Source organism: Adiantum capillus-veneris, chromosome 4, assembly GCF_014529385.1.
Source record: "Adiantum capillus-veneris isolate H3 chromosome 4, ASM1452938v2, whole genome shotgun sequence".
Classification (NCBI taxonomy): domain Eukaryota; kingdom Viridiplantae; phylum Streptophyta; class Polypodiopsida; order Polypodiales; family Pteridaceae; genus Adiantum; species Adiantum capillus-veneris.
In genome coordinates this window covers 96,589,427-96,733,605 of record NC_140934.1, presented here as the reverse complement: position 1 = coordinate 96,733,605, position 144,179 = coordinate 96,589,427, and the positions used below count along the sequence as shown (strand labels likewise).

General features: G+C 44.2%; 2 protein-coding genes across 14 annotated transcripts; one reads left to right on the top strand and one right to left on the bottom strand.

The window, feature by feature from the left end:
- Nucleotides 1–9,233: 9,233 nt before the first annotated feature.
- On the bottom strand, nucleotides 9,234–11,798 carry LOC147459651 (centromere protein X). 10 transcript variants are annotated; one of them, XM_086510874.1, is made up of 7 exons: nucleotides 11,634–11,791; nucleotides 10,721–10,769; nucleotides 10,597–10,637; nucleotides 10,469–10,508; nucleotides 9,764–9,817; nucleotides 9,610–9,648; nucleotides 9,234–9,530 (listed from the first exon to the last, which is right to left on the bottom strand). In XM_086510874.1, the coding sequence occupies exons 1-7, from the start codon at nucleotides 11,667–11,669 to the stop codon at nucleotides 9,526–9,528; spliced, it is 264 nt and encodes an 87-aa protein (XP_086367000.1). In that variant the 5' UTR covers nucleotides 11,670–11,791; the 3' UTR covers nucleotides 9,234–9,525. The 10 variants fall into 10 exon arrangements, with proteins under 10 accessions (XP_086367000.1, XP_086366993.1, XP_086366992.1 ...); XM_086510867.1 differs by adding an exon at nucleotides 10,976–11,450 and having other exon boundaries at nucleotides 9,234–9,648; nucleotides 11,634–11,767; XM_086510866.1 differs by adding an exon at nucleotides 10,976–11,450 and having other exon boundaries at nucleotides 9,234–9,648; nucleotides 11,559–11,686.
- A 31,659-nt stretch (nucleotides 11,799–43,457) lies between these two features.
- LOC147459650 (uncharacterized) lies at nucleotides 43,458–142,315 on the top strand. Of its 4 annotated transcripts, none has more exons than XM_086510862.1 (14): nucleotides 43,458–43,765; nucleotides 44,042–44,179; nucleotides 89,425–89,506; nucleotides 89,610–89,746; nucleotides 91,223–91,353; nucleotides 92,584–92,710; nucleotides 92,827–92,943; nucleotides 110,956–111,047; nucleotides 111,260–111,326; nucleotides 140,794–140,872; nucleotides 141,060–141,151; nucleotides 141,241–141,384; nucleotides 141,602–141,616; nucleotides 141,808–142,315. In XM_086510862.1, exons 1-14 carry the CDS (start codon nucleotides 43,505–43,507, stop codon nucleotides 141,847–141,849), a joined length of 1,524 nt encoding a protein of 507 aa, XP_086366988.1. In that variant the 5' UTR covers nucleotides 43,458–43,504; the 3' UTR covers nucleotides 141,850–142,315. The 4 variants fall into 4 exon arrangements, with proteins under 4 accessions (XP_086366988.1, XP_086366989.1, XP_086366986.1 ...); XM_086510863.1 differs by having other exon boundaries at nucleotides 43,459–43,765; nucleotides 89,610–89,686; XM_086510860.1 differs by having other exon boundaries at nucleotides 43,459–43,765; nucleotides 141,602–142,315.
- Nucleotides 142,316–144,179: the final 1,864 nt, after the last annotated feature.

Here is a 144,179-nt window from a genome sequence, read left to right as displayed (position 1 = left end):
TTAATGCTTGAATGAGTTTCATAGTACATTTTCTCACTTGACATCAAAGGGGCTGAATTTTGATGATAAAATGAAACCCGTTTTCTTGCTATGCTCTTTGCCCAATACAACGAATAGTAACTCCGCACCAAGCGGTAAACTGAAATTCGATAATGTTACTAGTGCACTGCTAACTGAAGGGAATGCTTCTCCACATATACTACTAGTAGTACGGCCAGCCCCCTTCGACAACCTCTCTCTCTTTCTCTCTCCCTCTTTATTGCGTACACAGTGGCTTCTTTCAGTTTTGGAGTTTAGTCTTCATGTCACAGATTTTGACGCATGTAAAGGGCTCTCCCTTCCGCCATATTATGCTAGTTCAATGCATGGTTCAGTTTTGGAGATTCCTATTAGCTTGATATATGCAGTATGGGAGATGTCAAGTTATGCATGACGAATGGCACTGAATTTATGCTTCATGGAGTCATACATGTTCTTAAACTGACTAAGAGTTTGGTGTCAGTGAAGGGGATCGGGGAGCACCACAGACGGAGAGTGAGAGAGAGAAGGAGACACACACACGATGTGGGTGGGGAGACTGTGAAGTGGCAACTCCCCCTATACAGTATACTCACTATAAGTATAGGGTAACAGTGGGCGAGCTCCCATGACCTGGGCGACCGGTCAAGGCACATAGGCCTTAACCCCAACAACCTCCCACTTAAAGGCCAATGTGCCTTTAAGCAAGATCTACTAGTGTACAACTAATAGAAGGTGAGAGTCTCTCTCAACCTATGCCCACTGACTCTCGATGAGCTAGTGCATCCGGCTCTACTGATAGACAAACATCCCACTGCGGAAGCCACACAGAGCTAGATCCAAGCTCTGCAAAGAGTCTACAAGAGCTCATGCACTCCTGCAAGTATCGGTCCAATACCTGCAAACCTCCCCTATGCTCTATGCCGAGATCAGTCATCGAACAACTAATCAACCCTGCTGCAAATGCTTCCACTGCAGCTGCTATGTCGGCCCTCGAGATCAGCATCTCATACATGAGGACCCCGAACGTTGATGCAACCCTGGCAACCTCTTCCACCTCCAACTCAGAACTCAACTCATGGCAATCCTGTCCCCTATCATAGAGACCATGGCACTCTGACTCCGAGCTCTGGAGTGACTCCTCATGCCCACCACATATCACATGTGTACCAAGAGTATCCATATGTCATGAACCTGCATCAAGCTCTGGCATAAGCATATCAAGAAATGACTCCACAATAGCCGACATCTCAGCATCCATGTGAGTCATCACTGTCATCACCTCTGATGACTCATCCTGCTGTGACTCACTAGAGCTGTCTCGCTCTACCTGTGCATACGTAGACGCAACCTGCACAACAAGGTCACTACTCTGCACTCCATGCAAAGCATCCTGCAACCCACAAGCAAAAGAGACTCGCCTGCTCTCTCGCTGTCTACCTGGCTGCATGATCACAGAGACAACATCGTCTCTCCCATGATCCACATGCAATAAGTAACCTGTACCACTCCTGGCACCTCTCACAATCACTAGCGAACCCAAATGCATCACAAAATCTCGCTCTCGTAGCGAAATCTGACATCCACAATCTCTAAGCTGACCAATCGAGATCAAACTCACTGTCAAATCTGGTACATAGCGCACATGTCGTAACAAGTAAAATGCACCACTCGGTAATGACAGTCTCACATCTCCTGCACCTGCTATCGCATGCACCGATCCATCGGTCAAACGTACACTGCTAAGCATCCCACTAGAATAGCTACAAAACCATTCACGATGCGATGTGACATGAAACATAGCATCTACGTCTAGCAACCACTGCGAAGAGAGTGCACTATCCACATGTATAGCATCTCGTGCATAGCTCGAGGTAAAAATGACATCCCCGTCATTAGTATACTCCGACACTACATCTGCCTTAACTGTCAAAGCAACTGAGTCCATGGCATCACTACATACATCTCTGAGACTGCCATGTCTCCTACGATGTCACATACGACGAAAACAGCGCCGTCTAACGTGTCCAGAATGACCACAATACCAACATGTCACCTGTCGGCGTACTCGTGAATGTACATGTCTCACACGAGTCCTTGATGACTCAGATCTATCATACATATCATGTAATCTGCGCCAAAGTGCTTTCGAAGTAGTCCTGTACATAACAAGAGCATATACAGATTCCGCAAGGTGCAAAGAGAGTGTAGATAGTGCCATCTCCTCTAGCTCTTGCCACTGATTGTCAGACAAGCATGAAGGTCTACCTGCATCACCACTCAATGGTCCATGCAACCCTCGCTGTGTCAAAGCGTCAAGCATACACTCTCTCCATGCTGCAAAGTCTGACCCATCAAACATGCGCATTTTGGAGAGATCATAATCTGAGCGATCACTTGTCTCTGCCATGAGCACAATGTAGCAAACTAGAAAGCAAAATCACCTCACCAACAACACCTGGAAACTGTCTACAAATATGGCCAGAAACACAATGTAAAACCTGTGAGACACACTCCAAAATAGAGCTCCCGCAATGTCAATACAAGCCTCGCCTGCTCTAGTATCACACTGCAATCAAACGCACTACTTACAAGACGCATTCATGACGACCATAACCTTGTGCATAATCTTCACCGAATCAGCCCTGAAATTCAGCCCAAAATTACAAAATTCTCAACCCTCTTGCATGGCCAAAAACAGTCCGTAATTCAGCCCCACACTACCAACCGTAGCGCATAAAGAATCAGCCCAAAACTTCTCCAAGAAGTTATGACTTGTTCGGTCTGAAGATCACCTGCACACACGTCGTCATAAAGCATACATCTGTGAGCTAATCACCAAGCCCACATTGTGCGGTATCGATGCATACACACGCACAAATCTCCCACTTGCAGAGAACACCGCACGCAAATGCTGAGTGCAACCCGCAATCTCTACCTAGATCGCATAAATGATGCGCATAAAACTCCTGGGAAAATTTCGCCAGAGTTTCGTCAGTAAAACGGCCACAAAACCAGTAACCAAACTGACTGCACGCTCAAAACCATGAACAACCAAAGCGCATCAAACCGCACTCCAAATGCATGCACCAATCTCCACACTTTGCATACATCATTGCAAACACCTGCAAATCTAGTACACAAATATCTGCTCTACCTTTGACTGCCAAAAAACATGCTCGAGGCATACATTGCCGAGCTCAAAATGCAATCACATTAGTCTCCCTGAGCATGAAACCACATAAGGCATACATCGTATCCTCCCACCTATGAGGAAACTTGCAGCAAATATCACTCTCACATCTGAGAGCAAACCATGTGTGGAATCCTCGACACACAATAAACAATTGCTGCTGCAGAAAATTTAGCGTTCAGAATTTTAAAATTCTCATATGACGAGCGCATCCGGAGCGTGCCAAAACCCCAAGGTAGACTCCTGGATCACATGTATCCAAGTCCGGGTGTGAAAGCTATGCCAAATACCTCCGTTTCGACCCAAAAACGCAGCATAAACTGCCAAAAGAGGGCTGAAAAATGCAGCTCCTCAACCGTAGCTCGAATGAATTTTTTGATGGCTCGAATGGCTTCGAAAGGGGGGTAAAAGGCCAAGACACCTGGTGGAAACGCTCTCGAAAAGCTGAATTTGCCGATGCCGAAGCCGAAACCCTGTTTGCACTCTTGAAAGTGCGCGCGCGCGTGGACTCGATTTCGAGAATGAAACTGGCTCTCCGCTGTCGTCGTGACTGTGCACACACGCGCTCCCTCTGCACCTACGCTCTGATACCAATTGAAGGGGATCGGGGAGCACCACAGACGGAGAGTGAGAGAGAGAAGGAGACACACACACGATGTGGGTAGGGAGACTGTGAAGTGGCAGCTCCCCCTATACAGTATACTCACTATAAGTATAGGGTAACAGTGGGCGAGCGCCCATGACCTGGGCGACCGGTCAAGGCACATAGGCCTTAACCCCAACAGTCAGTTGGTCAGCTTGATGCCCTAGGCTATACTACTGTTTTAGCAATGGTTCATGGATGGTGCGTAAGGCAAATTTGGTTGTCATAAAAGATCACAAATTAGAAAGAGTCACAGCCATGTTATCTATGGCGAATTTACCTCTTGAGTTTTGGGGAGAGGTTGTTATGACAACTGTACATACCATAAATAGATCGCCTAGTACTCCTTTGAATTTATTCCACAGGATATGTGGACTTGCAAGAAGCCAACTTATGATAGATTACGTGTGTTTGGATGTGAAGCATTCTCACACATTTCCAAAGAGCTCCACAAGAAGCTAGCTCCCAAGTCACACAAGTGCATCTTCATTGGTTATGGTGCACATGGAGAGATGGGATATCGTTCAAAATCTAGAAGGGTTATTTGCAGCTCACAAGTGATATTCAATGAGTCTAAGATGCATAGACCGCCTGTCAAAGAGGTCGAATATAGAAAAGTTAGATTTGAAGATGTAGCTTCCACAAATTTAAGAAAACCCTCTCAGTCTTTTGGTGATATTCCTACCACTAGTAGTGCTCCAAAAAGAGCAGAATCCAGCAGTCAAATAGTGAGGAGATCTACACGTGCATCTCGTGTCCCTGAGCGGTTTGAACAAAGATTGGACACTATATTAGTCGCTGACTGCAATGAGCCCACTTGTTACAAAGAAGCTTTTCAAATGGATGATAGCGTGAAGTGGGAGCAAGGTATACAATTTGAGTATAACTCAATTTTAGCAAATGATACTTGGGAATTGACAAAGTTATCAGAGGATAAACAGGCATTGCTTTGCAAATGGGTATACAAGAAGAAGTACACAACAAAAGATCCCGAGCTTAAGTATAAGGCTAGATTGGTTACAAAAGGTTTGAAGCAGAAGAAAGGCATAGATTTCAACGAGATTTTTTTTCTAGTAGTCAAGATGACTACACTACATCTTGTGCTTGGTTTAGTGGCCACTAAAGATGTGCAATTGGTCCAAATGGATGTGAAGACAACATTTCTTCATGGGGATCTTGAAGAAGATGTCTATATGAAGCAGCCAGAAAGTTTTGAGATAAAGCTGAGAAGCCAACAAGGACAGAACTAGTATCTAGACTAAAGAAAGCTTGGTATGATCTAAAGCAAAGTTCAAGGCAGTGGTACATCAAGTTTAACAAGTACATTCAAACCCAAGGTTATGTAAAGAGCCAAGAGGATCACTGCTTGTACACAAAGAGATTGAATGATAGTTTCCTCATCATTTGATATTATACGTGGATTATATGCTTATAGCTGGGAAGTCCAAAGATGAGATTGCACTAATGCACATCATTTTCTTGGTATGCATATCAAGAGAGATCGTAAGCGTGGAATACTTGAACAATCACAGGAAGAGTATATTCATAAGGTCTTGCAACGTTTTAACATGCCAAGGGAGAAAGCAATGAGTACCCCAATGGTTGCATATGTAAAACTTAGCAAGAATGATTGCCCCAAATCAGATGTTAAAAAGACAAAGATGAAAAAGGTGTCATATTCTTGGACAGTTGACAGTCTCATGTTCGCTATGGTTAGCACCCGACCAGATATTGCATTTGCAGTGGGAGTGATCGGCAAGTATATGGAAAATCCAAGCAAAAAGCATTGGGAAGCAGTGAAGCACATCTTGATATACATCAAGGGTCATCCAGCAAGTGCTTACGTTTTTGTAAAGTGATGCATCCATAGTTGGATACACTGATTTGGATTATACGGGTTGTGTGGACACTAAGAGATCCCCATCTATCTACATTTTCTTGTTTGTTGGAGTGACAGTTTCTTAGAGATCATATCTCCAAAATTGCACTTCGTCTTCCACCACTGAAGCTTAGTCGTCTAGTAGGAGACAATCTTGTAGATGCTACGAAGAGCGTAGCTGTAGAGCGGTTCGCACATTGCATTGAGATGATGGGCGTAAGGTGAAGCCTCATGACGCTTCACATTTGTACATGTTTGTATTATCATAGGCCACTTCGACCACTATGCCCTTCAAGTGGGAGATTGTAATGGTGCAATTCATACTGGCCGAGTGTCGCCCATTTCACTAACCTTATTCTTTTAATACAAAAGCAATAAGGAATTGTGTAAGTTATCCGCTCAAGTTCCACCCCACGCTAAGTGTACTGCTCTCCTACATTGCGTAGCACTCTTGCACTCCGCGTTCGCATGCCTTCCTCTGCCCTCTCAGTACATACTACTAGTTTCTATAGTAGTACAACTTATCTGCATATTCGTCTTTAAGTGAGAGATTGTTGGGTAAAGGCGGTGTGTCTCTTACCCTGGCTGGATGTGCCAGAGACGTCCGACCATCCATCACTTGTACACACCTTATTCTTTATTAGATAGAAGAATAAGGGACTCTCTCACAAATTATTGTAGCACCCACATCCTAAATTCTCTATCTCTCCTTCTCCCTCTTTGCACACGCACCACATTCACACACCCTTCAATCTCATTGAAGTCATTATTGTTATGTATGTCTTTCTCTATTACTACTCTTTTAAAATTTAAGTGCAAGCCCTTATAATACTCTAAAAAATGCTTGGGTGTTGACCTATGATTAGCTAGTAAGTTGTTGTGCAAGTATCTAAAAATTTTGAGTGAAGTTCTCAACCAATATCTTCTTTTGTTTTAGCCTTCTCTTTTTGCAAAATATCCTCAAGGGTCTTCTCCTACTTAAATCTTGCTAGTTCATAAGTTCTACATTGAGCTAACCCATATTAAGTGCACTCAATTTGGGTTCTAAAGTGGGCTAACCCATATCAAGTGCATAAAAAAACATAGCTAAAAACTGCTAAAAGAATAAAGAATCAACATCTCCACTTGAAGCAACTAATAAGAGCTATGAGAATGTGTTTAATGCATGCTTGAAAAAAATAATGTGAAAGAGAATGTACTATCCTCCCATACATCTTTTTGGTTTGACCAACTTATGGACAATTTTGTGTGCAAAAGATAACAACCATGCACAATGATAAGTTCTACAATACATCAAAGTTGAAGGAGTAACAAGCAACAAACTTGAAAGTGAATTGATTGATAAGCTTGAAGATGTAGAAACACAGAAAGAGAAACCACAAGCATTAGGCAATGGCATAGGTAACCAAAAGGACAACAAAGATGACTTGTCAACTTGGCTTACTCTCTAGATTATGCATAAAGGACCTCCATCAAGGGATGTAGATCCTTAGTTGTGATTTGGGAAAACACTTATTACTTGCAGGCTTGCCATGTGTACACCTAGTTTACTCAGACAGGTTTTCTAGTGTTGACAATTTTGTGGGCCGGCCTACATAAGGCCTTAGTAAAGCATTAAAATCTTGGGAACTATTGTGAACCTGTGAATGAAGCTTGTCCACAAGTGCCACATGGCAACTTAATGATGACCAATTTTTTTCCTTTCTATTTCTTGTGAAAGGACTCTAAGAGAGAGTTTACATTTGTTTCCCAATCTCTTTTTAAAAAAAGTCACTTATAGAACATGTTCACATACATCTAAGTTCTTGCAATCTTAATAAAAAAGAGCTACAATGAACCTCAAAGTTAAGAGTTAAGTAGAGAGCTAAGAATGGGTCAAGAGTTGGGTCTACTAAGCACGCCGAAGAACGGAAACATGCACTAAATTGCATCAAAAGCTCGGATGGTGCCCACTAGGAGCCTGAGCTTGGAAAAAGAAAATTCCTTATGAGCTACTGAGTCCCTTTTTGGAATTGTTATGCCCTCAAGGCACATGTGGTGCTTGAGGTTCATTGTACATTCTTTGCTGAATCAATCATAATTGTGTGTATGGAAAAATAAAAAAAGCATTAAGTAGAGAACTAAGAAAAGTCGCATGAATTCCTCCCTTGTATGCGGTGCCTTGCACTAATTTCTAGAGACCTGGCCACAAGCTAGTGCATTGCCCCTAAGAAAAGACTCGGCTCTTACTAGTGTCTTCAAAAATAGGGGGTCCTATGGGGGAACATAAGAAAGTTCATGGCAGTGGGACGAGCGATCTATTTAACATTGATCGCAGAACTACAGCCCCACAGTTGAAGAAAAAAGCAACTGCATTAGCCGAAGTTAGACATGCACGGAGAGGGAAGTGGGCAGCATAGGAAAGGCCGTCATCCAAGAGTTCATAGACTCCACACCACAAGAGGAGCCAACACACAAATGATCCGTGGCCTGAGCTCATACACTATTTGCATAGTGTAAGGGACTTCATCTTTTTCACAGGCCACAAAAGATATCCTGTTTCGGCTTCATCGCCACCGTGCTACGTAATCACCCAATCCTACTAGCCTGCACGATGCAAGGATGCCCATCATCATCTGTCTGACATTCATGTATACACTCTCCACCTCAATCTTGAAAGAGAATACTTGCATATCTTGAAAAGAAAACCTGATAATGCTTTATCACCAGCTTGGCATGATCACCATATCAATTCACCTTCACAATAGTTAGCCGATGCCAAACATTTAGATATCACATCACACATCAGAAAAAGCAAGTGTGTAACCTTCTATGCCTCAAAAATTTGCAAAAATTGACCGAGTTGCATAGCAAATACTAACCCAATTGCAAAATAGTTGTGGGTTATGAGGAAACCAGGAAATTTCTGTAACCATACACATAATTTAAATGACCATGCTCAGAAGATACTCATTCGTAGAGCACCATTTCTAGCATTCTCCCTGGGTTCTTGGCATACAAGAGCTCATTTTAGGGTTAGAGAATAGTCCAATTACAAAGTGCAATCAAAGAAACCAGGAAATCGCTCTCCTTTGTTATCTAATAGAAAGAACACTCACCAACAATGTAGTTGTAGCAAATGATTTTCTGACCCATTCAAAAGCCTCGGCACAAGAGCAGTATGCAAATGACACATCAATAACCGAATCAAGCTGCCCAAATTAGGATTAGATCCATTGTAATCTCAAGCTTGATATCACACCTAACATCCCAGCATTTTACTACTCTCAAATAACCACTTGTTTTTAGCAAAAGACAAAAAAACTCTACGATGAAATGTTTTAGGCACTGCTAACTAAGCATTAATGTCGAGTGTTTGTCAAACACTGAAAGCTAGTCTTACAATCGCAAGATTTCAAGCTGCCTCTTGGATTGAACTCAAGTTCTTACCCACCCAACCTTGGCCTCAAACCAAAAAGGCATGATCTACAATGCAAAACATAAATAAAGCAAGAGCAAGATTTGGTGAAGATAACAAACTAATTTTCTTGTCAGAGTGAATAATCATACACCAACCCGGTGTATGAAATAAGAATCGATGTGTTCGCAAGGAAAAAACATGATATACATAAAGTGAACTTCTTCTTGTAATGAAAGCAAGAAATTCGTCCTCATCTATAACGAGTAGTAGCAAAACTGGACCCAATGTTCTCGAGTCTCTTGGAATTGCCAAGAATGTTACCTGTATGTCAGCTGCACTTTGCCAAAATGAGGTAAAAACTTATTGGGATACATAACATTCGATAATTCTCTTTAACCTGTGAAGAGAGAATCAAAAGTCTAGGAGGAGTTGTGGCAAAATTCTTTCCAGGTGGGTAGCTTCAATTGTTACCATACCTTCAGCCTCGGCAATTAGGGCAGCCCGTTGTATTGCTTCTGCAGGGGGATTCCAAAGGCATAATCAGGTTGATGATTGCAAGATGCTTCCATATCCTAAGAACATACTTCCCTATGAAATACAAACTGAGCATGCTTATTAACATGGAAATACCTGAGACAAAAAGCCTCAGCAGCTCACAGCTTAACTTCAAAGAATTTGCATTGGCTGCAAAACATTTCTTACAGAGAATGAGACACAATTCCTGATACACAAATACCTTGACAGCATTACAACATTCTGTTTACCAGGTTGGTATTGAATGGCAGGGTGAAACCTTTGAATGAAACTCGCCCATTCAATGTGTCTATCATTGAGTAGAGTTTGGGATAGTAGATATTTAATGCTTTGTTGGTCAGTTTTTATAATCAAATTGGCACCCATTAAGTAATGTTTAATGTATGTACAACTTTCAGAGCTGCGTGAGAAGGGTCAATGAAAAGAAACACCAAAAGAGAAACCGTAATCTTTGTCAATGCAATTATTTACATTTTTTAAAAAAAAGCCAAGCCAATGAGCAAAATTGAAGAACAGAAATCTGTAGAACAAATAATGGTTTTGGCTTTTATCGTTCAAAGATCTACTTGCTGAAGAAAACCAAGAATGAAAAATGACATTAACAAAAAGAAGCACTTTGTTTCATACTCCCCCATCCTTTAGCTTTTATTGACCTTAAAGTGATTATCAACATGGAAATGAGAGGAAAAAGTTTCTTCATTGTGTGCTTCTTAATAGAACAAGAAATTGCCAAGGTGCATGTGCAGTTCAAGATGAGCAAAATAGTTAAAATGCTCCTCACTAGTGGCATGCTGTTTGTACCTGTCGTGGCTCTCTTCTTCTTTGTCAAAAGCGGTCCAGCCTAAAAGACAAGCACACTATGAAGAAGTTGCATGTAGCCAAACATTCGGGTATCAAAACGACGAGGTGATTATCTGAATTTACCATACTTCTGCCTCTAGAGCCCCCTCTTCTTGCTTCTGTTCTTTTTCTGCAGAGTGCGCTTGCCAATCAAAACACGTAACATTGAACACTTTCGAAACAAAACTTTTGCTGAAGAACAAGGCAGCACACCTTTTGAGGTTCGAACCCAAACAAGTTTGAAGATCTCCATAACTGTGTCCTACAAAGATTGGCAACAATGAGCACAATATTGAAGAGCTTGATGAACATATCATGGGCACCGTGATGCGAAAAACATTCACCACGAGGTGAAAATGCATGCACTTCAGTGCCAAATTACACAAAAATGTGACTATGTCGACAGTCCAAACTGCAATCTAAGAGCCTGCACTCTTCATTGCTTAAAATGGCACAAGCTTCACTAACCTCTCAAATAAGTGCAAGTAAGCCCAAATGAGCTTGTCAAATGGTGAAGGAATGTGCTTGAAATTTGTGGGTTCAACTTCCCTCGAACTTTGTCAAGAGGCGGCCCCTTTGTTGCTTTGTGAGGGCTCTTGGCCTCAAACACACGAGTGCTTCTTCCTCTTTGGGCAAATCAACCCAGGAGGAGACTCGTCTTGCAATTCTCCAAAAGAAAACCAGTACGGATAGACTGAGCATGGGTCGACAACAATCAGATATTCTAATAGAGAATTTGTCAAAAATCACACCCTTTCTTACTTTCTTCCATTCAATCCACATCAATGTCTAGCTTCTGTTCGAATGGTTTTTCTTCGGTTGTCAGATTTCCATAAATGCAGTCTTTTCATATGCCATAGAACTCATGAGTAAAAGAGTGTTGCCAAATGCCATGCCAAACAGGATGACATAGCACGCACCATTTTCGTACACGAGTCAAACCCTGCATATGAATTTTCACACGGTAGCTCATAAGACGCGATGAAGAATCGTGTCTGTGTCGCTTGTCAAGAGGCATTATAGTGCATTCCGTCATGGCAGGGCATACTACCTTCTCCAGAGGGTACATAGGGTGATTGTGGGGGGCGGGTGCATTCATGCATTGCAGTTCGTGAAGAGAGCTTACAGGATCAAAAGATGCAACAGATTGCTCGTCCTCCATCAGCACCGTCTACTTCTGAGTTCTGACGTTGCCATTCAAAAGCTCTCTCTCTCTCTCTCTCTCTCTCTCTCTCTCTCTCTCTCTACATATAACGTCTTGAGTTCAAAACTTCCCCTGCCACACGCGCACACACATTTTCCGTACTAAGCAACACCTATCTTTAAGAGGGGGAGGTAATGGGATAAGCTCACGTGCGAAAGCCGAGAAGATCACAGCCCCAAAAATCAATCAAAAACTAAACCTGGACACGCACTAAACCTAGACAGCCTGGGAATTGCCTTTTATTTTATAATATAATGTTGTAAAAAGGGTTGTGAGTACACAATGCGTGCGCGGGTGAGGTGGTTAGCCTATGTGACCCTAAACTCAGACGGCCAGGTCTTGGGCCACCACGCCTTGTTTTTCCCACTGTCCATGTTTCATGCGCCTCGTCTTTTTGACGGCGTGCCTCGTTTTTCCCGCTGGCCAGGTTTAGTGCGCCTCGAGATTTCGCCCCGCAACCCCGACCGTCAATCCCATTACTCCACCCCGCATTTAATATGGGTGTCACTTAGTCACAAGGCCTTGATAGTGTTCCTACATCATTAAAATTCTTTTTCTTTTAACACACCATACCAGGAGGTGCTTATTCCTTCCAAATATTAGCCATGAAACATGGTTGAGCAAGGGCCGCGTACCATCGGGCAAGAGCCATGCATAGGCATCACCATGGCCACCTAATTGATGCACCAAATGCTGGGATCAATGGAGAGAGCTCCTAGTAGCAACCAGCTAGGAACGTCCTCCTCAAATGACCCACCCCAGGAGGAGGATGCACTCGAGTCTTCAAGGGCAAGAGCCCTAGCAACGTAAACACCACGTGAGCACAAGGTGTCCCTCTTGTAGGTTGAGAGTCCAAAGCCTTTATCATTAGACCAGCCACAAGCCCATTAGCTAAATAGTGCACACAAATATCTATGCTGCCATAATCTTGCTTTACACTCTCACCTATGGCCTGCACAATCCACATAGAGTGCCCTTTATATCTCTTGTTACTTTTTATATCATCAAGAAAATCTAAATTGTGAAATATAACATCGAGTGGATAAACCTTGAAAACCTCCATGAGGGAACCATTTGGAAGCGTGCGAGATGCATCAAATTTTCCCCTCCCGAGGCTTGTTTCAAAAATATTGAGAGCAAGAACCCAAGTTCTGAAAGAGCAAGCTGACAGGTGGCAAAAGCTATGGACTATGCAAAGGAATAGCAAGATTATGGATATTCAATTATTAAAGTGCTCTTTATGAGCTACGCTCACCTCATGTGCGGACAAACACTTGTAATCACTTTGAGCATTCAAGAAATCTATAAATGAATATGTGCAAGAGGAAAATGTTCACTCTTGCATGGGAGGAAATTGCACCTAGTGTCATTCTTCTCCTCTCTTACGGTGCTTGTGTAGCACTCCAGTCTAGGAGGTGCACTTGCACACTCTTCCCCCCTCCCTCTTTGCCTATCTTGTATGGGTCTTGTCGTGGATTCTATGTGTACACGGTTGTTCAGGTATGCAGATCTGAAGATTTTATTGTCGGACATGTGTTCTAATACCACTGCAACAGCAGGGAGCACAGAGGGCCCTACAAAATACCAAAAATAACATAGTACAAGCCATAAAATGACAAATCTGCATACATAACGAATCCCACAAGCACGTAATCAAAGCTATACATGACAGAGAGCAGGGGAGCAAATGCAGATGCACCTCCTAGAGTGGAGTGCTACATTGGCATGGTGAGAGAGGAGAGAAGAGAAAACACAGACACTAGGTGCACGTGCAAGAGTGAGTATTTTCCTCTTGCACGTATATATTTATAGATTTCTTAAATGCTCAGAATGGATACAAAGTGTCCACCCGGACATAATAATTACCATAGCTCATAAAGAGCACTTAAATAATAAAATGTACATAAATGTGATATCCTTTCGCATGGTCTATACATCGAGCAAGCTTTTGTCACATGTCAATTGTAACAAATAAATATAATTCTATTTTCATTATAGATATATATGTTTTTCTTGTAGAGATTAAATATCTCAATAAGCTATTAATTTTCATCGATATAGTCATTCTTGATAGTACTCTTGTGCAGACAATCCTTGATGCTTTGCCATATTCTTATCCGAATTTTGCCTCTAGCATTAAGCTTGTGATAGAGAATAAACCTATTGACGTGAAGTTTGGTGGTTTTGTCTCTGTATTGCTATAAGAGGTCTAATTTCAAAGAAACAAGACTAAGTAGCATGCAGTTGAACAAGCATTTTGCGAATTCACAACAATACTCAACACATTCGCTAAACACAAATAGAAAAATAGACATGGGATAGACTAGCTTTTAAAATTGCTTACTTGCATAAGTAGTTAGAGTCCAAGGTTACGCAGCGTGAAGAGGATGATATGTATGTATTTCTTGTAAAGATTAAAGATCTGTTGGGAGAAGAGGGGGAGATCGACCGCTTAAAATATTCAACACAAGCTTCCAAGCAATCACCATCAATATGTCCACTTCTTCTTCCAATTTCCAAGCACACACACTCACCTAGACTATGACACACACACACACACACAGTAAACATAGAATTGACATAGACAAGCTTGTAAGAGAGTGTAAGAGATGTGTAAGAGATGGAGACTAGATTAGAGAGTACATAGCAAATAACCATAGCATAAGAGAGTAGAGAAGAGAATCTGCAAGAGAAAGGCCTAAATCTAGCTCCAAACTCCACAGCACCTCTCTTGTGGCATTGGTATTTAATATATTATTTTGAGTTTAAGGTGCCAAAAATTGAGGCTCCTCTTTTTACAACCACTTTACTTTTGTAAATGAGTGAAGCTCATTAGTTCTTGCATGACCCATAAGGGGAGTTCCCACTACAACTATTTACAGAGCCATAGTGGCTTATTGAAATGATGTTCTAAGGTACTGTGCAAATATAAAATGGCCAAGAGTAATTGCCGTCGCCTGTTCATCAACTCCCCGCATTCCACTCTACAAAATCATCATCAACTCAACTAGTAAAATAAATAGACAGCACATAATTAACCATTACGCCCAGTTATCCCAATTGCAGCTAAGCACTACAACAGGAGGGTGCCCAGTCTCGTAACATCCCTCCCACCACGGATAGCAACTGTTCTCAGTTGCTCAATAGAGAAATCAACTGGACCGTGAGTGATGGAAAGTGTGGAGAAGGTCGAGAAAGTTGCGAAAAAACTTTTCAGGCATCCATTTGGCATCCTCTCTAGGGTGGCCCTTGAAAGTCAAAAGGTAACGTTTATAAACCATTCCAGTGCGTTTAGTGGTGGTCTCATGGTCAACTATTTTATCAAGGATGAGTTGCTCTTCTTGGTCTACAAGTGAAGGTGGGTCTTCATAAATGTGGTGTGTAGGTAGGGGTCCTCGGAATGGGCGTAAAAGACTAATGTGAAAGGCATTGTGAATGTGCCAATGTGCAGGTAGTTCTAAACAAAAAGAAACATCATTAATGACAACTGAAATTTTGAAAGGTCCATAAAAACAAGGAGCAAACTTAACAAAGACATCAATATCAACGCTTTTGATCCTGCGTTTTTCGATGCGAAGTAAAACATGATCACCTTCTTTGAATTGGTGTGCCTTGCGGTGCTTGTTAGCATGCTTGGTGTAAACTTCTTGTGAGTGTTTAATGGCAGAATGCACACTTGCATAAATATCATGAAAGTCAGTAGTGAAATCATCAGCGGCCGGGCAGGCACAACATTAGAAAAGCGTGAAGCAGGAGTAGGAAGTGAGTGACCATAGACAATTTCAAATGGAGACTTACCCGTGGCAGTGTGAGTGGTATTGTTGTAGGCAAATTGCAAAATATGAAGGTAATCATCCCATTTCTTAGGTTGAGAAGAAACGTAAGCCTTTAACAAGTCAATAATAGTGCGGTTGGTGACTTCGGTTTGACCATTAGATTCAGGATGACATGCAGAAGTGAAGTCAAGTGTAGTGCCAAGATTTTCAAACACAATAGTCCAAAAAGCACTACAAAATTTTGAATCTCGATAAAAAATAATCACTTTAGGCAAACCATGATGTGGGAAAACAGTCTTAAGAAACAAAAGTGCAGCTTGATGTGTTGTGAGTGTTTTCTTACACGGAACAAAGTACGCTTGTTTAGAGAAACGATCAATAATAGTCCATATCATGTCATGTTTGTGCGTTGTGAGTGGGAAACCACTAACAAAATCCATTGAAATATGTTCCCAAGGTCTTTCAGGAATGGGGAGAGGGTGTAAAAGTCTCAGTTTCTTACCTGTTAGCTGCTTTGATTTTTTGACAAATCAAACAAGTTGACACATACTGTTTAACATCCATTCTCATAGTAGGCCAATAGAAATCTCAACATAAATTTTGAAAAGTTGCAGCAAATCCTCTATATCCAACGTAAGGAGGTTTGCGCAATTCTTCAATAATTAATGTACAGAAAGGTTTAGTCACACACAATTTTTGTTTGAAATAAAGGAAGTTTTCTTGAATAGTGTATTCGAGAAATGTGTGTACAGAATTATCAAGCATGTGCAACCATGTCGTTTTGAAGTCATCATCATGTGCATAAGTGTCAGGCATAGTGTCAAATGAAGTTCCCATAATGGTTGATAGATGATTAAGTGAGGGTCTTCTACTCAAAGCATCAGCTACAACGTTTTCTTTACCAGGTTGGTATTGAATGTTGGGCTGAAAACTTTGAATAAAATCGTCTATTAGGGGCTGAGAGAGTAAATATTTGATACTTTGTTGATCAGTTTTAATGATCAAGTCAGTACCCATTACATAATGTTTCCAAATTTTCAATGCATGTACCATAGCAGTCAACTCTTTATCATAAGTACTGAACTTTGTTTCAGACGGTTTGAATTTACGACTTTCGAAAGCAATTGGATGGTTATCTTGCATGAGGACTGCACCGATACCTTTTCCACTAGCATCAGTGACTACCACAAAGAATGGTCTTTCAAAATCAGGCAATTGCAATACAGGTGCATTAGTCAAAGCATGTTTGAGTGCATTAAATGAGCTTTCTTGCAAATTAATCCATTCATAAGGCGTGTTTTTCTTCAACAAGAGAGTCAAATAATGTGCTTTGTAAGCAAAATTACGAACAAATTTCCTGTAATAGCTACAAAGACCAATAAAAGATTGTAACTCATGCAAGTTTTTGGGTCTAGGCCAAGATTGAATGGCTTCAATTTTCTTTGGATCGACATGTATTCCCTTACCCGATACAATGTGTCCCAAATATTCAATTTCAGATTGGAAAAATGAACTCTTTTCAAGATTCAAATACAAGCGATTTTGTGCAAGCAGATCAAATACACGTGTTAAATGTTGCTTATGCTCTTCTTCAGATTTACTGAATACCAAAATGTCATCAAAAAATACAATCACAAAATTTTGATGGTCAATGAAAATTCGATTCTTCATGCGTGTGAATGTAGCTGGTGCATTTGTCAAACCAAATGGCATGACAAGAAATTCATAGTGTCCAATTTGTGTTCTGAAAGCAGTTTTGTAGACATCATGTTCAAACATTTTGACTTGGAGATACCCTGATTTAAGGTCAATTTTGCTAAAGATGTGTGCCCCTTTCAGTTTGTCTAGTAGATCATCCACTCTAGGAATATGAAACCTATTCTTAATGGTGATCTTGTTTAAAGCCCTGTAGTCAATACACATACGAAAGGTTCCATTTTTCTTCTTAACAAGAAGTACTGGAGCTCCGTATGGTGAACTACTAGGTCGAATTAGGCCTCGGTCAAGTAAATCAGTGATTTGAGTTTGTATTTCCCTATGTGCGGTAGGATTTACACGATAAGGTGCTCTACAAGGAGGTTCACTACCCGGTATGATGTCAATTTTGTGGTCTTCTGGGCGTGATGGTGGAATTCCAGAGGGCAGATCATGCATGAAGCAATCTTTAAATTATGAGAGAAATTCATCATGGGTGGAGTTATGTGAAGTTTCCGTTTCAGTAGAAATTTGATTTATCAAGACTAGGTATGTTTTCCCCTGTTTTCGAATTGCTCGTTTGGCTTGAGTGTGAGAGAGGAGTGGATATTTTTGATGTGCCAGTGTTGCTTGGATGGATAAATTTTTATTATTATGAATGAGAGACATTGTACGTGTTTTATAATTAATCAACAAATCAAATTCATGACGAAATAGCATTCCCAAGATCATATCGAGACCATGCAATGGTGCTACCAAAAATGTACGTGCTTGTGTGAATTCACCAATGCAAACTTCAACAGTGACTTGAGTTTTACAATTAAAACGTTGATTATTAAAAACAGTTCTGACCTTGTGAGGTGATGAAATTTCAGAGAGTGATAGTTGTTGTGCCAATCGTGTGGAATTGAAATCATGGCTACTACCATCATCTAGCAGAATGGTGACATTTTCACCCTTAATAGTGCCTTGCACTTTAAAAAAAGTGTGAGGAGATATAGGAGTACCCGAGGATGAATTGTCATCGTTATCATAATCAGGATCATATCCCTCACCGTAGTTAACTTCCACTTCGTTGTCGTCGGGTATAGCATCTTCGATGAGGTTAAGAGTAGCTCCGTTGGGGCGGTTGTTGTTGAAGGGTTTCTGATTTGAATTCCTGTTGACTCCATTTGAATGGCTATTGGATTGACCATTGCCCTTAGCATGACCATTTGGGCACTTATCTGCATAGTGACCATACTGAAAGCATTTAAAACACTTCACCTTTTTGTTACCATTAGAATTTGGAGGAGAACGCTGGTTGGAAGGATGTTGGTTGCCTCGTTGCTGAGTGTTGTTGTTGTTGTTGTTGCTCGTATGAGGTTGAGCAGTGGTAGGAGGATTGTCAAATCTTCGTCTTTTGAAAAAGGTACGGCTTTGGTGTTTGCTTCTGTCAAAATTAGGAGAGAAAGGAGGTCTCTTGTTGCGGTTAGTGTTAGTAGGTTGATCAGTGTGAGAGGAATGTCCACCTTTCTTCTTTTCTGCGTTGAGAGCCAAATTAATGGCCTTTGATAGAGAATCTGGTTCGAACATATCTACCTCAGCACTAATTTGTAGTGCCAAGCCTGATATGTATTTTTCACTTCAATTTCCTGCGACTAACATGTTCAATAGCTTGCAACTGAATTAGACAATTCCAAAAACGGTCAGTGTAACCCTGTACATCTTCATTTCTACCCTGTTGAATTAAATCCCATTGACGTCGTGCTTTAGCTTTGTACTGTGTGGACAAAAATTGGGGTAAAAACACTTTTTTAATGCATTCCAGGTGCGTGGTCATCTTCCCTGTTGTTTAGTGGCGTTCCACCACAATGCAGCGGTGCTAGTGAGATGATTTGATGCACACTTTACCATTTCACACTCGGGAAAGTCTTCATCATGAAAATAGTCATCTAGTTGGCTAACCCATGCTAGAACCGTGCTAGCATCTTTAGTGCCATCAAAATCTTTGAAAGTGAAGGCTTTTCTGCTAATTTTGTTTTTCTTGGGTGCTGGTGCAGATTCGGTGCGTGCAGAATGCAATAATTTATCTTCAAGTTCTTGCCTTCGCATGCGTTCATATGTGAGTGATTGCTGCAAATTTTGAAGTTGCTCTACAATCGTGGGTGCCTGAGGAAGGTGTGCCATGATTGCGTGCTTTTATATATATATATATTTATTTATTTATTTTTTTATAAATAATTATTAGGAATAATGCTTAAAAAGGGCTATTTATTGATATTTACAGGTACAATATGCAGAATAAAAGAGTAAAATAAATAACAGAAATGTAGTGTACTTAGCTGAGAAATAGCGGTGGCATCCAGTCCGGAATGGCGATGCGCTAGGAAATTGCCAGAGAGTAGACGGTCTGACGGTGCGTCAGCTAGCCGGTCGAATTTTGTAACGCCCGACCTCCCGTATCCCCAAAAAGGTAATGGTAATTTTAGCTTTCACTGTAAACTTTGGTTCATACAATCGGCTATCTTTGATGAGATCATGATTCTGGAAATTATCATAACAAAAATTGAACCACCAAATGTATTCAGATATGGTTGATGAGGAATGGACAGCCCATATTTTCCTTTGAACAACAAGAGAGAGTGCTTGTGTGGCCGAGGGAGTCGGTGGCTTAAGGTCTTTTAATGATTGGGTTGGCGGAAATCGACCAAGAGAATTGGAGTTGGGTGTGTATTGGTCCTTATTAAAGGGGGCTAATTGGCTTCTTAATTTGGATGGCCGGCCAAGCTTTTAAGTAAGGCCACACTTTTTAATAAAGTGTGGAGCCTACTGTGCATGGCGTGCAGGATACCGTCGACAGCGCGAGCAGAGAGGGGGAGATCGATGGCGACTTGCAGAGGGCGTTTCAGCCAGCGTGTATGCCCAGTAAAACACCCCCCATGCCAGGGCGATTCCTTCAATGCAGTCCAGGCTCGCTTCTGCAGAGGTCGACAGTGTTGCTTTTTGCCAAGCAAGGGGGAATTCCCACAACCTTGCTACTCTTTGTTTATGTCGAACCTCTTGTTGGCTACAAGATGCGGTAGTTACACATCTGTAAGCTCTTGTGTGACAAAAGGCCGTAGGTGTTGCAATCTAGCCCTTCTTTCTTTCCTGCAATCTTCCTCTCTACTTAAACTTTTCGATGTCGTTCTTCATGACAAGGCAATTGCTCGCTTGCAAAAAAAATCTTCCGACTCTTTCGAAGTCAAAAACTTCCGATTCTCCAATCTTTGCCTCTTTCTTCTTGCCTTCACAATCCGCAATGATTAAGCATTAGAATTGAAAGTGGACGCCCGACATACCATATTTTGGGTCGTTATGAAGCCCAACAAGATCAATTAGTAAAATAAATAGATAGCACATAATTAACCATTACGCCCAGCTATCCCAATTGCAGCTAACCACTACAACAGGAGGGTGCCGAGTCTCGTAACAAGATCTCAATGAGCAATTAATTGTGATTGATGAGGTCATTCGTGACAGTACTCTTCTGTTTTATGGTGTCTCCGTGTGAGCTGGACACTTTGTGTACCTTCACGTTGATTTTTGAGGGAGGGCACTCTTGTTACCAAGCCCTCTCAAACCCTACCACACGCTCACTACAGAGGGACCGACGGTGATATGACAAGGAATCCTAGGTTAGGACTATGCCCCATCTGTCAGGACACCAGCAAGGCCCGACTAGACAAGGGCAGGGCCAGGCTAGGCAGTGTGGAAAGGGAGTCCAACTAGGGCAAAGGGCCAGGGGCTATGCTATATAGTGGGTGGTTGGGTGGTGGACTCCTAGGTTCTAGTTCCCCTTGTCTAACATTGGTATCAAGAGCTTGGTTCTTTTTTGGGAAAGGCACAGCCGTGGAGGAGGGGAGCCACGCAACCTTGCATGAGCAAGTTGCATGTCGGGGTCACCAAGTCGTGGAACACCTCTCTGAGGAGGATGACAGGGCAAGCAGCCCGTGGGCAACCCCCCTTGCAAGGAGGAGCCGTCGAGGCGGACTTGCGTCAAAATCGACCCTCGCGGGCTCTATGACTGTGCGCTGGGCGGGGGAGCACTTCACGACATTAGGCCGAAGCCCCTAGCTCACCACAGTGACCACCATGGCGGATTTCTTTGCTCGCGCGCTGCTCTGAGCGGCCATAGCAGCTTTGTGTGTGTGTTAATTTCCCACTACACGGGCGTCCAACCCCCTTGGGGGTTAGTGGCCACACCCTATTTTCAACTACAAGGGGCGGTACCCACAGTGGGGTACCCCACCCCCTTCCTCATGTGCGGATTCGGCAAGGCCTGGAGAAGTGCGGCATCCCAACACGGTCAGCACAAACTTCGAGCGCCTAATTCTCTGTGTATTACCGACAGAAACTCGGTGATTTAAGAAAACCATTTTGACGGGAGTTCAAAGTACAATTACCTTGCAAAATCGGCTACCAAGGAATTGCGGAATTCCCTATACGGCGAACAATTCGCATTGATTTCCATCGGGATACTAACGATTTTGACAGAATTAGCAAGGCTAATTACGCTTTGCAAGTGCTCTCGATCTCATGTATTTTTTCTGACGACTACTTGCATCGTATTGTGTCACCATGGATTCGGATATCAATATGACATTTGATTTTGAGCAAAGTACGCCTGATCCTGCCAATGATGGCCTGCGGCCGGATCCTCTCAAGGAGAGTACCCGCGATGCTACGGCAGGTGACGACACTTATGAATTGCTCGATATTCAAGAATTTCGTGCACTTCAGACACGCATGAGAATCATGGATGAAAATTTTAAAGCTTTAAATGCCAATGTTACTAAATTATTCAATTAATGCAACAACAGTCCAAGGGTCCTGTTATGACACGCACATGCATGAGCACGTTGCTACACAAGGGCAAGGCCCTTCTAACCTAGGCCAAGGCCCAAATGCTGATACGTTGCATACTCTCACTGTAAAAGAGGTGGATGAATTGTTGAAAAACACCAAACCACCAATTTTAAAGGGAGAAGACCGAGATTGCAATAAGGATGCAGTGAATATCTTTCTCAGCAAGTGGGATGGAATTCACGCCTTACGGCGTACTCCGGACGCAATCAGAGCTCTGCAAACAAGCTTAACTCTGGAAGGCAAGGCCTACAAATGGTGGATGTCTCTCAAGGAGAAGAACATCATACCACAGAGTTGGGCAGCTTTTGAAGCTATGTTTAGCAAAGAATTTTTGCCTGCAAATGAGGCAGATCGGAATTGGACGGCTTGGGACACATGTTCCATGCGCCAATACCCATCATTGCTTGATTATATCTCTCACTATCGGGATGTTATCCTCAAATTGGAAGGCTCAGATAACTTACAACAAGTACGGGGGTTTGTATGAGGTCTGACACCAGAGCTTAAGAAGTACGTCAAGACCCAAGATCCTAAAACACTTGAGGAAGCCATAGATGAAAGCACATATTCATGATGATCCAAATGAAAAGAAAGCACATAATAGTCACGTGCCTGCTAATATACATGGTAATACACGCACTCAGTATGGGCATAATAAAAGGAAATTTATAGTTGCCAATTCATATGCATCTAAAAAACCCAAGGGGTCCACGCGTCCTCTCTCTCCTGAGGACTTTGATAAAGCTAAGAAAGAAAAAATATGTTTTCAGTGTTTAGGAAGCGATCATGGCAAAAAAGATTGTCCCAAGGGAAATTTATAGTTGCCCATTCAGATGCATCTAAAAAACCCAAGGGGTCCACGGGTCCTCTCTCTCCTGAGGACTTTGATAAAGCTAAGAAAGAAAAATTATGTTTTCAGTGTTTAGGAAGCGGTCATGGCAAAAAAGATTGTCCCAAGGGGAAATCTGTTGCTCATGGCAAGGAGAAAGTAGTGCACACGGTGCAACTGCTACCTCTTGAGTCTTCCTCACGCTTCTCTATAGTGGAAGTAACACACACAGAGGTGGTACATGAATGTTGTCTCACAGCTTCCATGTGGCAACAAACCTTTGGACCACATGAGTTAGTATGTATGCACGGATCTTTGCAAGGCCACAAGGTGCGCATCTTGGTAGATGAGGATGCTACTCACAATTTCATCAATTATGGATTGGTGAAAAAACTCAAATTGCCTCAAATTTCGAGTACTGATAAGTATGGAGCCTGATTTACCCCTTGTAATTTTTTGTGGTAAAAGCGCACATTTGTAAGGCCTCCATTATGAGGAGAAGCCATCGTGAGTGAAGGAAAATCACTCATTGGAAACCAAAATTTTCACGGCCAAGAATCAGGGGCGACGGCCGAAAAGTGGTCGAAAAATGACCGATCGGTTGGCCAGTTGGCCGGTGGCAGGTGGTCGGAAGTCAATGGCTGGTGGCCGGTGGCCAAGTTCAATGGCCGGTGGCTGAATTCAAAAGCGGATTTGTCTACACAAGGACGGCCACACATGGGCGGATTGGAGGGTTCGATTTGGACTTATTCGCACAAGGGCGGTTACACATGGCTGCCTCTCATAAGAGAGGGCAGCCCTTTTGGCCTATAAAAGGAGGCCATTTCTACACACATTTCATAGTGTGAAGTTGATGCAACAAGGTGAGTGTGAGGAGGTGAGAGTGAAGCAAGGCGGGAGCTCTATTAGGGGTTTAATCCCTTTGTAAACTACTTCTTCTTTGAAGTGCTAAAGCCATTGAGTGGCTGCTTTCCCGTGGACGTAGCCCACATTGGGTGAACCACGTATATCGTGTTTACTGTCTCTCTCTCTACTCTATAATCTCTTGTGTGTGAAATCTATCTCTCTCTATTAAGTAATCTACTCAAATATCTATTTAGCTACGTCTTATTTCCTAACAACTGGTATCAGAGCAAGGTTTGCTCGTAGCTAAGTTATCTCAGGGAAAGGATTCCTTGAATTGAGTGGGAGTTATGGCGGAGGGAGGGAAGCTCAAGATTGAGAAGTTCAACGGCAAAAACTACCAACATTGGAAGATGCAGATTGAGAACTATCTCTACAAGAAGGACCTCTATTTGCGACTAGGCGGTCTTGCGAAGAAGCCCACAACAATGGCAGATGAAGCATGGATTGTCCTTGATCGAAAGGCACTGAGAACAATCCAGTTAAGCTTGGCGTCAACGGTGGCCTTCAATGTTTCGGAGATGAAGACCACGGAGGACTTGATGAAGTCACTTGACGACTTCTACGAGAAACCATCGGCATCCAATAAGGTATTTCTTATGAAGCGCTTGTTCAATCTAAAGATGGCAGAGAATGGTTCAGTTGCAGAATATTTAAATGACTTTAACACAAACATAAGTCAACTTTGATCGGTGAAAATCAATTTCGATGACGAAGTGCGAGCTCTCCTTATACTATCATCTCTACTCGATAGTTGGGACAGCCTTGTGATGGCTGTAAGTAATTCTATTTCTGGCACAAATACTCTTAAGTTTGATGATGTTGTGGGTGTTCTCCTAAGCGAGGAAATACGAAGAAGAAGCACAGGAGAATCATCAAGTGCTACACTATCAGTGGAAACAAGAGGAAGACCTAAGGAGAGGTTCAAAAACCAAAAAGGTCGTGATCGCTCAAGGCGGAGCAAGTCACGCACAAAGTCAGTTCTTGAATGTTGGAACTGCAGCAAGAAGGGCCACGTCAAGAAGGATTGCTAGTCCAAAAAGAAGAAGGAGGCAGAGTCTCAAGACAACAAGCCAACATCGGAGGCCAATGTGGCAGGTAAAGTAGAGCAAGATGCTCTAATTCTCTCATTAGACAATGTGTCTAATTCCTGGATAGTAGATTCCAGGGCTTCATTCCATGCGACACCACACAAGCAACATTTCCAAGATTACACCAAAGCTAATTTTGGGTATGTATACTTGTGAGATTGTCGACAAAGGTACAATTTCTGTCAAAAGTGCTAACGAAAATGAGTGGAAGCTTAAAGATGTTAGGCATGTTCCTTCTCTTCGCAAAAAATTGATCTCTACAAGACAATTGGATGATGAAGGTCACAACATTGCATTCGGAAACAAACGGTGGAAGATATCAAAGGGATCTTTGGTGGTTGCCAAGGGAGAAAAAGTCGGTATACTTTACTTGTGTACTGTTAGCGCGCAACCTTCAGCTTATGCAGCAACTACAGAAGTTGACAGTGCGGTGTGGCACTACCGGCTTGGGCATATGAGTGCCAAAGGAATGCAAATCCTTCAAACAAAGAAGCTTCTACCAGGTTTGAAAGAAGTGGACTTAGAGTTATGTGAAGATTGTGTTTATGGTAAACAAAAGAGAGTAAAATTTCAAAATTCAGGAAATGAAATAAAAAATAAAAAACTTGAGTTGGTTTATTCTGATGTTTGGGGTCCTGCAAGTACACCATCACTTGGTGGTTCATTGTACTATGTAACATTCATAGACGATGCGACTAGAAAAACATGGATTTATGTCATGAAGAATAAGTCCGACGTATTTTCCATATTTCAAAGGTGGAAAGCCTTTGTGGAGAATGAAACAAGTACCAAGGTTAAATGCCTCAGATCCGACAATGGAGGTGAATATTGCAGCCAAGCTTTTGAAAGCTTTAATGCTAGCAATGGCATTTGGAGGCAAAGGACAACCCCAAGGACACCTCAACAAAATGGGATTTCGAAAAGGATGAACAGAACAATCATGGAGCGAGCACGAAGCATGCGGCTATATGTAGGCCTACCACTTGAGCTTTGGACGGAAGCTGTAAGTACGTCTGTGTACTTAATCAATCGATCACCCTCAACGGCATTGGATGGGGGAGTTCCAGAAGAGGCATGGACAGGTAAACCGGTGAATTATGCATTTCTCAAAGTGTTTGGGTGTGAGGCTTTCATGCACATAGATAGAAGCCTAAGATCAAAGCTAGATGCAAAGTCCAAAAAGTGTTTCTTCATTGGCTATGGAGAAGGTGACTTTGGGTATCGCCTATGGAATCTTGAAGATGGTAAAATCTTAAGGAGTAGGGATGTAATTTTTAACGAACAAAATATGTACAAAGATTACTTGGAAAGAAAACAAACAAAAGAAACAGGTGATGAGTACATGGAGCTTGAGGACGGTGACGACTCAAGGACTGCAAACGGTGACAATGTGCAACAACGTCAACCAAATGAGAAGCCTCAACCTATTCCCCGAAGATCTACAAGAGCAAGTAGCTTGTGGTAAAAGGGTTTTCTCAAAAGAAAGGTATTAACTTCAATGAAATATTTTCTCATGTTGTAAAAATGAACTCAATTAGGCTTGTCTTAAGCCTTGTCGCTACTCATGATCTAAATCTCGAGCAAATGGATGTAAATACGGCATTCCGTCATGGTAATTTAGAGGAGGAAATCTACATGCTTCAACCAAAGGGGTATGAAGTAAAAGGTAAGGAGAAAATGGTTTGCAGATTAAAGAAGAGTTTGTATGGTTTAAAGCAAGCATCAAGACAATGGTACTTGAAGTTTGATCGATGGATGTTGGATCATGGATTCACAAGATGCAACTCGGATCACTGCGTCTACACGAAGAATTTGGAAGATGGGAAGTTCATCATTCTAATGTTGTATGTTGATGACATGATGATTGCAAGTGCTAACATGCAGGACATCAAAGGCCTAAAAGAGGAGCTGTCTAATTCTTTTTCAATGAAAGATTTAGGTGCTACAAAGAGGATACTTGGTATGAAAATATAAAGGGACAGGACGAAGAAGACAATAAAACTATCTCAAGAGGAGTACATCAAGAAGGTACTAGAAAGGTTTGCAATGCAAAATGCAAAACCAGTTTCTACACCTTTGGCTGGTCACTTTAAATTAACGAAGGATATGTGTCCAAAGACACAAGAGGAGATAGCCTATATGTCTAAAGTTCCATATGCTGTAGCGGTAGGTTCTCTAATGTATGCTATGGTCTGGACAAAGCCAGATATTGCACATGTAGTGGGAGTTGTAAGTAGGTTCATGAACAACCCAGGTAAAGAGCATTGGCAAGCTGTGAAGTGGATACTTAGGTATCTAAAAGGGACAACAACAAATGCTTTGTATTTTGGAGGAACTAATATTTTTCTAGAAGGGTATGCTGATGCAGATATGGTAGGTGACAAAGATACTCGAAGGAGCACTACTAGCTATGTGTTCACGGTTGGAGGCACAGCAGTAAGCTAGGCTTCAAAGCTGCAGAAAGTGGTCTCACTTTCTACCACGGAAGCAGAGTATGTAGCAATGACGGAGGCAAGCAAAGAAATTCTGTGGCTTCACAGATTCTTAGAAGAGCTTGGATTCAAACATGACAATTGTGTCTTGTACAGTGATAACCAAAGCGCTATCCATCTTGCAAAGAACTCGGCCTTTCATTCAAGGACAAAGCACATTGAGGTGAGATATCACTTCATACGCACTCTTTTGGAAGAGGGACAACTAAAGCTAGGAAAGGTGCATACAAGTGAAAATCCCGCAGACATGTTTACAAAGGTGGTCAACAAGGAGAAGTTGAGCTTTTGCTCATCTTCAATCGGCATTCAAGGATAAGAAGCCAGGGTGGAAAGTAGTCACAGATTTGGTTTGGAAATCAGTCTCCACGTGGGAGATTGATAAGTATGGAGCCTGATTTACCCCTTGTAATTTTTTGTGGTAAAAGCATACATTTGTAAGGCCCCCATTATGAGGAGAAGCCATCGTGCGTGTGAAGGAGTACGAGCGGAAGTGCGACGCGAGAGAGAGTGCAAGAAGAAGAGCACGACGATATGGTGAACTCGCTCTACTGTAATGTGTAGAGCATAGTGAGTTCTTATTAGGTTTCAACAAAAGAATATGTGTACATACCTGGCGGCCCGCCCACTTACCTGGGCGACCACATTGGGCTTTATACCCCAACAACCTCCCACTTAAAGTCCAATGTGGTACTTTAAGTGTGAGAGAAGCTACTATACAAGCTAATATACAAGAGATGTAGAGAAGTGATGTACTACCCTACACCTAACTGCTTGCGAAAATGCGCAAAGCTCTCTGAGGGAAGTCCTTTTGTAAGTAGATCAACAGAATTTTCTGTGGTGTGAACTTTGACAAGCTGAAGTTGCTTATCCTCGAGCATTTCCCTGATGAAATGATACTTCACATCCACATGCTTTGTCTTTGAGTGATAAACTGGATTGCGAGCCAATTGTATAGCACTTTGACTATCACAATATAACACAGGCATCTCTTCTTTGATTCCCAAATCTGTTACTAGTCGATTAAGCCAAATTGATTCTTTGCATGCCTCTGATGCTGCAACATATTCAGCCTCTGTAGTAGATTGAGTAACATAATCTTGTAATTTAGAACGCCATGATACTGCTCCACCAGCCAATGTAAAGACATACCCTAATGTAGACCTTCGGTTGTCTAAGTCACCTGCATAATCTGAGTCTGTAAAACCCTTTACACTTAGCTCCTGACTCCCATAGCATATACGCATACTCTTTGTAGCTTTCAGGTATCTCAATATTCCTTTCACTGCCTCCCAATGTTTCTTGCCTCGGTTTGACATGTATCGACTTACTACTCCCACTGCAAATGCAATGTCTGGGCGAGTAGCAATCATTGCATACATCAAACTACCCACTGTAGACGCATATGGAATCTTATCCATTTCAACCTGTTCTTCCTCAGACACAGGAAAATCTTGTTTGCTAAGTTTCACATATGGTGGCAATGGAACACTCAATGCCTTTCCCTTCTCCATATTGAAACGTTGCAAAACCTTGTCAATATACTCTGTTTGAGATAACCAAATCAACTTCTTTGATCTGTCTCTCTCAATGCGCATACCAAGTATATGACTTGCCTCACCCATGTCTTTCATGTCAAACGATTTTGCCATCTTTGACTTCAAAGCTCAAATTTCTTGCAAGTGCTTGCCAGCAATCAACATGTCATTCACATACAAAATAAGGATCAACCAACTACCATCCTTAGCCTTCTTTGTATATAGACAGTGATCGAACTCACTACGTTTGTAGCCTTGAGAAAGCATAAACTTGTGGAATTTATGGTACCATGCCCTCGGTGATTGTTTTAAGCCATAAAGACTCTTTAACAACTGGCATACCCAATCTTCCTTGCCTTTCTCAACAAACCCTTCTGGCTGCTGCATGTAAATTTCCACATCTAAATCACCATGCAAGAACGCTGTCTTGACATCCATTTGGTGCAACACCAAATCTAATATGGCAACCAATGCAAGAAAGCATCTCAATGTAGTCATTTTGACCACCGGAGAGAAAACTTCATCAAAGTCAATGCCTTGTTCTTGCTTAAAGCCCTTGGCAACCAGCCTTGCTTTGTACTTTGGCTGACTATCATGAGCGGTGATCTTATACCTGTAAACCCATTTACAGGGTAGAGCCTTTTTGCCCCGTGGTAATTTAACTAGCTTCCATGTCTGGTTTTTACGCAGAGCTGTCATCTCCGACTGCATGGCCAATTGCCAATTCCCGGAGTCCTTCATTTGCACTGCTTCTGTGTAACATGAAGGCTCATTGCAATTAGTCAACATGACATAGTTCATAGATGGAACAAACCTATCAGGAGGTCGCGTGACACGTCCAGATCTACGCACAATAGGTGGCTCAGGCTCAGCCACAACCTGTGGTTCCAATCTATCCTGTGCTTGCTCCTCTTGAGCCCTGACATTTTGTCTTGCACGTGCATGTCCATCTTCTTGGAAGACAACTCTTCTAATCTCCTCAACTTTCTCTGGTTTAGAATGATATTTGGCTTCATTAAAGTGAACATCATTGCTGCGGATAACCTTTCTGGATTCGGGATCCAAAGTCTGTACCCCATCTCACCAGAATTACCATAGCCTAGAAAGATGCACTTTCTACTCTTTGGCTCAAGTTTGTTCCTAAATTCCTTTGGAACGTGAGTATATGCCTCACAGCCAAAGACTCTGAGATGCTTGTATGAGGGCATTTTGCCTGACCATACCATCTCTGGCACTGAATCCTTCTGCAAAACCTTGCTAGGAGATCTATTTACAAGATGAACAGTTGTTGATACAGCTTCAGCCCAAAACCCATTTGGCAACTATGCATTAGACAACATACTTCTGACCTTCTCTTGTATGGTCGTATTCATCCTCTCAGCAACACCATTTTGAGGAGGATTGTAAGGAGCAGTAAGTTCACGTTTTATACCTTTTGACTCACAAAAGTCCTGAAAGGCCTTTGAAACATACTCTCCACCATTGTCAGTGCGTAAGCATTTAAGCTTCTTGCCACTCTGATTCTCCACAAGTGTCACAAACGTTTTGAAAACACTAAACGCTTCATCCTTGTGCTTGAGAAAGTAAACCCATACTTTCCTTGAGTAATCATCTATAAATGTCATAAAGTAAGAAGCTCCCCCTAGAGATAGGTTAGGCATAGGTCCACACAAATCACTATGAACAAGTGCCAACTGTGTATCTCTTCTACTGCTTCTATGCTTATGTGGCTGCTGTGTTTGCTTACCATACATACAATGTTCACAGAATTCAAAATCATTAAATGAAAAGCCAGGCAAATAACCAAAACGAGACAAGATTTCCATTCCCTTCTTGGACATATGTCCTAACCGGCTATGCCACAAAGAAACGTTCGGCTGCTCGATTGCATTGATTACATTTTTAGAGACATTTGATACATAAATCATGTAAAGTCCTCCACACTTTACTCCATGTGCTACTGTCATAGAACCCTTGGATATCTTCCACATGTTCTGTCCAAAAGTGGTGACGTAGCTAGCATCATCAAGTAAACCTGTGCTGATCAAGCTCTTTGTAATTGCGGGAACATGTCTCACATTCTTCAGCGTGAAAGAAGAGCCATTCCGAAACTTCAATTGAACATCTCCAACACCTAAGATCTCACATGTCTGCCCATTGCCTAGCCGAACATGATCTTTAGTGGTCACATAAGAGGTAAACCACTCCTTGTTTGGAGACACATGAAGTGATGTCCCTGAGTCTATAATCCAGTCACTCAGTGCATTTCCATCAGATGCTGTAAGAAGAGCTGAGTCCATTGTATTCTTCAAGAAGTAGATGTCTCCTGACAGTAGACTGTCATCCTCTGCAACAGTGTTTGTCACATTTATTTCTTGAATAACAGGTTCATCAAACTTGACACCTTGAGCTGACAACTGACTGTAGATTGTGTTGAATTCATTCAGATGATTGGACATATGTGTCCCTTCTTTCATCTTCAAGTCAACAAGCTTCTTAAGCCAGTATACCTGTGAAGATGCACTCTGCTTCTCATAAAGATCACTCAGCTTTAACCATGCTTGATAAGCCGACATCTCGTCTGCTACATAGAAGTAAACGCTTTCTGCCAAAGTCAGCATAATGGTAGAAAGTGCCAATTCATCCATTTCGCTCCATTCATCTTCGTCCATATCTTCTGGTTTTATCCCCTTGAGCTTTATAGGTTTTATCTGCTTCTTTTGTACCAACACGTGCCAAATCTGCTTCTTCCACAATGGGAAATTGGTTCCATCCAGCTTCTTGATATTGTAAAGAGCAGTGTCGTGTGATCCAGCCATAGCTACGCTTCACAGTGGTTTACTTTCCTGGGAAAAATTCGGCAGAGTTTCCTCTGTAAACTGACCTCTGAACCAATATCAACCTGTCAAATGAACCAAGAAAGCTTCAGATTCTGCATAAATTTCGGCAGAGTCTCCTTTGTAAAATGGCTCTGGTGTACTCAAAAAACAGACCAAAAAACTGCTCAAAAAACACTATCTCTCTGACACTGTAAGCTGCGGGTAAACCTGTCCTGCACCTGTACTGTCTCTCACTGTCCTGTCACTGTCCTGTAAGCATAGACTGTGACAATGCCTCAACGGCAGTAAAGCAAAGATGCAATCCCAACTGTCTAACTCACAGTCAATACATCCTAGTTGCCTATCTAAGGGTGCTCGAGGGATCGCTCCAAGACCTGTATCACCGAAAGGATCTCAACATTCGAGAATCCCCCAGCTCAATAAAACCTCACTCAACCCTCAACAAAGGCTACAGTAAATCTGATAGTACATAGACTTCCCACAAAGTCATACATCCACAAATTTCCCACTATATGTTGTAACCGCTGCGGCGGTTGTTTGCTGCGTGACTCACAGCCAGCAAACCCTCAACAAACATACATCATCTCTGACAATACATCCCATGTGGAAGTACCTGCAATGTCAGGATGAAATCTGGAATATCAAGCAGCAAACACAAGCTACCTGATGAACTAGTGGATGTCGCCTACAGTCTGTGTGTAGATGCGTCCGTGTCGTATGTGGCACGCCTCCAAGAACTGTGAGCCGTCCTTCGATGTGTAGACAGCCACAAATCAACACTTTGGGAGTGTCGATATCCTCAGCACCTGCAGTCGTAGGCCGAAAACCCCAAATTTGCAGAGTCGGATCTGCACCCGCCGAGACCACGTAGTCGAAAATGGCCTGCGCAGACCTTTGTTGAAGCCGAACGGTGGCCGAGATGACCTCAGAATGAAATTCTGAGAACACCAAGCCCTTCAGGCTTCCCCACAGGATTTGGGGCCGTGTCTTCGCCTGTCGAATTTCACTCCAATCTGAGCTGGTGACTCTAGCCTCCTGCAGTGCTGCCCCGAGCCTCGATCTAAGCTGTGATACCAGTTGAAGGAGTACGAGCGGAAGTGCGACGCGAGAGAGAGTGCGAGAAGAAGAGCATGACGATATGGTGAACTCGCTCTACTGTAATGTGTAGAGCATAGTGAGTTCTTATTAGGTTTTAACAAAATAATATGTGTACATACCTGGCGGCCCGCCCACTTACCTGGGCGACCACATTGGGCTTTATACCCCAACAGCGTGAAGGAAAATCACTCACCGGAAACCAAAATTTTCACGGCCAAGAATCAGGGGCAACTTTAGGGGCCTCGGGGGCGGAAGCCCTTGAGACTTTTTTTTCCCTTCGTCGAAATATTCCTTTTTGCAGGAATATTATGGCCGGATGGCGGCCGAAAAGTGGTCGGAAAATCACCGATCGGTTGGCCGGTTGGCCAGTGGCCGGTGGTCGGAAGTCAATTGGCTGGTGGCCGATGGCCGTCCCCGATACTTTTTTTTCCCTTCGTTGGAATATTCCTTTTTGTAGGAATATTATGGCATGACGGCGGCCGAAAAGTGGTCGAAAAATGACCGATCGGTTGGCCGGTTGGCCAGTGGCCGGTGGTAGGAAGTCATTGGCTGGTGGCCGGTGGCCGAATTCAAAAGCGGATTTGTCTACACAAGGACGGCCACACATGGGCGGATTGGAGGGTCCGATTTGGACTTATTTGCACAAGGGTGGCTACACATGGTTGCCTCTCATAAGAGAGGGTAGCCCTTTTGGCCTATAAAAGGAGGCCATTTCTACACACATTTCATAGTGTGAAGTTGATGCAACAAGGTAAGTGTGAGGAGGTGAGAGTGAAGCAAGGCGGGAGCTCTATTCAGGGTTTAATCCCTCCTTCATCACCATTGATTTGTACCGTTGAGCTTATGCAGCTCGTTTCTAATAATGAAATAGATCAAGTTTTCTTGTGTTACTCATTGTCTCGTTTTCTTTCTAACATTGAAACTGTTGAACATTCCTCAACGCCGCATGCTTCTCTCTCATCTCTTCCACCAATGGCCAATTCTAAACAAGCAAACGTTGCTAGTGAGTTACAGAAATTACTAAAGGAATTTCAAGATGTTTTTCATAATGATTTGCCATCAAGATTATCGTCGACACGATTGGTGCAGCATAGGACCAACATGGTTGCAGGCTGTAAACCTGTCAGTAAACCGCCTTACTGTATGAGTTATTATGAAGCTGCTGAGGTGGAACATCAGTTTGTTGACTACCTTTGCAGAGGGTATATACAACCTAGTTCTTCACCATGGGCCTCTCCTATCCTATTAGTGAAGAAAAAAGACGGTAGTATGTGCATGTGCGTAGACTACCATGACTTAAATGCCGTTACTGTTAAGAATAAATTCCTATTGCCCCGAGTAGATGAGTTGTTTGACAAACTCATTCATGCTCACTTTTTTACTAAAATAGACTTGCGGTAAGGATATCACCAAGTCTGTATTTGACTTGCCGATATATCCAAAACTGCATTCCGAACACGGTTTGGACACTACGAGTTATTGGTGATGCCCTTTGGGTTAACCAATGCGCCCGCAACATTCATGACACTTATAGATAGTGTCTTGAAGCCGTATTTTATGCGGATGTTCGAGGACGTCAATGCATCTATATTGGAGAAAGACTAGCGAGAGGATTGGCAATAATCATGGTAAATGACGATGGTGATAGATTTTGCGACGAGGAGGAAAACCACTATCTCATTGTTAAAGACCCAAAAAATTACAATTGGTATGGAGAAAACGTAGCAAAAGGGAATATGGTCATGGGGACCCAAGAATTGCCTCCTAAACTCACTCTTCTTGGAGCCTTCTACATTCATGACAAGAGAGAGAGTGGCTACAATTCACAAAAATATTGGGATTAATAAGCACTGGGAGGGGAGAGTCTTGGGCAAATTTGTCATTGTTTTCCTCGATGACATACTAGTCTACAGTGCTTCTGAAGAAGAACACTTACTTACAACATCTCAGGCAGGTGTTTGAGTTGTTACGCACAAACAAATTATATGCCAAGGAATCTAAGTGTGATTTTCTAAAAGACGAAATTCACTATTTAGGGCATGTTATTTCAGGTAATGGGCTATATATGGATCAATCCAAAGTGGATACCATCCTGAAATGGCCTTCTCCTAAAAATATGGAAGAGTTATAGATTTTTTTGGGATTTGCAAGTTTTTATCGAAGGTCATTAAAAACTATGCTAATATTGTTGTTCCCATGATGGATCAACTAAAAGGCAAAGGCAAAGCTTTTCAGTGGGGATCCGCTCAACAACACAGTTTTGATACGCTCAAGGATGCATTAGCTACAGCTCCCATAGTGGCTATTGTAGATCCTTTGAAACCATTCGGATGCCAGTGACCGTGCTATTGGAGCAGTCCTCTTACAAGATGGACGACCGATTGCATTTGAAAGCAAGAAGCTTGATGCAGCTTAGCATAACTACTTTGCTTATGAGTACGAACTCTATGCAATAGTGTCTGTCTTAAAAACATGGCGGCATTATCTGTATGGTGCTCAGTTTGAGATTGTGTTTGACCATGAAAGCATCAAATGGTTTACACAACAAATGGATTTGAAGGGTCGAAAAGTCAGGTGGGTCGAGATTCTTCAGGAATATGACGCCAAGCTAAGGTATCGTAAAGGCCGATACAATGTAGTGGCTAACGCTCTAAGTCGTATGTCAGAGATCAATTCTCTCTTGTTCACGGAACTTCGTAATGAATTTTTAGATCCTCTCAAAGGCAAATATGAGGATGATGAAGCATATTCCAAAGTGTGGAGTGTTACCATATACATGTGGTAGTGATGTGTGTGAACACACTAGGACCGTCGGGGCATTTTTCCCTCTTTAGGAGGTTTTTCCCCCCGTGCATTGTATATACGCCCATCACTCTAGGGCTATCTATCTTTCCATTGCACACTAAGTAACACACTCTCTATTGTGTGCCTTGAGCTTCCTTCATCTTCTCCAAGTTGTGTGTGTTTCTCTGCAACCCTAATTCCAACAATTGGTATCAGAGCAGGTTGCGTCCTCCCGAGCTTAGTAGCCAGCTGCTCCAGTACACGCCTGCTCACTTTCTCCGATTTCAGTGAGCTTTGGCAAGCGTTCGCAAGTCGACAAATATTTTGGGCGAGCTCGTAGAGCCGGTCTGCTTAGAATTTTCATTTCGGCTCATTTCGGCCTCCGTTTCCACTACAGGCAGTACTGCACAGGCTATTTCGTCATTTTGTGCAGAATTTTTGTCAGTGCCGTTTTTTGCATAACATGTGCCTTATAGTCTTCTACGGTTTGTGCTATATAGCACAGGTTGTTCCCGCTCCGTTTCTCCTATTTTCGGGCAGTTTTCACATCAGGTGCAGCATTTACCATGGCTGACAACAACAACACAGATGTGTTCAAGATGTTTGCTGCTGAGGACAGGTTGGATGGGGACAACTACCCTATGTGGGCTTATATGATGCAACATGTTCTTGTGTCAAAGGGCGTCTTGAACATTGTGCACGACATTGATGTACATCCTGGTTCTGAGGATGTAGGCGATGTTGAGGATGTTGCAGGTCTTGCTGCAAGGATTGCAGCTGTTAGAGTTGTTTTGCCTACAGCAGAACAAGCTCGTTGGGATGTTAAGGATGCGCAAGCTCATGCATTGATTCTGTTGTCTGTGAAGCGCACCATTGTTCCTCACATCCGTTTAGCAAAATCTGCAAAACAGGCTTGGGATATTCTAGCAGGTCTTTATGCAAGCCGCAATGAGGCTAAAATTGCTTTGCTGTGTAAAGAGCTGGAGTCGAAGATAATGCATGAGGAAGATGATATGGACACTTTCCTTGCTAGTGTCAAGGATATCAATGAGCAACTTATTTCTGCAGGTGAAGTTATTTCAGACATATCCCTTGTGCAGACTGTTCTTGATGCCTTACCAGATTCTTACCAGACTTTTGCTAGTACTTGGAGACTTATGACCCAAGGAAATCCAGAAGTTGTCAAATTTGATGCATTATGCACATTGCTGTTGCAAGAGTCACTTTCCAGAAAAAACTGGACTAGACAGCGTGCAGTGGAACGAGCTTTTATTGCTTCTCAAAGAAAGGGTGGTAACAATAATGCAGCCACTTCTTATGGTTCTGCTGCGAGTGGCAAAAATTATGTTCCTAATGCTTCTGCTGGCAGCAATTCGTCTAGAAATTCTGGTGATAAGGGCAAAAAGAAGATGTGTTGCCATTATTGTAAAGCCAATGATCACTTGATCAAGTCGTGTCCTAAGTTGAAGGCCAAAGAGGCTAAGAAGAAAGAGGGTGGTTCCACTGCAAATGCTGGTTCCACTACAAATGCAGCCATTGTTGAGTCTTCTGTGAAAGGAGTTGCTGATGTTGATGTAGAGTGGACTTTTAGCGCAGAGTCCACTTACAATCCTGTTGTTCATGATGCATGCTTGTCAGTTGCTGCAGATTCACATGTGTGGTATTTTGATAGTGGTGCTACAAAGCACATTACCTCACATCATGAATTGTTTACCTCTCTCGAGTCTATCCCTCATGGGAATTCAGTCACTTGTGCCAACAACGCCTCTTATCCAGTTCAGGGAGTTGGAAAGATTGTGCTCACTACTGCTAATGGCAGTTCCTTCACACTTGTTGCTGCACTTTATGTACCTGGGATCAAGAAGAATCTCTTGTCTGTATCCGCACTTGCTAGACTTGGACTTGTAGTCAAATTTGTGGACGACAGATGTACAGTTGATGATCTCAGTTTTGGTGATGAAATTGTTGCATGTGGGCTTTTGTGCCGTAGGCTGTATAAGCTCACTTTGTATGACAAGTGTGGGCAAAATTTTGCAAATGCTGTTGCAGATTCAAGGGCTATTTCAGATGCAAAACTTTGGCATGCACGTTTTTGGTCATCTGAATTTTGCCAGTTTGCTGCGTTTGCAAAAATCTGATATGGTTGCTTCTTTGCCGCCTCTTGAAGCACCTGCCAAACATGTTTGTGAAGGCTGTATTTTGGGTAAGATGCAGCGTTCTAACTTCCAAAGGATGGTTCAGTTCGGGCCACATGCAGGTTGCAGCTTGTGCATAGTGATGTTTGTGGGCCCATGCAAACTCCGTCCTTGGGCAATTACCTGTACTTCATGAATTTCATTGATGATTACTCCAGGCATGCATGGGTATTTTCGCTTAAAGCGAAGTCCGAAGTTTTTATACGCTTCAAACAATTTCTGGCTATGGCTGAAAATGTTTCAAAATGTACTATGGGCACCCTCCGTTCCGATCGAGGGGGGGAGTATATGTCTCATGAATTTAATGCATTTCTGGCTAGTCGTGGGATAAAACACCAATGTACAGTGCCTTACACACCTCAGCAAAATGGTGTTGCTGAGAGGAAAAACAGGTCACTGACGAAAATGGCACGATGTATGGTCAAAAGTCAAGCTTTGTCGCATTATTTTTGGCTTGAGGCCATCATGTGTACCACTTATGTACTTAACAGGTGTCCTACGAAAGCTTTGCAGTCTATTACTCCATATGAAGCATGGCATGATAAAAAGCCTTCTATTGAGCACATGCGTGTTTTTGGCTGTTTGGCATATGCTTTGGTGCCACAAGTGCAGTGCAGAAAATTGGATGATAAGGCTGTCAAATGTATTTTTGTTGGTTATAGTGCTGAAAGCAAAGGTTACAGGTTGTATCATCCACAAACAAAACGTATTCTGGTTTCTTGGGATGTAGTGTTTGTGGAAGATTCTGTTTAGCCCTTGCTGTCATGTACTAGAGACAGTAACGTAAGCTCACAGGACATTTATGACACTTTGTTGCCTCTTTTCAGTGGTGGAAATACAAATGTAAGTTCCAATGAGGCAAATGTACAGCCTATGGGGGTTTCTGAAAATGTTCTAGATCAGCCTATTACTGATGCAGATGTACATGATGTACTTGATGAGGAAAGGGCTGAAAATGAGCAGGCTAGAAGTATGCCAAAATGGCTGGTGCACACTTTGCGTGATAGTAAATTGGATGCACCTTTGTCTAGTCGTACTCATTCAGGCTCTCCCCATGCATCTTATGCATCAGATTGTTATGCTTTGGCTGTGTCTAGCTTACATGATGTTGAGGAGCCTCTATCTTTTGATGAAGCACAGAATTCAGAAAATTGGATGGCTGTCATGCAATCAGAATATGATGCACTTATAGAAAATGACACATGGACTTTATGTGATTTGCCTCTTGGCAAAAAGGCCATCGGTACAAAGTGGGTTTACAAGTTGAAACGCAAGCCGGATGGTGAGATTGATCGCCATAAGGCTCGACTTGTTGCAAAGGGTTATGCACAGCAAAAAGGCATTGATATGAAGAGACTTTTGCTCCCACTTGTCGTATGACTACTGTACGTTTCCTATGTGCATTGGCAGCTTTTGGTTGGGATGTACATCAATCAGACATTGTTACTACTTTCTTGAATGGTGACATAATTGAGGAAGTTTATGTAACGCAGCCTCGCGGTTTTGTCATAAAAGGACAAGAGGACGAAGTGTGCAGATGTAAGAAGGATTTGTATGGGTTGAAGCAATCTCCTCGTGCTTGGTATGAGAAAGCTGACACTCATTTGGTTAAATGAGGCTTTCGTAACAGTTCAACAGAAAGCACATTGTATGTAAAGCGTGAGGGTGATGTACTTCTCATTGTGGTTCTTTATGTTGATGATTTGCTGATCATTGGACCAAATGAGAGACATATTGCTAAATTTAAGGCTGATTTGAATGCTACTTTCAAGATGAAAGATTTGGGGCTGTTGCATCATTACTTGGGTATACAGCTTAAGCAGTGTGATGGTGGTATTGCCTTGTGTCAGAAAAGTTACATAGAGACATTGCTATGTAAGTTTGGACTTGAGGATTGCAAACCTATTGCCACTCCCATGGAAATAGGTTTGAAGTTGAGTCTACATGATGCTGGCGATCCTGCTGATGTCACTCTTTACCAAACTGCTGTTGGCTGCCTCATTTATGTATGCAACATGAGGCCGGATATTCAGTTTGCAGTCTCACAGGTCAGCAGATTTATGCATAGCCCAGGGTCTTAGCATTGACAGGCTGTCAAGAGGATTTTCCGCTACCTTAGTGGCACTTTACATCTTGGCTTGTTTTATCCCAAGGGGGGATCATTGCCGCCAGACTTACATGCTTTTTCGAACTCAGATTGGGCTGGTTGTTTTGACACGTGAGTGTCCACAAGTGGTTTTTGTTTAATGCTTGGCAGTTCATGTATATCATGGTTGAGCAAGAAGCAACCTATTGTGGCCACTTTGAGTTGTGAGGCTAAGTACAAGGCAGTCTTCACAGCTACGGTTGAGTGTGTATGGCTCAGACGCCTTATGGCTGATTTGGGTGTTGTACAGGACACTGCCAACACTATCTACATTGACAGTCAGAGCACATTGGCAGTTGCGAGGAACCCAATTTTTCATGCTCGCACAAAGCATATTGAGGTGCATTACCACTATGTCAGGGAGAGGCTCTCAGCAGGAGAGATCGGCTTGGCTTATGTGCCAACACATGACAACCTTGCAGATCTTTTCACAAAGGCATTGTCTCGTGAGAAGCTTGAAGCTTTCCGCAAAGCTTTGGGCTTACTCCCCTTCGTGGACTGATCCTGTCCTCAGGGCATGGCACTTCCATTTACTCATGTGCCAGCTCTCGTTCACTGCATCACTCCAGGGGGGATTTGTTACCATATACATGTGGTAGTGATGTGTGTGAACACACTAGGACCGCCGAGGCATTTTTTCCCTCTTTAGGAGGTTTTTTTCCCCCGTGCATTGTATATACTCCCATCACTCTAGGGCTATCTATCTTTCCATTGCACACTAAGTAACACACTCTCTATTGTGTGCCTTGAGCTTCCTTCGTCTTCTCCAAGCTGTGTGTGTTTCTCTGCAACCCTAATTCCAACATGGAACCATGTTCAAATGAGGGATCCTTCTCACTCCAATGATGAAAGTGAAACGTTAACCTCCACACCTAGTTCTCCTCTATCGAGTGATGAACTACAACGATGGAAGCATTTCACCATCGATAATGGGTACGTACTCCATAAGGGGAGAGTTTGTGTACCGACGGACACAGACATTCGGCGCCAAATTCTTTATGAATGTTATGATAGTCCAAGTGTGGGGCACCCTGGTATTAGAAAACCTTATGCTCTCATACGAAGACAGTTTTACTGGCCAGATATACATGGCTTTGTTCAAGATTATGTCTTGCATTGCCAAAAATATCAAGTTAACAATGCATAGCGCCTGAAAGCAGGAGGACCCTTACATCCTTTGGAGATTCCTAATGGAAAAAGGGAAAGCATCTCTATGGACTTTATTGTGGGTTTACCAACCACTGTACGAGGTCATGACTCGGTATGGGTGGTCGTCGACCGGTTGACTAAACTATGTAAGTTTATTCCAACCAAATCAACGGTTAAGACACAAGAACTAACCAAGTTACTTGTGGACAATCTATACAAATTGTATGGTTTGCCAAGTAACATTGTCAGTGACCGTGATCCCAAGTTTAACAGTCACTTTTGGAGAGCCGTGTTTAAACAATTGGGTACACAACTGAACCTCAGTACAGCCGATCATCCAGAAACAGATGGTCAGACTGAACGAGTTAGCCAGGTGCTAGAAGATATGCTAAGAGCATACGTCAACAAAAAACAGTCAGACTGGGAAGAATACTTACCTATTCTCGAGTTTGCCTACAACAGTGCTAAGCATGTCACAACGAGATTTAGTCCTTTCATACTCATGTATGGGTTTCAACCTAGGTTACCAGTTATGGTGGGGTTGGCAACCGAAAAAATCCAATAGGTTAAGGATTTTCTCCAAGACCACATGGATATGCTGAAACTTGCTCGTCAGAATGTCCGACAAGCACAAGATCGGTATAAGAAGTACGCTGATGAGAAACGTCGGCAAGTTACCTTCGAAGAAGGGGAAGAAGTATTTTTACATGTGCCAGAACATTCAAAAAGTCTGAAAATTGGGCCAACACCTAAATTATCTCCCCGATATTGTGGGCCTTTCAATATACTTAAGCGAGTAGGTGATCGTGCCTACAAATTATTGCTACCTTCACATTCTCGTATTCATTCGGTGTTTCATGTAAGCCGTTTACGTGAGCGGTTACATGGGGACGACAATGTCATTGACCAATAGATTTTGGTAGATTCTTCATTGAACCTCCTACCTTATCGTATGAACCTAAACGTGTTCTCGATTATCATGAGTTGCGTACACGTCATCATGTACGTCAACAAGCCTTAATCAAGTGGAAAGACCGACCTAAGGAAGGTGCCACTTGGGAAAACATTAGTGTTCTTAAGAAGAAGTTCCCCACTTTTGTTTTCGAGGACGAAAACTCTTCTTAAGGGGGGAGTAATGTCAGGACACTGGCAAGGCCGGGCTAAGCAGTGTGGAAAGGGAGTCCAACTAGTGCAAAGGGCCCGGGGCTATGCTATATAGTGGGTGGTTGGGTGGTTGACTCGTAGGTTCTAGCTCCCCTTGTCTAACACCATCATCCATTGTCCCCACCCAAGACCATCATGCCTAACCGCACCATAAACTGTGGTGAGTTGAGATAGAGAGCTTCATAGTGTCACCCCAAGCCATAGATCAACCAAGGTCCTACACCAAACCACGACACTATGTGCCATGGGGTCTTAAATTAACCTTAAGCGGCGGGATTGGCAGTTCGGGTCAAATTGCATAAGTCTAAGACATTAAAATGGTTTAAAAAAGGTCAAAGATTAGCAAGTTTGCGGTCGAGGATTTGACCCCACCACCTTGCAGATGGCAATCTAGTGAGCTAACCAAGCAAGCAATGATTTTTTTAAACCATTGTGAGTTCACAACATTATAAAGTTGGTTCCTTTTTATGGCCTCCATGTTTTTGTTTACTTTTCGGCATTCGAAGTCTTCGTGTACCTCTACTATCATTCTCGCGGCTCTAGCTTCATTTACTACTCGGTGTGATATAGTGGTGAGTTAGAAATGCGTCGGACTTCGGTCTGAACACATGTCTAACCAGCATAGCATTGCACAAATTAGTTAGTGGGAAAATTACCAACATACCCCTCTAATTTGTGGAAATTCCCAAAATACCCCTCAAATTTCAAAAATTCCCAAAACACCCTCAATGTTTTGTCATAAATTCCCAAGATGCCCTTCAAATTTTCCAAAATTCCCAAAATTCCCAAAATACTCGTGGTTGTGAAATTAAATTTCTCCAAAGATTCAAAAATTCCTAGCTTTTCATAAGAAGACTCATTGCTTATCAATATAAGATGCTAAATTTAGAATTTGAGTTGATTATGTAGGCTTTGGAGATGAATTATCTTTAGACATAATTGCCTTTTTTTGAGAGGTAATTTGTGGCAAATTACATGTTAAGCATGCAAAAACGGATCTCAATTATAAAAAAGGAATAAATATTAAAAAACCTTGAACAATCCAACCAAAATACATACAAGGGTATTTTGTGAATTTTTGAAATTTGAGGGGTATTTTGGGAATTTCCACAAATTAGAGGGGTATTTTGGTAATTTTCCCTTAGTTAATTTACAAGTCATCATTTCCTCTGCAGTCGAAACTCGTTGCTGTATTGAAAATGCAAGATGGAAGCGGCGGAGAGAGGAGAGCTCTCACGCGCACCACAGTCTAACTTTGGTAAGCAAGAGGAGGAGGTTTATGAAGCAGATGATGACGGCCACAAAATTCCTCTACTGCCTTCATTCTTTCATGGAAATAGGGAAGCGTGCACATCAATGTCTAAGCACAGCTTCGATGTTGAAGAAAACCTTCACAAATCATCGAAAGAGAAGAACCCCCGCCAGAGGCTTGCCTCCTTGGACGTTTTCAGAGGCCTCACCATTGCGGTACTGTTTGTGTACGCTGAACCCAGTATGTGAATTGGTATTCTAGTTCGCAGACCAACATATTAGAACTAGACCAACATATTACGGTTGTTGAACACAGGCATGCACACATACATATCACACATTGAATGCTCACACAATACAGAAATTAAATAGTAGAATTCATGAAAACTTTGCTGCATGAAAATATATAAGCTAGCATTTAGCATGTTTGTGATGGATGGCTGGAAGTATGAAGGCTTATCTCCTACTTTAAATTGATTGTTGCTTATGCAGGTGATGATACTTGTAGATGACGGGGGAGGAGCATGGCCAAGCATCAATCACTCACCTTGGCATGGTGTTACTTTGGCGGATTATGTGATGCCATTTTTTTTGTTTATCGTCGGCATGTCCCTTGTACTTGCCTTTAAGGTATTCAAGATTTGGTAGGCATGCATGTAGACATTATGCTTTTTTCTTTTGATCTTGTAGACGTGTGTGTACCTGCACATTACATGCAAACTGTTGCTAGTATATATGTTCAAATTATTCCATGGCTAATATTGGTATGGGTGCTTGAGTTGTGCTCCAATATGGGAACCACCAAAGACTATATTACAAGATGTGTAGTGGTGGGTTGAAGATATGGTTGCTTGCTTAAAGTCTTGAGGGTTAAAACAAGAATTTAGAGTGTGAAGAGGGCATTTTGGGAAATTTTTAAACAAGGAAAGGTTTGCTGAACAACCTTTAAGATCATGCATCTTGTGTGAGCTCCAACGTTTTGGGCAGAAGACCTTTGGTGATTTTTTTCTTTAAGTAGGCAGCTTTTGGTGGTTTGCTGCTGCTTATCCCTAATGTCCTTTTTGCTAGACATTGTGCCATTCCTACAATACTTTGCTACTATAGCCTGCATTGGAGCTCTTTTGCCGCTGGTGCCAGCTGACACTCCCATTAGCCCGTAGCCTACACAATCCAGTTGTATCCCTAAAGCCAAGTGAAACCCGCCCCCGTAGGACGGTAGACTTTGGCTTTCACCCGATCCTTTACTTTAACAACTTTAGGACACAAAGAAACTTCATGAATAAGCCTGTGACTTGAATTCAACACTTCAAGACAAACCATGGCCTGACAGAGCGCTACCAAGCAGACAACGACACCCTGTTGGCCCCAAAGATTGGCGCCCCTTTCGGTGTTTCTTTATTCTTATTATACTTGAGAAAAACCCGTAAACTTCTACAAGCTGTCCCAATTTTATCGGGCTGAAATTTCTCTACTCTAACCCGATTTCGGCAACATAACCACAGTAGAAGTCTCCACGGACAAAATCCCAAGTAAACATTGACTTTCCACGCACTTAGAGCACTTTGAAAAACCTGGCAAGAAATTGCAGCTCGCTGAATTCTCTGTTTTGCGTTCCGATCGGCGTGCCGTTCACTTTTTTGGGTAGCCCCCCAGCTCTCGCACCTGTAGGGTCATTTGCCCCTTGAATTAGACGAGATTCCTCGCGAGAAATCTCTCTAAATTGTCCTGGACAAGCACCCAATGCTTTCCCGAGGCTCCCTTGGCAAATAAACGATCCCAACGCTTGCACCTAACCCTCACCAAGCTCTCCAACACTGTCCATGGCTGTAATTGCAGGTTTTTGACCCAGTTTCGTCAGCATAACGACGCAAATATCCCTGTAGGTCAAAAGTACACGTCAAGGACACTTTCTCTTGCGGTATGGAAGCTTTCTAGTGAGCTGCAAGTCAATTTTAGCTTGCTGTAATTTTCTGTTTTGCCATTGCTAGGTGCCTATTGCCCTGTACATGCATCCCAAGGCCTTTCCGAGGCTTCTCTGGCGATTCCCTACAGTTTAGGTGCGAAATCCTATATCTGCAGAAAAACATAGCAGGCTGTAATTCTCTGTTTTGAACCGTTTTGAGCGGAGCGGGCACGCCTACGCGTGTCTCAGGTGCTCCCGCACGCAATGGGACAGTTTCCTTGTAAATCGGACGAGTTTTCACTCAAGAAAACTCTCCGTTTTGCATTCCTTTGCGATGGATTTGTGCGTATCTGAAGGGGATTAGCAATTAGCTAATCCGGTTCCTGTACAGAAGGCTCTTGCCTTGGCAAACGTGCATAAAACCCCCATAACTGTACATGGTCATGTGAAAAGCCCAACTAGAGAGGCATTACCATATGTGCAAAGGGGAGAGAGAGATGCGCGGGAGCAAATCGTCGCGTTACATAGAGCAAGGTAGAAGGAAAGTTTTCTATTAAAGCTGTGATCACCTGCACCCACTACTCACACACACAGTAGCACTTAATGAACAAAATCAGCCTCCTCTCTCAATTTGGGCGCCCCCTCTTCATGCAAATCTGGTAGAATATTTTGGAGCCGCCACGTGTCCCTTATGCCTCTATTGAGTTAATTTCCTAGTACCCACTGACTTATAAGTGTAGTGAGGAGCCTAAATGACTTTGAACTGAGTCTAGATACCCTTTTAGTGCTCGGATTCCAGTGCCGATTGGCCCGACCAACTCGTGCTGACGTCCCTTTCCGACTGCGGGTGAAACTCTCGACCGTCGGCCGTTTCACACTGGCCATACCATATCCGGCCATTTGCAACTTCAAAAAGAGGGTCCCAAAAATTAAACAAAAATCTTCGGAAAGAAACCAACAACTAAAGTTAGCAATTGCCACGTCCTTGTGACACCAAGTATAGTAATGTGCATCCCTATGTGCACAAATACAACCTCCTACATAGAGTTCCCTAACACATGCTTCTAAGTTCCTCTGCTATGCGCACATGCTACTCATTATAGCCACATGGTACTTGTTGTAGCACACATGCTACTTACTCTTTACCATTTGTGGTGCTTATCTTTTTCACATTCATTTTCACCTTCCATCTTGAACCTATATAAGGCCACTATGCCAAACTTGTTATACTCTCTCTCATTCCAATCAAGCAAGGAAGTTTAATTGAGTATACTCTACCTATTTTACTCACTTTCTATTGCGATGGTGCTCACACAATGATGAATGCCACATTGGTCTATCCACCGTAGCACTTACATGTGGTATCAGAGCCACACGTAATTAGCATTTCTTAATTACATTGGCTAGATTCATATGCTAAAGTTACTGCTCCTTCTCTCTAAGCACTAAGTTGAATCATAACTCTTTAAGCTAATCGCTACTCAATTTCAATCATCTCGAGCATTGGTGCTTGGGCACGTTTATACGACCACTTCTCTTGCTAATGACTAGTTGTAATTGAATTGAGCTTTAGGTTGTGTGCTCAGTGCTCAGACTCCACACACACACACACACACACACACACACACACACACACACACATATATATATATATATATATATATATATATATATATATATATATATATATAGAGAGAGAGAGAGAGAGAGAGAGAGAGAGAGAGAGAGAGAGAGAGAGAGACGTTCTGTCCCATCTGACTCCTAGGCCCCAGCGCCCGCAGAGTGCAAACGTAGAGTCTGTGGAAATTTCCATCTCTCTCTCTCTCTCTCTCTCTCTCTCTCACGTGACACATCCAACCGTATGTGTCCGTGGACAAGCTACAACACGATAAGGTTTCAGTCAGTCTAGTCAATCTAGATTTAAAAGTGTTCTGGTACTTTTGTGAATCTGTTCGCAGATCGTGCATGTCCAGACACTTAGTGTAGATGCATATACTTTGGTTGCACACAGCATGATTATAAGCATTCCCATCAGAATCCATCATAATCCTTCAGGGGAATTTTCCAGTGCATTTAGCCTATTTTTGACATTTTTCACTTATTATTTTGAAGTGACTTTTGTTGGAAAGTAGGTAGGGCAAATTGAGTAAGTTTGTATATAAGCAAACCTAGGCTAGCACTAATTGGCAGAAGAGGCAGCAGGACCACCTTGCTCAACAGGCAACTTCTCACCAAAACCCAAGAGGCCTAGCGTTTTTGCTCCACAGCAACCACCTAGCATTTTTGGACCAGATCAGCCAGCGTTTTTGCACTTGCAGATTCTGGCGTCATCATGACACAGCAGATCAGCCTAGCGTTTTGCATTTGCAGAACATCCGGTGATAGCAAACCCATTTTCAGCCCTAGCGTTTTGATTTGCAGATCAGCCCCAGCGTTTTACAGATTTACCACGACGGAACATCAAGAACCATTGGCGTTTTCAGTTTCCAGCACTTGGACACCGCAGATCAAGTCCCGAACCTCGCAGATCTCGCCTTCGCCGCAGCAGTTCCTCGTCGCACGGTCAATTTCCGCAAGGTTTACAGTTTCAGCCCGGAAAACGCAGATTTCAGCATCTGCGTTTTCAGCGCGTCGTCGTTGACAGAGAGTCAGAATTCAATAGATACAAGATTTGCAGATTTCAGCCCTTAGAGTTTTCAGATTTCAGCCCGTCTCTTCGTCGTCCTGATCGTCGGCAAGTCCAAGCATTTTAGAGATTCGTGCAATCATAAGTCATAGTTACATGGGACGGCGGGTCGGGGTCGGGATCGGAGACGGGACTGCAAAAGTTAGGAAACGGGGACGGGGGTCGGAATGGCAAAGAAAAGAGTTTTTTTGGCATTTTTTGACCTACACACATGCCACACACATAGAGCATCACTTTGACCATAAATTTACACTAAATAGACCAAAGAACACGAGTCATATAGGCGGAAATGTGCTAATAAAACATCGATGATCGATGGATACAAAATGAGAAGTGCATGCCACAAGGGCTCAAGAGTTAAAAAGCCTAAAGGACTTAGGACAAGCCTGAGGCCTCAAGGATAACAAAAAGTACAAAGGGCTATGTAGTAGGTAGAGTCGTAGACTCAAGAGTCTAGACTCGAGAGTCGAGTGATCAATGATCATCAAACTCAAGAAGTGCTCGCCTGCTGAATCTCCATATCGTCGTCGTAGTCGAGGTCTTCAGCGACGTATGAGGGCTCGGGAGGCTCGCATTGAGGCTCGAAGTCCTCCTCTAGCTCCTCCAAAAGAGTATCGGCCATAGATGGATTCTCTTGTGTCATCTCCCACTCAGTGAATGGATCTGCCTTGTGTGTGACGCTCTTGGCAAGCATGCGCAAGTTAGCGCTCACAAACACCAAATCATTGGCCCTCTGAACCCCAAGGGATTCCTCTTCTTAGAGGCAATGTGGCTGTACACACTCCATAGTTGCTCCAAGCAACTAGTGGTACATGCTTGGCTAAGGACACGAACAACCAAGCGCTGCAAATGTGGGCCATCTCCTCCATAGTCCTCCCACCACAAAACCGAGCCAATCTTGTTGCGATCAAGCTGTGCATCTACACATCCATAGGAGCCCTTCTTTTGCCTGTAGTTGAGTAGCTCGTCTCTAATCTTGCGCCTAATGTCATTGCTAGGCTCAAGGCGCTTCAATGCAAGCTGCCATCCTTTGCTCACCTCCTTGTCGGTCTCTTGACGCTTTCCCTGAAACTCAGGGTCAAGCACATAAGCTGCCGCATGAAGTGGAGAGTAGTATCCATTCCATCTCGACTCACACAAGCCATGAATCTCCGCATACTGAACAGGGTCAGGCACAAGCTTCTCAAGTGCCTCTATCATCCGGTCCATGGCTTCGTAGACTTTGCCAATGCATGGGTGCAAGCCATCCACCACTCGAAGTAGGTGTAGAATAGGCTTGACCATGGCATCAAGAGTCTTCACCTCCTTCTACCAAGTGGCGTCGTCGGCCCATTCTCGGCATTTCAATCCTGTTGCTGATGTAGACTCCGGCATGGCCTGGAACCCATCACTGAGAAAGAGGCCCCTTAAGGCTCCGCCACATGTAGACAAGCGGCCTAGCATAAGCTGAATATTTGAGCAAGGACAAGTGGCTCCTCTTTGAGAATTCATGGCGCACTTTTTGATGGTTGAGCACAAAGGAGACAATTCGAGAGGCGTCACCAATGGTGGGTGAAATCCATGACAAGTTCCCTATGTCCTTGAGGAGGTTATTGAGGCAATGCGCCATGCAAAATGTGACATGGATGCTGGGATACATGCCCAATGATAGCCCCGGCTGCCCTATTTGACGCCTCTCCATCTGCAACCATACAAAGGACATTCTTCGGGCTGGTGATCTCTATGGTGCTTGTCCACTCCGCAACAAGCATCTCGGCGGCCTTGCCACTATCGGATGCATCATGTGACTCCACAAAGTACATCTCCCCCCGAGAGTAGGCCACCACCCCGTGGATGGACCGCTTGCGGGTGTCGCTCCATCCATCTACAAGGAGAGAGACGCCATTGGTCTCCCACAAATCCTTTGTTGCTTGGGCCGCTTGCTCCACGACAAGCTTCTCTTTGTCAAGGAGGGTGGTGCGAAGCCTCTCCGATGAAGGTGGCACATAAGAGGAGCCATATTCCCCTATTTTCGTAACCATGGTTCGAAAGTATGGAGACTATCCACACAAAATAGAGCATGTTGTGTTAGTATGGAGAGTCGAGAAGTTAGAACCCATTATGAATACAAAATGGAAGATTGCAATGTGCATATGCCAAGGGAAACTCACCGCGAAGCATGGAAGGCAATGTGGTCGTGGAAGAAGAATCGGGCAACCGACCTATCCACCTCTTCCTTCAATTTAGGATTCCAATTTTCTTTGAGAGTGCTTTGGCGATGCGGAACGGAAGAGGACGGTGTAGATGCATGGCTCTTGAAGCCTCGAGAGATGTCGTCAAGGTTGGCTTCCCTTTGCTCTCGCGGTGTCACCGTGGCGGAGGGATCAACGGCAACAAAACGGCCCCTCTTGGTCGTTTCCGTGACCTCATACACCGTGAGCTTCTCAAGAAGATCCAACCTCTTCTCGGGAGTTACTCGAGGGCAAAACTTCACCTCGTGACCGGGTTCATGAAGAAGATGGGCTCGCACTTTGTTTGAACCACCCGTTCTCTTGTATGGGCATAGCTTTCAAGTCCATGGTCTTGCACCGCCACCTTTGCCACGCGTGCTAAAGTTGACTTCATCCCACCACGACCACGTTTGCACGGCGGGCCTCCTTCGAGAAGAACCGGCTTAAGAAGTGGAGTTGGCTTGAGATGACATGATGGTGGAGAGACTCGAGAGAGTAGAGCTTAGAAGTTAGAGGAGTTAGAGAAGAGCTTGTGTGGAGAGAGAGTAGAGGAGAGCTTCAAAGTGGGTAGAAGAGGGAGAGGAGAGCTTCAAAGTGGGTAGAAGAGGGAGAGAGTGAAGACTCAAGGGTAGAGTGTAGAGCGTACGGGCCACGGCGCGTAGTCATGCTTGAGCCTTGAGCAATGAGGCTATGAGTAGAGAGGAGAGCTTGAGGGAATAAGTATTAAGAGGCCCAAGGGGGCTTTTATAGCCTCCCAAGGGCCAAGCCCCCCCAAAATATGGACGTTGGGCTGCAAATAGCCGTTTAAAACGGTAAAAAACGGCCATTTTTTACCTGCCCTGAAAATTCCCGTTCCCAGCCGTTCGGTCCGTCCCCGGTCCGGCAGCCTACGACCCGCCCGTCCGGCCAGAAATCCGATCGTCCCAAGGAGTCCCCGTCCGTCCCCGGCCCGGTTACGGCCGTCCCCCCGACCCTAGGGCCCGTCCCCCCTGTCCCCTGTAACTATGTCATAAGTAGACCACTCTCGCCATAGAGAGTGGGGCCTTTGGAGGAGGGTTTTACAACGTCTCTGGTGTCGTATTCTCTTCTCTATCTCTTAGTCTCATGCACTTCCATTCAGTGTGTCCATTCACTTTGTTTGTGTTCATTGCACTCTCTCATTAAGAACGGAAGGCTCTCCCTTCCATAAGAACGAAAAGGAACCTTGAGCATAGTTCGGAGCACTCATCTTGAGCAAAATTCAAACATTCATTCCGTTGCACCTAACATTGGTATCAGAGCTTTTGGCATTGTTCTGTATAACTTAAGGAAAGAACCACAAGAATCACAAGAATTTTTTTGCTTGTTGAGGTCGCACGAATCCAAGTTCGCTTGGGCGTGTTGACTCCTTATCGTGTTTTTGAAGAGTGACAGGAATCCCAGGAAAGAAGGGCTTGTCCAGCCTCCCCTTGTGTCTCTTTTCACTCATTGAGAGCGGACCGTGCACTTAGCGGCCGCCCAATCGACGTGAGGTGGGAAAAAGAAACCTTGGTGTGAGCGCAAGGCCGCCAAGGGGTGCGCCCACGGAAAGGAGTAGAACTCGGGTGAAGAGAAGATCCTTCTCAAAACGCGGTTTGCAAGCGAAAGAAAACCTCAAGAACCTCAAGACCCGCAAGAACCTCAAGAACTCAAGAACCCAAGCACCCAAGATCCCCAAGAACCCAAGTTCCTCGTGAACTTAAGAACCCAAGACCACAAGAACCCACAAGAACCCACGACTTCAGTGGATGGTCATCACCCGAAGCGGATTGGATACTTCGCTTAGAGGTGATGAGCATGAGAGAGGCGAAGAAGAATTTTCCCCACCAAGAGGTTTTTCCGACTCTCCCCCTTCCCCATCTACGCCAAGGATTGCACTAACTCCTATGGAGGAGTTGGAGCAATTGTTTATGAAAAGACAGTTAGAACGCGAAGAAAGAAAAGCAGAAAGAGAAGCAGAAAGAAAGGCCTACAAAGAACGAAGGGCAGCCATAGATCGTGAATACAAAGAAGGAATGGCAGTCATAGCGCGTGAGAGTGAGCAAGCACGCTTGGAAGCCAAAGAAAGACAAGCCAAATTTGATTGCGAGAACAACGAAAGACAAGCAGAAGATGACCGCAAGAACAAAGCAAGACAAGAGAAGAGCGACCAACACATGAAAGAGTTGTGGCGACTTTTTTCTCAAGTGCAGGTGTACTTTGCACAGAATCAGGAAAAGGAGCCTCTCTCACTCCCTTCTTCTCCAAAGCATGACACACAGAATTTGCATGATGATACGCATGATGATTTGAATGACAATGATAAGCCCGATGATTAGGATGATAATGACAAGCATGATGATTTGCATGATAATGATGAGCATGATGATTTGCATGATCAAGATGTGATTTCTCACAAGCATGATGATTTGCATGAAGATGATGTGATTGTTCACAAGGATGATGTGCTAGTGGATGCTTTTTCTAGCGAAGCTAACCTTGTTGCAGATTTGATCAATCACGAAGGATCGATCTTGGCTCTCGAGCCTAGGTCCAAAGAACCCTCTCAGGAAGAACCGATCTTCGCTCTCGGGCCTAGGTCCAAAGAACCCTCACAGAAAGTATTATGTGTTCGCATGATTCGTACGCACGCATTGTACGAGTGTTTCATTTGTGATTGTTTCTTGTATTTTAGTCAACGTTTTTATGTGATCCCTTTTCCTAGGCATGACATATTGTACGTTGAGCACGTTCCACTCATGAATGAGCATGGATGTATGCAGATTTTTCATGAAAAGCTGAAAAGTATGCATTTAGGGAAGTCACATTCCATGTCTCTTCCTTGGCATGACACATTTGTAGAAAGAGCACATGAAAGTATGAGCACCAAGCATGGGCATTTCCTTTGTGAATTGCCACAATTGATTGCTCTAGATCATAAGAGAGAGATTCGATCTCATTGTTTGCGTGTATGTGGTGATCGGTTTAGCACTCCGTCTCTTTGTTCATCTACATTGCATGCATAGTCTTTGAGGAAGACACGATTTTTTCCACTCACTTTACATGGAATAGGTATGTTCATGGTTTTGTGTTGGAAATGGTTTCAGAAATTTTCAGCCATGGAGATTCTTGAAGATGAAAGAAGGAGGTCTCTAGACGAAATTGAAGCATCGAAGGAGCCACAGGAAACTTTGTGTCGCTTTCGGCGCGGCCCAAAGAAGCAAGCGTTGCAGACCTTTATGAAGTTCAAGTACCGCACGACCCACACATCACAGTAGGCCGACGAAGAGTCCCTTTCAGGATTCCGGATGCTATTGGCGATCTCCCTCGACGCCACACAGTTCGGTACCAGTACCTCACTTTGAAAAGGAGGGGATGTCACTTGACACATCCAACCTATGTGTCCGTGGACAAGCTACAGCACGATAAGGGTTCAGTTAGTCCCGTCAGTCTAGATTTAGAAGTGTTCTGACACTTTTGTGAGTCTGTTCGCAGACCGCGCATGTCCAGACACTTAATGTAGATGCATATCCTTTGGTTGCACATAGCATGATCATAAGCATTCCCATTAGAATCCATCAGAATCCTTCAGGGGAATTTTCTAGTGCATTTAGCCTATTTTACCTATTTTTGACATTTTTCACTTATTATTTTTAAGTGACTTTTGTTGGAAAGTAGGTAGGGCAAATTGAGTAAGTTTGTATATAAGCAAACCTACGCTAGCACTAATTGGCAGAAGAGGCAGCAGGAGCACCTTGCTCAACAGGCAACTTCTCACCAGAACCCAAGAGGCTTAGCGTTTTTGCTCCACAGTAACCACCTAGCGTTTTTGGACCAGATCAGCCAACGTTTTTGCACTTGCAGATTCTGGCGTCATCACGACACATCAGATCAACCTAGTGTTTTGCATTTGCAGAACATCCGGCGACAACAGAACCATTTTCAGCCCTAGCGTTTTTGATTTGCAGATCAGCCCCAGCATTTTGCAGATTTACCACGACGGAACATCGAGAACCATTAGCGTTTTCAGTTTCCAGCACTTAGACACCGCAGATCAAGTCCCGAACCTTAGAGATCTTGCCTTCGCCGCAGCAGTTCCTCGTCGCACGGTCAGTTTCCGCAAGGTTTACAGTTTCAGCCCGGAAAACGTAGATTTCAGCATCTGCGTTTTCAGCGCGTCGTCGTCGCATCGTCGTCGTCGACATCGTCATTGACAGAGAGTCAGAATTTAGCAGATACAAGATTTGCAGATTTCAGCTGTCACGTGACACATCCAACCCTATGTGTCCGTGGACAAGCTACACCATATCAGGGTTTCCGTCAAGTCCAGTCAGTCTAGATTAGAAGTGATCTTGCACTTTTGTGAGTCTATTCGTAGACCGTGCATGCCTAGTCACTTAGTCTAGATGCATATCCTCTGGTTGCACACAGCATGATCATAAGCATTCCCATCAGAATCCATCAGAATCAGTCAGGGGAATTTTCCAGTGATTTTAGCCTATTTTCCCTATTTTTGACATTTTTCACTTATTAATTTAAGTGACTTTCCAACAAAAGTAGGCAGGGCAATTTGGGTAAGAAAATATATAAGCAAACCAAGGTTAGCCCTAAACAGCAGATGAGCAAGGAGAACAGCAGGCTTCGGCGACAGGTTCCCTCTCTCTCAGCAAGACTCCCCATGCCTTGGCGTTTTTCAGCCTAGCGTTTCCACTCCCCAGCAGCCTGGCGTTTTTGGTCCCAAGCATCATCGCCAGCAGCTTCAGCCCTAGCGTTTTGTAGCATCGCCAGCAACCCTTTTGCCTTGGCGTTTTCCACAGGATTTGGACCGCATTGCCCCCTTTGCATCTAGCGTTTTCCCATCGCCAGCAGGACTACCAAATCAGCGTTTCAGCAGCAGGTAAACCAGCGTTTTCAGCCCTAAAACACGGCAGCCATCCTTTTTATAAAGGGAAATTCAGCGTTTGTTGCAGCCTAAATTCAGCCTCGAAAACCAGGGTCTTACTTGCAGCAGATTTCAGCAGATAGCGTTTTTGGACAGCAGTTAGAACCATCCTCGTTTCAGCCCTATTGTCGTCATCGCCATCCCGGTCGTCGTCGTCGACATAGCTTAGATCTCCATCAATTTTATGCATCATCATTGTACCCGTTTGTGCAATCAATCGTAGACGACTCTCGCCAACGAGAGTGGGGCCTTCAGAGGAGGATTTTACGTCTCTGGTGTCGTAACTCTCTTCTCTCTATCTCTCAGTCTCATACACTTGCACGCACAGTATCCACTCACTTTGTTCGTGATCACAATTTCAGCCCGTCTCGTCGTCGTCCTTATCGTCATTGACATCGTCGGCAAGTCTAAGCATTGTAGAGATTCGTGCAATCATAAGTAGACCGCTCTCGCCATAGACAGTGGGGCCTTTGGAGGAGGGTTTTACGTCTCTGGTGTCGTATTCTCTTCTCTATCTCTCAGTCTCATGCACTTCCATTCACTTTGTTTGTGTTCATTGCACTCTCTCATTAAGAATGGAAGACTCTCCCTTCCATAGGAACGAAAAGGAACGTTGAGCACAGTTCGGAGCACTCATCTTGAGCAAAGTTCAAACATTCATTTCGCTGCACCTCTCTCTCTCTCTCTCTCTCTCTCTCTCTCTCTCTCTCTCTCTCCATTGCCAATGCTGCAGAATGAGGGTAATTTGTGGAAATTCTCAAATGTTAGGTGCAGCGAAATGAATGTTTGCGCTTTGCTCAAGATGAGTGCTCCGAACTGTCCTCAAGGTTCCTTTTGTTCTTATGGAAGGGAGAGCCTTCCGTTCTTAATGAGAGAATGCTATGATCACAAACAAAGTGAATGGACACTGTGCGTGCAAGTGTATGAGACTGAGAGATAGAGAGAAGAGAGATACGAGACCAGAGACGTAAAACCCTCCTCCGAAGGCCCCACTCTCATCGGCGAGAGTGGTCTACTTATGATTGCACAATCTGGTACAAATGGAATGCATGAGACTGATGTAAGTCTAGGCTATATTGGCGATGACGACGAGACCGACCTAAGGACTGAAATCTGCAATCTTTCTACTGCTGTCCAAAAATGCTATGGGCTTAAACTGTCGCGGTGATCTGTTGATAAGAAAACGCTAGGGCTGATTTTTCTTGCTTGGTGGGAGAAACCGCCAAGGGGTCTTGTTGAGAAGTTGCCTGCTGAGCTTGGCTCCTGTTGCCTCTTCTGCCAATTAGTGCTAGTCTAGGTTTGCTTATATACAAACTTACTTAATTTTCCCTACCTACTTTCCAACAAAAGTCACTTAAAAATAATAAGTGAAAAATGTCAAAAATAGGTAAAATAGGCTAAATGCACTGGAAAATTCCCCTGAAGGATTCTGATGGGAATGCTTATGATCATGCTGTGTGCAACCAGAGGATATGCATCTACGCTAAGTGTCTGGGCATGCACGGTCTACGAATAGACTCACAAAAGTGCAAGATCGCTTCTAATCTAGACCGACTGGACTGACTGAACCCTGATCGTAGTGTAGCTTGTCCACGGACACATAGGGTTGGATGTGTCACGTGACGTCCCCTCCTTTTCAAAGTGAGGTACTGGTACCGAATTGTATGGCGTCGAGGGAGATCGCCAATAGCATCCGGAATCGTGGAAGGGGACTCTTTGCCGGCCCACTCTGATGTGTGGGTCGTGCAGTACTTGAACTTCATAAAGGTCTGCAACGCTTGCTTCTTTGTGCCGCACCGAAAGCGACACAAAGTCTTCTGAGTCTCCTTCGATGCTTCAGTTTCATCTAGAGTCTTGCTTCGTTCTGCTTCAAGAATCTCCATGGCTGAAAATTCCTGAAACCACTTCCAACACAAAAACATTAACATACCTATTCCATGTAAGGTGAATGGAAAAAATCTTGTCTTCTCTAAAGACTGTGTATGCAATGTAGATGAACATAGAGACGGAGTGACAAACCGTTCACCAAACATATGCAAACAATGAGATCGAATCTTTCTCTTATGATCTAGAGCAATCAACCGTGGCAATTCACAACGGAAATGCCCATGCGTAGTGCTCATACTTTCATGTGCTCGTTTGGGTATTGTGTCATGCCAAGGAAGAGACTTGGAATGTGACTTCCTTACATACATACTTTTCAGCTTTTCATGAACAATCCGCATACATTCGTGCTCATTCTTGTCACTTGAGTGAAATGTGCTCAACGTACAATATGTCATGCCTAGTAAAAGGGATCACATAAAAACGCTGACTAAAATATAGGAAACGATCACGAAGGAAACACTCGAACAATGCGTGCTTATCAATCATGCGAACACATAATTCCTGTGAGGGTTCTTTGGACCTAGGCTCGAGAGCCAAGATCGCTTCTTCCTGAATGATCGAATCGTCCTGTGGCGGTTCTTTGGACCTCGACCCGAAAGCCAAGATCGGTTCTTCGTGATTGATTGAATCTACAACGAGATTAGCTTCGCTAGAAAAAACATCCACTAACACATCATCCTTGTGAACAATCACATCATCTTCATGCAACTCATCATGCTTGTGAGAAATCACATCTTGATCATGCAAATCATCATGCTCATCATTATCATCCAAATCATCATGCAAATCATTGTCATTCAATTCATCATGCTTATCGTCATGCAAATCTTGTGTGTCATGCTTTGGAGAAAAAGAGAGTGAGAGAGTCTCCTTCTCATGAATCCGTTCAATCTTGTCCTGCATATTAGCATTGAGAGATGGAGAATGAACAATGTCCTCTCCATGAATGACAATGGGAGAATCACTTTTGGCATTGAGAGTGAAAGTGTTAGCCTCCCAATCAATGAGAGGGTTAGCATCACGAAACCATCGAATGTCCAAAATCATATCATATCCTGAGAGAGGAGACAACAAATCTTCTAGTGAAGGTAGCTTGTTGAATTGCAAACAACACACCACGACACTCCTGCGTGATGAGAGCGTCCATACCGAGAACAAAGCCAGAGACCTCGAGAGGAGATCTCTGACTAACTTCTAGGCGGGCGCTCTCAACAAGAGAGGGGCTGATCACATCATGCATACTACCTGGGTCAAACAATATGACAAAACGCTACCCTGACACTTGACCATAACATTTAATGAGAGAATCATCAATGGGAGGGTCAAGAGAAACTTGAGGCACACTCGTGTTATCATTAATTGCATTGACAGAGGAAGTGGGTTCTGTGGATTCTTTAGATTCATTCAATTCAAGCTTAGGACATGTTCATTTTATGTGACCCTTAATGTGACAATGAAAACAACGACCTTTCTTAGAATAAGTGATTTGCTCTTCTGACGTGATGTATCCTCCTACAATTCCTTGTGCTACCTTTTCATCTGGAGTAAGCTTAGGTTTAGCAATTGTGTTAGCCTTACCCTTAGATCCATTGGAAGATTGGTTAGAAGAGTTACCATTCTTATCGTTCTTATCGTTCTGAGGGTTCTGAGAAGTCTGCGAGGTGCTTATGGACGTCTTGTTCTCCTTAGGCTTTCCCTTGTTGTGCTTCATCTCCTGTGCGAGAGCAATCACTACCGCCTTGTTGAGATCGATTGGGTCGAAGACTTCTACATTAAACTTTATATAGTCGTCTAACCCAAAAAGGAATGCCTCTTTGCGTTCATCATCCGACTTGCGTAATTGGGTACCTAGCTGCAAAACATGATTAGAAAAAGACATAACCGGCATACCATTTTGCTTGAGAGCGCGACAATCGTCGTTCAATCGTGCGAGGTAAGGAAGATTTGGAGCAACTTCCGGAGGAGTATTTTGATTTCTCTTTAGTGCTCGCAAAAGGAAGTCATGATCTAAACCATAATGAAAACACCCCTTCTTTGCCTACAACCAATCCACTCCAAACCGGCTATCTTCCAACCCTTCAACATGGTGGCCTATCCTCGATCAACCCCCATACCAATGAAGAAGGGCTTCCACATCTCAAGCAACCTCGGGACTTCGAGGGTATTATCTCCAACTCTCTTCTCGAATATAAGAAGCTTTATGGTAAACTAGGTAAAGCTAAAAGCTTCCTTAACCACCTCAAAGATCTTCTTAATAATCAAAGAGCACCCAATAGTTTATGTATGAAGCCACCCAAACTATCCCTAGAGGATACACAAGCTCAAGCCCTTCTCAATGCCAAGTTTATCTCACTTACCATAACTGCCAAAGATCCTGTCTGAGCACAGTGTTCCTCTCACTACGTGAGAGGCGGATGTGGGGTCATACTGAAAGAGAGAGAGAGAGAGAGAACTTTTCTTGATTTGCTTTATGGAATTTGCGACGAGCAAGGGGGTTGAGAGGGTAAGAGGGGCCATGCCGCCGCCGAAGGCGGCGCTGTTTTAATAGTAATAAGCCAAAGCTTGCTTTGGTTACCGCAACATGCGTTGCCATTATCCCCCAATTTTGATAACAAGGCTTATCTCAAACCCTACGCACTACCCGTCGCGTACTTCCAACTCATCAACAACCCCCTCTGTTGCGCTTTCATATTAGCGGCTCTCATCATCTTCATTAGCAAGGACTCCATGAATCCTTCAGTATGCATTCTGTGCTCAATTTTCCTTGCTAATTATGACACCTTGAAATCACAGTGCGCTTCAATGAGTTTTTAATCATGTGTGTAGCTTCTAATTAGCCCCTAATCTACCCTATTAATCACCAGGTTGCGGTCCAGCTACCCCGCGTTTGTCAACACCCACCCTTGCCGCTCGAATAAGCCTTGTTTTTGCACCATTTGCTCGCCCTTGTTCGCTCGTCACTCCCTGGTCGTCTCCCTTCGTTATATTGCCTCTTACTGTCCAATCCACACAAGCTCATTGACAACCCAAGCTGAGAGCACTCCTCACGTCATCATTTGGCTCGCGCATTGCTCTGCCACGTGGCTCATCGGTTGCCGACAGGTGCTCATTCCTGCTAGTCCTCGCCTTGACCCACCAATTGCATTGCCTCGCCCTCACCTAGTACTAGCCCTGCTTGTCCGCGTCATCATCCTCCTTATTAATTGCGCGTCCTGTAGCCCTATCCAGAAGCAGTTTGGCTCATTTGAGTTTTCTTTTATTGAATTCATCCCTAAGCAGTCCTTCCTACCAAGAGCCCATTCCACATACCCATCGCTCCTTAGTAAACCCAGGTTCCCACGGCTCAATAACCCCTTGGCCTCACACAATCTCTCATTGGTGGTCAAATCCAAGTTTTGACATCGCCATGACCTTTTGGCTCTAGAGCTATTCTCTCTACGACACAAATCACCTTGGCTTCATATATCCAAGGCACTACAGCCCCGATTATATTGTAGAAGAGCAACAAAGTCATGCATGAAGGCTTTCAAACTACATGCGTTCAAGGCATTCAACAAGCACTTCAAAGCACATTCAAGCATTTGGGAAATTGTTTTTTTTAAACTCTGAGTCAAAGAGTGAAATATCTTCAGACTTTTCATTGTTAAGCTTGAATTTGTCTCCTTGGTTGTAACCAAAAACCCCAACTTGTATGCCCTATTTGAGCTAGTAGGCTCCGCCATTTTACACTCCAAAGTTGTAAAAGGGTTCAGACATTGCGAAAATTATTTGGTAAGACCGCACTACACACAATGTTCATGAAAATCATCAACAAGTTTAATGGATTTGGTTTCACACTTGGCAGACAAAAGTGAAGGGGGTGCTGATGAATAAGAACCTTTGGAGCTTTGTAAAACCGCCATCCGGTTCGGAGGAAGCTTCGACAAAGATGTAATCTTTTTAAGTGACCCAAGGGGGCTCACTTCTCATAGCATTTGGACGCAGAGTCTGAGAGCGAGCACCCGCAGGAAGTTGTACTTTGCTCACAGATTAATATAAAAGAAACCAAAAAGGGTGCCAGTCTTTGGGGCCAATCTCTCTTGGCACGGAACTACGCCGTAGCGTGTTGACTCTCTCTTGAACTGTGAATTGTTTTTAAGTGAATCTCTGCTGTGTCGTGATAGAATCTAAACTTGGGGTGTCCAAGTTTGTTAGGGTGGTATCAGAGCACGACCGATTTCTCTTCTATCGGGAAATCTGATCCCTTTTTTCGTGAAACCTATGGATTCCGAAAAGAATCAATCAACCTCTTATGCAACCGCTGAGGCGGGAGGAGGCAATACGACAAATTCAAGCAACTTAGCGGAAGATGAGTACGGGCCACCTCGGCCTACACAGTATGAACTTTTGGAGATGCAACGTCGACGACAAGTTGATGAGTGCACAAAGCAGATGCTTGAGTTTGCTAAGGATCAACAGTTTGCAAAATTTTTGACTCAGCAGTCCATGGCTGAAGTGCATACTCAATGGCAGAAAGCCATCGAACCACCAATCAAACCAGCAATCAAGAAACCTCCTACTCCGAGGATGTTTACTGAAGAAGAACTTCAAGAGGTGGTCCAGACCCAGATTAGTCCGCTTTTGGACACGAAGAAGGAATTGAAGGAGCAATTGAAGAAGCGCAAGAAGGAGATTGACTACCCCGATTACTTGGGCCGTCAATCTTCTTTTGCATTTGCATGAAAGCAGAAGAAGCGTGTGCGTTTTGAAGGACTACCCAGTTCTTCTTCCTCTTCTTCAGACAATTCTTCTAGCTCTTCCTCTTTTGACTCGAGTGAGGAGGATAGAAAGGGCAAGAAGCGAAGCAAAAAGCAAAGCAAAAAGCAAAGCTTTGGAAAGAACGAGAAAAAGGCAAAGAAGAAATTCCGACTAGTTTCTGATAGTTCTGCTGAGGAGTCATCCTCTTAGAGTTCGGGCTCCGACGATCACATGTTTCATGCGAAGAAGAAGCACTTTTAGGAGCCAACCAATATGATTCCCTCAAAGATAAGAGCAAGAAGATAAAGGAATATAAAGAGGGTGGACAATCAATAAAATTTGAATCCTTTTCTCGATTCCGAGATGCTCCGAGGGCTTTGGTCTTCATTCAGCAGTTTGATATAGCTTCTCTGGAGGGCATTACTCAAAGCACTCCAAGATCAGGAGCGTTGCGTCGTTTTTAAAGGGAAATGCTTGAACATGGTGGTCCACTCTTCTTCTGAGGAAAGAAGCCCCGATCAAGTGGTTGAAGTTCAAACGGCTCTTTATTTCTTCTTGTTTGACTCACGAGATGTAAGAACCGCTTTGAACCATCTTTAGATGACCAAGGGTGATTCTTTGGACGCATATTGCGACAGGTTTTGGGATTCTTTTCTACCGAACTCTTCGTTTAAGAAGGTCACTTTCAAGGAACAAATAGCGGGTGTGCTGCGGACTCCCTACAGAGATCCGCGATTACTGCCTTGAACAAAAGTCTGAGTCTATACAACAACTAATGGGACATGCGAAATGGGGATTCTCGATACATTCAGGGAATTTGACCTACCCCACTTATGAAATTTTGACTCAAAGGACCAAACCGACCTCGACCAATGAAAATAGAACGAAAAAGAATCTCCAGGAACAGAAAGATACACGACCCCGATTGACTCTTAGAGAGAGAGACAACTATCTCAAAGAGGGAAAGTGTTTTGGTTGCGGAGAACAAGGGCACATCTCCGCAAAGTGCCCCAATAAGGTACAACGAGGACAGATTGAAGACAGGCCAGAGAGTTTTAGAGCAGCGGAGAAACGTGGCATAAAAGGCAAGATGAAAGAAGGAGTGGTACTAGATTGCATGGGAATTGACCGAAGCCAGATGGATGGAAGTACAGAACTTTGCCGCGCATGGGGTAAAGTGAAAGACCAGGAAGCCCTTATCTTTTTTGATGGAGAAGCCAAGGCCAACTTCATTTCACCTGAATTGGCGGCGCGGCTCAAGATTATGCCCGACAGGATGGGGCCACCGACAAAGGCAATTCTAGCGACGCCCGGACGGGATGTAGCCCATTACGTCTTGCCATTGACAAACTTCGTTTGCATTGTCAGGAGTATTTAGGGCACGAGGACTTTTACATCATGCCTTTGGAAGGGTGTGACGTCCTCCTAGGAATCCCTTGGTACCATAAGAACAATACCCTGGTTGACTATCAGGCCAAGAAAGCGACTTTGACAAATGAGAAGGGCATTAAAATTGTACTAGATGTAAAATTGAAGGGCGAGTGTGTCCCTATTGTATCGGCTTGGGCCATTTCAAAATTAATGAAATCTAGTCTTTTTGTTTACTCGATCTATTTGGAATAATTAAATGATGAACATCGAATGAACATGTCCGAACTAGACAAAGAACGACAATATTTTCTACACACATATGCTGACTGTTTCTCAGAATGCCTGTCAGGCGAGTTACCCCCATCTTGTCTCCTAAGGACCATACTATTGATGTGATTCCCGGAACCACACCACCGAACCGGCCACCTTACAGTGTTAGCTGAGCTCAGAATGAAGAAATCATGAACCAAGTGAAAGACCTTGAAAAGGCTCTCATCCAGCCGAGTACTTCACCCTAGTGTTCTCCGGTTTTATTGATACTAAAGAAAGACGAATCTTGGAGGATGTGCATTGACTATAGAGCTCTCAGTAAAATCACTATCAAGAACAGATTTCCAATTCCAAGGATCGATGATATTCTTGAAAGACTTCAGGGATCCTCTTGTTTTAGCAAGATTGATTTGAAAAGCGGATATCATCAGATCAGAATCGCTTTGGGAGATGTCTACAGGACAGCCTTTCGGACAAGCTTTGGTTTATATGAATTTTTGGTGATGCCTTTTGGACTTACCAATGCTCTAACGACTTTCAACCGAATGATGGATAAGATTTTCTGAGAGCATTGATCTTTTGTGGGCACTTTCTTTGATGATATTATAGTTTTATCCAAGGATGAAGCACAGCATCAACACCATCTGCTGCAGGTCTTTCAGGCATTGTGTGATCACAGATTAGTTATCAATGCCAAAAAGAGCGAGTTTTTCTTGCCGGAGATACACTTTCTTGGACACATCGTCTCAGTATAGCGGGAGTACAGATGGACCTGGCCAAGATCGAGACTATCTGCGATTGGCCAGACTTGAAGAATGGTCACGAAGTTAGAAGCTTTTTGGGCTTGTGTTCTTACAACCGGCGGTTCATTCGGAAGTTTGCAAAGGTAGCTTCCCCTTTGCACTTATTGACTCAGAAAGGAATCCCTTTCTCGTGGGGACCGACCGAGGTGACTGCCTTTCAGACACTTCAGGAAAACTTGACTACTGGACTAGTGTTAGCTTTGCCAGACTTGCAAAAGCCATTCAAAATTTATTGTGATGCTTGTGGTCGTAGTCTGGGAGCGGTCTTGATGCAAGAAGGCCATGTCATTGCTTATCAAAGCAGAATGTTTTCAAGGCCAGAATTGGTAGCACAGATTTATGAGAAAGAGCTATTGGCAGTGATCCATGCTGTTACTCAGTGGTGACATTACCTACTCGGAGCCGATTTCACGGTCTTTATTAATCATCAGAGTTTACGCTACTTCTTGTCACAGAAGCAGTTTTCGGAAAAGCAGATGCGGTGGGCTAATATCTTGTCACAGTTTCACTTCCAGATTGTCCATGCCCAGGGACAAAAAAACTTAGTGGCAGATGCATTGTCTCGGAAGCCCCTCGTCTTGGCTATTTCCGTGATCCATCATAGAAGCTTCGAGGATATAGTTGATCAGTACGCCATCGATATGGATTTTTCCAATGTGTTTACTCGAATACAGAATCGGGAGATAGTGCCAGGGTATTCCATAGGGGATGGCTACTTGATGAAGAAAACAATGTTGTGTGTTACATAGCCGCTGCGGGAAAACGTTTTGACTGAGCGCCATTGTCCACCTTTTACGGGTCATTGCGGCATTGACACCACCTTGAAAGGTGTGGAGCGTTATTTCTTTTGGCCGAGACTCAAGAAGGATGTGGACGACTTTGTTCGCAGTTGTTTAGTATTCTTGAAGGTGAAGTTTGACAAGCATAAGGCACATGGATCACTACAGCCTTTACCCATTCCCAAGCCTTTACCCATTCCCACCCCTGGGAAAGTATTGCAATGGATTTCATTTTTGATCTCCCCAAGACACAGAGTGGGCACGATGGCATTTGGACTGTCATTGACAGATTTAGGAAGCAAGCTCACTTAATTCTAATGAAGAAATTTTTAAAGCCGGACCATTTAGGAGTGTCTAGAATCCTAGGACGATTAGTACCGGAAATTTTGTGAGAATGTTTGCAAGACTTGCATATTGGACGAGTCCATTAGATTCGGTTTTCCAATTTTGGAACCCTCTTGCAAAAATGGATTGTACAAGTGTTTTGACAGATGATGTTACACTACGGTGGGCATCTGGCATGACGTGCATGTAGAGGAATCCAACAAGCCATTCCCCGCGTCAATCTGATTCCCGGGTGGGTAGATGTGTCACAGTTTCACCTAGAAACTTAGCCAAAGTCAAGTTTATTAATAAGTCAAATTTTTTGAATTATTTTATAAACTTTGACAAAGGTTTTGCCCTCCCTAAGCCTTAACAAGTTCTTAAGCCCAAATTTCCACCATAGAGGGAGCAGCCAAGCCAGTGTTTTGCATCAGATGCATCTAGGGCCCATTAGTTCCAACGTTTTGCAAGGACCAGCCCTGGTGTTTTGCAGCAGAGCAGATCAGCGTGGCATTTTGCAATCAACAGCACAGCGTTTTGCATTGGAAGTAAATTAGCCTAGCATCTCCAAGTTCCAGCTGATCAGCCAGCGTTTTCAGTTTTCACCTTGCCGAAGATGTGCGAGATCTGCCAATGCTAGCCTCTCAGATGCGGTCCGGTACTTCGGCAGCTCATTGAGCTTCTTCTTGGCCGTTCCCTCACGGCATGGAGTGTTGCCATCGCTACCCATCATTGGCATCATCAAGATCTGTGTTTTCAGCCCTTCATTCCTCTCACATTGGGAGGCAAATCAGCCCAAGATCTACCCCTTGGTGGCCGTCAGCAACCCCATATCGAGACTGATCCAAAGATACATCAAAGCAGCCCCGGAGGTGCTTCATCTTGAAGAGTTACCGTGGCGACATTCCGATTGCATGTTTGTACATGTCATTTACGCAATCAAAAGCACATATCACATTGGCAACGGTGTGGGGGACCCCTTGCGAGGGTTGGTTGGGACCCCATCGGGTGTCATTCTCCTCTCTCTCTTTCTCTCTCTCTGTCTCTCTCTCCACATCTCTACCTCTCTCTCTCTCATTCCCGCTCTTCAGGGAAATAAAAGGAACCATCTCTCATGCTAAGCTGCAGTCATTGTTGCAAGGAAAGAAGTAAAGAAGTAAAGATTAGTGGAAGTGTAAAATCTAGATCTTCACCATTTTAATTCCGCTATACCGTACATGTCCTTACACTATCCTTGCCCAATTCAAGAATTCCTTGCATGGAGCACAAGAAATCACAAGCTTCACGATCTTTGACTTTTTCTAAGCCAAGGATTTGGGCTCAAATCCTACTATGGAAGATACTTTTTCTCAGATTACCGGTGGAAACATATGCTCTTAGTGTTGTTTGCTTTTTTGTGCTCTCATGTGGTTTCTACACCCGCTTTTGGTCATTGGCATCCCTCCTATTGGGATATCGTTTTTGGAACATTTGGAGGGAGGGGGGAGAAGGGGCTGTCAGTGGAGGGTGGAACTGGGGCCTCATCCTACTGCAAGGGGTCAAAACGATTCCTTGTGGGAACCCACTGCTGCTGGCTTGGTGTAGGAGGACGACCGGGGAGGGGATTGGCGTGGTGGTCCCTTGCGGCACCGGCCACGGACCTGCCGCCATCCCTCTGCTTGGGCACTAGGCTCGGAGGAGGAGCTTGCCTGAGCTCCCTGTGTCTCTGTCTGCTGTGTCTAACAAGCCTTAGGAGGTTGGGTCTTGGTCTGTGTCGAAGGTCTGGGCCTCCTCCGTGGACAGTCCTTCGCTAGATGGCCCATCTGTCGACAAATGAAGCACTGGTTCGGGAGGCCTGAGTACTCCACACTCTGGCGGAGCCAACCACAACTCACCCGAGGTAGTAGAACGACCTTCGGGAGGGTGTGGGTATCACGAACTAGAATGCATAGTGTAGGTATGCCAGCTGCCTTGGCATCTACAGAAGTTGCCGTCTAAGGCGTCTCCAGGACAGCCCCAATCTCTGAACCAATCCTAAAAAGGAGTGGGAGGTACTCTCTCCTTAGGCTTGGGAAGCAGACTGAGATGGGAAGGTTTGCCTCCTCAACGAGAACATCGGTAGCCGGATCAAATCCGTGGCGCCACCTCCGAAAGTAAGCTCTAGTTGCTCGGATGGCCAAGGGGCTCATCGCAATGACCTTGGATGCCATCTTCGAAGACTCAAACTCTATCTGATAGTGCCGCGCTCGAGAAGCCGAGCGTCGATGATCTTGCCCACCTTTGCTAAAACGCGGGCTTGGAGGAAATCTCGCACCTCCCCTTTACTAGGTCTGGTGCCGATAATCTTGCAGATAACGGAAGTGGCTTGAAGGCGTGCCACCTCTGCCTCTAAGCTCACTTGCTCAATCGGCGAAAGAGCAAGTGGAATGGTGGGTTCCACAGGGTCGGACAAGGGGGCTCCCGTCGAGTCCCTCTGAGGCGGAGCAGAGCCCTCCATCTGTGTCTCTTGCTGTAATGGCGACGAAATAGGATTGAAGGCGTCGAAGAGAGCGAAAAGAGGCGACAAGGTGAGTGATGCCGTTGGGAAACACCACCAAGGGCGAGCTCGGGAGAGCAACCCAGAAAGCAAGCGGGAAAAAAGGGGGGGGGGGGGGGGGGGGGGGTGTGGGATGGCGCTGTGTGAGAAAGCGACGCAAAGGGGGGATGGTGTCACGGGGACGTGGCAATTGTTAACTATGTCACGAGGACGTGGCAACGGCTAACTTTAGTTGTTGGTTTCTTTCCAAGGGGTTTTGTTTTATTTTTGAGACCCTCTTCTTGAAGTAGCAAACGGTTGGACATTGCATGGCCAATGTGAACGGTAGTTTCACCCGCAAATGGGTAGTGGTCGGCATTGGAATTCGTATGGTAAGAGGATGTCTAGGCTCAGAGCAAGATCATATAGGTCCCCCCGTCGCACTTAGCAAGTTGGTGGATACTAGGAAGTGAACTCAATAAAGGCCTAAAGTCAAGGTGTGACTACCAACTGAAAGTATCCGATAGTTGGGCCACATTGCATTTTTGGATGCGGTCCCAATGAGGATAGATGGTCAGAAGACCAGTGCGAGCCCAATGGAAGCATCTCCTAAAATTTAGGGAACTGCTATTTTGGGCTGAGAAATGTGTTCGCGTCATTACCTCCGGTATGACTAGGGGAACATTTTACAACTCTGCCGCGAAGTCAACTGGGCAACCGGTCAGGATATTTTTAAGTGGCGAACCCGAAACGGGAAAATGCTTGTAAATGCGCCAAGTGTCACATTTTTGTGCACTTTCCAATGCAAGAAGGAGTTGGCGCTGAATTTAGAGAAGGGAGGCTCATTTGCAACACTATGTCTCACAGGTTAAGAGCTATGGAGTGCTTCCTTTCCCTCTTATGTACAGTGCGGTGCCAGGAGTGATGCCCTGCACGCTACGCACTGCCCTCTCTCTCCCCTACGAGCAGTATGTTATGCCCCACTAGTGGGCTTTTCATTTGACCAATGTACAGTTATGTGGGTTCATGCGCGATTGCCGAGGCAAGAGCCTCTTGCACAGGTACTGGATTAGCTAGCGGCTAATCCCCCGCAGGTACTGGTGAATTCGGAGAGGTTTCACGCCAGAAATCTCGTCCGATTCAAAGGGCAAGTAGCCTTACAGGTGCGGGAGCTCGGGGTCTTGCTACAGATGCGACCGCCACGCGAAACGGAGCCCAAAACAGGGAATTACAGCCTGCTGTGTATTTTTGCAGGTTTAGGGTTTCGGCCCTAAACAGACCCTAATACCCCTAGGAGGTTCAGGGACGCAAGGGGACCGCTGTACAGGTGAACTGGCGCATTTTTGGGGCAGAAAACAGAGAATTCAGCGTGCTGCAGATTCTCGCCAGGTTTTGCAAAGTGTCCGTATGCGTCGGGAAAGTCACCTATTGCGTGGGGATACTGACTGTGAAGCGTCCTAGTACAGTTATGTTGCCGAAATCGGGCCAGAACAGGTGTTTCTTAGCCTAGATTGTGTGGGGCAGCTTGTAGGAGAACACAGGTTTTATTCCCTCTGTTAAAGAATAAAGAAATACCGAAAGGGGCGCCAATTTTGGGGCCTACAGGTTGTCGGCGTCTGCTCGGAGCATTCTAGCTCCGGAGCTGTGTGTGTACTTAGGTGTTAATCCTTGTTACAGGTTACCTTTGCAAAGTACTCTGTGTGTGTCTAAAGTAAAGAAATTCGGGTGAAAGCCAATGTCTACCGCCCTACGGGCCGGTTTCATGGTTCCGTTGCTGGGACATCAATCACTTTTTCCTTAAAGAGTGAGCCTGGATTGTTTTGGGTAAAGACATAGAGTGCAGGAACGCGGGGACTGTAGTATGGCCGACAAGGGGAAGGGAATCATGGAAGAGGGTTCCTCTTCAAAGGACAGGCAGGAGATTCCTATGGTTTTTGAGATTGGCGAGAGCTCACGGCCACATCAGTCTGTACCTCCTGTCAACGTGAATGTCCCTCCAGTAGTACAGGGCTTTATGACTGGGCAACTTGAGGATGATGTGTTCAAGACTCAGTTAATTGCCGCGGTGAATGTCTTTTCGCAGTTGGTGCAGAATCCGAGGTTTATGGAATTTTTGCAAGCGCCACCAATGCAACAGCAAAATAGGCAACCTACACCGCATACGGAGCTTGTTGATGCTCAAGCCCAGGTACTTCATGTGACGCAGCAGGAAAGGGAACACTCGCATGTTGCGGAGTCGGGGGCTCCAAAGCAGGTTCCTCCCGTGCCTGAACAGGTGGCTAGAACGCCTATTCCACAGGTTATGCCAGTTCAGCCCGCCACCTTTCAGAGCGAGCATGCTGTCTTGAATGGATAGGGAGCTGGATACCAAGCTATGCACTCAGTTTTTCCACCACCCACGGTACATCCTGGGTATTTCGGGGGTGGATCAGTGTTCCAAAGTATGGCTGGTTATACGCCTGGAAGTCAGCCGTACATGCCAGGAACAGTGTTCGGGGGTATGCAAGGCATCATGCCAAACCCCATGTATGGTAGTATCGGCATGCAGCAAGGTTTCCACTGCAACCAGGGCCAGTTTGGGGTGCCACAGGGTCATTTTGGCATGGCTGGTTTTTCTGGACAGCAGCCAGATATCGCACCTCTGACGCAAAATGTGAATGGCCAAGATGTGCCGATCATGCCTACTACAGTGCCCATGTTGCAGACCATTCCGTATGGCAACTTGGGGGCACTAGAGAAGCCGAAGGCTTACAAAGAAGGTGGTGCAGCGGTAAAGTTCAGTACCTTCAGTGGTTTCGAGGATAAGACAAAGGCCCTCACTTTCCTCCAGCAGTTTGATACAGCTTATGCGGGAGGGAATTTTACAGAGGCCTCGAAGGTCAAGAAAGCTGCCACTTTCTTAAAGGACAATGTGCTTACATGGTGGACGACATTGTTTGCAAGGACAGGCACCGCCACTTGGGTTTACTTCAAGCAAATGTTTGCATCTGCTTGGTTGTCAAATGAATTTGAAGCCGACGTCATGACAGATTGGCACCAGCTTACTTTAGCTTCCTGCAAGAGCTTGTTGGAGTACAATGGGAGGTTTTGTAAAGCGTTACTCTCAGTGACCTCCTACAGATTTGTGCCATTGACAGAGCAGATAGAGAAGTACTGTTGTGGGCTGCCTAAGGGCTTCGCGATTACTGTAAAAAGAACAGAGTGGCTACCCTTACTTAGCTTATGGAAGTTGCGAACACTGGTCTTGCCTTGTTGAAAGGAGAGGATAGTGGATTTTCGAGCAGCGACAAAGGAGGGCAGCAAAAGAAAAATTCAGCGAAAAAGCCCTTTGTGAAAACGGCTCCTGATGCGTCACAGGGGTCAGAAAAGGCCACCAAAGACAAGGATTCAGCCGGGACTTCTGGAGCGCAGGCAAAGAAACAGAAAAGGAAGCCTTTTGTGCGCAAGTCGCTCGAGGAAAAGAAGGTACTAATGGCTGAGAACAAATGCTTTATATGCGAGCAGCCTGGTCACTTTTCTATCAATTGTCCACAAAGGAAAAGACCAGCTGACTCAGAGGATAAAGAAGACTAGAAAGGCAAGAAGCCTAAACCCACGGCAGGTTTAGTGCCAGACATGGTGGGTGATAGGCCCAGCACAGATGCCAATGAGTTATGCAGGGCATGGGGTAAAGTTAGGGATCAGACGGCACTCATCTTCTTTGATCCAGGTGCCAAAGCCAACTTTATCTCACTAGAGTTAGCTATGAAGCTGGGCATCAGAGCTGAAGAGATGGGGTACACAGCAGAGGCAGAGGCAAAGGCAAAGGCAAAGGCAGGGTTGGCATGTCCTAGTCACTCAGAGTGTGTTACTCTCATCATTGGAAAACTGCGTCTGCATATCCAGTCATATGTGGACACTGAAGAGTTTTACATCATGCTGCTGGAAGGTTGTGACACCTTGTTGGGGATCCCGTGGATGTTCCGAGTGCATGGAGTCTTGGATGCCTACAACAAAAAGATCACTGTACAGCATACGGGCAAAACTCACATCTTGGATGTAAAGCTTAAAGGAGAGTCAGTCCCTATTGTATCTGCTTCTGCTATCACTTCTGTAATAAAGAATCATTTTTCTGTGTACTTGATTTTTTGCACGTGATGTCTCAGATAGTGATCAACAAATTTATCTGTGTTAGATAAAGAAAGGTCAGCATTTTTGCAGAAGTTTAGTGACTGTTTTTCTGATTCATTACCGTCGCAATTGCCGCCAGAGAGACCTGAGGACCATCGGATAGATTTGGTGCCAAGGTGTAGCCCACCAAATAGACCTCCTACAGGGTTAGTGCGGCGCAGCAGAAAGAGATTATGGGCTAGGTTGAGGAGTTATTAGAGAAGGGGCTGATTCAGCCTAGTTCTTCACCCTTTTGCTCCCCAGTGCTCCTAGTGCAGAAGAAGGATGGCTCATGGCGCATGTGTATTGATTACCGTGCGTTGAATAAGAATACCATCAAGAATAGGTTCCCTATTCCTAGAATTGATGATATTCTCGACCGTTTAGAGGGTGCTGCAATTTTCAGCAGGATAGACCTTAAGAGTGGGTACCATCAGATTCGTATAAGGCCAGAGGTTGTGCACAAGATTGCGTTTAGAACGACATTTGGTCTTTATGAGTTTCTAGTGATGCCGTTTGGGCTAACAAATGCTCCTGCCACGTTCAACAGAATGATGGACCGGATTTTCCGCTCGCATCAAGAGTTTGTTGGGACGTTCTTCGATGACATGATAGTGTAGTCGAAGAATAAAGAGGAGCATAGGCGTCACTTGACCATTGTGTTCGAAGAGCTGCGCAGTCACAGGTTACTTGTCAATCCTAAGAAAAGTGAATTCTTCCTCGAAGAGATCCACTTTCTTGGCCACATAGTTTCAAAGGATGGTGTTAGAATGGATCCCGCAAAGGTCAAAGCTATCAAGACATGGCCAGACTTGAAGACTGTGCACGATGTCAGAAGCTTCTTGGGATTGTGTTCCTACTATAGAAGGTTTATCAGAAATTTTGCAGAGATAGCATCGCCTCTTCAGGCTTTGCAAAAGAAAGAGGTCACTTTCAGATGGACCCAAAAAGAGATTTCAGCTTTTAGTCTCTTAAAGGAAAAGTTGACTTCAGATCCAGTTATTGTTTTGCCAGATCTTAGGAAGTCATTTGTGGTCCAGTGTGACGCGTGTGGCAGTAGCATCGGAGCAATGCTAATGCAAGATGGACGGGTAGTAGCTTATGAAAGCCGAATATTTAAGGGCGAGAGAGGACTATGGAAGTCTATGAGAAAGAGCTCTTGGCCGTGATTCATGCGCTTTCTAGCTGGAAGCACTACCTCTTAGGTGCTGATTTTGTTGTCCAAACAGATCATCAGACCTTGCGATACTTCTTGACACAGTCAAAGTTATCCGAAAAGCATATGCGATGGGCAAACATTCTTTCCATGTTCCACTTCCACATTATGCATGTGGAAGGCAAGAAGAATGTTGTGGCTGATGCATTATCAAGAAAGCCACAAATTTCAGCTGTGTCAATTCCTTATCATCATGGGTTAGATGACATGAAGGAACAGTATAGTGCTGATGAAGATTTTGCAAGGATCTTTGAACAGTTACAAGAGGGGCAATATCACGAGCACTACCTCCTCAGAGATGGTTTTATGATGATGCATGGCAGACTTTGTGTCACTAGGTCAATGCCACATAAGGTCATGGAAGAGAGTCATGTCCCACCGTATGCAGGGCATCGTGGCATTGATGCAATTGTTAAAGCGGTAGAGACATTCTTCTATTGGCCTACCTTGAGGAGAGATGTGGATGCCTTTGTGCGAGCATGCATAGTTTGCCAAAAGGTCAAGTTTGACAGGCAAAAGGCACCAGGGTTGTTACAACCACTGCCGATTCCGGATAAGCCATGGGAAAGCATTGCTATGGACTTTATCTTTGATCTTCAAGGACGCCAGCAGGGAGTGATGGTATATGGACCATTATCTGCAGGTTCAGGAAGCAGGCCCATTTTATCCCTGTCAGGAAGAAGATAAAATCTGATCAGATGGCACGCTTGTTCATGTACAATGTGTTTAAGTACCATGGTATGCCACAATCGATTATCAGGGATCGTGATCCTCGCATAACCAGTTTGTTCTGGAGAGGATTGTTTGAGAACATGGGCACTACGCTCAAATTCTCGTCTTCGTTTCATCCACAAACTGATGGACAGTTAGAAGAGGCTAATTCTACCGTCTTAGATCTGCTGAAATGCTATGTGTCAGATAATAAGGGCAAGTGGGAACAGTATTTGCCTATGCTTGAGTATGCGTACAATAATACGGTGCATTCGTCTACTGGCAAAGCACCTTTTGAGATTGTTGAAGGCGGCAAAAAGGTTCCTCCCATTTTGCATACAAAGAACAAGATCTTTGAGGCAGATCGATATGTTGAGAACATGGATGAGATGTATAAGAAGATTAAAGTTGCCTTGGAGAAGACTGAGGCAAAGTAGAAAAAGGTTGCTGATCGTCACCGTCGTGAATTGCTGTTATCACCTGGTGATTGGGTTCTGTTAAGGTTCGAAAAGGCAAGGTTAAAGAAGATGAAGGGCAAGGAACGGCTGTTTCCTAAGCTCAGCATGCGTTACTATGGGCCTTTTCAAGTGCTTGACAAGATCAGCGATGTGGCTTACAGGCTGAAATTGCCTGATGCGTGGAAGATTCATAATGCGTTCCATGTGAGTCTTCTAAGACCCTTCGTGGGTGATGTGCCAGAAGATATGCCAGATGAGGATCAGCCAGATGTTGAGGAACATGATGAGATCCTAGGACCTGAGCAAGTTTTGGTACATAAGGATAGAAAAGTTAAAGGACAAGCTGCAAGACGCTATTTGGTGAAGTTCAAGAAGTATCCGCTTATGGATGCAAAGTGGATGGAAGAGCATGAACTGTCAGAGTCACCAAATGTATTGCAGCTTTACCTTGAAGCCTTTGGGTTACAGCCTACTTATGCCCCAACCCAACGTGTGCAAAGGAGGGCTAATCATAGAGCTAGTACATCAAATGTACATATGAATTCAGTGTAATAGATGGAAATGACAAAAGTATGAAGGCCTCATTAAGTCATTTGTATCTATATGTTATGACGTTTCTTGCGGATACATAGCACAAGATCATCAGTGGCGTGTATTTATGGTATGTAATCGAGGACGTTTGCGATTTCAAGAGGGGGGTATGTCACGGGGATGTGGCAACTGTTAACTATGTCACGAGGACGTGGCAACTGCTAACTTTAGTTGTTGGTTTCTTTCCAAGGGGTTTTGTTTTATTTTTGAGACCCTCTTCTTGAAGTAGCAAACGGTTGGACATTGCATGGCCAATGTGAACGGTAGTTTCACCCGCAAATGGGTAGTGGTCGGCATTGGAATTCGTATGGTAAGAGGATGTCTAGGCTCAGAGCAAGATCATATAGGTCCCCTTGTCGCACTTAGCAAGTTGGTGGATACTAGGAAGTGAACTCAATAAAGGCCTAAAGTCAAGGTGTGACTACCAACTGAAAGTATCCGATAGTTGGGCCACATTGCATTTTTGGATGCGGTCCCAATGAGGATAGATGGTCAGAAGACCAGTGGGAGCTCAACGGAAGCATCTCCTAAAATTTAGGGAACTGCTATTTTGGGCTGAGAAATGTGTTCGCGTCATTACCTCCAGTATGACTAGGGGAACATTTTACAACTCTGCCGCGAAGTCAACTGGGGAACCGGTCAGGATATTTTTAAGCGGCGAATCCGAAACGGGAAAATGCTTGTAAATGCGCCAAGTGTCACATTTTTGTGCACTTTCCAATGCAAGAAGGAGTTGGCGCTGAATTTAGAGAAGGGAGGCTCATTTGCAACACTCTGTCACAGGTTAAGAGCTATGGAGTGCTTCCTTTCCCTCTTATGTACAGTGCGGTGCTAGGAGTGATGCCCTGCACGCTACGCACTGCCCTCTCTCTCCCCTACGAGCAGTATGTTATGCCCCACTAGTGGGCTTTTCATTTGACCAATGTGCAGTTATGTGGGTTCATGCGCGATTGCCGAGGCAAGAGCCTCTTGCACAGGTACTGGATTAGCTAGCGGCTAATCCCCCGTAGGTACAGGTGAATTCGGAGAGGTTTCACGCCAGAAATCTTGTCCGATTCAAAGGGCAAGTAGCCCTACAGGTGCGGGACCGCGAGGTCTTGCTACAGATGCGACCGGCACGCGAAACGGAGCCCAAAACAGGGAATTACAGCCTGCTGTGTATTTTTGCAGGTTTAGGGTTTCGGCCCTAAACGGACCCTAATACCCCTAGGAGGTTCAGGGACGCAAGGGGACCGTTGTACAGGTGAACGCATTTTTGGGGCAGAAAACAGAGAATTCAGCGTGCTGCAGATTCTCGCCAGGTTTTGCAAAGTGTCCGTATGCGTCGGGAAAGTCACCTATTGCGTGGGGATAGTGATTGTGAAGCGTCCTAGTACAGTTATGTTGCCGAAATCGGGCCAGAACAGGTGTTTCTTAGCCTTGATTGTGCGGGGCAGCTTGTAGGAGAACACAGGTTTTATTCCCTCTGTTAAAGAATAAAGAAATACCGAAAGGGGCGCTAATTTTGGGGCCTACAGGTTGTCGGCGTCTGCTCGGAGCATTCTAGTGTCACAAAGTGATGACGTGGCGGACAACAGAAACCCTAATTTCTGCCAGAAAACCTAAAATTCCTGCAAACCCTAATTTTTGCCAAAAACCCTAAATTCCGGAAATCACGGAGGCGGATTATTAAAAAAAATATAAAATAATTTTTTTTTCTTTTTTTTTTGGGAAAATGATGAGCGACGCGAATTTTGCTTTTGCTTTTTTTTTTTATAAAAAAAAGAGAAAAGACTCTCTAAGAGAGAGAGAGAACTGATGCTTTTGATTTTAAAAGCTTTTGGGGCTCTGCTTTTGGGCATCCCTTGTAACCTTTAAATTAGTGGTGAGGGCCTCACTTCTCAGAGCATCTGGACGCAGAGTCTGAGAGTGAAACCCTAACCATTCTCTTGTACTTTGATGATTGATTAATGTAAAAAGAAATACCGAAAGGGGCGCCAGTCTTTGGGGCCAATATCTCTAGGCACGGAACTCCGCCGGGCCAGTGCAAATCTATTGTGATCTGTGAATTGTTTTGAAGTGGTTATTTGGTGCTGTCGCGGTTGATTCTTGACTCGGAGTGTCCAAGTTTGTTACAGTGGTATTAGAGCACGGCCGATTTCTCTTCTACGGGAAATCTGATCCTCGAATTTTTTTTTCCGCGGCACCTATGGCTTCAGGCAATGATCAGTCGACTCCCTCTGCATCTGGAGATGCGGGCTGGGATCACAACGAAGATTCAGGCAGAGAGTATGGCCCGCCTTGGCCTACTTAGGCGGAGCGGCGAGAGATAGAGCGTCGCCAGTTGATCAGCGATGCAACAAAGATGATGCTCAATTTTGCCAAGGACCCGAAGATGGCAAAATATATGAACCAGACCTCTTTGAAAGAGGTACAGATGGAGTTGCAGAGAACCACAACACCACTCCCGAAACCCGCTCTCAAGAAACCTTCTGCCTCCAAGAAATATACGGAGAAGGAACTGGAGAACGTGGTTGATGCACGGATTGCTCAGCTTTTTGATACGCAAATGAAAGCCAAAACGCACGGCAAAAAGCAGAAGAAAGGCACTGACTTCCCGGGATACTTGGGTCGTCGGTCGACATTTGACAAGGCAAAGAAATTGAAGAAGCGCGTCAAGTTTGAAGACCTACCCAGTTCTTCTTGTTCTTCTTCTGACAGTTCTTCTAGCTCCTCGGATTCGAGCGAAGAAGACAGAAAAGGTAAAAAGCGAAGCAAGAAGCAACGCTTTGGAAAGGGCAAGAGAAAGGCAAAGAAGGCTAAATCTCGCCCAGAGACTGACAGTTCTACTGAGGACTCGTCTACAGACAGCTCAGATTCTGATGACGGAAAGTTTTATGCGAACAAGAAGAATTTTTACAAAGCCAACCAGTATGGCTTTCTCGAAGATAAAAGCAAGAAAGTCCGAGAGTTTAAGGAAGGTTGCCACTCGATCAAGTTTGATACTTTTCAGGATACTCAGATGCTTCGAAGGCTTTGTCTTTTATACAGCAGTTTGACATCGCTTTCGCGGGAGGACGCTATTCAGAGCACTCCAAGATTCAGAGAGCTACCTCTTACCTTAAGGGGAATGCTCGTACTTGGTGGCCCACGCTTCTTTTAAACAAGGCTGCGCCAGTTAAATGGCTGAAATTTAAGAAGCTTTTTATTTCTTCTTGGTTGACGCACGAATATGAACGAGATGTACGAGCTGCTTGGAACCATCTTCGGATGACCAAGAAAGATACAATCAATGCTTATTGTGAAAGATTCTGGAACTCTTTTCTACCCGCCTCTTCATTCAAGAAGATCTCGTTCAGAGAACAGATTGAGCGGTTTACCTTGGGTCTACCTACAGAGATCCGAGATCACTGCTTGGAACAGAAGTCAGCTTCTATTCAGGAGTTGATGAGTCATGCGAAGCGGGGCTTTGCCATTCACTCTGGCAGTTTGACCTACCCCACAGATAAGGCCATGACACAACGAGCCGAACAGACTTCTGGGAATGAAAGTAGAATGAAAAAGAGCAACCTAGAGAAAAAAAAGGATACACGACCCAAGCTTACTCCTGAGGAGAGAGCTCGCTTTATCAGAGAGGGGAAGTGCTTTGGATGCGTGGAACATGGACATATCTCCGCAGAGTGCCCTGATAAGGCATAGAAAGAACAGAATGATAAAGACGACGATAGGCCTAAGAGTTTGAGAGCAGCTGAGGAATGTGGCAAAAAAGGCAGATAGAAAAGTAGAACTGGTACCACATGGCGTGGGACTTGCACCGAATCAAATGAATGAAAGTACAAACTTTGCCGTTTTTTTTTTTGGGGCAAAGTGAAGGATTAGGAAGCTCTTTTGAAGGAGCCAAGGCCAACTTCTTTTCTCTTGGAATTGGCGGCTCGATTTGGAACTACGCCCGACAGACTGACGTCACAGGCGGAGGTAGTTCGACTGGCACCCGGATGGGATGTTGCCATTACACTGAGCATTGGCAAACTTCGTTTGCAATGACAGGGGTGTTCAGGGCACGTGAGTGACGTTCTACTCGGGATCCCTTGGTACCACAAGAACTACGCCGTGGTTGACTACCGGGCCGAGAAAGCGACTTTGATAAATGAAGGGTTTAGAGATTGTACTTGATGAACTTCAGTTTTCTTACTCATTCTTTTGGGAGAACTGAACGATGGATAAAGGTTGAATATGTTTTGACCTGAAGAAAAGAACGCCAAGATTTTTTTTCTCCACGCTCATGCCGATTGCTTTTGAGAGGGCCTGAATATCATACCATTGATCTGATATCTGGAAGCACGCCACTGAATCGGCCACCTTATCGTGTGAGCCGAGTACAGAATGAAAAGATTATGAACTCAGTGAAAGACCTCTTGGAAAAGGGTCTTGTCCAGCCTAGTACTTCACCGTACTGCTCTCCAGTGTTGTTGGTTTTGAAGAAAGACGGATCTTGGAGAATGTGCATCGATTATAGCACTCTCAACGAAATCACCATCAAGAACAGATTTCCGATTTCTAGGATCGATGATATACTCGACAGGTTACAGGGATCCTGGTGCTTTAGCAGGATTGACTTGAAGAGTGGATATCATCAGATCAGGATAGCGCCAGGAGATGTCTACAAGATAGCTTTTCGGACGACTTTTGGGTTATTTGAGTTTTTGGTGATGTCTTTTGGCTTAACCAATGCTCCTGCGACATTTAACCGGATGATGGACAGGATTTTTCGGGAGTACAGACTATTTGTTGGCACTTTCTTTGACGACATCATTGTTTTCTCCAAGAATGAGGCAGTACACAGAGATCATCTGCTTCAAGTCTTTCAGGCATTACGAGATCACAAGTTAGTAATTAATGCAAAGAAAAGTGAATTTTTCCTACCAGAGATACACTTTTTGGGACACATTGTGTCAGCAGCAGGAGTGCAAATGGATTCGGCCAAGATAGAGACTATCCGTGATTGGCCCGACTTGAGGAATGTCCATGAAGTTAGAAGCTTCTTAGGACTATGTTCGTACTACAGGCGGTTCATACGAAAGTTTGCAGAGGTTGCTTCCCCTTTGCATATCTTGACACAGAAAGGAGTACCTTTTTCGTGGGGACCCACAGAGGTGACTGCCTTTCAGACATTGAAAGAGAAATTGACTATGGGACCTATTTTGACTTTGCCGGACTTGCAGAAGTCATTCGAAGTATATTGTGATGCTTGTGGTCGTAGTCTGGGTGCGGTCTTGATGCAAGAAGGCCATGTCATAGCTTACGAGAGCCGTTTGTTCTCTAGGCCGGAGATGACAGCACAGATTTATGAGAAAGAGCTTTTGGCGGTTATCCATGCTCTTACTCAGTGGCGGCATTACCTACTCGGAGCGGATTTTACTGTCTTTACAGACCATCAGAGTTTGCGTTACTTCTTGTCACAGAAGCAGCTTTCGGAAAAGCAGATGCGGTGGGCGAACATCTTGTCACAGTTTCACTTCCAGATTGTCCATGTGCAGGGACAGAAGAATGTGGTGGCAGATGCTTTGTCTCGGAAACCGTTGGTTCTGGCTATTTCCGCGATACATCATAGGAGCTTCGAGGATATGGTCGATCAGTATGCCACAGATACAGATTTTGCTATTTTTACACGGATACGGGATGGGGAGACAGTAGCGGGATACTCCCTTCGGGAAGGCTACTTGATGAAAAAGACTGTTGTGCGTTACACAGCCGTTGAGGGAAAAGGTTATGACTGATTGCCACTGTCCACCTTTTATGGGTCACCGTGGCATTGCTACCACCATGAAAGGGGTAGAGAGATATTTCTTTTGGTCGAGACTCAAGAAAGATGTGGAAGAGTTTGTGCGCAGTTGCTTGGTATGCCAGAAGGTCAAGTTTGACAGGCATAAAGCACAGGGATTGTTACAGCCTTTACCCATACCCACCCGCCCCTGGGAAAGTATAGCGATGGATTTCATTTTTGATCTCCCGAGAACACAGAGTGGTTACGATGGTATTTGGACTGTTATTGACAGATTTAGCAAACAGGCTCATTTCATTCCAGTGAAGAAAACAGTCAAGCCGGATCACTTAGCGAGACTGTTTGTGGCCCAGATTTTCAGATTACATGGCATGCCTGAGACAATTGTCTCCGACAGAGACCCCAGATTTACGAGTTTGTTTTGGAAGGCAATTTGGGAGAACATTGGCACGCGGTTGCAGTTCTCGTCATCGTTCCACCCGCAGACTGATGGGCAATCCGAGATTGCCAATTTAGTGGTTCTAGATTTATTGAAGTCTTATATCTCAGATCAGAAGACTCAATGGGAAAGATATCTACCTTTGGTGGAATTTGCCTACAATAACACGATACACTCGTCGACAGGGAAGATGCCATGTGAGATTGTTGAAACTGCTGCGAAGGTTCCATCCTTCCTGAGCACGAAAGATTAGAAATTTGAAGCGGATGAATATTCGCGAGATTTGGATACGGCTTTTGCCAAGGTTCGCGAGACTTTACAGAAGTCTCAAGAACGACAGAAAAAGGCAGCGGATCGCCATCGTCGCGACTGGAAACTGAAGGAGGATGATTGGGTGCTCTTACTTTTGAGAAGGCACGCCTAAGAAAGAAAAAGGGAAAGGAGAGGCTTTTTCCAAAGCTTAGTATGTGATACTACGGACCTTTCCAGATTACTGACAAGATAAATGATGTCTCCTTCCGATTGGAACTGCCAGATACTTGGAGGATTCATAATGCATTGCATGTGAGTCTCTTGAAACCTGTTAAGGGTGATGTGCCTGATGATGGGGAGCCTGATGAGCAACCCGAAGTGGAAGAAAACGAGGAGATCCTTGTTCCTGAACATATTTTGGCACATAAGGATACGAAGAATAAGGGTAAAGTCCGAAGGCGGTTCTTGGTTTAGTTCAAGAACTTTCCTGCATTTGATGCGAAGTGGATGGAGGAGGAGGACCTAGCAGATACTCCTCGGATTGTGAAACTTTACCTCGATGTTTTGGTTTAGCATAGTCTACTCCAAACGGAACCCAGAACTCAGCTTGGTCGAAGATCTGGTGCAGTGGGATGCACAAGAGGGGAGTCACTCCACTCCTTTGTCAACAGATGCCTCGATTTTGATACTAAAGTCACTGATGTCTCTTTGAGCTTCAGGGATACTGAGAGCTGACAGTATTCTGCTGGATGACTTTATCAAATGGAATTTCTGATTATGATACTGATTTGTTCTTGACTTCTTGTGAGTGCAGGAACTGATAGCCGAAATGACTGCAGCATTTTGGTCTGATTGATCTCGAATAGACATGGTTGCAATAGGGGTTAGTCAATCGGACATCGATGAGGTCCTGATTGGACCTAGATGTGATTGCTAGCTACATTGCCGATAAATCATGGTCTAAGATCCGAATGAATGTTGAATGTCATGTGATGTCCTGTGATGTCTGGTGATGTCCTGTGATGTCGTGTGATGTGACTGTCGATTTTGTACATGTGCTAGATGTGTGTTCCTAGTACGTAGGTACTAACAGTCAGTGTCTGCTAAGACGGTTTATGGCTTTTGTCGGTTTTGCAGGCGTAATCGTGGTCGATTACAATGCTTTCAAGAGGGGGGTATGTCACAAAGTGATGACGTGGCGAACAACAGAAACCCTAATTTCTGCCAAAAACCCTAAAATTCCTGCAAACCCTAATTTTTGCCAAAAACCCTAAATTCCGGAAATCGCGGAGGCGGATTATTAATATATATATATATATATATTGGAAAATGATGAGCGACGCGAATTTTGCTTTTGCTTTTTTTTTTTATAAAAAAAAGAGAAAAGACTCTCTAAGAGAGAGAGAGAACTGATGCTTTTGATTTTAAAAGCTTTTGGGGCTCTGCTTTTGGGCATCCCTTGTAACCTTTAAATTAGTGGTGAGGGCCTCACTTCTCAGAGCATCTGGACGCAGAGTCTGAGAGTGAAACCCTAACCACTCTCTTGTACTTTGATGATTGATTAATATAAAAAGAAATACCGAAAGGGGCGCCAGTCTTTGGGGCCAATATCTCTAGGCACGGAACTCCGCCGGGCCAGTGCAAATCTATTGTGATCTGTGAATTGTTTTGAAGTGGTTATTTGGTGTTGTCGCGGTTGATTCTTGACTTGGAGTGTCCAAGTTTGTTACATCTAGTTCCGGAGCTGTGTGTGTACTTAGGTGTTAATCCTCGTTACAGGTTACCTTTGCAAAGTACTCTGTGTGTGTCTAAAGTAAAGAAATTCGGGTGAAAGCCAACGTCTACCGCCCTACGGGCCCGTTTCAGATGGGCGGGGGCAGCTACGGGCGGTTCAGGGCAGGGCGAATTGGGGAGAAGAGGGATGGGTTGGAAGGGGCGCGATGGGTAGCTCGGAAGGGGGAAGGGGGGGCGATGGCAAAAGCGTATGGCAGCAGCAGCGAGCAGGTTAACAGTATTTTTGCGACATTCCCTAAATCATGTAATCTAAGACTAGGTTTTGGGATAGGTACAAATTTGGCTCTGGAAGTCGACGAAGCATGTCCATGTGGCACACAGAGCTATGTGCATGTGACATTGAAACGTTTAATCCGTTCTTTTCCGTTGGCACGTGGTGCCTCTCTCGTTACAGTGGTCTCAGAGTTTCTGGAACGTGCTTTTTTGAAAGCATGCGGTCCTTCAAGAGCAGACAAAGCAAGATGGCGCTTCCAGAGTTTAAAGAATTTTTCTATCAAAGAATCTTGGTGTTGCTGCCCCGGACTTACTAGCCACTCCGACCCTTAGTCCATTGCGCATCGCGCGCGTTCCCATCTTCATCGCTGTCTTATTAAGCACCCAAGATCACATGGCATTTATGGATTCGGCAGAGTACCTGCAATTTCTCCTCGACGAGCTTTGCAATATACTTTCATGATACCCACAACAAAATTTCCTGATGTTGCAAGGTCTCCAAGAGTTTTTGAATTACATGCTACCTCCTCCGATGCCTTAGGGGGGACCTCCTCCGCCTCCGGCACCAGAAAGTATGAGAGCTTCCAACCGGCAACCTTCCCAACTGTCTGTTCTGATTGGGGGAGTCTTTAGGAATATGGTTGTCACGTGCACATCGAACCCTATGTGTACGTGGACAAGCTACTTCATGACATGGGTACAATTCAGCTAGATTAGGAAGTGTTCTGGCACTTTTATGAGTCTGTTTATAAACCGTACATGTCCAGTAGATTAGATGCATATCCTTTGGTTGCACACAGCATGATCATCAGATTTCCACGAGAACAACAGTGCATAGACCTATTTTTCCTATTTTAGCCAATTTTCACTTATTATTTTTAAGTGACTTTTGTTGGGATCTAGGTTGGGCCAATTAGCAAGTCCAGTACATAAGAAAACTAGCGCTAGCACTTTCTGGCAGAAGAGGCAGCAGGAACACTTTGTTCAACAGGCACCTTCTCAGCAAGACCCCCAAGACACCTAGTGTTTTTGCAACAAATGAACCCTAGCATTTTCATCATCCACATAGCTAGTGCTACTACATGTCTTTTGTGCGACAATCAGAGCTGCATAGCTATTGCCAAGAACCCTTTCTTTTAGGTGCAGTATCACTATGTTCGTGTCACAAACGGGAGGGCATAACAATATTAAATATACTAAGATAAATAGAATTTATCTCTTATTATTGAAGCCAAAGGATATAGAGAGAAATAGATAGAGAGAGAGAGAGTGAGAAAATCGACACAGTACTGGGGACGAGAAGATGGGCTGGTGCCTCCCCTTAAAGAGAATTCTTTATTAGGGAGAATCTTTTTACAAGCACAAGAACCCGAGGAAACCCCTCCGTTCTGTAGTCTTAGACCGGAAGGTCGTTCTTTCCCGTAAAGGGTTTGGGCACAAGGCCGTTCCTTCCCGTAAGGGACTTAGGCGCGAAGCCGTACTTTCCCGTAAGGGACTTAGACGTGAAGCCGTACTTCCTGTGAAGGGCATTCCCGTAAGACGGGAGATTCCTGCAAAACAAACCACACAAACACGCGACAACAATTCGTATGGTGAATCCACAATAGATACCTGTTGCTCTTGCGCGGGAACAACGACTTCCGTGCTTCGTAGTCTCGCGATCTCTTGCGGCAGAGTTGCTGGCGTTGGCAACTTCCCTTCGGCGAGGGCATGTGGTGCTTTTATAGCTCCTTCACCACGGCACGAATAGCTGCTCGCAGAGAGATCGCGGCCGTTTTTTTTTTTTTTTTTTTTTCCTTTTTTTGCGTTGTTCTACCCGAAATAGGGAGAGAGAATTCGCTGGCTGGTTTTGTTGCTTTATCTTCTAAGTGGCTGCCCACTTATTAAGTGGGCGGCCGGCATATTTTAAAATTGGTATGAACCTGCCCAAAAACTCAATAAAACCTTATAAGTTAAAACCAATGCATTTAACAACACTTCCCAGGCGTCCCTGGATGCAACCACATGCACGAATGCATTGCAAACATAGATTCCTCGCGGGAAAGCGTCTGCCTTCCCGCGATTGTTCCTGCTTTTCGTAAAAAGCTTCATTGAACCCATGTTTATTCTTGTGCTTGCGTTCTTACGCGTATTTTCTTACTCAGTTCGGATTTCCTCCTTAGACCCTTCGTGTGTCCCCTTACCGATGAACCTGTCACCCATCTTGTGACTCATCAGGGACCACCATTACCTGGTCTTCTACCACCGAACTAACAGGCCAACTCCTTCACTGTGCTTCTTGTCACCTATCATATGACACACCAAAGTTGTCTGTTTCCTGATGGCTTTTCTTACAGACGTGTGATTCCTTAACTTATTAGTTAACTTGTGCACATTTCTTATTAAAGTCTTAATTCTAGAAAAATAGAAATTAGAAACAAAATAGTCAAATTAGTTTCAGTTCGGGAGTTGGTTTTGGTTGGAGGTCTTCATATGGAGTATGTCCCTACTGCGGACAATGCAGTAGACATCTTCACAAACGCTGAACCTTAGAGGACCTTGGCTCACCTTCGACTCATCTGTGTTGTCTCAGCATCCGGTGCTGAAAGGGGTTGCTAGAGTTACACCACCATTGCTTTGACATCTTGTGCGGCTAGTCTCGGGCTGGCCACCCATTGTACATCACGTAGGTTGCACGGGCAGGCACTTTAGCATGTGTCCGGTCGGTCATTTTTTGAGCGTGGTTGGGTGCACACATATTTTAGCGATTTTATGGGCTTTTATATTTTTGACCCAGTTACACATTTTTGCTCTACCTTAACCCAACATCCTATAAAAGGATTGCTTGGGTTTATGTATTGATACATTGTGTATTGAAAGTGCTTGCTTGTAGCGTATCTGATCTTCTAGCATTTTCACTCTCTCCTCTCTCTTCTTTGGCACGCCTGGGCTCTCTCTCTCTCTCTCTCTCTCTCTCTCTCTCTCTCTCTCTCTCTCTCTCTGCTGCTCACTCTCACACAATTTGAATGAAAAAAACTGATTGTCCCTCATAATGACCCTCTTTTTTTTTTTTTTGAGCGAACTTGAGTTGCTTTGCAGATATACGGTAATCACCGACGATTACTCTTCTTTCAGGAAGGGGGGGTGTCACAAACTGTTGATGTGTCAAGCCACTGAAGACTCAGTGGGTTAGGGCTCTTCGAGCCTAACCCTAGCCGATCTGCAGGTCATGGCTGAGGGGCCTAAACCCTAAGAAGAAGCAGCAGAAGAAGGTTTACCAACTTACAGAACCTGGCCAAGTTATAAAGAACTACTGAAAGGGGCGCCATGGTTTGGGGCTAGTGCTCTCTTGGGGTGGAACTCCGCCACTCCGCATCTCGTGTGTCGTGCATTTCTTTCAATTTAATGTTATTTGAAGTGCATTAAGGTTGTTCAGTCTATTCTTTTCCAGTGGCATGTGGTGCCCCTCCCGTCACAGTTGCTTTGCAAATGCAGTTGAAAGAATTGGATGGAGCCCATGCTAGTGTCATGAGGACCCATATCAACAAGATGTAGCAGGAGATTGTCACAAACGGGAGCACACACTAATAACCAACAAGCTGAAAATAAATAAGAGAATCTTTATTAGGGAGAATCTTTTTCGAAGCACAAGCATCGGAGTGACCACTCCGTTTTGAATCTTAGACTCGTTGTTCAATTCCTTCCCGTGCGGGAAATTCCCAAGAGATGAGCTCTCAATTCCGTTTCCGTCTATACCTAGAGTGTGAGCCCTACAGACCGTTCTTGATTGTGTTTTCGGGATCCGCGAGCATAGGCCAAGGCCTCCTTTGACAGAGTACCTGTGAAAGCACAAACACAAAACAACACGTATAGCGAATTCACAATCGGTGTCTGCCGCTCCAAGTGCGGAAAAGCGAACTTCGCGCTTGGCTTCGCATGATCAATTGCAGATTCCTGGCGGAGGTGCTCCTTGCTTCTAGCGCTGTTGAAACTGGCAAGCTGAAAGAGAGGGTGGGCTGCTTTTATAGGCACCCGTACTTTATAGGAATAGCCGGTGCGGCGGCGGCCAAAATAGGTGCAGGGGGTAGCGCTAGAGGAGGAGGGAGGCTGGTGGTGGTTTTAGTGTGGGGAGAAAGAGAGAGATCGCAAGGTTATTTTCAGCATGATAGCCAGCGCCGGTTATTATTGTAGGGGGCCTTGCTTTATTTTAAGCATGGGCGGCCCACTTATTAAGTGGGTGGCCGGTCAAAGTTTTAAAAATATGTGAACCTGTTAAAAAACTCAATAAAACTCAGTGAGCTGAAAATTGATGCTACGCGGACACATTCCAGGCATCCCCGGATGCAGTTCTCATGCACAAATGCTATGCAGACACAGATTCCTCGCGGGAAAGCATTTGCTTTTCCCGGAAAACTCTTAAAAATATTCTGCTTTTGTAGAAAAAGCTCAGAACCCTTCTTATGCTTGTGCTTGCGTCTTTACGTGTATTCCTTTTTCCAGTTCGGATTTCCTGCCAGATCAATGGAATATTCCCTTTTCGATGCTCCCATCACCCATCTTGTGACGCATCGGGAATATCCACTTCCCGGTCTCTCCAACTAAACTAATGCTACAACCTCTTCGCGATGCTTAATGTCACCCATCATATGACACATTAGTTGTCCGTTCTTGATGGCTTTTAATAGTTCCAGTAGATTTACTGTTCCTAATCTTTACAGTTCAAGTGCACACATTTAACTGTCCTAATTTCAATAAATAGAAATTACTCATAAAAAAAAAGTCCATTTAGCAACACAAATACTTTGGATGAGGAAGATAGACATGGCCATAAGGTGTTTACAGAACAAGCAGAAGCATTTGGAAAGAACCAATTAGGGAATTAATAGAACTTTTTTATTATTTGATGTCCCAATCACCTACTCGGGTTTCTACTCTTCAATGATTACAAGTGGATGGCTGAACACTATCTCGTGGGAGGAGTTACTCTGGATGGTATTGGACCGGGAGCAGCAGTTCAGAACCCAAGGCAGACCTAGAAACTTCCATGGTCTTGGTGGGTGATTCCGAAGGGGAACAGAAGGTTGGATAGAGCGGGCCAAGTTATTTCAAGACTGATGCAGAGCGGGAAGCCTTGAAAATCCAAAGACTTTGCAATCATTGTGTTGAGAAGGGTAATTATCGGAGGAAATGTCCTCTTTGTGGAAAGTTGTCTTCAACGGTGACTATGGTTAGGTCACCTGCCTTTGTTACATAGATGAAGATCTCTCACTATTGGAGCATGAGAGGGAGTTTACCTTGCTTGGCTCCCGTGATTGGGCCATTGATAGTGGTGCCGCTAGGCACATGACTTTTTCTCGTAATTTGATGTACGATTTGAGGCCGTAAAAAGCTGAATTCGTTGGCTCCTGTACACAGTGAGGGGGGCATGGGTCTTGGCAGAGGGGAATGTATACTTCCCAAGTTTCATCTTGTCAATGCATGAGCTCTATAGACTTGGCATGGGGATAGTGTTTGATGAGTAAACGGTGTCGATTCGAGATGAAGTCTCCACCCTAGAAGTCAAAAGGGGTACAATGATAAATATGGTATGGGCTTCATCCTCTTTCTTCAGATTTGGACTCATACTTGACTTGGTAGATTTTGCTCTTGGGCAAGTTACGTGTTAAATGGTGTGCCAGACGAGAATGGTTATATTTGTGGGAAGCAGCAACGTGCTCCAGTTGATTCGGTGCGGATTCTATATTATCCTTGCTTTATTTTTTCTTCTTTCTTTTACAAGTTTTATGTATCTGATTTTGTATTTTGTGCAAGTGTTTTGGCCCTTGTTTCTGATTGAAGAATCAAGACTTGTCTGACCTTATGAAAAGGCAAGATACATTTTTTAAAATAGGGAAATTTTACTTGCTCAGAATACACGCAATAGACTTGATGCTTTCCAAAAAGCTGGTCTTCGAGCTCTGAAACTCTTCACGTTGGGTGTATTTCTTCAAGGTACAGCAGCTGTAATGTTTGATTGCAAGTAGTTTCATTCAGGATAGAGTTCCAGTATTTAGGTTTTGGTGAATAAACTGCTATTTTGTTTTCTGTTTCCCAGGAGGCTATGTACATGGGCGTGATAACTTGAATTTTGGTGTTGATATGAGGCACCTCCGCATAATGGGAATCTTACAGGTTCTCTTGGAGCGTTTTTATTTTGTGAAAAACAAGCATGAGTTCTTCTTGAAAGGCAGTGTATGTGCATTCATGCAAGCATCACTTTCCTTGTTTTCCTGGTTGTGTTGCAATTTCCTTGGTTTGTGTATGAAGAAAAAGTAGAAAAATGGGGGGTGCCTAAATTTTGTGCTAAACAAAATAGCAAAAAGATGGAAGGGAATGACAAAGTGGACATTGTCTCAGGACAATATTGTATATTTATAAGTTTATATGACCTTTCTCAATATAATGCCAAGCAAGGTGGTAGTCCAAGTAGACGAGGCTAGGAAATGCCACATTGCCAAGGCAGAAGCTACAAACAAAGAGGTTGCTGCACATAAGTGTCTTCTCGAAGTGATAGGGCTGATACTTTGGGAGGCAATTGAGACTATTAGACCAAAAAATGATCTAAGACAAATGAGAGAAGTGAGGCGACTTACATACAAGCAAGTGGCTCACTTAGAGACCAAAAGATGATATGATACAAATTGAGAGGAAAGGTCGCTTACAACCGACAAAATGGCGGGCCCCCAGAATTGAGGCTTAAAAAAAAACGGGACAAGTGGATCAAATGTGGGGCGCTCTCCAACAGAAGTGCGGTGTATCCATAAAACCGACCAAATTTACCTAAAAAATGATCGCAGCCATAAATAATGGACAAAATAGACTAAGTGCACATGCACGGTCATAGTAAGCTGCTAAGTACCACCATTAGGTGATAATAAAATTTTCAACATTTCCTTCAGGCTTTGAACGAGTTCCACTTAAAATAGCTTTTACAGGTCTGTGCCTTCGTAGAGCAAGTTAGAAATTGGTCGTTTTCAGTGCCTCTCATGCTAAGGCTTCTTGCTTTGATAAGTGTTTTGAGGGGTTGCATGGGTTTTGGTCCCACCATGCAAATTTATTATGGAAAGAAGTTGAGACAGCCCAACAATCTTGCAGATATATGAGCTGCAAAGGAGTTGGACCATGCACATCACGAGCAGATCTTCAAATCTTATCACCTGATACATTTTTCCAGAGCTATTTGATTTCAAACTCTAGAGGAATTCCTATGGATTGGATTGCTGTTACTTAGGGAAAACTCTTTATTTCTATGAAAGCTTTAAGAGAAATATGCTGCCACTTCTACTAGTAAATATCTCCTACTATTAAATATCCATATCCACACTTCTCTCTTGATTGCTAGCAGTCTTTGTGTGTAGAATATTAACGACAATAGCCCATATGCTGAGTCATCAGAAAAATTAGATGTCAATCATTTGTCAGCTTTGTGAGCCAGTAGCCTAGTGATTAACTAAATTGCGTTTTTTACTCGTGGAGCTTGTAACATAGAGATTAGTTGTAAAAGATGCCTTTTTAAAGCTTCCTAAGTCTGTAGAAGTACTGAATATTGTCTTGTCATGCTTGTGTTTGGTTGTCATGTCAATTTGATTGTTTCTGGGTATCAAAGTTTCTTGAAAATCATGATGGATTTTCTATTTTTCACTTATCCACAATTCTTGTTTGTGACAGAGAATCAGCATTGGATACTTGCTTGTAGCATGTTGTGAAATTTTGTCAAAAGTCACTCAGGTCTCAAGGAAGAAGTCCTCATCTTTAGAGGTTGATACTGTAAGATCAATGGTGATGTACCCTTGGCAGTGGTGAGCTTTTACTGTCTTAATATCATCTCTTGTTTTGTGTGTGTATACACACGCACACACACGGTTTCACGTGCACACATGCACAGACACACACACATACCTGCTTTTTTATTTCGTAAATCTTGATTGAATTTACAAGTGTGTCCACAACACCTAATCCATGGTTTCAAAAGGAAAAGAATGGGATCAGCAAAATGTAAAAATAAGGACTGAGCACAGGATGCTTGGATCGTTCCCAAAAAGACGGTCAAGGTTTGGGCTCCTCCTTCCTCCCGTAATTATGTGCCTCCCTGAAGGCTATATCTCAAATGAAGCTGCCATACAATGACAATAAATTATTGACGGAGGCATGGGATAAGGTGGTGCGTTTGTATAAGGAAGCGATCACAGGTGATACCTGCTTTGCCGTATGCACTTCAGACGATGTCTCCTAGCACCTGTCATGATGTCCCTACGGCTACTTCTTCAACAGATGAGGATGTGTCGATGCGCGCGCACCCACACGCACACACACACGTGTGCATAATAATATTTAAATGCTTACACACACATGTACATACTTACACACACATACAAACATACGTACATGTGTGTGTGTGTGTGTAGTTTTCACACACACACACACACACACACACACACATATATATACATATATATATATATATATATTTATGTATACAACATTAGTCGTGTGTGCGCATGCACATACGTCACACACACACATATATACATTTAAATATATATACATATACATATATATACATATATACATACACATATATATACATATATACATATATATATACATATACATGTACATGTATACATATACATGTACATGTATACATATACATGTACATGTATACATATACATGTACATGTATACATATACATGTACATGTATACATATACATGTACATGTATACATATACATGTACCTGTATATATAATTAGTTGCGTGTGCGCATGCACATACGTATTTGCAGCTGACTATGTCTTTCTGTGTGATTGCCATCTTTCTTTCTTCTTCTATGCTGATTTTAAAGTTTGTTGCACAAGAGGTCATTACAGCTTTGGGTACTAGGATTAGGTTCCAATCTCCCGCTGCTTTTACTGACTTTACAGATGCTACTATACAGATAACCTTCAAATTTGTTTTACTTTATTATTTCAATATGTGTGGTTTAGGAAGTATTTTTATTTTGCTATATTACTTGCATTGTAAAACAGGGCCTGTGTATTGGCACTTACTTCCGTATATTTGCTTATCCTTTATGGGTTAAGAGTTCCCGACTGGCATTTTATGCCTGTTGTATCCAAAGAGTTAACATCGGCTATGGAAAGTACAGTCACAAGAGTAAGATAACTTGGTATACTGCTACACAGGTTTCTTTGTCCCATTTTTTGTTTTTGCCAGCTCAATTGCTGAAAAATGTCTTCTATCTTATCAGTTGATTTCCTGTTTCCCATTAGATAAAATGTGGTGTGAGAGGTGATTTGGGGCCAGCATGCAATGCTGTTGGATTTCTTGATCGCACACTCATGGGCATCAATCATTTGTATATAAACCCAGTATACAGAAGAACCAAGGTGAGTAGTTGGTGTTGATATGGTGAGTAGCAAATCTTGACGGCGCATGCTTTGAACTGTAGCTGCTTTATTTTTAATTAGGAATTTAAGGCAATCTCAGTTATTCTGAGATTAGTCAATCGCGTAAGCAGAGTCTTAATAAGCTACAATATTTCATAGATTGTCTATTCTTTGATCATGTGGCATGTCCATCCGCTCTGCAGAGGGTTTGCAATACTTGGCCTGAAATTGTTTTGAACGAAAAGTTTAGTGGCTTTGACAGACAGCAGCCTCCTGCATTTGGCCCTAAATACAACTCTCATATACAGGTCTAGATGGTCCCTGAAGAGGGGGCAATGAAGCAACCATATTAAATTCTTGCAAATGCAGCACATTGGCAAAATTTAGACGACCAAAACATGCAATGCCAAAGTTTTGTATATGCAACAGCATTTATCTAACACTGCCATGTTGAATCTTCCACACATTTTCATATGCATTGACCTTCTATAGCCCAGGAAATAAAGTGCGAGATGCCACAATAGCATCACCAGAATTGAGATCATTAATAGTACATTTATCATTTCTGGATTTTTCTACCAGATTAAGTGACTAAGTCTGGCACGTATAGAGATAAACAATAACTTATTATCGACCCATGGTACCTACATGGTTTCACTAGTCTTAGGAAGCACAATTTTTCCAACTACCTTGATTCGATATGAGGCTTTGTTGGCATATGTGACAATATTTCCATCAAGGACAACCTCGAGAGAAGTGTGCATATCACGATGACGCGTAATGTGCGTTGTAGTACCACTATGAAAGTATGATACCTGTGAATCTGCAATCTGGGTTCATCTAGGTACAGACACACACACACACACACACACACACACACTACTATGCATGATGGAGCTGATGGTTATATTGTCTTGTGGGTGACTGTCATGGGTCTATACCTCGCACTCTAAGGGTGAATCTGGGCTTATCGTGGATTCATCTAGGTACACACACACACACACACACACACACACACACACACACACACACACACACACACACACACACACACAAAATGATTCTTTAGAGTTTTAGAAAAAACACACGGTATGAATCTAAACCGTACAAAAAAATTGTAATGCAGTGTGTTTTCTCACATGAAATTGTACTATGCTTTATCATACGATAGTGCAATGACAATTCTAATCTGCAACAGCCGCATTTGCATCTTTCTTCCGAGCCTGTTTCACCTCTACCTTAAGAGATTGCTAAATGATGCGATTAGTGTCATGAGCCCTATTGAAAAAAATGGTGGACATGATTATGTGGAGAGGGTGAGAGTAAACAACTAAGGCAAATACACACACGTCTATTAGCATAATTATGGCTGCATCGTGTGGGTGTAAGTACTTTGGGTATAATAGATTATTGAGTTACAATCTGCGTATGGGTGCCTTTATATAGGCATTCTATATTAAGAGCCTTTAGATGTTTGGCTAGAGGTATCTAGAATTATGTAGGATATGAGAGTAGTAGTAGATCCTAGAAGTTTCTTCATGAGATTGCTATGGAATATTTCATTAGCACTGGATATTTCATTAAGATATAGAATATTCCCTGAGGGTGGAATAATCTTTGAAAGGCGGAATAATTTGCTAACTAAGGGCGAGTTCCCACGTCACTTATCTACACTTATGCCAATAAGAAGCGTCTGTTGAGTGTGGGGCATTTTCCCCTTTTTATAGATTTGTGGGGCTTGAGGTGTGGGTTGGGCAGCTTAGAAATGGGCCTATATATGGGCCCAGGCCCCAAGGGGTCCTCTTCTTTGTAGTTCAACCCAATGGGGCACACATCAGGGCAGACAGCAGGCCAATGCTTTGTAGCCGGGGAGGGTGGGTGGGGGGGTAGGCTTGCGTTTTTGCAGCCCCTCCCTTACCGTTTTTCCTAGCCAGCCCTCCAACGTTTTTGGTGGGCAGATTTGACACGCTTTGGCAGCAGTTGGAGGCAGCACATGCAGATGCTCCTTTCCCTTATAGTTATCCCCTCAAGGCAGCCCATCCCGTGGGTATCCCAATCAGAGGCAAAGCACCATCCCTTGCGTGCAGGTCTAGGAGAGTAGAGATTTCCACCGTCTCTAAAGGGCAGCAGCCGTACCAGCAACCTTGAGATGTGTCTCCCCCTCTCTCCAATTGTTCCTTGATGCCAGGAGGTCGATAAGTGTTGGGGTTCTAGCCCATGTGGAGGCCGTGTCAGTGGTCTTGTGTGTAGGAGCAGATGGCAGTTGCAGTCCACCTCAGGTCTAGTCATTGGGGCATGTCAGATCTATGCAAGACCACTCTTGGTCACTTGTATGAGCAATTTGTCATCAACATGGAGAGCCTTCCCTAGATCTCTCTCTCTCTCTCTCTCTCTCTCTCTCTCTCTCTCCCAGGCGGTTTTTCAGAGACCATTGCTAGCACCATTGGTGTTAAGCAAGGATGCCCACTCTCCTCGACACTCTTTGGGCTCTACATTGACGAGATCTCCGACTACATACTGCGAGCAGGAGGAGAGGGGAGCGACTTGGCAGGTACTCCGGTCCACATCATGTTATATGCTGATGATATTGTGTTGATTTCAGAGTCACCCGAGGGCTTGCAACGCCATCTTGAGGCCTTGGACAAATTCAGCACACACAGGGGGTTGACTGTGAACCTTGGCAAAACCAAGGTTATGATCTTTCACACATCCAGTGCAGTGAGGAGAGCTGCCACCTTCACAGCAGCAGGAGGACAGGTTGATGTAGTCACCTCCTATGTCTACCTTGGCATCACATTCACGAGCCTACCAGGACCCTTCACTATGAGGCAAGCTGCTGCTGACAGGCTCACCCGAGGATATGCAGCTCTGGCCATGCTAGAGCGGAGATGCCACCAGGCACACTTTCAGGAGCCCCGCACGAAGGGGTGGCTTTTCGACACCTTAGTCACCCCGGCCTTGATGTACTCGGCGGCAGTATGGGCACCAGGATTGACAGCTGACCAGTGGACACAGCTTGAGAGGCCACAGGTATGTATGATCTCACGCTTGCTCCGCAGCAAGAAGACAGTGCCACATGACATTATTAGAGCCGAGCTCGCCACACCACCTATGGTTGTAGAGGCACTATTCCAGACAGTCTGCTTCATCCAGAGGATGAGAGAGCTACCTCCTGACAGACTTACTCGTAGAGCATTTGAGGCAGCTATACAGCTATCAGAGAGTGGGCATGAGAGAGCATGGTACTCACAGGTCAGAGCATGGTTTGAGGGACACGGTCTTGACATGGAGAGCCTACCACCATTCCAGTACGACCCCCACTCACCATATGTTCACCTCTCTCGCAGTGAGAGGAACTTGGTATTGAGACAGGATCTGTGGCAACTATACACTAGGAGAGTCTGGGAGTCACCTGGCTTGGGGACGAGGATGTCAGATTACAGAGACCAGTTTCTCACCATATTGTCTGGGGGGTTCATACAGAGACCACGCTACATGGACACATATATGCCACATAGCTCACGGGTGGCGATTGGTCAGCTGAGAGTGGCTTCACACAGGTTAGAGATTGAGATCGGGAGACATACTGGTGTTCCCAGGGAGGAGTGAGTCTGCAGAGCCTGCACAGAGGAGGTGGAGAGTGAGGAGCACTTTGTATGTAGATGCAGAGCATACACTGAGATCAGAGGCAGGTATGAGGCCTTATTCAGAGGACAGCCCACTCTCCGAGAGATCATGGACTCTCGAGATCAGAGACAGCTCGGACGTTTCTTACTAGAGATACAGAGCCATCGGGACACACTACTACAGCCACACACAGCTACACAGACAGAGGGGAGACAGTCGCAACTCACAGACTTCTTTCAGAGGATTGCCGCCCCTCCCTCACCAGACACTCAGAGGGGAGTGACACTCCCACAGGCGGAGGTGAGCCGAGCTAGACGACGACCACGAGTCACAGGCTACAGGGGCGCGAGCTCCCACCACCGACAGATCGAGGAGATCCCAGCCCGGGAGCGCCGTGCCACTGAGGAGCGAGTGGCTCAGATGAGGGCCGATCCGACAGCTTTCATCCGGGTAGCCTTGGCACCAGACCCGCCCATGTACCACATCTTACATCCCCCCATTAGTACAGGATGGAGCTAGATAGCTTGATGCATTCTCATGATTGTACTACCTTGAGCATATAGACATGCATATACCCCTAGAGATAGAGCTCCATCCCTCCTCAGATACTCCACTACCTACATTCAGTTCAGTTTTGTATCAGTTTTGTTTCATTTGTCTTTCCGATAGACGGATGACATACACACCATGCACATTTGATTTGTCTCATAGGCCGATTTCGGCCTGACATAGACGTTAAAAATCTTTCTTTCTTTCTCATTCTCAGATGTCCTGCCTCTTTCTACCTCAATGATCTCTCTTTTGCACAGTTGCCTTGTTCATTCATGTGGCATTGCCGGTGTACTCTTGTGTCAGAGGATCTTATCGGAATTGAGGTGTCCACTGGATCGGAGGCCAGTTCGTGTCTTCATAGCATCTTCGGCTACCTATTCTGATAATTGTAGACTGACGGGCAATCGACGATTACCAAGTTGGTGGTATTAGACGTGTTGAAGTGTTATATCTCCGAAATGGGGGAAATATTTTCCATCGGTGAAGTTTTGTTACAACAACACTATTCACACTTCGACAGGATGAGCACCATTTGAGATTGTTGAGGTTGGCAAGAAGGTTCCACCTATCTTGTGCACACCAAGGACAAGCTTTTTTAGGCAGATCCTTTTGTAGAGAATCTCGCCACCATTTTTACCAAGGTTAAGGAGGCTTTGTAGAAGTCTCAGGAACAACACAAGAGAAGCAAACAAGCATCAATGTGACTTGCAGTTGAAGGGAGGTGATTGGGTGCTTTTTATGTTTGAGAAGGCATGCTTGAGAAAGAGAAGCTTTTCCCGAAGCTAAGTATGCAATACTATAGGCCCTTAGAGATTTTAGAGAAAGTTAATGATGTATGTGTTCGACTGCCAGATACTTAGATACTTAGAGGGGCTGGTCTTTACTCAGTAGGTGTTGGGAGACAACAAACCTGTAAGAGGCTAAGGGCTGAAAATGAGAAATGCTAGTGGAACTGATGAGATCTGCAATTAACGACGCTGCTTTGGGCTGATCTGCTATGGCTGATGTCGAGGGTGTCAATAATGATGGTGGGAATGGGTCTGAAATCTGAAAAAGCTCACTGATTTGACGGAATAGGGCTGGAAACAGTTGTCGCTGGCTGATCTGCTGTGCTTGAGGGCTGAAACCACTAATGCTAGGGCAGATCTGGTATTGTGTCGACGATCTGCTGTTGTAGGCAAAAACGCTAGGGTTGATTGGGTGCTTGAGGTAAAAACGCCATGACTGAGATCTGATGAGAAAATGCTGGCTGACTTGGGTGCTGATGGGTTGGCTGCTCATAGAGTACTCTGGGTACTGACTTGATTGTGAATGCATGAGCCCTGGGGGCTTATTTATATCACTTGAAGTCTGGGTCGTGCAAGGCTATGAAAACCTCACGACTCATTGAAGCTGGACTAAAATGTCGAATCAAATAATCCATTTATAACCGGTGCTTCATATGCAGATACTACCTAGGCTTGGATATTGATGCTAGACTATGTGAATGCTCCCCAGTGCCTACGCCAAGCAGACACTGGCTGTGCTCATGTGCAATCAGAGGGTATGGGACTAATCTAAAGTGCCTAGGTATGCAGGTCCTACGTACAAGCTCACAAGGGTACGAGAACACTTCCTAGGCTGTCCTAAAGCCTAGAGGTAGGAGTTAGCTTGTCCACATGCACGATCTGTCAAATTGAACTATGAAGGCTAAGGCCTTCTGTTTATCTTGGGAACCATGAAAGGTGTCCAACTTGACACTTTCTCCACCTGCCTTGTAATCTTTCTGGACAGCCGATAGTGTAAGCTAAGCGAACAAGTTATCCACTTCAGCCGGCCTCTCATCTAGTGTCAACAAATCCATTGGTGTCTTCTTCATCGGTGTCTTTGACCTCGACCTCTTGTTCAGCTTCTTCATACTTGAAACCGGCCCGTAGGGCGGTAGACTTTGGCTTTCACCCGAAACTTTACTCTAAGCTTTAATACACCGAGAAACCTTGCAGGAGGAACTTGTAACGGGAATTAACACTTCAAAGCACACACAACTCAAAAGCTAGAATGCTCCGAGCAGACGCCGACAACCTATAGGCCCCAAAAACTGGCGCCCCTTTCGGTATTTCTTTATTCCTTTAGAGGGTAAAGTTACAAAACTAGAGTCCTGGGGATCTTCACCTGTATCCAACTAGATCACACCTGTTCTGGCAAAATCTCGGCATCATAACGGCCCCAAAACTCGCCCTAAACAAATCCCCCTGCTGGAACTCACTTCCCAAGACATAAAACCCTCTGTTTTCAGCCCAAAAAGGGCATTTAGAGCTCGCTGTATTTACTGGTTTTTACCCTGTTTTTAGCCCTAAACAGACCCGGAACTGTCCTCTAACTATGGGGCACTGTTCCCAATGCTTCTGGCACCCATACGTTTGCAAAACAGTCCAAAAACAGCGCATAACCAACGCTGAAAATGCACCTGTAAGGTGAGGTTATCACCCTCACCGGTGCCTGCTTTTGGAGTAGTAATTAGCTACTCCTGTTCCTGCTCAAAGAGGCTCTTGCCTCGGCACAAAAGCATAAGACCACATAACTGTACATAGGTCAAATGAAGAGCCCTCTTGTGGGGCATCACGTTACTGCACGTAGGGGAGAGAGAGAGCAGTGTAGAGTGTGCAGGACATCACTTCTTGCACTACATTGTACATGAGAGGGAAAGCTCGCACACAATAGCTCTTAACCTGTGACGGGTTCTCAATGAAGCATCCCCCTATCATAAATCAAGCGCCCCCTCTTCTGAGCTCTGACCTATAATGTATCTGTGAACAAATAGATGCAAAAGGGAAGAGTTCCATGGCTGCCAAAGCTTGCGTATCGCTGAAAAGGCAGCAAATCAGCCCTGTAAATATGCATCTGATGCTTTCCAATGCTGAAAATGAGCTCCTTGGTCCTAGGTAAAGTCATGGGAAGCTCAAAAATGGAGAGAAATGGTTGAAAATTAGAGTTATTAGCCTCCAAAACTGCTCCAAAAACTTAGTTACGAGTCCTGTTCTCTCAGACTTGGTAAATCGGCCAAAAAGGTGCCACTTGGCACTCATGCATGCAATTTCCCCCCATTGGGCTTCCCGCTTGAAAATCTCTCGACTGGTGCATCAATTGACTTTGCAGCAGAGTAATAAAATGTTCCCCCTTGTCATTTTGAAGCTAATGACGCGAATAGATTTCATGGCCCAATATAGCAGTTCCCTAAATTTTAGGGGATGGCTCCATTGGACTCTCACTGGTCATCTGACCATATTTTACCACTGGGACCACGCCCAAAAATGCAATGTAGCCCAGTTCTCGGGTTATTTTCTCTGGGTGATCCCACCTCGTTACTCTGTCTCTATGGAGTTAATTTGCTAGCATCCACCAACTTATTAAGTGCGGCGAGGAGACTTAGATGACTTTGAACTGAGCATAAACACTCTTTTACTACTCGAATTCCAGTGCCGACCAACTTCCCAGTTGCTGGTGAAACTATTGTTTCACACTGGCCATACAATGTCCGACCATTTGCAACTTCACTATACAAAATGACTTAATGAGACCTTCATACTTTTGTCATACTTTTGTCAAACAATGTACACTGCTATTGCACGGAATCCATGAGTACATTTGATATGCTAGTTCTATCATTACCCCTCCCTTGCAGATGTTGGGTTGAGAGACGTGTGGTAACCTAGAGAAAATCACCCGAGAAATGGGCCACATTGCAATTTTGGACGTGGTCCCATTGGTGAAATATGGTCAGATGACCTGTGAGAGTCCTATGGAAGCATCTCCTAAAATTTAGGGAACTGCTATTTTGGGCCATGAAATCTATTCGCGTCATTAGCTTTAGAATGACAAGGAAAACATTTTATCACTCTGCTGCAAAATCAATTGATGCACCGGTTGAGAGATTTTCAAGTGGGAAGCCCAATGCGGGGAAATTGCATGCATGAGTGTCAAGTGGCACTTTTTGGCCAATTTACCAAGTCTGGGAGAAGAGAACTCGTAACTGAGTTTTTGGAGCAGTTTTGGAGGTTGATAAATTTAATTTTCAGCCATTTCTCTCCATTTTTGGCAGCCATGGAACTCTTCCCTTTTGCATCTATTTGTTCATAGATGCATTACAGGTCAGAGTGCAGAAGAGGGGGCGCTTCTTCATTGAGAACCTGTCACAGGTTAAGAGCTTTTGTGTGCAAGCTTTCCCTCTCATGTACAGTGTAGTGCAAGAAGTGATGTCCTGCACACTCTACACTGCTCTCTCTCTCTCCCCCTACGTGCAGTAACAGGATGCCCCATTAGAATGAGACTCCTTATTGGATGAGATTCTTCTGTGAAGCCAATGACCAAGGAAATCAAGAGCTCCAATCTGGAATGAGACTCCTTATTGGATGAGGTTTTTCTGGGAAGCCAACCACCCTAGAAATCAAGAGTTCCGATTTGGAATGAGAAAACTGATTGTCCCTCGGAATGTCCCTCGGAATGACCCTCGGATTTGTTTTTGGCTAACTTGAGTTGTGTTTGCAGATATACTGTAATCGCGGACGTTTACTTTCTTTCAAGAAGGGGGGATGTCACAAACTACTGACGTATCAAGCCACTGAAGAATGGAGCCAACTTGCAGATCCCGGCCGAGGGGCCTAAACCCTAAGTGAAGAAGCAGTAGAAGAAGTTCCCACCAACTTATGGGGCCCAAGTGACCTAAAGGGATTAAATAAAGCGGGACCTTCCCCCCCTCCCCCTCCCCCTCCCCCCACACACACACGTGCACACACACAGACACAGCGTGGAGAATGACGACGTTCCATGCATGTACTTCCTGTGTGTCCACTTACCATGCATGTGCTGTCTGTGTGTGTCCATTTTCCATGCATGGGTTACCGGTGTGTCCTCTTGTTGCTATTTTTGGTTTGCTAGTTTAGCCACGGTTTTTTTTTGGATCGCCAAATCAGCTACCTGCTATTTTTGGATCATCAAGTCACCCACTTGCTATTCTTGGGCAACCAAATACAACCACCTGCTATTTTTGGGTCGTCAAGTTAGCCACCTGCTATTCTTGGGTCGCTAAGTTAGCCACTTGCTATTTTTGGGTCGCTAAGTCAGCCACCTGCTATTTTTGGATCGCCATCTGAGTCGCTTGTTATTTTTGTTCAACAAGCTTCAATCACAATCCTTCGATAGGCATGTCGAGAAATGTAGCTCGGAGGAAGTCCAAAAGCTGTGGCATAGACAGCCTTTTTCCCACCACTCTGCATACCAAAGAGCCTGCCTTCAATGAAACCACGAATGGAATTGAGAAGATATGCTGACAATCTGATACTAATGGCTAATCCATATCTGATTCCAATCCCTTGTTTAAATTCTCCCTGTACTCATTAGATTCACAGCTTTTCAGGTTTATATATTTTGATGTTCTTGCACTTTCATGATTTATGGAGGACAGAAACTTTAACACGGTATTCTCTTATAGGTCAATTTTTTTGGTGCCAAATCGATGTTAATATAAACTGTCTTATGATATTTTGACCCTTCCATTTTTGTTTTCTCGCTGCTTCCTCCATCGTTCTGAGTGCTCACTTACACTTGCTCTTCTCCATTGTCACAAACTGATGACGTGGCAGTGCCCACACACACAGACACATGTTGCGTGGCAGCCAGTACGGACGGCTGACAAAGTGCTGACGTGGCAGCCCAGATTTTGCGGCGGAAATTGCACCGGATTTCAGGCTGATGACGTGGCAGTCTGTATGCTGTACGGAGGTGCGCAAATTATGCTGCCCTGCTTTTGGACCTTGATGCTTTAATTTTTAAAAGCTTTTGGAAGACCAATTATTTTTGGGAACTTTGCTTTTGAATTAGAGATTTCTGAGGCGATGCTTTTGGGCATCCCTTGTACCAATAAATAAGTTGGTTGGTCCTCACTTCTCAAAGCATCTGGACGCAGAGTTTGAGAGTGAGCACCCGCCGACTCTCTTGTACTTTGAACACATATTAATATAAAACGAAATACCGAAAGGGGCGCCAATCTTTAGGACCAATACCTCTAGGCACGGAATTACGCTGGGCCGTGTCATCTTTGTGAGCTGTTCTGAAGTGAATCTCTGTTGTGTCGCGGTAGAATCTTGACTTGGGGTGTCCAAGTTTGTTACAGTGGTATCAGAGCGCGGCCGATTTCTCTTCTACCGGGAAATTCGATCCTTTTCTTGCGGCACTTATGGATTCCAACAAGAAACAGTCGACTTCTTTTGCAATGCGGAAGGAGATCACGAAGAAGATTCTCATGATCAAACAGAGGAAAGAGTATGGCCCACCTCGGCCTACTCGGTTTGAGATTGAAGAGATGGAACGTTGACGACTGGTTGACGAGGCAACAAAGTAGATGATTAAAATTGCGAAGGATCTGAAATTTGTAAATTTTTTGTCTAGGCAATCCGTCGCAGAAGTGCACACCCAGTGGTAGAAAGCTACAGAATCACCCATCAAACCTGCAATCAAGAAACCTCCTTCTCCGAGGATGTTTATAAAGTAAGAATTACAAGAGGTGGTTCAGACACAGATCAGCCGGCTTTTGGACGCAAACAACAAATCCAAAAAGCACGAGAAAAAGCCCAAGAAAGGGACTGACGTCCCGGGTTATTTGGGTCGTCAATCTTCTTTTGCATCGGCAAAAAAGCAGAAGAAGCGTGTACGATTTGAAGGACTACCCATTTCTTCTTCTTCTTCGTCTTCTAAGAGTTCTTCTAGCTCTTCTAACTCGAGCAAAGAAGACAGAAAAGGCAAAAAGCGAAGCAAAACGCAAAGCTTCGGAAAGGGCAAGAAAAAGGCAAAGCAGTCGAGATTTTTCCGAGTTTCTGAGAGTTCTACAGAGGAGTCATCCTCAAACAGTTCGGACTTTGACGATCACATGTTTTATGCAAAGAAGCATTTTTACAGAGCCAACCAATATGACTTCCTCAAAGATAAAAGCAAGAAAGTAAAAGAGTTCAAAGAAGGTGGACAGTCGATTAAGTTTGACTCTTTTATTGGGTTCCGAGATGCTCCGAAGGCTTTGGCTTTCGTTCAGCAGTTTGACATAGCTTTCTTTGGAGGGCATTACTCAGAGCACTCCAAGATTAGGAGGGCTACATCTTTCTTCAAGGGAAATGCTCAAACATGGTGGTCCACTCTTCTTCTGAGGCAGGAAGCTCCAGTTAAATTATTGAAAGTCAAAAGGCTCTTCATTTCTTCTTGGCCGACTAAGGAGTACGAACGAGATATACGAACCGCTTGGAATCATCTTCGGATGACCAAGCGAGATTCTCTGGATGCTTATTGCAAGAGATTTTGGAACTCTTTTCTACCAACCTCTTCATTTAAGAAGGTCTCGTTTAAGGAACAGATTGAGCGGTTTTGCTACGGACTTTCTATAGAGATCCGAGTCTACTGCCTGGAACAAAAGTCTAATTCTATTCAAGAATTGATGGGTTATGCGAAACGGGGTTTTGCGATACATTCGGGAAATTTGACTTACCCCACTGATGAGATCTTGACTTAAAGAACCCAAAAGACTTCTAACAATGAAAGTAGAAAGAGAAAGAGTTCCCAAGAAAAGAAAGACAAGGATACACGACCCCGGATCACTCTTCGAGAGAGGGCCATTTACATCATAGAAGGGAAGTGTTTTGAATGCGGGGAACATGGGCACGTCTTCGTGAAGTGCCCTAAAAAGGCACAACAAGAACAACATGAAGACAAGCCAGAGAGTTCGAGAGTAGCAGAGGAACGTGGCAGAAAAGGCAAGATGAAAGCAGGACCGGTTTCAGATTGCATGGGTACTGACCCAAGCATGATTGATGAAAGTACAAAGCTTTGCCGAGCTTGGGGCAAAGTGAAAGATCAAGAAGCCCTAATTTTCTTTGATGGAGGAGCCAAGGCCAACTTCATTTCACCTGAATTGGTGGTGCTGCTCGAGATGACACCCGATCGGATGGGATTACACCCGATCGGATGGCTGATGACATAGCCATTACACTTGTCATTGGCAAACTTCGGTTGCATTGTTAGGGGTATTTGGGACACGAGGACTTTTACATAATGCCCTTGCAAGGTTGTGACGTCCTCCTTGGAGTCCCTTAGTACAATAAGAACAACGCCGTGGTTGATTATCGGGCGAAGAAAGCGACTTTGACAAATGAAAAGGGCCGAAAAGTTGTACTTGATGTGAAATTGAAGGGCGAGTCTGTCCCTATTGTATCGGCTTCGTCCATTTCCAAATTAATGAAATCCAGTCTGTTTGTTTACCGATCTATTTGAAAGAGGTAAATGATAAACACAAAACGAATATGTCTGAACTTGATAAAGAACGCCAAGATTTTCTCCACACTCCTGCGGATTGCTTTTCTGAGGGCCTGCCAGGCGAGTTGCCACCATCTCGTCCTGAGGATCATACCATTGATCTGATACCTAGAAGCACACCACCTAACCGTCCACCTTATTGTGTTAGCCGAGCCCAGAATGAAGAGATTATGAACCAAGTGAAAGACCTCTTGGAAAAGGGTCTTATCCAAGTCGAGCACTTCACCCTACTGCTCTCCGGTGTTGTTGGTTTTAAAGAAAGACGGATCTTGGATAATGTGCGTTGGTTATAGAGCTCTCAATAAAATCACCATCAAGAATAGATTTCCGATTCCGAGGATCGATGATATTCTTGACCGATTACAGGGATCCTCTTGTTTAAGAAGGATCGATTTGAAAACCGGATATGATTAGATCCGAATCGCACCGAGAGATGTCTACAAGACAGCTTTTCGGACGAGCTTCCGTTTATATGAATTTTTGGTGATGCCTTTTGGCCTTACCAATGCTCAAGCAACTTTCAACCGAATGATGGATAGGATTTTCAAAGAGTACAGATCTTTTGTTTGCATTTTGTTTGATGACATTCTAGTCTTCTCCAAGGATGAGGCAGAACATAGACACCATCTGCTACATGTCTTTCAGGCATTGCGAGATCACAAGTTAGTTATCAATGCCAAGAAGAGTGAATTTTTCTTGCCGGAGATACACTTTTTGGGACAGATCGTCTCAGCAGCAGGAGTACAGATGGAGCAGCAGGAATACAGATGGACCCTACCAAGATTGACACTATACTTGATTGGCCCGATTTGAAGAACGTTCATGAAGTTAGAAGCTTCTTGGGCTTATGTTCTTACTACCGGCCGTTCATTAGAAAGTTTGCAGAGGTAGCTTCCCCTTCGCACATTTTGACACAGAAAGGAGTCTCTTTCTCGTGGGGACCCACAGAGGTGATTGCCTGGCCTCATATTTAAAGGCCCTTGGCCTAAAAAGCAATTATAGTGAAAAGCCTTCAAACTTAAAAGCATCTGGTTCAAAAGCAAAGCCAAAAAGCTGCCAGCGTAAATCACGGAAATTCGTATAGCCTTTCACATCATCAGCCAACGCAAAACGTGGAAATCCGTACAGCCTGCCACGTCATCTTGTTAGTGCAAATTTCGGAAATCTGTCTGCTGCCCTTAGGGTTAGGGTTAGGGTTTCCAAAATTAGGGTTTCAACAATTAGGGTTTTTGGCAAAAATTAGGGTTAGGGTTTTTGCTCTCGAGCTGGAGGGTTGGAGGAAAATAAAATAAAATCTGTCTGCTCTTTTGTAGGACCGGTATGCTTTCAGAAAAGCACATGCCTGATGCTCTGATACCACTTTCACAAGGCGGGCACCAGGTGCCAATATAAAAGAACAGACTGAACAGAGTTTTAGCACTTAAATAACAAGTCAATTGAAATAGAGACAAAGCACACGCGACACGGAGTGGCGGAATTCCACCCTAGATAGTATTGGCCCCAAGCGTCCCTTTCGGTATTTCTTTATATTGCATCAACACAGTACAAGCCGGTACTCTAGACTCTGCACCTTCTCCAGGAAGCATGCCAGAGAATGAGCCCTGGCCTCATATTTAAAGGCCCTTGGCCTAAAAAGCAATTACAGTGAAAAGCCTTCAAACTTAAAAGCATATGGTCCAAAAGCAAAGCCAAAAAGCTGTCAACGTAAATCACGGAAATCCGTAAAGCCTGCCACGTCATTAGCCAGCGCAAAACGCGGAAATCTGTGCAGCCTGCCATGTCATCATGTCAGTGCAAATCTCAAAAATATGCTTGCTGCCCTTAGGGTTAGGGTTAGGGTTTTTGTAATTTTAGGGTTAGGGTTTTCAGAATTAGGGTTTGTAGGTTTTCTGGTTAGGTTTTTTAGAATTAGGGTTTAGCAGTTTGGGTTTCTGGCAGAAATTAGGGTTAGGGTTTCTGCTCTTGGGCTGGAGGGCGAAGATCTCTCAAATAAGTTCGGGTTGGAGGGCGAAGATCCCTAAAATAAAATCTGTCTGCTCTTTTGTAGGACCGGTATGCTTTCAGAAAAGCGCACGCCTGATGCTCTGATACCACTGTCACAAGGCGGGCACCACATGCCAATATAAAAGAATAGACTGAACAGAGTTTTAGCACTTAAATAACAACTGAACTGAAATAGAGAGAAAGCACACGTGACACGGAGTCGCGGAATTCCACCCTAGAGAGTATTGGCCCCAAACCTTGGCGTCCCTTTCGGTATTTCTTTATATTGCATCAACATAGTACAAGCCGGTACTCCAGACTCTGCATCTTCTCCAGGAAGCATGCCAGAGAATGAACCCTGGCCTCATGCTTAAAGGCCCTTGGCCTAAAAAGCAATTACAGTGAAAAGCCTTCAAACAAAGCATCTGGTCCAAAAGCAAAGCCAAAAAGCTGCCAGCGTAAATGTAGGAAATCCGTACAGCCTGCCACGTCATCAGCAAGCACAAAACGCGGAAATCCGTACAGTCTGTCATGTCATCATGTCAGCGCAAATTTCAGAAATCTGCTTGCTGCCCTTAGGGTTAGGGTTAGGGTTCCTGCATTTATAGGGTTAAGGGTTTCTAGAATTAGGGTTTGCAGGTTTTAGGGTTAGGATTTTATGAATTATGGTTTCAGCAGTTAGGGTTTCTGGCAGAACTTAGGGTTAGGGTTTTTGCTCTCGGGCAGCCAGGTCATCTGTAAGTTGGCTCCATTCTTTAGGCTTTGACACGTCAGCAGTTTGTTACATTCACGAGTTTGTTTTGGAAGGCTATTTGAGAGAACATTGGCACACGGTTGTAGTTCTCGTCATCTTTCTACCTGCAGACATATGGGCAATCTAAGATTGCAAATTCAGTTGTACTTATTCAAGTCTTACATTTTTGATCAAAAGACTTAATGGGAATTTTTTTTATTGTTGGTGGAATTTGCCTACTATAACATGATGCACTCTTCGACGGGGAAGGCGCCATTTGAGATTATTGAAGGTGCTACAAAGGTTCCACCCTGCCTTAGCATGAAAGATAAGATTTTTGAAGTTGACCACTACACGAGGGACTTAAGACACTGCTTTTGCCAAGGTCCGGGAGGCCTTAGCAAAATTTCAGGAAAGACACAAGAAGGCAGCAGATGGACACCATTGCTATTTGAAATTAAAGGAAGGTGCTCTTATGTTTTGAGAAGGTACGCCTAAGAAAGAAAAAGAGAAAGGAGCTGCTTTTTCCAAAGCTTAGCATGAGATACTATGGACCTTTCCAGATAAAAGAAAAGATAAAGGATGTCTCCTTTAGATTGAAGCTGCCCGATACTTGGAGGATTCACAATGCTTTTCATGTGAGTCTCTTGAAGCATTTTAAAGGCGATGTGCCCAATGATGGGGAGCCAGATGAGCAACCTGAAGTGGAGGAAAGCGAGGAGATACTCGTTTCAAAACAGATATTGGCACACAAGGATAGAAAGATTAAAGGTAAAGTGATTAGGCGCTTCTTGGTTAAATTCAAGAACTATCCTGCATTGGATGCGAAGTGGATGGAGTAGGACCTAGTAGATACTCCTCATTTGGAACTTTACCTTGAAGCATTCGGTTTAGCATAGTCTACTCCGATAGAACCTTGATTTCAGCATGGGTGAATCTAGTGCAGCGGGCTTGCACAAGAGGGAAGTTGTTGCGCTCCTTTGTCAATAGATTGCCCTGATTTTTGATATAGAGTCACTGATGTCCCTTTGAGTTTCAAGGATTATGCTGGGCTGACAGTATTTTGCTGTATGACTTTATGAACTGGAATTCTTGAAAATGACAATGATACTGATTGATTTGTACTTGACTTATTTGAGTGCAAGAACTGAAAGATGAAATGACTGTAAAATTTTGGTCTCATAAATCTCTATAGACATGATTGCAATAAGGATTAGTTAATTGGGTATATGTGAGGTCTTGACTGGATCTAGATGCGATTATTAAATACATTGCCGATTAATCATGGTCTGGGATTTGGAATGAATTTGAATGTGATTTGTCATGTGATGTCCTGTGATTTCCGGTGATGTGACTGTCGATTGGTACATGTGCTAGATGTGTCGTGTCTAGTGCATCGGTACTAAGAGTCAGTGTCTACTAAGACAATTTATGGCCTCTGTCTGTTTTTGTAGGCGTAATCGAGGACGATTACAATTCTTTCAAGAGGGGGGTATGTTACAAACTGATGACGTGGCAGTGCCCACACACACGGACACATGCTGACGTGGCAACGAGTACGGACGGCTGACAGAGTGTTGACGTGGCAGCCCGGATTCTACGGCGGAAACTGCGCTGGATTTCACGCTGATGACGTGGCAGTCCGTACGCTGTATGGATCTGCGCAAATTATGCTGACCAGCTTTTGGGGCACGATGCTTTAATTTTCAAAAGCTTTTGGAAGACCAATTGTTTTTGGGAACTTTGCTTTTGAATTAGAGATTTTTGGGGCTCTGCTTTTGGTCATCCCTTGTACCAATAAATAAGTTGGTTGGGCCTCACTTCTCAGAGCATCTGGGCGCACAGTCTGAGAGTGAGCACCCGCCGACTCTCTTGTACTTTGAACACAGATAAATATAAAAAGAAATACCGAAAGGGGCGCCAATCTTTGGGGCCAATACCTCTGGACACGGAACTACGCCCGGCAGTGTCATCTTTGTGAACTGTTTTGAAGTGAATCTCTGTTGTGTCACGGTAGAATCTTGACTTGGGGTGTCCAAGTTTGTTACATCCATCCTACTTACAGCTTATTTTTTGTAACCTTCACCCGCCGTCTGCTTTCATTGTATTGTCACCAGTCTCACTTGTTTCACAAGGTAGAGAAATAATCTCAATTTCCTTCTTTTGGTAAAGGGCTACACCATGATGTGAATGGGGAATTACAGGAGCCTACTAAACTAATTGCACAACTGCAAGGGCTTTCATTCTTCTTAGATTGACTGCAGCCCTGGAGACATGTAGTGCCATGTCCTCAGCCAATGAAAGAATCAGCATGATAGATGTATCTAGGTATATCTTCTTTACAAACATAAGAAACTCTACAGTTAAGTGTCGAACTTAAAGCATTCATAACAGCAAAGGAAGAAAGGATTACCCAATTGGGGGCCTAGATATGAATGCGGGTGCCCCAAAAAAGGTCACCCAGGGGAGGGAGGGGCGGACAGGCGCTGTTCAGTGTTGACTTCATTGAGTTATTTACAATGTTTTAATGTAAACATTGAACAGCACAGTATTTTTCTGTTGCTAAGAAAAAACATCCTATGTGGCACACTGATTCAAAGTCGGTGAATATTAGAGAATGGAGTGTCAAGAAAGTAAACTTTTGCAATATCACAATGCTCATGGTGAAACCATGGAAGAGGATGAGAAGAAACATTTGTTCTGATGTCTATGTTCTGTTGAGAAAACCGGTCGTAAAGGTATTCTACTTTAAGCACTTTCTGATGCTGCTTGTGTGATTTATGTAGGAATGTAGCACCAACTCTCCAGATTATGGACCTCTGCCTGTAGATGCTCCTGCTTGGTGTTCTGCTCCATTTGACCCAGAGGGACTTGTTAGGTAATGTGAAATGTCTGTTTCAATTTCTTTGGAAGCTCCTTTAATAATTCGAGTGTATAAATGTAACACAGGTGTAAATGTGCGACAGAAACTAATGCATGATGAGTAGAGTATTTACATTTTTAATCTTGTCCAATGCTCTTTTCTTTTTCATTCATGCTTCCTAACATGCAACAAAGTTGGCCATCTGATTTGTGGTGATGATTTTGCAGCTCGCTTATGGCATCTATTTCGTGTTTCATTGGTGCCCATTATGGCCATGCATTGCTGCACTTTAAGGTCTGTTATGAAATTTCTGTGCCTTTTAGACTTGGTGTATGTTGAAGTATTTATTATATTTTGCTATCGTGGACAACTTTTTCATTCACATATACAGAGAAGAGAAACTGACATAGAGTTACCCTCTGTGAGTAGTGATCGTCTGGTATTATAACGAGTACCTGATTGGCCCAGCCCTTGATTAGCTTGAATGTCAGGAAGATACATAGAGAAGCATTTGTGCCAGATGATCTATATAATGCAGGGATTTTGAACGCGTCAATGGTCACTTACTAGATTGTGGAATTTACCTTGACACAAGTATGTTAGATTAGGCATTCCCACAGCTAGCATTGGAGGGGGAATATGTTTGTTCGTGTTCCATATGACTGTATGGCTTGTTCACACGGCTTCACGATGAATCCATATCGCCTTTGGAGCACATTTCATCACTTAGAGGTGGGCAGTATGTACAGGTATGACATTACTAGGCTGGATGTGGAGGACACCTACGGAGGGGATGTACATATGTCAGCCTACATAAATGTATACACATGTGCTACAAGGCCATAATGCACCTTTGGACAGCGGCGTACTTCTTTTCATGAGCTTTGTATTAAATCTCGAGCCAGAGATGGGGGACCACTTCATTTGGAGTTGCCGAGGTGTACTTTAGATGCACGAGTGATTTCACTTTCTGTACGAGGGGTTTTGGATTGTAGCTTCTAGTGGTACTTGGAATTTTCCTTATGAAGCTTCATCATTATTCACCACAATCAATTTTTAGAGGTGTCACTTAACAGCAAGTGTGTTTATGTCCACGTCATCTGAGAGGGGTCTAGTCTAGAAAACAGGTGCTGTCATACGTCCTCGGACGCTGCCAAGCTAGGGAGTTGCTGAGGTGTACTTTAGATGCACGAGTGATTTCACTTTCTGTACGAGGGGTTTTGGATTGTAGCTTCTAGTGGTACTTGGAATTTTCCTTATGAAGCTTCATCATTATTCACCACAATCAATTTTTAGAGGTGTCACTTAACAGCAAGTGTGTTTATGTCCACGTCATCTGAGAGGGATCTAGTCTAGAAAACAGGTGCTGTCATACGTCCTCGGACGCTGCCAAGCTAGGGAGTGCTGCTGGATGGTGCTTAGGGACAGGTGGTACGTTTAACTTTGCACATGTTCATAATATGCCATAGGACTCGGACGTAGTAAGCTAATCTGTAGCAAGCAAGAGTGCACTGTAGAATGGACTGGTAGAGACAATGAGTAACAAAGATTGCAGAGGCGGAGAGACAAATATGCAGATCAAAACCGAAGTGTTGATGCAATGGCGAGGGCAAAAGTGAAGTAGTGGCTCTATAAGTGCTCTCGGCAACCTTGGATGAAGATGACAAAGAAAACCTGTGAGTGATGCGATAAATGGATAGGCCGGGCTAACAATGGAATCCCTTGCGACATGCACCAATAAAGCGCAAGAGATTAGACATTGAGTAGTGGCTGGTATGGGGCATAAATTCAAGAAAGTTACAACTCCCATGGCTTTGCTTTGCATCTCCCGCTGGTAGACTGCTAGAGTGAGAGCCCATGGGTCATATTTAAAGGCCCTTGGCCTCTGAAGGTAGTTTACATGAAAGCTTCAAGTCCTAAAAGCATATGGCCTGCCAAAAGGAGCCAATGCCAAATTCGGAAATCCGTACAATTGCCACGTCATCACGGTTATACACAAGGCTTTTGTGTGTGTGTGTTGGTCCTCTTTTATTTATTGTCTTTAGGTCCCGTGGGGGGTCTCATAAGTTTGGTGGGAACTTCTTTAACAATAGGCCTCTCGGCAAGACTTTGCAAGTTCGTAAAACTTTTGTGCTGCTTCTAGGCTTTAGGCCCCTCCGTCAAGATCTACAAGTTAGCTTAGGTCTTCAGTGGCTTGACACGTCAGCAGTTAGTGACATCCCCCCTTCTTGAAAGAAGAGTAATCCTCCGCGATTACCATATATATCTGCAAAACAACTCATGTTAGCTCAAAAATTTCCGAGGGTCATTTTGAGGGACAATCAGTTTTCTCATTCTAGATCGGAGCTCTTGATATCCTGGTCGTTGGCTTCCCAAAACAATCTCATCCAATAAGGAGTATATTCTCATTCTAGATTGGAGCTCTTGATATTCCGGCATTGCAAAATTAGCCATCACACCCAGACCGCGCTGATCTAACGGGTGTCTCGATGCTTTAAAATTACATTACCAGGCAATATCACCCAATTAGGAATATATTCAGTGGTTGGCACATCACAATGCAGCACAAATTCTCACATATGCATGCCACAAGACCAATGGCACCACTCCCTTGAGACATATGGTCTGCGGTATGAAGCTACCCAATGACTACCTCGTCACTCCCTCTGCAAATAACCTAAAAAGGTCCGGGCCATGAGCGGAATTGATACAATCAAACGCTCCCCAGACTGCAGCTTGCGTCGCTTCGAAGTTTCAAGCATACAACCATATGCTCCCCAGACATCCCATCTACGTCGTTCGGATGTTTTCCAACGTACAATGAAACGCTGCCCAGACATCGCATCTGCGACGTTCCGAGGTTCAGACAATACCAAAACAACATTTTTCACTACTCACCAATTATTGAAACAAGTATTAAAATTAGAGTCATTAATACAGGTTTAAAATAGATACCATCCATTTCAAACAAATTTCAAGCAATACTTTCTCAAACAAAGTTCAAAAGTATTTAAATCAACTAGATAATTCATTTAGGTTTTTGTTCGGACAGCCGAATGTTGAGGACGGCTGGCTTGTCTTTCTGCATCAGTGTAATGGTACGGTTCCGGATGTGGAGGGTCGCATCATTCTTGTCATGACAAGGCATGCCCAAGAGAATGTCGCAATTGCCTAACTTCATAATGTGGAAATCGGCTTTTCCATGATAGCCTTGAAGAGTCACTGGAAGAGCACCAATGAGTGGTACCACTTTTTTGAGTTTGCCCGTGGCTAGCTCGGCTTCAAGTTCTCTCTGCATCGTAATCAAAGTGCATCTGTTTCAGGAAGGCTGGATGGATGAAGTTCTCTGTAGCATCGGGATCAAAGAAGATTAGGGCTTTAAGCCGTTGACTTTTCCATAAGCTCTGCACAATTCATTTGTACTCTCGAGGTTTATGCCATAAATATCAGGTACTAGTCCAATAGCGGGTCTAGCTCTCTTACCGGAGGTGGCCCCGGGGATCTTTCTGTCGTTAGAGCGAAACGTTGCTCTGCAGACGTTGAGACTCCTTGAGGACATGTATTAAACGTATGCCCTATTTGAAAACATTCAAAGGTACTCGCGAGGATTTGTTTGTTGTTGCGAGGAGTTTTGGTTATCGGCGAAAGTTGCTTGGTAAACTCCCAACTTTCCTTTCAGCTTATGGACCTTTGGTTATAGTCGTCCATTGTCTCTGTGGAAAGCATTTTCAAGTTTTCCCATTCTGACAAGCAGCCAACGCTAAATTCGGAAATTCGTACTACTGCCATGTCAGCATGTGTAATTTACGGAAGTCCGTTTAAGTTGCCACTTCATTAGCACAAATCGCGGGCGTCCGTACACCTTCCACGGCATCACATTTTTACGCAAGGCTTTGTGTGTGTGTGTGTTGGTCTTTTCGTTATTTATTGTCTTTAGGTCCCCCTGGGCCCCATCAGACGGGGCCCCATAAGTTGGTGGGAACTTCTTAAAAAATAGGCCTCTCGGCAAGAGTTTGCAAGTTGGTAAAACTTCTTGTGTTGCCTCTCCTGCTTCTAGGGTTTAGGCCGTTTTTGACATCCAGAACCTGATGGAAATCCAGGTACGATGATGGTTGAGGGTAACTATCCCTAGTTATCCCTAGTCAAACCACGGACAGAAAAGGCATTGATGAAAGGAGCTCACTGCCTCCATTTGGCTTGCAGTGGTGCCCCACCCATAAAAAGGTTGTCCTTACGCAACTCTACTCATAGCAAGAGTTCTTCCGAGTCTTGCAACTTTTTTTTTTTTTTTGGGGTGGGGGGGGGGGGGCAGGAAAGATGGTTGTTTACTATGTACAAAAAGGACCTTCAGAGATGCTAAATCGCCTATCACCCAGAGGATGTACAAAATAGGGATAACAATGTGAGGGCTATGTATACATCAAGGTGGCCTCTAGGAGGAATGCAAAATGGATCATTGGGGAGGTGCATAATGCCATGTGATGTGACCATGGTCTTGAGTGAAAAGAACTAAAGATTCTACTCATTTGAAGAAATGAGCATCTACGCATCTCTGCTAGCTCAATCCAAACGGTTTTCGAAGTACTGGATGAGGAGAAGACCGTGAGCCTAGAATGTGAGCACAAGAAGCCCTTCACATGGTCCAAAGAGTGATGTTGTAGATCGTAGTAAAAATTGTATCCTGTTGGTAGAGGTCCAAGCGATGACCTATATCTAGAATCATCTGTAGAGTGCCACACTGCCAGGTCTATATCCCAAGGAAATAAGCATGAAGACGGCGAGCCCTAAAAGAAGGTGTGTGGCCCCGGACATTGCAAAAGCCCCCCACGTCACAAACCCATCCTGCATGCCCACTTTGGCTGAGCATATGGACAAACCCAGAAACAGTGCCTCAAAGGCTCAGGCTGTAAAGTACATCTTTGACAAGTCCGATCATGACTAGTGATCGTAGCCCAAGTGCTAAAAGGCAATCATCCACATGGAATAACATCATGAGGGTCCAAATGAATGACCAAATCTGTCGATGAAAAGCGGAGTAAATGCGTTGATCTTGCCATACCTGTGACTGACGTGGACGGTCGAGGCGAGTGCCATGTCCACAAGATAAGCCTCCTCCAAGAGAGACAATGTACTCAAAAAATGAAAGAGGGCCCCCATAAGCCTTCCAGCCTTCAAAGAAGGCCATTGCCACTCACCACGATCCCAGTCCAACTCACAAAGAAGGCCACTGCCACTCACCACGATCTCAATCCAACTCAACTAGGTGCATTCCCTGCCATATCCACAATCTTTAAAGCGATTTCTTCTCTGAAATGAAAAGGAGGTCAACACAAGAGTGCCTCTCGAAAGAGCCTACCACTGTAGGAGATTGCCAATGAGCATCCAATTGCTGATCAAGAGGTACCTTGCCTTAAAAATCCAATCTGATGTGATAGCCATGATGGCCAATCCGTGCAAAACACGAGTCCCCTGTTGCGCAACAATCGGGTCTCCCGAGTTGGGGCCAAAAAACATTCACCATCCTTGACGAGAAGGTAAAACAGTCTCTCTCCCAATGTAGTCGCGTGAGTCCACGGAAATAGACTCATTAATCTCTTAACAATCCGTTTGTAGATCCCGCAGGTAGCTCCAATGACGTGTGCACCAACCAAGGAAGCATCTGACCAACGACGGAAAGAAACTGCCGGACCATCATTCGATCTAGCCCAATCAATGTGTGTCCTCTCGCCTAGCTGACGCCCTTGTGAAATTATCACACATGCATTCCAAACAAGTGGCTGCCTCTCTCTCTCTCTCTCTCTCTCTCTCTCTCTCTCTCTCTCATACAGGACATTAAGAAATGGTTCGCTAAATGGAATGTAGAGGCATATGTGGACATGCTTATTGAGGAGGGACGGTTCACAGTTCACAATTGATTTGACACGGCCCGGCGGAGTTTTGTGCCTAGAGATATTGACCCCAAAGATTGGCGCCCCTTTCGGTATTTCTTTTTGTATTAATCTGAGTACAAAGTACAAGGGAGTGGGAGGGTTCTCACTCTCAGTGAAACCGGCCCGTAGTGGGGCGGTGGGCTTTGGCTTTCACCCGAAATTCTTTACTTTAGACACACACACAGAGCACTTTGCAAAGGAAACCTACGACGGGAATTAATACTTAATCACACACATGGCTCGGAAGCTAGAATGCTCCGAGCAGACGCCGACAACCTGTAGGCCCCAAAATTGGCGCCCCTTTCGGTATTTCTTTATTCTTTAGGAGGGTAAATTACAAAGAAGAGTCCTGGGAATCCTTTATCTGTATCGAGCTAGATACATCTTGTTTTGGCCAAATTTCGGCAGCATAACAACCCCAAAACTTGCGCGAAACCAATTCCCCTGCTGGAACTCTCTTCCACTGGCATAAACCCTCTGATTCCTGCTCAAAAACAGTAAATTCAGCACGCTGTATTTACTGGTTTTTGCCCTGTTTTCAGCCCGAAACAGTCCCCTAACTGTCCTCTGCCAGTGGGGCACGATTCCCAATGGTTCTAGGGTCCATATGGCTGAAAAACAGTCAATTTTCTACGCATACACAGCGCTGAATTTGCACTTGTATGGTGAGGTTATGACCCTCACCGGTGCCTGCTTTGGAGTAGCAGCTAGCTACCCCTGTTCGTGCTCAAGGAGGCTCTTGCCTCAGCACAAAAGCATGAACCCACACAGCTGTACATCAGTCAAATGAAGAGCCCTCTTGTGGGGCATCACATAACTGCACGTAGGGGGGAGAAAGAGCAATGTGCAGTGTGCAGGGTATCACTCCTAGCACCACACTGTACATGGGAGGGAAAGAAAGCACTTAACCTGTGTGACAGGTTCTCAATGAAGCGTCCCCCCAGCATAAATCGAGCGCCCCCTCTTCTGCGCTTGACCTATAATGCATCTGTGAACAAATAGATGCAAAAAGGAGAAGATTTCCATGGCTGCCAAAACCTACGTATTGCTGAAAATGCAGCAAAACAGCCCTGTAAACACGCATCTGATGCCTTCTAAATGCTGAAAATGAGCTCCTTGGTCTTGGGTAAAGTCATGGGAAGCTCAAAAATAGAGAGAAATGGCTGAAAATCACAGTTATCAGCCTCCAAAACTGCTCCAAAAAGTTAGTTACGAGTTCTGTTCTCCCAAACTTTGTAAACTGACCAAAAAGTGCCACTTGGCACTCATACATGCAATTTCTCTGCATTGGGCTTTCTGCTTAAAAATCTCTCAACTGGTGCATCAGTTGACTTTGCAGCAGAGTAATAAAATGTTCCCCTTGTCATTCTGAAGCTAATGACGCGAATAGATTTCGTGGCCCAAAATAGCAGTTCCCTAAATTTTAGGACATGCTTCCGTTGGGCTCCCACTGGTCTTCTGACCATCTATCCTCATTGGGATCGTATCCAAAAGTGCAATGTGGCCCAACTATCGGATACTTTTTGTTGGTGATCCCACCTTGACTTTATGCCTTTATTGAGTTCACTTCCTAGTATCCACCAACTCGCTAAGTGCGATAGGGGGGACCTACATGATCTTGAACTGAGCCTGGACGTCCTTTTACTTTACGAGGTCCAGTGCCGACCAACTTCCCGTCTGCGGGTGAAATTACCGTTCACATTGGCCATACAATGTCCGACCATTTGCAACTTCAAAAAGAGGGTTTCAAAAATTAAACAAAATTCATTGGAAAGAAACCAACAACTAAGGTTAGCAGTTGCCACGTCCTCGTGACACTCAGACTCTGCGTCCAGATGCTATGCATAGTGGGAGCCCTGCCCACATATATAAAGGCTTACAAGGGACGGTAAAAGCAGAGCCCCAAAAGCTTCAAAATCAAAAGCATTAAAAATAAAGCAGTTTTTGACTTACAAGCCTTGCTTAATTAATTAAAGCAACTCAAAAACTCCTCAGCAGATTTTCAGCCAGCTTTGCGTAGGGTTTTTAGCTGCTTTTCCCTAGCGCAAAACGCGGAAATCCGTAGAGCATGCCGACGCTTTTTGCGCCGTGAAATGCGGGGGTCCGTACGTTGCTGCCGCGTGAGCATTGCCAGCGTGTTCTGCAGCGGAATTTCCGGAAGCCACGTGGCATTGTTGCCAGCCGGGGCAGGTGTGTGTGAACAATGAGGCAGCCATGTCATCAGCTTGTGACATACCCCTCTCTTGAAAGCATTGTAATAGCTTGCAAAACAGAGAGAGGCCATAACCTCTCTTAGCAGACACTGACTGTTAGTACCGACGCACTAGGAACACACATCTAGCACATGTACAAATGACAGTCACATCACAGGACATCACTTGACATCACAGGACATCACATGACAATTCACATTCAAAAATTCATTCGGATCTTAGACCATGATTAATCGGCAACGTATTTAGCAATCTTTTCGGAAATCTGGAAAGGACCATAGTATCTCATGTTAAGCTTTGGAAAAAGCTGCTCCTTTCCCTTTTTCTTTCTCAGGTGTGCCTTCTCAAAACGTAAGAGCAGCCAATCGTCCTCCCTTAATTTCAAGTCGCGACGATGTCAATCCGCTGTCTTTTTGTGTCTTTCTTGAGATTTTTGCAAAGCCTCCCGAACCTTGGCAAAGGCCATGTCCAAGTCCCGCGTGTACTCGTCGGCTTCAAAAATCTTATCTTTTGTGCTTAGGAATGGTGGAACCTTCGTAGCACCTTCAATAATCTCAAATGGCGCCTTCCCCGTTGAAGAGTGTATCGTGTTATTGTAGGCAAATTCCCAAAGGTAAATACTTTTCCCATTGAGTCTTCTGATCCAAAATGTAAGACTTCAATAAATCTAGTGCCACTTAATTAGCAATCTCTGATTGCCCATCAGTCTACGGGTGGAATGATGACGAGAACTGCAACCGTGTGTCAATGTTCTCCCAAATAGCGTTCCAAAACAAACTCGTGAATCTGGGGTCTCTGTCGGAGACAATCATCTCAAGCATGCCATGTAATCTGAAGATCTGGGCCACAAACATTCTCGCTAAGTGATCCGGCTTGACTGTTTTCTTCACTGGAATGAAATGAGCTTGCTTGCTAAATCTGTCAATAACAGTTCGGATACCATTGTGACCCCTCTGTGTTCTCGCGAGATTAAAAATGAACTCCAGTGCAATACTTTCCTTGGGTGGGTGGGTGGGTGGGTATGGGTAAAGGCTGTAACAATCCCTTTGCTTTATGCCTGTCAAACTTGACCTATTCACATACCAAGCAATTGCGTACAAAATCGTCCACGTCCTTCTTCAGTCTCGGCCAAAAGAAGTATCTCTCCACACCTTTCAAGGTGGTGTCAATGCCGCGTTGACCAGTAAATGGTGGACAGTGGCATTCGGTTAGAACCTTTTCCCTTAACGGCTGTGTAACGCACAATATGGTTTTCTTCATCAAGTAGCCATCCCGAATGGAATATCCCGCTACTACCTCCCCATTCCGTATCCGAGTGAAAATATCTGTAAAATCTGTATCTTTGGCATACTGATTGACCATATCCTCGAAGCTCCTATGATGTATCGCGGAAATAGCTAGAACTAACGGCTTCTAAGACAAAGCATCTGCCACCAAGTTCTTCTCTCCTTGCACATGGACAATCTGGAAGTGAAATTGCGACAAGATGTTCGCCCACCGCATCTGCTTTTTCGATAGATGCTTCTTTGACAAGAAGTAGCGTAAACTCTGATGATCTGTGAAGACCGTAAAATCCGCTTCGAGTAAGTAATGTCGCCACTGAGTAAGAGCATGGATAACCGCCAAAAGCTCTTTCTCATAAATCTGTGCTGTCAATTCCGGCCTTGAGAACAATCAGCTCTCGTAGGCAATGACATGGCCTTCTTGCATGAAGACCGCACCCAGACTACGACCACAAGCATCACAATATACTTCAAATGACTTCTGCAAATCCGACAAAGCCAAAACTGGTCCCGTAGTCAATTTCTCTTTCAATGTCTAAAAGGCAGTCACCTCTGTGGGTCCCCACGAGAAAGGGACTCTTTTCTGTGTCAAGATATGCAAAGGGGAAGCAACCTCTGCAAACTTTCCAATGAACCGCCGGTAGTAAGAACATAAGCCCAAGAAGCTTCTAACTTCATGGACATTCTTTGAATCGGGCCAATCTCGGATAGTCTCTATCTTGGCCCGGTCCATCTGTACTCCTGCTCTGTTGAGACAATGTGTCCCAAAAAGTGTATCTCTGGTAGGAAAATTTCACCTTTCTTTGCATTAATCACCAACTTGTGATCTCGTAATATCTGAAAGACCTGTAGCAGATGTTCTCTATGTTCTGCCTCATCCTTGGAGAAAACAATGATGTCGTCAAAGAAAGTGCCAACAAGTAGTCTGTACTCTTGAAAATCCTTGTCCATCACCAAAACTCAAATAAACCAAAAGTCGTTCGAAAAGCTGTCTTGTAGACATCTCCCGACGCGATTTGGATCTGATGATATCCACTCTTCAAATCGATCCTGTTGAAACAAGAGGATCCCTATAGTCGGTCTAGAATATCATCGATCCTAGGAATCGGAAATCTGTTCTTGATGGTGATTTTTTTGAGAGCTCTATAGTCGATGCACATTCTCCAAGATCTGTCTTTCTTCAAAATCAACAACACTGGAGAGCAGTAAGGTGAAGTACTCGGCTGGATAAGACCCTTTTCCAAGAGGTCTTTCACTTGGTTCATAATCTCTTCATTCTGGGCTCGGCTCACTCGGTAAGGTGGCCGGTTCGGTGGTGTGCTTCCAGGTATCAGATCAATGGTATGATCCTCAAGACGAGCTGGTGGCAACTCGCCTGGCAGGCCCTCAAAAAAGCAATCGGCATGAGTGTGGAGCAAATCTTGGCGTTCTTTTTCTAGATCAGAGATATTTGTCCTATGATCATCATTCAACTCTTTCAAAAAGATTGAGTAAACAAACAGATTGTATTTACCAAAGGAATTCAAGAAAGACTTACCATCCATCTTCGACTAATGGTCCCATCTCCTCCGCGACGGTTGCAAGTTCTTCCCCTAGAAAGTTGCTTGTACCCTCTTCTTTTACCAAGGAGCACATTACAATTTCCTTTGCTAAACACATTTGCGCTTGTTTAGGATATCGGCAGTATGATAAGCTCATGTGGTCCGCCTTACCATTGCCTTTACATGATCCCTAAGGTGTTTAGATGTACCATTTCGGATTTTTAGATGCATGTGAAGCCTCCTGTGGCTAGCTTTACTCCATGGATATGAACTACAGCCTAGACAGGAGTGTAGGATTGCATGTGAGCAGATTGTGTACATCTTTATGCGTGTGATTAGTTTTCTTATGTTGAATTTTTTGTCTTCTCTTTTGCTTAATACATGCAATTCCGGACAGTTAAGTTTCAAGGGTGGTCTGATGGGTTGTAGGATTAGGGCCTCCATTTCCAGATCATAGAGACAACAGCGCACTGCCTCTGATGTGTGCGAGAATGGTGAATCCACCCCTGAAAAGGTGGTCCTTGCTCAACTCTAGTCACAACAAGCATTGTTCAAGCAAGGGTTTTGCAAGCAGAGCAGTGCATTGTTGTACTTGTAGAGGGTGGTGTACAACAGGTTTTAAGGTTAGGGCTTTCATTGTTGAGTCAAATAGTTAGCAGTTTATCTCTATCTGGGAAACAATGGCAAGCCTACCTGTAATGAGGTGGTTCTATGAACCATGCTGTGGTTTTTCTCTAGAAAGGAGTAAAAAAATTCTCTCTAGAGTTGTTTGGCAGTATTTGCTATGTAGATAGATTTTCTCTTTCTAAAGCAGAGTGTAATTCTCTCTGTTAAGTGACTTCTGCGTTCTTGCTTTGCATTGAGTTTTTCCCATAGAGCTCTGCTTTTCCAACAAGGTAAATTAGTTATTTGCACAAAATCTTGGTGCTTGGGAGCGCGTATGTATGACTATGAGGATTTCGGTCGTATGGTAGCATGCAGGCTTTGTATGGCCATCAGATAGCCTCTCTTTCTCTCAGTTTGACGCAGACTATTCAAGATAGATCGTTTATATGCTAGTGACCACATTTGTGACATGGGCGGTTCAGTATGCATTTTGGCAGGGACTACTTTTTCGATCATGCGCCAGTGTTTCTTATTGTGTCAAACAGACAGAGGAGTGGTAGTGTCATGCTACACATCCCAGAGAGGATTTTTCTGGATACAGAGCTCAGAGAGCAGGTTGTGGCATTGTGGATAGAGAGTTCGGCCACGCAGGGGGAACCTCCTACTCGAGCACCCAATAGCCTTGTGGAGCTGAGTGGTTTCCTCCTCTAGGAGTCTGCAGCTCGCTTGGTGTGACCAGGGAGGAGGAGAAGCGACTTTGACGGGGCATTGCCTCCTTACAACAAATGCAGGAGCGCCACCCAAGTAGCCCTTGGATGGAGGAACAGATGCAACAGGCTCGGCAGGAGGTGATCTATATCAAACTTGGACACCCCAAGTCTAGATTTTGTCGTGACTCAACGGAGATTCACTTCAAAACAATTCACAATTCAAGAGTCGACATGGCATGGCGTAGTTCTGGGCCAAGAGAGATTGGCCCTAAAGACCGGCGCCCCTTTCGATATTTCTTCTATATTAATCTTTGAGCAAAGCACAACTCCCGCGGGTGCTTGCTCTCAGACTTTGCGTCCAGATGCTCTGAGAAGTGAGCCCCCTTGGGTCACTTATAACCATTACAAGGGGTGCTAAAAGCAGACCCCAAAAGCATGAAACTCATAAGAAACTCAATCCCAAAAGTTGGCAGCAATAGCAGTCAGTGCAGCCTGCGGAAAACCGAACAGTGCCATGTCAGCACTGTTAGCGCGATATGCAGAAATCCGTACAGCCACGTTAGCAGTCCGTGCGATCTGCGGCGTCCGTACAACTGCCACGTCAGCAGGCTTCTACACAGCTTTTACAGAGTTTTTACTGCCTAGTTGTCCCTTTGGGCCCTCGGCAGTTGTCCATAAGTTGGCACAACTTATTTGTTGGGCATATCATGTCATCAATTTGTGGCATACCCCCCTCTTGAAAGGATTGTAATCACCCTTAATTATGCCTGCAAAACAGATAGAGGCCATAAACCAATTCAGTAGACACTGACTCTAAGTACCGATGCACTAGACATGACACATCTAGCACTTGTACAAAGACGATAGTTACATCACTGCACATGACATCACAAAACATCACATGACAAATCAATCACAAAAGTTGGTAGCCAAAAGCAGTCAGCACAGCCTGCGGAAATCCGTATAGTGCCACGTCAGCGCGATCTGCGGAAATCCGTACATCCACTTCAGCAGCCAGCGCGATCTACGTCCGTACAACTGCTATGTCAACAGTTTTCTACGCAGTTTTTACTGCCTAGTTGTCCCTTCGGCCCCTTGGCAGTTGTCCATAAGTTGGCACAACTTATTAGTTGGGCATAAAGTCTCAGTTTGTGCACAATGCGAATAGATCCGAGGTGATAGTGACGAGGGAACCACCTCACAGGAGGCCTAATTTTTAATGTAATCCACTATCTCATTGCCCTATCTCTTGTCTGCTCTCATCGTCGTTGTCCTCGTCATCGCCACTGCAACGATCTTCACCATCACCACCGTTCGAAGCCCAGCTCGTGGCCATGGTCGATGCACACGGCGCCAACCATTCGGCACATGCACTACCTACACACACTGTCAGCCGCCATCCACTCAGCTCTCTCTCTCTCTCTCTCTCTCTCTCTCTCATATTCAACCACCCCGCCCACTTCTCATCAGGTGGACGGCAAGGAATTTCTCCCATGTCATTCTCTCTCATCCAACAACTAGGACTCCCCAGGACCCCATGCACTTCATGGCGGCCTCACACGACTACACTACTGCAAGTCGCCCCAGCTTTACAAACAACCCAGCCATCAGATGTCTATCTGTTTCTCTCTCTCTTTCTCTATCTTATTCTCATGCAACCATCACCACCCGCCAATCCCCTCGTCCATGCAAAGACGAAGCGATCCCTTCTTTTGGACTGCCATGCAGAGGTTCTGAAGTAAGGGGAACCTACTCTGGTGGACCGGCTCTTGCTATCACAACTGCCCACCATCCCCATTGCACTCAATCCATTCACACTCGCCGCAATTGCTTCTTTTTACCTATGCCCTTTCGGCCCTGGTTGCCTACCAAGTGCAACTGGCACTGCTTTACGGCTCAAGTTCTCTGCATTAATGAGCACAAATCTTCTCTCTGTCTCTTCGTGCCTAACGGCCACTCTCCCCCTCAATCAACTCCAATCGAGTTTCCATGCAGTATGTAACAAACTTGGACACCCCAAGTCTAGATTCTGTCGCCACATAGCAGAGATTTTAATTCACAAATTACGAGAGAGAGAGAGAGAGAGAGAGAGAGAGAGAGAGAGAGAGAGAGAGAGAGAGAGAGAGAGAGAGTTTACACGGCCCGACATAGTGTCGTGCCAAGAGATTCAGCCCCAAAGATTGGTGCCCCTTTCTGTATTTCTTTTATATTAATCTTTGAGCAAAGTACACTTCCCGCAAGTGCTCGCTCTCAGACTCTGCGTCCAGATGCTTTGAGAAGTGAGCCCCCCCATTGGGTCACTTATAACGGTTTACAAGGGTTGCTAAAAACAGAGCCTCAAAAGCATTAAACTCAAAAGCAAGCTTCCAAAGCAACTTTGCTAAAATTTGCAAGCAAAAAGCAATTAGCGCTAATTGCGGAAATTCGTATAGCTAGGCCACATCAGCAGCCAGCGTAAAACGCGGAAGTCCATACACTCTGCCACGTCAGTACTATCAGCGCAGAATCCAAAGATTCGTACTGTGTGCCACGTCACTGTTTGTACAAGGCTGTCTACGTCAGCAAGGCTTGTCCTCTAGGGTGCTGCCACGTCATCAGTTTGTGACATACCCCCCTCCCCCCCTCTTGAAAGAATTGTAATCGCCCTCGCTTACGCTTGCAAAACAGACAGAGGCCATAAACCGGCTCCTTGTCTCTCCCACCGAACTTCCGGAACAACTCCTTCACAAAGCTTAATGTCACCCATTATATGACACATCAGAGTTCTCCATTCGTGATGGCTTTTCTCGTAGATCTATAGTTCCCAACTTAATAGTTTTCAAGTGCACAGATCTAAAATTTCTAACTTCACTAAATAGAAATTACAAGAAAATAGTCAATTTAGCAACAAAATGGTCATTTTCAAGCTTTTTCCCGTTTTGAATCCCCAATCCGTGTTTTAAACGCGAGTCTCCATAATAAGGAATGGTACTTAATGCCCTTTTCATTCCCCGTTCCGCATTCCAATTTTCTATATCTGGTAACTATCGCCTCAATGTGGAACATGGCTAGTGTGGCCGATCACCTGGAAAAGGAGGTCAAGGCCTCGTGTGACACGACCGCCACTCGCCGAGTACTAGTGGTCAACCCATGAGGATAGGCATGCATGATGTCATCTCAAGACGGTGAGACCGGGTGATATGGGAAGCTCGGTCTTATAGGCATTGACCCAAACTAGGGATTTTCCCAAGTGGTGACTATGGTCAGGTGGTATGTCCAACGCATGTCCATAGGTGGTCTTGGTAGTTGGGAGATCCCTCCTAGAGTTTGCTTTGCGAAGATATTCACAATTCTCATGATAGGTTTGTAGAAAAAATGAAGCTTGGAGGTTGTTTTTATGTTGTTTCCCAGAAAACCTATATCCAACCACTTTGCAAGCTAGGCAAATAGTCTTTCATCTCCCTTCCTCCCTTACCTTCTACCTTGCTGCCTGTGTCTGTAAATTCTACACCATTTGTTTGTTTTGCTTTCTTTCCTTTCTTTTTATTACAAGTCTTTCTATGTTTTCCTGTTTGTTGATTGTATGTCTATTTTTGTTTGCCTATCTTTATTCTTTTGTGTTTTTGCTTGTGTTTGAATGTTCTAAATGTGTCTATGTTTGTGCGGTTGCATGTGTGAGAAGTGTGTATGTTTACACGATTGCTTGTTTGTGTATGTTCTAAATGTGTCTATGTTTGTGCGGTTGCATGTGTGAGAGGTGTGTATGTCTACATGAATGCTTGTTTCTCTAGTTGGTGGACATACATGGTCGGTCGGGGACTGGGATTTTTAGTCCCTTGTTGGATCCATCCTGCACACATGACATGAGACAAGCCATACTCATGCATAAACCAGCGTAGGGAGCGGACAACACGCTCACCTCCCAGCCATAGAGTCAATATGCAGTCAACAGGCTACCTCTTCCATAAGGACTAGTGTCCCATACCACAAGAGCTGCCAAGGGCATAGAGACCAAGTGTGATGATCACACAAGATTTCCCACAAATGGGACCTACCCTAAAAATGATTTTAGGACGAATAGTGATGGGCTGTGATGCAAGCAGAGATATGGTTCAGCTAAGGAATGCAAGCAGAGTAAGTGCTATGGTGGATAGAGCAACGTGGCATTCATCATTTTGTGAGCACCATAGCAATAGAGAGTGAGTAGAATAGGTAGAGTGTACTCAATGAAATGAAGCTTGCTTGATTGATTGGAATGAGAGAGAATATTATAAGTTTAGCATAGTAGCCTTGTATAGGCTCAAGATGGAAGGTGGAAATGAATATGAAAGGGATATGCTAAAAGGGATATACACCACAAAAGGTAAAGAGCAAGTAGCATGTGTACTACAACGTGTAGCATGTGGCTATAATGAGTAGCATATGTGCATAGCATAAGAAGCGTGTTAGGGAATTCTATGTAGGAGGTTGTATCCATGTACATAGAGGTGCATGCTAGTATGCTAGGCTTTAGGGATATGTCACGTATAGAGTGTAAGCCAAAGGCTTTCCCCAATTGACCCCCTGTAAGTTGAAGCCTACACAAAAAGCATGGAGTCTAATATGGGTTACATCGGGTAACTACATATGGCTCATAGGTCTTACCACCAAACTTTGGGTTTAGAGCACTGTTTAAACCCATTACAATACATCCTCACAGTGGACTGTTGACATCCCCTTCTTCTTCTTCTTCTTTTACACGTACATTGCTTTTGGAATCTCTAGGATTCTTTTGGTTCTTAGCACTATCTTTGAAAAAAAACACTTGATCAATGCATGTCCCTTTTTGTTGCAAGGAGGGCACACCTTAATGCGAAAACAATCTTGTGATTTGTGGCTGCTTTTTTCACAATGTGAGCAACCTTTACCTTTTACAATCAATGTGTATGAAAAACTTGGACACCCCAACTCTAGATTCTGCTGCGACACAGCATAGATTCACTTAAAAACGATTCACAATTCAAGAGAGTCAACACGGCCCGGCGTAGTTACGTGCCAAGAGAGATTGGCCCCAAAGACTGGCGCCCCTTTCAGTATTTCTTTTATATTAATCTGTAAGCAAAGTACAACTTCCCGCGGGTGCTCGCTCTCAAACTCTGTGTGCAGATGTTATGAGAAGTGAGCCCCCTTGGGTCACTTATAAAGATTAGAAGGGGTGCTAAAAGCAGAGCCCCAAAAGCATGAAACTCAAAAGCAATAGAGTCCCAAAAGCAATTGATCAAAAATTTGCCAGTAAAAACAGCAGCACGAACTGCGGAGATCCGTACAGCTACCACGTCAGCATATCAGCGCAGAAAGCGGAGATCCGTATTGTCTTCCATGTGAGCAGCTCAACGCAGAAAGTGGATCTGTACTATCTACCACGTCAGCAGGTTCGCAAGGTGTTGCCACGTCATCAGTTTGTGACATTCCCCTCTCTTGAAAGAATTGTAGTCGCCCTCGATTACGCCTGCAAAACAGATAAAGGCCATAAACAACTCAGTAGACACTGACTCTATGTATCGACGCACTAGACACGACACATCTAGCACTTGTACAAAGACGACAGTCACATCTGAGGACATCACATGATATCACAGGACATCACATGACAAATCAATCAGAGAAAAATTCATTCTAAATCTCAGACCATGACTGCTAGCAACATATTTAGTAACCGCATCTAGATCCATCCCGGACCTCATTGATGCCGGATTAACTAATCCTTATTGCGATCATGTCTAAAGAGATTATGAGATCAAAATGCTGCAGTCATTTCTTCTTTCAGTTCCTGCACTCAAACAAGTCAAATGAGAGCGTACAAATCAATCATGTTCAATGTTGGGAATTCCGTTTCATAAAGTATACAACAGAATATTGTCAGCCCATCAGTATCCCTGAAACCCAAAGGGGACATCAGTGACCTATTCAATCGAGGTAATCTGTTGACAAAGGAGCGGAGTGACTCCCCTCTTGTGCAATCCTCTGCACCAGATTCAACCTTGCTGAGTTCGGGGATCTATCAGAGTAGAGGATGCTAAACCGAATGCTACAAGGTAAAGTTCCAAAATGTGAGGAGTATTTGCTAGGTCCTCCTCCTTTATCCACTTCGCATCTTATGTCGGATAGTTCTTGAATTTAACCAAGAACTGCCGAATCACTTTACCTTTCATCTTTCTTTCCTTGTGTGCCAAAATCTGTTCAAGAACGAGCATCTCCTCGCTCTCTTCCACTTCGGGTTGCTCATCAGGCTCCCCATCAATTGGCACCTCACCTTTAAAAGTTTTGAAGAGACTCACATGGAATGCATTGCGAATCTTCGAAATATTGGGTAGCTTGAGTCGAAAGGAGACATCATTTATCTTTTCTTTAATCTGGAAAGGGCCATAATACCTCATGCTAAGCTTTCGAAAAAGCCGCTCCTTTCCCTTTCATTTCCTTAGGCGTGCCGTCTCAAAAGGTAAGAGCACCCAATCATCTTTCTTTAATTTCAAATCTCGTCGATGTTGGTCCGCTGCCTTCTTATGTCGTTCTTGAGATTTCTATAAAGCCTCCCGGACCTTGGCAACAGCAGTGTCCCAAGTCCCTCGTGTATTAATCGGCTTCAAAAATCTTGTCTTCAGTGCATAGAAAGGGTGGAACCTTCGGAGCACCTTCAATTATCTCAAATGGTGCCTTCCCCATCGAAGAGTGAACCGTGTTGTTCTAGGCAAAGTTCACCAAAGGTACAAAATTTTCCCATTGAGTCTTTTGATCAGAGATGTAAGACTTCAATAAATCCAGAACAATTGAATTTGCAATCTCAAATTGCCCATCTGTCTGCGTGTGGAATGATGATGACGAGAATTGCAACCGCGTGCCAATGTTCTCCCAAATAGCCCTCCAAAACAAACTCGTAAATTGGAGATCTCTGTTGGAGACGATTGTCTCAGGGGTGGGTGGGAATGGGTAAAGGCTGTAGTAATCCCTATGCCTTATGCTTGTCAAACTTGACGTTCTGGCATACAAAACAATTGCGAACAAGGTCGTCCACATCCTTCTTGAGTCTCGGCCAAAAGAAATAACGCTCTACACCTTTCAAGGTGGTGTCAATGCCGCGGTGACCCGTAAAAGGTGGACAATGGCACTCAGTCAAAACCTTTGCCCTCAACGACTGTGCAACACACAACATTGTTTTCTTCATCAAGTAGCCATCCCGTATGGAATACCCTGTTATTATCTCCCCATTCTGTATCCGAGTAAACGCATCGGAAAAATCCGGATCGGTGGCGTACTGATCAACCATATCCTCGAAGCTTCTATGATGAAACGCGAAAATAGCCAAGACTAGGGGCTTTCGAGACAATGCATCTGCCACTAAGTTTTTCTATCTCTGAACATGGACAATCTGGAAGTGAAATTGTGACAAGATGTTAGCCCACCATATCTGCTTTGCCGAAAGCCGCTTCTGTGACAAGAAGTAGGGTAAACTTTGATGATCAGTAAAGACCGAGTAATGCCGCCACTGAGTAAGAGCATGGATCACTGCCAATAGCTGTTTCTCATAAATCTGTGCTACAAATTCTGGCCTTGAAAACATTCTGCTTTCATAAGCAATCACATAGCTGCTTGCATTAAGACTGCTCCCAGACTACGACCACAAGCATCATAATAAACTTCAAATGGCTTTTGCAAGTCTGGCAAAGCCACAGTAGTGAGTTTTTCCTTAAGTGTCTGAAAGGCAGTCACCTCTCTCGATCCCCACGAGAAAGGGACTCCTTTCTGAGTCAATATGTGCAAAGGGGAAGCTACCTCTGCAAACTTCCGAATGAATCGCCGTAGTAAGAACACAAGCCCAAAAAGTTTCTAACTTCATGAACATTCTTCAAGTCTGGCTAATCGCGGATAGTCTCAATCTTGACCGGGTCCATCTGTACTCTAGCTGCTGAGACGATGTGTCCCAAAAAGTGTATCTCCGGCAAGAAAAATTTACTCTTTTTGGCATTGATAACTAATTAGTGAATATGCAATGCCTGAAAGACCTGTAGCAGATGGTGGCGATGTTCTGCTTCATCCTTGGAGAAAACTCGTTGGAGCATTGATAAGTCTAAAAGGCATCACCAAAAATTCGTATAAACCAAAGCTTGTCCGAAAGGTTGTCTTGTAGACATCTCCCGGAGCGATTCCGATTTGGTGATATTCGCTTTTCAAATCAATCATGCTGAAACAAGAGGATCCTTGTGGTCGGTCAAGAATATCATCGATCCTTGGAATCGGAGATCTGTTCTTGATAGTGATTTTAGTGAGAGTTCTATAGTCGATGCACATCGTCCAAGATCCGTCTTTCTTTAGTATTAGTAAAATCGGAGAGCAGTAGGGTGAAGTACTCGGTTAGATGAGACCCTTTTCAAGAAGGTCTTTCACTTGGTTCATGATTTCTTCATTCTTGGCTCGGCTAACATGGTAAGGTGGCCGGTTCGGTTGTGTGCTTCTAGGAGTCAAATCAATAGTACGGGAGACGAGATGGGGGTAACTCGCATTGCACGCCTTCTGAGAAACAGTCGGTATGTGTGTGCAGAAAATCTTGTCGTTCTTTGTCTAGTTCAGACATGTTTGTTCGATGTTCATCATTCAATTCTTTCAAATAGATCGAGTAAACAAAGAGATTGGATTTCTTTAATTTTGAAATGGCCAAAGTCGATACAATAGGGACGGACTCACCCTTCAATTTTACATCTAGTACAATTTTTCTGCCCTTCTCATTTGTCAAAGTCGCTTTCTTGGCCTGATAGTCGCCACGGCGTTGTTTTTATGGTACCAAGAGATTTCTAGGAGGACGTCACACCCTTCCAAAGGCATGATGTAAAAGTCCTCGTGTCCTAAATACCCCTGACAATGCAAACGAAGTTTGCCAATGACAGGCGTAATGGCTACATCTCGTCCGAGTGCCGCTACAACTGCCTCCGCTGCTGGCCCCATATATTGGGCGTAATCTTGAGCCGCGCCGCCAATTCAGGTGAAATGAAGTTGGCCTTGGCTCCTCCATCAAAAAAGATAAGGGCTTCCTGATCTTTCACTTTGCCCAAGCGTGGCAAAGTTCTGTACTTTCATCCATCTGGCTTGGGTCGGTTCCCATGCAATCTGGTACCAATCGTGATTTCATGTTGCCTTTGTTGCTACGTTCCTCCGTTGCTCTACAACGCTCTGGCGTGTCTTCAATATGTCCTCGTTGTGCCTTTTCGGGGCACTTTGCGGAGATGTTCCATTGTTCCTTGCAATCAAAACACTTCCCCTCTTTGAGATAGTTATCCCTCTCTCTAAGAGTCAATCGGGGTCCTATATCTTTCTATTCCTGGGGATTATTTTTCTTTCTATTTTCATTGTTCGCGAGGTCTGTATGGTCCTCTAAGCCAAAATGACATCAATGGGGTAAGTCAAATTCCCTGAATGTATCAAGAATCCCTGCTTCGCATGTCCCATTAGTTGTTGTATAGACTCACACATTTGTTCAAGGCGGTAATCTCGGATCTCTGTAGGGAGTTCGCAGCAAAACTTCTCAATGTGTTCCTTGAAAGTGGCTTAAAGAATCACCCTTGGTCATCCGAAGATGGTTCCAAGCGGTTCTTACATCTCATTCGTACTCCTGGGTCAACCAAGAAGAAATAAAGAGCCGTTTGAACTTTAACCACTTGACTGGGGTTTCTTTCCTAAGAAGAAGAGTGGACCACCATGTTCGAGCATTTCCTTTTACAAATGATGCAGCCCTCCTGATCTTGGAGTGCTCTGAGTAATGCCCTCCATAGAAGGCTATGTCAAACTGTTGGATGAAGGCCAAAGCCCTCGGAGCATCTCGGAATCCAGAGAAGGATTCAAATTTTATTTCTCTGTCCACCCTCTTTAAATTCCTTTGCCTTCTTGCTCTTATCTGCGAGGAAGTCGTATTGGTTGGCTCTGTAAAAGCGCTCCTTATTCGCATAAAACATGTGTTCGTCAGAGTCCGAATTGTTAGAGGATACTCCTCCGTAGAGCTATTAGAAACTGGTCGGAATTTGATCTTCTTTGCCTTTTTCTCGTTCTTTCCAAAGCTTTGCTTTTTGCTTCGCTTCTTGCCCTTTTTGTCCTCCTCACTCGAGTCGGAAGAGCTAGAAGAACTGTTAGAAGAAGAGGAAGAAGAATTGGGTAGTCTTCAAAATGTACATGCTTCTTCTGCTTTCTTGCAATTGCAAAAGAAGATTGACGGCCCAAGTAACCGGGGTAGTCAATCCCCTTCTTGCGTTTCTTCAATTGCTTTTTCGATTGATTCTTCATGTCCAGAAGATGACTGATCTGTGTCTAAACCATCTCTTTAAGTTCTTCTAAGTAAACATCCTCAGAGTAGGAGGTTTCTTGATTGCCGATTTGATTGATGGCTCGGTGGTTTTCTGCCACTGAGTAGGCACTTCCGCCATGGACTGCTGGGTCAAAAATTTTGCAAACTAGGGATCTTTAGCAAACTGAAGCATCTACTTTGTGCTTTCGTCAACGCATTGTCAACGTTGCATCTCCAAAAGTTCATATCGTGTAGGCCAGGGTGGCCCATACTCTTCTTTTGCTAAATCGCTTGAATTTGCCGTATTGCCTCCTCCCGCCTCAATGGTTGCAGAAGAGGTTGATTAATTCTTTTCGGAATCCATAGGTGTCGTGAGAAAAAGGATCGGATTTCCCGGTAGAAGAGAAATTGGCTCTGATATGACTGTAACAAACTTGGACACCCCAAGTCTAGATTCTTTTGCGACACAACAGAGATTTCTTAAAACAACTCACAAATTGAGAGAGAGAGAGAGAGAGAGAGAGAGAGAGAGAGAGAGAGAGAGAGAGAGAGAGAGAGAGAGAGAGAGAGAGAGAGAGAGTCGACACAGCCTGACGTAGTTCCATGCGAAGAGATATTGGCCCCAAAGACTGGTACCCCTTTCGGTATTTCTTTTATATTAATCTTTTGAGTAAAGTACACTTCTCGCGGGTGCTCGCTCTCAGACTCACCGTCCAGATGCTCTGAGAAGTGTGCCCCCCCTTGGGTCACTTATAAAGGTTCACAGGGGTTGCTAAAAGCAGAGCCCCAAAAGCATTAAACTCAAAAGCAAGCTTCCAAAAGCAACTTGGCTAAAATCTGCCAGCAAAAAGCAGTCAGCGCTAATTGTGGAAATCCGTACAGCCAGGCCACGTCAGCAGCCAGTGTAAAACGCGGAAGTCCGTACACTTTGCTACGTCAACACTATTAGCGCAGAATCCGGAGATCTGTACTGTATGCCAAGTCATTGTCCGTACAAGGTTGTCCACGTTAGTAAGGCTTATCCGCCAGGGTGCTGCTACGTCATCATTTTGTGACACAGTAACCTCAAAGGGCTGGCCTCAAACAACTCTCTCCCCACAACCACAGTCCACTGCGCCATAGCGGCTGCCAAAGGGAGGAACAATGCCCAGGAATTTCTATCTCAACCACTTTTTTTTCCCCTTTCACAGAAGAGTGGCTTGCAGCTTGCATGCACTCGCAGCCTTTCAACGAAAAGTATTCCGCTTTTGTGTGCTGGCTCCTATTGCGGCCTTGGTGAAGCACAGTGTATAAGCTCTCTCTCTCTCTCTCTCTCTCTCTCTCTCTCTCTCTCTTCCTTCTCCCAGTACGATTGCCTACAGAGGTGGACATCGCAGAAGCTCTCGCAGATGCTCACCTCTTCGACTGCATCTTCATCGACTCGGGCCTCTAAAGTTCAAGAAGCGAGTTTTCTGTATTGGATGAAATGAAGTACATCAAGTGGGAGCAAAAAAATAAAAAATAAAAATTTGTAATTGATGGAGAGGATGATCAGATGAGGGTGATGATCAATAAGGTCAAGAGTACAGTGACGGGCATGCCAACCCACCTCTTTCTGGATTTGAAAAGTCCCTACCTGCCACCTTTCACTTCATTTTATTTTTGTACCCAGGCATTGGTTTAGATCTTCAAGGATTGTATATATTGGTCTCTCCCTGCAAAACGGCGTCCCTTGCAGTGAACCTTTCATATCTACTTTCAACTCTCGTTTCAATTCTAGTACCTTCTTACATCAAAAGACAATGAAAGCAAACGCTAGCAGCTCCTCCCTTTCTCAGCTATATGATCATAATGTCAACGCCTTGCAGTAGAAAGCAATAGCAGTTTGTTGCGACTCTCTGGGTGCTTCATGGAACAAGGCGTGCTTGCTACGACAGTAATGAGCACTACGGCAATTGCAAAGGACGATATACACCTTGTTATAGCAACATTGTGTGCGCATCCGACGTTTGTGTCCCGACTTGTGGCATGGCCATTGCACATGTTTTCAAAGTTTTTACCTCATTTTTCATGGAACAAAAATTGGATTTTAAGATGCTACTTGTATATGGAGGGATGTCTTCATCACATTTAGCTCTTTATCTGGCCTTTATGACTTCGGTTGCTCTCTACCATGGGAGCGTACATGCATGTATGCATGCGACGACTCTAAGGGCTGATGTAAGGTGCAGCGGAATGAATGTTGTTCCTTCCCAAGAGTGTTCCATATTTTGCTCAAGGTTCCTTTTAGTTCTTATGGAAGGGAGAGCCTTCCGTTGTTAATGTAAACTTAAGAGCTATCAATGGCCAATGCCGGTCAATCGTGAGTTTTAAATGTCTACTCTCACTATAGGCCATGTGTAGATAATAGTTATATTTGAGTACATGTTTATTGGGTAGCAATCGAGGCGTTTGTATAAGCAGTTTGAATCTTATTACTAGCCATTGTTTGCATATACTTCTTGGATACTCACAACAATGCGTATCACAGGCATGACTCTTTTATCTTTAGACAAATTTTATCGGCAAGTGTTTTGCTCTCAGAAACTGGGCGTTGTTCTATCCCTTATTCGCATCAATTATCTTAATTTATTTAGGGTACAATTAAATTTAACAATAAATCACCTTAACTGCTTTATCTTTAACTTGCACTTTTGTAGATAACACTAACTACAATGCTACCATATCTGAGATCCTTCAGATATTTCCACAAGGCCATATCCAAGAAACTTTGCAACAAAACAATGCACTTGGTCTTCTAAATGTCATCATCACTAATTTGCTTCTAATTTTGTTGCGACAATTATCAGTGGTTTACAACTTGCTCTCACATATATAGTATACCTCACCAAGCATACCCTCATCTCACACAAACCCTTGGTCACATTACCCAACACATTAGTTGAGACATTGTACATTGTTATGGCAAGGATCTTATGGGTTGAATTTAATTGGAATGGAAAAAATTCTACACATGTTAGAGCTCCTACGCTTGAAGAGGGCAAGACTCTCGGCTCCACACCTTGTTATGGAAACTTATGTTTATTGACATGTGTATTAGAGTGCCTACGTCTCGTGAGGTAGGACTCTCCGCTTTGCAATAATGTTATGGAAAATTATGGATGTCGATACATGTGTACAAGAGTGCCTACGCTTGGTATGTCAAGACTCTCCGTGGTTACATGATATGTGGAACTGGCCCACCACATTTGATATGGATTAATATGAAAGGATATGATGAATTGGTGTGGAACGGAAAGATGGTTTGACTCCTAGTTTCTTCTAAGAGTACTAGGAGGTGCTTGGTCGAGATCTCTGTAGTGCCTACCAACACATTCTACACACTAGGGAGATGCCTGACAGCATGAGGAAGGGATTTATCTACCTTATCCCCAAGGAGGGAGGCTCCTTGGACGAGATTCGACAGTGGCGACCCATCACCATTCTCAACTCAACTTACAAAATCTTAGCAAAGGCACTAAGTTTCAGAATTCAGCCGCTTCTTGAGAGCATCATACATGAGATGCATACGGGTTTTGTCAAGGAGCGCAGTATCCTTGACAACTTTTGTACCTTTTGGGAGGCGACTACCCTCTCATGTCTCCGAGGAGTGGATCTTGTGGGTCTCCTGCTTGATTTTGAGAAGGCGTATGATAGAGTTGACTGGGGCTTCCTTGAGGACACTATGCGTCGGATGCGGCTTTTGGATACATGGATTAAAGGAGTGTCATCTCTTTACAGGCGTCCGCATAGTCAGATGTTGTTGGCAAGGTGACGTATCATGCTCTCACACTCGGTTCGACAGGGCTACCGTTTTGCCCCCTTTCTGTACCTTTTCTATGCTGAGGCAATGAGCAGGTTCTTGACCTCACAGGATGTTGGTTTGCGTGGCCTATAGTTGCCTATTCGGGGAGAGGAGCTTCAGGATGCTGAGTTTGCTGAGGACTCAAGCATGTTTTTTGAGGACCAAGAGGACAACTTGCACAGGTGTGAGCAGTGCTTGAGGTGCTCTGCTGTGCATTGGGAGCATTGATTAATTGGCGAAAGACAATGGCTTTCTGGGTTGGTAGTGCTCCCATACCCGATTGGTCGCATGGAGAGGGCTTTAGGTGGATTCCTCTAGGGACACTTGTACGCTACTTGGGTTGTCAAGTTCGTTTGGATCTGACACCAGAGCAACAAACTTCTCCTCTCCTTTCCATCAGGAGGAAACTGCTACATTGGAGCTCAATACGGCTTTCTCTTGCTGCTAGGGTTGTGGTTGCCAACCAAGTGTTGTTGGCCACTATGTGGTACATCACGTCTTGCTGGATTTTCTTGAGCTCTTGTATCGGCTAGTTGGAGCAGTTGATCAAGAATTTCTTGTGGTCAAGGCGACACTGTCTGCTCTGGCCAAAGTCTCCTGGCAAGTCATCACTTTACCTTGCTCTCAGGGAAGGTTGGGGATCATCGACCCGGCACAGCCCTCGTTGAGAAGCTTGTGGTCAAAGGACTTCTTCTTAGAGAGGAGCCCTAGAAAGAGTTGTTGCTACATCGGATTCGGCACGGCTCCCACAGATGTGCCGCCCTCGGAGCCTCTCCACTTGTTGGATTTTCTCAAAGATGTGCAAGGTAGGCTTGAGCAAGAGATGAGAAGATCGCTGTCCTGGGAGCCTGCTTCGGTCTTGGGAGCAGCTGCGGGGTGGCCTTGAGCAGCAACAGCTCACAGGCATTGAGGAGCGGTTGAGGCAGTCACTTGTCTGGAATCCTATGCTCAACACACAGCGAGGCCACATGATTGGTAGCAGACCTCATGTTTCTTGGCGTTCCATGGCAGAGGGTCCAACCCGTACTTTTGGAAACTGGCTGCAGTTTACATCACTTTCTGCAGATCTTGAGTCAGGACACTGGTGGCTCTAGGCTTGGGAAAGCCGCCCCTTAGTACATAGTGGGACCCGGGGGAGTACTCCAGCTGATCACCCAGGGACCCCTTTTTTCTAGTACACAGCTTGGTTGGGTCGTCACGTACTGACAATGACGAGAGAGGCTCTTCCTACTGCAGCGACTCACTGGCAGGAGGAGGGTCTCACGTGCAAGTTCTTGACAGGATTTTGGGAGCGCTTGTGGGACAGCAGGGCCAAGGCAACCGAGGCGAGTTATTATGTTACAATGGCTAGTTGCCCATCGAGCAACTGCAGTCGGGAGTTGGTTGGCGCACAGCAGCCTCACGGCAGTATGTGCCACATGTGACCACCCACTTGAGACCTAGCGGCACAATGTGTGGGACTGTCCCATGGCACAACAGGTTTGGCTTCGGATTCATCAATTGATGCCTGCACTTTCTGCAGCCAGCCAGTACACTTGGGGTGCCGCAGCTTGGTCCACACTCAGGGACGCAACACTTTGTTTTGAGATGGCTTCAGTCAGCAAGATGATTGTGATACAGGAGGGCCGGCTACACTCCAGCCAGCCTTCGTAGTCCCTCGGGAGTGGAGCATAGATAGGGAGTTGCAGCCTGACACTTTGGTTCATCTGGCAAGCTCACTGCTTCCCTATCTTTAAGGCTCGACCCTTCCCACCTGCGGAGACTGTCCGTGACATTTGGCTGGGGCTGATCCACACACTCTTGGGCAGTTTGAGAGATTCCAAGGGCATGTGGGAGTGCCGTGACGCCTTCTTGCGATGCTGGTGCCCAAGGTCTTTCTTCACCATGGTCCATGGGTGCCTAGATGGCAGTATCGTCCACCAGTGTGGTTGTTTCCTCCTCCCATCTCCTGATTTAGCCATCATTGTACATATCTTGTTTTTTCATTGGGAGAGTCTCCCTGCATATTGATGTAGTCCTCTAGCAGGGGCAATTTGTAGCCCATTAGGCAATTTTCTTAGCTTCTAGAAGGATCTTTTTCTTGGGGGGGGGGGGGGGGGGGGGAAGAAGCAAAGTGTCGACAAAATTTGGTAGCCCATCAACAAATAATTGAGGATAGGTCAAAGATGATGCACATCCTTGCCTAGCACCAATAATTCTAGAGGAGCAACTTGTAGTGCTAGGAATTGCCTCTTCCTATTCACAATCATGTGGAATCTCTTGAATAAATTTTATAGAGCAAAGCAAGGGGAATCCTCCTGTGAGTTGAAACTTGAACTAAGCACTCCTTCCCTTCAAATGAAAGGGGTTTTCTCAGGCTTGCAAAAACTAGAGTCTTGCTCTAAATCTTGTGTAGTGTTTATGTTGATTATCCTTTTCCTCTTTGATTTAGGCTCAAGTAGAAATTGGACCTCTCACTGCAAGAAATAGTTTTGCCAAGAAGGTTCATCAACTAACTCTACTAAAAGAAGAAGCTTCAAAGGTCTGGCTGGTTAAGAATTATATCTAGCGCAACAAACACGTGTCCTCTCTCCTAGTGTATCTGATATCATCTGTGGGACTCGTAATTCCTATGATAATCTTTGTGGTAGGCAGTCTGATAAAGACATCCATGCTTTGTAAGAAAGAAAGATTAATAAAGATGTGCATGTGATAGTCACAAAGATTGATTGAGTGAAGCACAGTCCAAACCCAAAGGTGTGCATGTGACTTTTCCTTGGTTCAAATCTGAAATCTTGTGGCCTTCCAAGTCGAGGACTGTGCTTCAATCAATCAATCTTTGCGAGTTTCACATGCACATCTCTCTTGCTGTTTGTTTCGTATAAAGCTTGGACAATTTTGCCAGACTGCCTACCACAAAGATTATCGTTGGGAATTACATGATTACGAGTTCCACGATTTGATATTACATACATGGTCTCTGTAGGAGACTCTAGGCTTTATATCTTGATCCAAATCCCAAGTTGATTCTGATGATGGAGGAGGCCTCTTATGACAAACTTGTTCTCTTCATCGAAATTCAAAATTCAAAGCTCCTGCTGAAGTCAGGCCTCTGGTCACCAACCTGCCTAGTAGGGGCTTACTCTTTTTCCAAATCCACCCACCTAACTCTAGCCTCTTATGAGGTATGCAGTCACCAACTTGTCTTCATTTAAACAGATGAACTAGCTGCATGTTGATTTTTTCTGGCTTTGTAATTTCTCTCAGGTTCGGTTTGTTTTCCTTATAAGAATGCCAAGTTTTTGATCCTTTAGTGTCCAAAGATCCTTTATAAGCAACTACTCTTTCTGGTATCAAATGCTGAAGCTTTCTTTCCTGCCACTGAGATCAGAATCATGAAAGACTCTTGTACGAATGGATTGCATCTGGAATTCTTCTCAAGCTGCTGGGACTTTTAATTGAATGGTTGGGTCAGTTCTCTTTCCCTAAATCACGTGCAGACTTGTCATCGTGTGAACGCACACTGACATCCTGACATATCTATGTATGTATAAGCGTTAACAAATAAAGACAAATAAATAATAAATACACACACATAGATACATACATACTTTCTTCCAACTGAGTTGGCTCTTCAAAACCTTCTTTTCTCTGTAGGAATGCCTGCAAACAAGCCCCTTTACACTATCAGCTATGTCTGTGTCACGGGAGGAGTGGCTGGCCTGGTTTTCAGCGCGATATATGTTCTGGTCAGTTCTCTTGTGTTTTCCTTGTCCTGATACTTGGACTTTCGAAGTACTTCGAAAGCAGTTAATGGAAAGGTTCAAGTCTGGTGCAGGTGGATGTGTGGAACTACCGAAAGCCCTTTCTTTTGTTAGAATGGATGGGGATGAATGCCCTGCTTATCTTTGTCCTTGCAGCAATAGAAGTTTTTCCGGCTCTTGTTCAAGGGTTCTACTGGAGCTCACCACAGTATAACCTGGTATGTATTCATACATGCATGCATGTATGTATGTAATCCATGCATGTTTGTATGTATTCTATGTATGTACATTTAAGCATACTTGCACACACAAGCACGTGCTCATGCATGTATGCATTTAACTTGGACCAATGTGGTTCTGACTCTTGAGAGCCAGGCCATGCGGGTTGATTAGTAGTTGCAAGCATGACTATAGTACTCCTTTTATGCTTTTCAGGTTTCCTTGGTGGAGGTAAGGGTTTTCCAGCATTTCATCCATTCAAAAAAGTGGGCAAAAATGGTTTTTGTGTTATTTGAGATCTTGTTCTGGTGTCTCATGTCCGGTCTTTTTAAAAGTTGGAACATTTTTTGGAAACTCTAGATAGGTTAGCAGTCACTAACACAAAATGTGTGAAGCTCACCCATAATCAATTGTAATTACAGCAAAAGAAATTATCGAAATGCTTGAACCTTCTGAAGCAATAAGGAGATGATGTCTGCTGTGCTTATTAAATGAACCAAGCCATTATGCAAGAGCTGTGTTCCCTTTTTGATGATAAAGCAATGGTGCACAAAGCCAATTTGTTTGTGTCCAAGTCAGCAAGGTTTTGATCTCCTTTTAGCTACATCAACGCACTAAATTATTTATGTAATTTAGTGCGTTTTGTTCCAAAATTTTGGACTAGATCTAATGTGGAGAGTGGGTAACTGATACCTGCTTTCACTACATGATAAAAAAAGTCAACCTAATCCTACAGGTGAGTGGACTATTCACATAACTACAAAAATTTACACCTTGAACCTTGAACCTTGAACCCTTGAGTCTCAATTTATTTTGGTGGAATGTGATCCAAATCATCACTTGAGATATGTTCGATTTGGTATTGACTTAATGCTTCCCATTCTGCTTTCAACATAGCTACAAAGAGAGAATGATGTTCATCAGTTATTATATGTGGCTATGACTATTGCTAGTGATTGGTGACATTATCTGCTGCCTATTGTGGACCTTGTTACACTCGCACCAAACAACCATTTACTTCTATAATGTTTGCCATTTTATTAAGTGTCAAATGGATGGTTTCTTGCTATGCGAAGCCTCATGCAAAGTGAGAGTTTGCAACGCTTCAGTCCTGTTTAGTACATGTGTAGCACACATGATAGCCTCATGCCAAAATGCATGAGGCGAAGCTTGGCTTTTGAGCATACGTCGTGCCAATTCCATAAGTGACATGTTTTTCCTCTCAACAACACCATTCCATTGAGGGTTGTATGGCAAGTACATTGATGTTTTATCCACGACTCCTTGAAAACGCATTGAATTATTTAAGACATATCCCCCTTGCGATCAGATTGCAAGGTGTTCACAGTACGGTTGGATACACTATAAACTATGAGCAAAAATCGTTGAAGCAAAAACACCGTGGACTCGTGATATGAAGCATTATTTTTGGAAGATGGAGTATGCATGAGACCACAAATGTATGGACACGCTACAATTTGTGTAACCCATCCTTAGGAAATATGGAATGTTACGTTTTGCTTAAAATATAGCTTTGCACATACATGTTTCAATGGGGCTGCTACAGGGGCCAACAACATAGGTATATTAGACTTTTGCAAATGTAACGAACTAGCAAAATTTTAATCACCAAAATGTGCATGCCAAAGTTTTGTGTTTGAAATAGCCTTCGATTCATAAATTGGCATGTTAAATCTTCCATGCATTTCTTGTAATAACGGAGCTTAAACAACCAGTTCAAGTTTTGCAAGTGCAAATACATACAGAAGATTTTTCTTGATCCTTGGCGTAAATAAACCATCCAAAAGTGTAAAAGACTCGTCACTCTCAACAATAAGCACAATCTTTCCAATATCCCAATTTGAAAGCTCGATGGTCTTGATGTGCTAAGCTAAAATCAATCACGTATGTGTGCACAAGGCGCATATTTCAAACCGCGAAAGCTATAAGTAGATTTGTCCTGAGATCGACCTCGTGCAGCTCGAGGTAATTGGGACGATTTCTCAAGTTTGTTTAAAGTTGCTTGAGATGGTTCGAGAGGGACCACTTGGACATGTGGTTGAGGTTCGAATAGCCTCATCGCTCAACTTGAGATGTTTGGAGAGGGACCACTTGGACGTGTTTGAGGTCCGAATAGCCTCATCGCAATGGACAAGATTGGCTTACCATGCTTGAGGTGACGATGGGTTGTTTTCATGTCCATCTCTCCTTGAGGCGTGGCCAAGGGGCTCATGTTGGCTTAAACACGGGGTCCATGTTGTGTGCTCAAATTTGTGAAAACTTGGCCTCTCAAGATAAGAATTCCCCTTGAGTGTCCTAATGGGGCCTCCCGTAACACTTGGTATCAGAACCAGTTCTCGCCATGCGCGGGGACTCATCCAACTATGTAAGCAAGATCAACTGCTAAGATATATCACCCTGGGTGTGAGCAAGCGATGCAAATGCACATCATCAAATAAATGTACCCAGGGTTGCAAAGTGAAGAGACTTCCAAGGCAAGAGGGATGCTCGATTGTAGAGGCATGGTTGAGGTACATGGATACATGGTGCAAGCAAATGGTTTCCAACAAGGGTAGATGAAGTCACCTCTCTTCATCATCGGTGGGGGCTCTAGGTGGGGAGTCCCTCCATGCAAAGAAGCAAAGAGCAAGTAAGCAGCTTGTTAGTGGGCAGCTGTGGGGGCACAAGGCAAAGTGTCTCCCCATTTTGCACCAGCATTTGAGGTCATCAGTTGGATTGGCCTCCAGTTATGCAGCTTCTCATTAATTAGGCATGATTTGCATTGTCAAGCACC

Excerpts from the sequence above, each read along its gene's own strand:
- LOC147459651 (XM_086510864.1), bottom strand. The coding sequence starts at position 11,669 with ATGGAGGACGAGCAATCTGTTGCATCTTTTGATCCT. Across the intron at positions 10,638-10,720 it reads TTGGGTTCGAACCTCAAAAG|AAAAAGAACAGAAGCAAGAA; the intron begins GTGTGCTGCCTT and ends CGCACTCTGCAG. Across the intron at positions 9,649-9,763 it reads GCTGAGGCTTTTTGTCTCAG|AAGCAATACAACGGGCTGCC; the intron begins GTATTTCCATGT and ends ATCCCCCTGCAG.
- LOC147459650 (XM_086510860.1), top strand. The coding sequence starts at position 43,505 with ATGGAAGCGGCGGAGAGAGGAGAGCTCTCACGCGCACCACAGTCTAAC. Across the intron at positions 44,180-89,424 it reads CCCTTGTACTTGCCTTTAAG|AATACACGCAATAGACTTGA; the intron begins GTATTCAAGATT and ends TTACTTGCTCAG. Across the intron at positions 141,152-141,240 it reads TCAGCGCGATATATGTTCTG|GTGGATGTGTGGAACTACCG; the intron begins GTCAGTTCTCTT and ends AGTCTGGTGCAG.